This window comes from Zootoca vivipara, chromosome 10 (genome assembly GCF_963506605.1).
Source record: "Zootoca vivipara chromosome 10, rZooViv1.1, whole genome shotgun sequence".
In the NCBI taxonomy this organism is placed as follows: domain Eukaryota; kingdom Metazoa; phylum Chordata; class Lepidosauria; order Squamata; family Lacertidae; genus Zootoca; species Zootoca vivipara.
Window position 1 is genome coordinate 26,451,226 of NC_083285.1, and position 110,099 is coordinate 26,561,324.

At 42.2% G+C, this 110,099-nt stretch overlaps 4 protein-coding genes and 1 non-coding gene across 8 annotated transcripts; 2 read left to right on the plus strand and 3 right to left on the minus strand.

Annotated features, from left to right (window-relative positions):
* Positions 1-1,952: 1,952 nt before the first annotated feature.
* Positions 1,953-12,282, minus strand: KICS2 (KICSTOR subunit 2). The gene is made up of 3 exons (XM_035127032.2): positions 11,990-12,282; positions 7,798-8,086; positions 1,953-5,799 (listed from the first exon to the last, which is right to left on the minus strand). Exons 1-3 carry the CDS (start codon positions 12,222-12,224, stop codon positions 4,983-4,985), a joined length of 1,341 nt encoding a protein of 446 aa, XP_034982923.1. The 5' UTR covers positions 12,225-12,282; the 3' UTR covers positions 1,953-4,982.
* A 1,942-nt stretch (positions 12,283-14,224) lies between these two features.
* Positions 14,225-20,169, minus strand: RPL18A (ribosomal protein L18a). Its single transcript, XM_035127036.1, has 5 exons — positions 20,078-20,169; positions 19,284-19,463; positions 16,717-16,846; positions 15,358-15,467; positions 14,225-14,373 (listed from the first exon to the last, which is right to left on the minus strand). Exons 1-5 carry the CDS (start codon positions 20,093-20,095, stop codon positions 14,281-14,283), a joined length of 531 nt encoding a protein of 176 aa, XP_034982927.1. The 5' UTR covers positions 20,096-20,169; the 3' UTR covers positions 14,225-14,280.
* On the minus strand, positions 15,578-15,706 carry LOC118091606 (small nucleolar RNA SNORA68). The gene has a single exon (XR_004693410.1). It is a non-coding gene; the product is annotated as a small nucleolar RNA SNORA68 (small nucleolar RNA).
* A 2,527-nt stretch (positions 20,170-22,696) lies between the features above and the next one.
* On the plus strand, positions 22,697-48,929 carry XPOT (exportin for tRNA). 2 transcript variants are annotated; one of them, XM_035127035.2, is made up of 25 exons: positions 22,697-22,937; positions 27,077-27,207; positions 27,993-28,075; positions 29,254-29,310; positions 30,932-31,001; positions 31,144-31,362; positions 32,048-32,232; positions 32,466-32,634; positions 33,980-34,216; positions 34,424-34,462; positions 35,522-35,584; positions 36,481-36,605; positions 36,926-37,067; positions 37,155-37,274; positions 37,479-37,573; positions 38,559-38,628; positions 40,021-40,259; positions 40,895-41,180; positions 42,634-42,823; positions 43,406-43,522; positions 43,687-43,802; positions 44,398-44,445; positions 45,282-45,353; positions 47,447-47,503; positions 48,295-48,929. In XM_035127035.2, the coding sequence occupies exons 2-25, from the start codon at positions 27,148-27,150 to the stop codon at positions 48,319-48,321; spliced, it is 2,886 nt and encodes a 961-aa protein (XP_034982926.1). In that variant the 5' UTR covers positions 22,697-22,937; positions 27,077-27,147; the 3' UTR covers positions 48,322-48,929. The 2 variants fall into 2 exon arrangements, with proteins under 2 accessions (XP_034982926.1, XP_060135619.1); XM_060279636.1 differs by lacking the exon at positions 22,697-22,937 and adding an exon at positions 23,974-25,563.
* Positions 48,930-51,800: 2,871 nt separating this feature from the next.
* On the plus strand, positions 51,801-78,808 carry TBK1 (TANK binding kinase 1). Of its 3 annotated transcripts, none has more exons than XM_035127798.2 (21): positions 51,801-51,930; positions 57,146-57,264; positions 58,310-58,450; positions 59,689-59,818; positions 60,935-61,116; positions 61,701-61,861; positions 63,571-63,681; positions 65,088-65,267; positions 65,449-65,645; positions 65,973-66,031; positions 66,522-66,613; positions 67,642-67,743; positions 68,278-68,356; positions 69,645-69,766; positions 69,870-69,946; positions 71,385-71,424; positions 73,257-73,358; positions 73,442-73,538; positions 74,181-74,287; positions 75,888-75,959; positions 76,857-78,808. In XM_035127798.2, exons 2-21 carry the CDS (start codon positions 57,178-57,180, stop codon positions 76,906-76,908), a joined length of 2,190 nt encoding a protein of 729 aa, XP_034983689.2. In that variant the 5' UTR covers positions 51,801-51,930; positions 57,146-57,177; the 3' UTR covers positions 76,909-78,808. The 3 variants fall into 3 exon arrangements, with proteins under 3 accessions (XP_034983689.2, XP_034983688.2, XP_034983691.2); XM_035127797.2 differs by lacking the exon at positions 51,801-51,930 and adding an exon at positions 51,974-53,017; XM_035127800.2 differs by lacking the exon at positions 51,801-51,930 and adding an exon at positions 53,036-55,977.
* The last annotated feature ends 31,291 nt before the right edge of the window (positions 78,809-110,099 follow it).

Genomic DNA, 110,099 nt, shown 5'->3' on the forward strand with positions numbered 1-110,099 from the left:
TACAAGATGTAGTGATGGTCACCAAATTTTAAAGAGTATTAGATAAGCAACAAGTTTTACTCAGGTGCTGTTTGCCAGCTTCCCACAGGCATCTAATTGGCCACAGGGAGAAAAGGGTGCTGTGCTAGGTTTCGGCCTGATCTAGCAGAACCTTTTATACTCTCATGACAACTGGCAGATTTCTTCCAGATTGTAATGTATTTTAGTAGGCCTTGTTCTGCCTTGCCTGGTAATCCTGCCTTTCATTATCCTTTCTAAGCTGCTGTGCTCAAAATGTCATCAGATGCACAAACTTTGAAGATCGATGGCATCCTCATCACTGCCTTTCACTGCTGGTCACTGCACTACATCAAGAACGGCTGTCACTTTGAAGCAGCACAAATGCATCTTTGTTGCCTGAAACCCCTTCCTTTATTCTTTTCCTGAAATCAGAATAAAGGCACTGACCAAAAATGCCTTGGACCAGCCTATGTTAGGGTCAAGCCTTAAGATCTTTTCCAAAGCCAAACAAGTGGGAACTTCTATTTCAATAGCCGGACTCTTCTAGCTTCCGTTCCAGATAAGTACTTTTGCTTTCACGCAATAATTTCAAGGAGTGGGACTACATATTCATTCCGCAGAATTCTGAAGAGGAATTCAAGATAATGTACATGTTTATTCCCAGTCGGAACGTAGTATTTGCTTTTACTGAGAGCCAGTGTGGTGTAGTGGTTAAGAGCGGCAGACTCGTAATCTGGGGAGCCGGGTTCGCGTCTCCGCTCCTCCACATGCAGCTGCTGGGTGACCTTGGGCTAGTCACACTTCTCTGAAGTCTCTCAGCCCCACCCACCTCACAGGGTGTCTGTTGTGGGGGAGGAGGGGAAAGGAGATTGTTAGCCGCTTTGAGACTCCTTCGGGTAGTGATAAAGCGGGATATCAAATCCAAACTCCTCTTCTTCTTCTCTTCTTTTAGTTTTCTGTGAGGTTCAGTGGCTTATTTATAAGATATAAAACAGAAAAGTGTGTATTGATGAAAACATATCTAGGAGGCAGAACCTGAGCATGTTGCTAAGAGACAAAGGTTTTATTGCTTCACTATCCAGTTGTACAAACATTGGATCTAAATGCTTTTAAAATATAGCATACCCAGTGCTTTTTTCTAGGCAAAAAAGGTGCTGGAATGCACCTCCCTAAGACCCATCCCAGAGCCGAAAGAGGATCTTTTTCGGGGATGTGGGGGTGTCTCCTCACTAGCCAGAGGCTTGTTGAGGCTGCTCAATTGAGGCAAGAAAGGGGAGCCTTCCACACCTCAGCTGAGCAGCTTAACAAGTACAAATGCACACCCTGCTGTCAGGGACTGGACTGAGGAATGGTGGGGACCGCCCCCCTCCTCCTGACCCTTCCTGACAACAGGAGGACAGTATAGATTTAGATCAGTGGTTTGCGGAAGGGCATAGTTCAGAGGCTGCAGAGGGCAGAAGCTGGGAAATATTGGAAGAGGAACAGCAGGAAGAAGCACCAGGGGAGAGACAGCTGACAGACGCGGTGTCCTTGGAAAGCATTCCTGACCCCGCTTCTCCAAGGACCAGACAGGCGTTGAGAGTAGAACAGACAGCTTAGCGGCAGAAGGCTCAGATTAGCCGAATAAATTACGTGATAAGGACTCTTCATGTTATCTGCTTTTTATTGGCTGCCACCAGGGGAGGGTATTCTGAGCCTTGACACCTGCACACTTCTCAGCTGGGTGTTTGCTCAGTTGAGGTGCAGCCTTCCTCTGCGTCACCTATTAGGTGGGAGGCTGACCAGCCTCAGCAAAGCCCCACTGTGCATCCACCTTGTGAAGAGACCGCAGAGGGTGTCCTTTGGTGTCTGGGGAGGGCCTCTCATGAGCCGGATGTGTAGCAGGGCTTTGCTGAGGTTGGTCAGTTCTCACCCACCCACCCACCCATCCACTTCCGAAGCCAGCCAAGAGGTGCAGAAGAGTTCCAGCTGACAAAAAGCCCTGAGCATACCTGATGTGCATTTAACTGCACTGGAGACGGTCAGTGCAATCGTCTTGAAAGCAATGTCAAAGTGCTTAAAATTAATGCAGCTGAATTGCACCTAGTGAGGCAACCAAAAGTAGTTATTTCGGTAATAAACGTTACTTGTTCATTTGCTGTTGTAAAGTTGTAAATAAAAGTATGTGATTATTTTTAATGAAGCTCCCAAGTCACTCAAACCAAAATAAATTTTAAACCCATTTTATTTTTATACCAAACCTAAAGTGTACACAGGTGTACTTTCAACTGCTCTTTTGAAAATGGACAGTGATTTTAAATGCCAGCGCAAGGTCTATTACTTTAAACTTCCATTTATATTGTTCTAAAGGCTATTGCTAATGCCATCAGTGTAATATGCATAGCTGTAAAGGCAAGTAGAGAGTTGGACATCACAACACTTAAACAATACCTGCACACTATATTCTCCAGTCCCCAAGGATCTTCCCAACCAGTTTTTCAAAGAACAAATGTAGCACAGCTGATGTTCATTTGTTCTGCAGGACGCAACCGTCTTTCAAGAAAAGGCTTCTGTTCAGGATATTGAATTGTTGCAGCACTCAGCTGCAATATATCACCATTGGGAAAATGCAATTAAATCCACAGCCAGTGAGGCTTTTGCAACTTGAGGTGGTGCATGGACTGTGGTTGCAGGAGTGTCATAGAAGCCTACCGATAGATCCCATGGTGCCACTAACAAAATTCCCCCTGTAGTCATACCGTGTCTTTATTTTATTGTTAATTTTCTCTGAAAGATATACGGTATGCTTTCTTCCCATACTGGAACATTTATCTTTTCCTGGCACTGTTGCGTTGCAAAAAATGAATGAATGTACTTCCATCGCATCCAAATGAGATTGCAGAGAAGTTGAATGCATTGCTTTTGTCTTCACAACAGAGGGTGTGGTGGTGACAAGAGGCAACATCCTAGGCCTTACTGACATTAAAACTGGCAAAACACTGGGTCCAGATAGCATCCAACCCTACAAAATGGCTCATCTTCTAAGAAAAAGCAAAAGTAACTTGTCCCTATAATCTCCCTCCATACCCAAATATTCCAAAGTGGCCAACAGAGCTTGCACAGTATAATTATCTCTTCACGAGAGAGAAGTATGACTAACCTTTCCAAAGAGAAGACAATAAAAAAGCCATGCATCAGTCAGGGCTTTTACACACTTGCCATTTAAGATGCTATGGCTGTGGTTGGATCCATTTTTAAGTGCATTTGGAGCTGATAGTCTACTCTACACCTTTCGTCACATGTTGCTGTTATTACAAAGTGAGTGCCTTCCCCCCACCCCTCCAACACTAATGGCAGGTTGCACCCAAACTGAGAAAAGTTCTGTGGTTGTAGTCACACCCCTCCTTACATTCCCTTGCGTTCTGCCAGCCAGTAAACGTGGGATTTCTAAGCATGTGCATGGAGATAGCACTGGCAAGTTTTCTTTGGGTTTTTTGGTATATAATACCTTGTATTGTGGAATTCTGACTGATTATAAAAGGTTAGACAAGAGGAACTCTGTGTGTCTGCCTGAGCTACAGCTGATCCCTGAACTCCCTTCACTAGCTGACGTCACGTCTCTGAATAGTTCGCAAACTGACAGCTTGCACTGGTCAGAGAGAGTGGCATGAAGCAGCTATCTCCAAAACCACACCACACAAGCCCCCGCCCAGAAAGTGGGGTGGTGCTGATACACATGCCACACAAATGACAATACTGAGGATCCATTCTGAATCATTTGCAAATGTTGGGATCTTTTCCTTTCTAGAAGAAAAACACACACACATTTTGAGTAAATACATTGTTCTGGAATAGTAGCTGAAGAATGGCAGCATGCCCACAAAGACAAACCAGTTAACAATACCTCTATAAAAGCTAAGGTCCTTGGTTAGGTACATAGCTGACTTAGAAAGTAAGTTTAAGAAATTTGCATATCCTTAAATGACCCAAGGCTGATTAATTTTTATTTCACTGCAGAGTTGTTGCTTCCTGGTGATGTTTTAATGCTTTCATGTATCTGTATTAGCTTGATGGTTAAAATTGTTGTATTTGACTTTGGATCCAAGGTTGTAAAAGCGGAATTCTACAAGTACAGTACGACTTCTTCCTCTTGTCCCCTCTTGAAATGTATTCCTCTGCCCTGGCACTCTCCCTGAACCTGCTCTGGAGCCCCCAAACCTTCCAGAGCTGATGTAGGTGGCACTACTGGATACAAACCATAAGCTATTTTTACTATTAGCCACCTTGAGCTCTTTCAAGGAAAGATATTGGATATAATTTTTTAAAAAATATATCCAATAAGAAGCATATACAGCTTCCTATAGCAATAACAACTAACCAGAAGATTTAGAGAGAAAGGGATCTATAAAGACACTACCACAAGATGATGAAATGGGGCCTTATATGTGAGTTGTGGAATTCCAGACCAAGGTTTTACAGAGCTGAGAAAGAAAAGTATTTTTCCATGGTGCATTTAATTTATTGCAATTATTTGCTTCAAGTTCCAACACTTTCCAGTGAATATGACAAAAGAATACTTTTAATATAAGCAATTGCTTTTGGTGGTGGGATTCACACTCCATATTCCTTTTCAAATCTGCTTCCTTTTCAAATCTGTTTCCAGCAGATGCTAAGTGACTGACCAGCAACAGATAAAGTGCATTTAGGTAAAGGCAAACAAGTGTTATATAGACTTTAAAAAAATACAGCAGTTGAGCAAAACACCATCCTGATAGTTTTAGTGCACTACATTTGAGGAGTTTGCCACCTTCCAATTCAATTTTATATCATTCAAGGTATTCATTCCAAAAATGCTGAATATTAATATTAAACATTAAATACTTAATATTAAAATAGCTTCTATTTTTTTAAAAAAATGACCAACATACACATACGGGCATTTCTAGAAGCCTTAAAAGCCAGTCTCCTTGCAGTCCAATAAACAATTTTAATAGCAAATCCTTTTATCCTTTGGATCCAGGCTTCAGACTTGCAAATGCTTTTGAGTTCTTAAGGGAATAGGAAGTTTCATTGAGAAAAGAGATAAAATGAGAGTCTCTCTCAGACTTCTTGGATTCAAAAATAACTACAATGGTAAAATAAGGTTCAGGGCGAGTCAAAAAGTAGGTGCTTTGAACTTTGTCATCATAGAAATGGACCACCTTTTCCAAACTGTTGAGGTCAGAAGCTCTGTCAGACATAATCATGATGACATTGGGCCAGTGCATAACAGGCCTGTCATTGGGCAGAGATACTACTGCAGGATACTGATCAACACCTTTGGGGGCTTCTCTGTAGGAATGGGGATGATGGTAACCATGTCCCTGAAAGCTCTCTGATCCACGGTTGTCAAAGATTAAGGAAACGTTAACAGCATCATATTTCCTGATAAAGCTGGAAATTCTCCCAAAATAATCAGGATTGGCTTTTGCAGTCAATGTCTTCATTTCAGATGGCGTTGTTTGCCGACTAAGTGCCTCATGAAAGTAAAAGGTAAATTTGGCAAGGAGGATATTCTTGAGTTTCATAAGCCACAGGAAAAGGTGTGGCGGTTGTACAGCCTTCTGAGACTGGCCGCCAAACAGGTGTTTCTTGGTTTCTCGTTGCTTCTCGAAAATCTGTCCCCAGGTCTGCAGCTTTGTGTGAGCATTGTGCAAATGGACCAAGGATGGGAGGAATTTCCACTCTGAGATCTGTGCCTGAGCCTTCAAAAGATGGGCAAGCACATCTGCTTCTAAGTGGAAGCTACTTTCCAGAGGACTAAGGATTGGATGATGAAATCTAGAGAAAGGAAGACATTTTGAAATGCATGAGACGCATTGCACAGAAAAGCTATTCTCTCAATCAGCCAGGAATCCAGAGACAGTGTACAGTTCTAGAGCATGTTCGCCAAATGCTGTCCTTCTCGGAAACAATGCTGTGGAGGTGACAAAGAGCTTTGTCACTACAGTGGTACCTCGAGTTACGAACTTAATTCGTTCCGGAGGTCCGTTCTTAACCCGAAACAATTCTTAACCTGAGGCACGCTTTCGCTAATGGGGCCTCCCACTGCTGCTGCCGTGCGATTTCCATTATCATGCTGGGGCAAAGTTTTCAACCCAAAGTACAACTTCTGGATTAGCGGAGTTTGTGACCCGAAGCATTTGTAATCCGAGGTACCAGTGTACTTCTAACAGGATTTTAAGATCATCTTGGCAACTCTGCATGTTACAATCATGTACCATGTATGCTGAATAAGCAGTTCGCCCGTGTCCCGCTCGCCAATGTATCAAAGTTCAGTATTGTCTATGCTTGTCTCCAAGGCGCACAACAGCCACATTCCACATCACAACAAGCCATAAACCATGGTAAATCATGCCCGCTTCACTCCTCCTGGATCACATTGGCAGAAAGCAAACCAAAATCCCCAGCTTGGTGTTGTATTTGAACAAGGAATCATTGTTTGTTTTGCTCCTAACAAACCATAATCTTAGCCAAGGTTTATTCTTAGCTTACTGATTATGGTTGTTTGGAGCAAAACAAAGCAGTGTCAGAATATTAAGCCAGAGATCATGGTTTGTTTCCTCCACGTAGTAGTGGAGAGGACATAAACAGACCAAAAATGCATGCTTAAGGTAAACCATTAATTATAGCATACTATGACATGTGAAGTGGGCCAATACTTCCAAGTGTTGGATAATATATGATTTACTCCCAAATTCTGAATGAAAAAAACACACCTTCCAACTCACCATAGAATACTTCACATTTGCATGTGACAGAAAACTTTGGTCAGAATAAGTTATACTAATTAAATTATATAAACAACCACATGAAAGTGACCCACCACACATTTCTACAAATTTTCAGCTCCAGTTGGTTCCAACGAGCAGATCAACAACCATTTTATTGTTACTGCAAACTAGATTAAGAAGAAAAAGCACAGACCAGTGCTCAAATTGTTTCCTAATGAGAGGAACATTCCTGATATTGTGTCTGAAAAAATGTTGCCTACTTGTAGACAATGTGCCTTCAGTCTACCATATAAGACTCTCAGCTAACCAAGTTTAAATGAAGCAGAATTTAAACAGAGTGCAAACCTTGTCGGGGACATCCAGTGAAAAACTGTAATTCCAGAAAACTGCCAACTGAATGATGATGATGAAGAAGGCTGAATTACAAAACTTACACTGTCTCAGAAATGTGTTCTAATTAAAAGCCTTACCATAGACACCGTTACAGAGTCATTTCCACACCTGCTTTCCACACACACTGACACTGACAATTAAGAAATACAGATATGAAACCATATTTCTTTTAATAATTAATAAAATTATGGAGAATGATTTAAAATTAATTATTGTATGCTGCAGTTTAGAAAAATCATGATGATAAGGCTGAGAGGATGTGCTTATGTTTCATAGACTTAAGGAAAGATCTCATGCTTCTCAATTTTGTACCAACCCCAAATCTGTGATTATATTTGTAATATATATTAAGGGATAGGGGAAGTGAAGATGAAAGTTAATGAAATTGTTGGATGGTAAACATGATAGAAACTGTGCCAGATCCCTATTCCAACAGCTGGTCATATAAAACATCAGAAAAAGAAAAGAATTGCAGACACTTTGTTGGCATTGTTCATATATGTTAAACTCATTTTTTGCTAATATGTAAAACGGTATAAAGACTAAACCATTTGGATTCCGGACTACTTTTACATTGACAAAGCTCTTATGCAAATTTTCAATCCTTCTGCTTAAAATAAAGACATCAATGATATTAAAAGGACACACTGACCTTGAGCTGTATTTTTTAAGGATGGATTCCAAGAAGTTTACCAGTTCCTCGGAGTTGATAAACTTTTGGGTGCTAAGGCTATACATTTTTTCATAGAAATCAGCAATTTCCATTCGAGCCTGAACAAAATAGCAGAGCTGCTCAGACAGGTGAGACAGCAGTTCTTCTAGGTGAGGGGCTGTCCCTCCCATTGCATTCCGACCCGTTGCCACCACCTTCTTCAGTTCATTATGCAGAGATGTATATATGGTTCGTATAGAGTCTTTTCGGCTGAAGAACGACTGTCCACCTGTATTTTTTTTATTAAAGAAGTATATATTACCCATACTATGGATGAAAAACACACAAGATGCAACAATATGCCTCCATAGTTCATCAGCAATTGCATGTTCAGCAGCAACAATGACTTGTAAGAGCAGATTTAATTATTACATAATAGAAGTTTACATTTTAGCAAGTTTAACCTCTACTTGTTCCAAATTAATTTTTCATCAGGGGCCTTCTGCCACATTGCTTCATTGTCCATGCCTTGTTTTTAGAAAGGTCTAAATATTACTTCTAAGTATGCTGGGAAGAATATACGCAACCTAGAAGTAACCTCTTCTCTAAGGATTTTACACAGCATTGCCATCATGAAATGTTAATAACACACGTTGCTATTAATAGCTAGACTTTAGAATGTGTTTTTATCCAACCACAACACAAAACACTTTAAAGTTTTTTAAACCCTGAAACGTGAAACGTACAGTCATGAATATACCAACATTCTAACTGCAAATCAGAATTCAAAGAGAACAGATGAACTCAAAGACCTGCTCATTAGTCCTTAAAAGCACACAAACAAGTACATTTTAAATTATTTAGGATTAAGAAAGCTTAAAACATGTATTTTCCCAAGAGCCACATCACACCTCAAGGGAGTCACAAGACCCATTAAGGGAAGTCAGCAGAGTTAAGTAATCAAATGTAAAGAATATAGTGCATGAGAGTAATATAATTCTCATTTGTAACCAGCTGTGATTTTGAAAGCAAGGACTAAAAATCCCTACCACAAGATTCTTTAACTATTTTCATGCTTTTATTTTTCCCACTCCAGCAAGTGCAAAATTCCTCTGCAACTCTTCTCTCCTTTTGTCTCACGGCTTTTTTCAGAATATAAGACTTCAGGAAGGACTTATGCTTTTTTGTTTCTGAACAGTGCCTATTGGGTGAATTTATTAAACTGGTGTTGCTGACAGTTCCATGCTACAACCTAGTTCTGCAAACATGAGCATTAGAAGAACTAACAGGTTACTGATATCATCACATTACCTGGACTGCCACTGCCTTGTCAAATAATGCTGTTTTAGAGTAACAAGGCCAGTGGAAGTGATGATATTCCAGCTGAACTATTTAAAATTTTAAAAGATGATGCTGTTAAGGTGCTACACCCAATATGCCAGCAAGTTTGGAAAACTCAGCAATGGCCAGAGGATTGGAGAAGATCAGTCTACATCCCAATTCCAAAGAAGGGCAGTGCCAAAGAATGCTCCAACTACCGCACAATTGCGCTCATTTCACACGCTAGCAAGGTTATGCTTAAAATTCTACAAGGCAGGCTTAGGCAGTATGTGGACCGAGAACTCCCAGAAGTGCAAGCTGGATTTCGAAGGGGCAGAGGAACCAGAGACCAAATAGCAAACATGCGCTGGATTATGGAGAAAGCTAGAGAGTTCCAGAAAAACGTCTACTTCTGCTTCATTGACTATGCAAAAGCCTTTGACTGTGTCGACCACAGCAAACTTTGGCAAGTTCTTAAAGAAATGGGAGTGCCTGATCACCTCATCTGTCTCCTGAGAAATCTCTATGTGGGACAAGAAGCTACAGTTAGAACTGGATATGGAACAACCGATTGGTTCAAAATTGGGAAAGGAGTACGACAAGGTTGTATATTGTCTCCCTGCTTATTTAACTTATATGCAGAATTCATCATGCGAAAGGCTGGACTAGATGAATCCCAAGCCGGAATTAAGATTGCCGGAAGAAATATCAACAACCTCAGATATGCAGATGACAAAACCTTGATGGCAGAAAGCGAGGAGGAATTAAAGAACCTTTTAATGAGGGTGAAAGAGGAGAGCGCAAAATATGGTCTGAAGCTCAACATCAAAAAAACCAAGATCATGGCCACTGGTCCCATCACCTCCTGGCAAATAGAAGGGGAAGAAATGGAGGCAGTGAGAGATTTCACCTTCTTGGGCTCCTTGATCACTGCAGATGATGACAGCAGTCACAAAATTAAAAGACGCCTGCTTCTTGGGAGAAAAGCAAAGACAAACCTAGACAGCATCTTAAAAAGCAGAGACATCACCTTGCCGACAAAGGTCCGTATAGTTAAAGCTATGGTTTTCCCAGTAGTGATGTATGGAAGTGAGAGCTGGACCATAAAGAAGGCTGATCGCCGAATAATTGATGCTTTTGAATTGTGGTGCTGGAGGAGACTCTTGAGAGTCCCATGGACTGCAAGAAGATCAAACCTATCAATTCTTAAGGAAATCAGCCCAGAGTGCTCCCTGGAAGGACAGATCGTGAAGCTGAGGCTCCAATACTTTGGCCACCTCATGAGAAGAGAAGAATCCTTGGAAAAGACCCTGATGTTGGGAAAGATTGAGGGCACTAGGAGAAGGGGACGTCAGAGGACAAGATGGTTGGACAGTGTTCTCGAAGCTACGAACATGAGTTTGACCAAACTGCGGGAGGCAGTGCAAGACAGGAGTGCCTGGCGTGCTATGGTCCATGGGGTCACGAAGAGTCGGACACGACTAAACGACTAAACAACAACAGAGTAGCTTTACAAATTTGAACAAACGTTTAAGTTGCTCAATGATTTGAAAGTTAATCTGCTGCCTGTACTCAATTTCATCACATGCCATGAGGGACCCATTTACCACCCTCTCCTCCCAAGTCTATTAACTGGGACTCTTTCTATCACATTTAAATGGCCATTCCAGCACGCAAAATGATTCCTGTCTATTAGTTTCCATTCGGCCACAGACTACCTAACACTGTCGCCTTCAAGTGGACAAAAAAAGCTTTTGGGGGCTTAATCTGGCCGCTCCACAACTTCAACCCTAAAAAAAAGCTCAACTTCAATCCTAAAAAAAGGTCAACAACTTTGGTTGGTCCTTTGGTCGGCCCTCACGGCCCTTCACTTCATCAAATCTGGCCCTCTTTGAAAAAAGTTAGACCACCACTGGCCTACATTAACTGGCAACATCTCTCCACCACCAGAGTCTCCATCTGAACCTCAGATCTAACTGCATGCAAAGCAGTTGCTCCAGCATTTGCTTTCACTATCAGGCTGTATCAGAACAAAAAGGCGATATTTTGTGTTAAGAAAAACAATATGGGGCCCCATATTGTTATTATTGGGGTCACGAAGAGTCGGACACGACTAAACGACATTGTTATTATTGAATTTAGTTTCTGCCAGGTAAGAAACGGGAACTATAAAGGCAGGATGACAGGATGTATTGCTTGTGTATGGCTTCAGACATTGGGAGTCTGAAGCAACTCTTCCATGAAACACGTACACCTTTGCCAGCCAATATACCTTTGAGCTGCCCCTAGGTTTTGTTTGCTCTGTTGAACATCCCAAGGCTGTCATGGATATAGATGTCTGGAAAGGGGGGCGGGAAGATTGAAGTGCAAAAGGGAGATGACATGGGCCCAATCCCTCAGCATAGGAGCCAACTCCTAGGGGCCGAGGCCCCTTTGCCCCCCCCAAAAAATACCTGAAGGGGGGGGGAGACAACCAAAGTTGATGGGCGTTGCCATTCAAATGAGGTGCGTGCGCCACGTCTTGTTTATGCGGCGATGGGGCTTATTATTCTTATTTGAATTTATATACCGCCCTATACCCGGGGGTCTCAGGGCGGTTCACATACCACCTGCCCCCCCCCATATTTTATTCAAGTTGGCACCCCTGCCCCTCACTCAACATCTACACCTCGGGACCAACTCCTCGCGGGCCTGAGAAGTTCCGCACGTCAAGGAAGAGCTGCCCTTCTCCAAGCCCGACTCGGTGCTGTCAAGGGGAGACCTGCGCCTCAGTGGGATGGGGCGGCGCGGGGCGGGGCGGGGGGGGGGCAGAAGAAAAGCGGCCGCAAAGCAGCAGCAGCAGCCGAACCACCAGCAGAGGCCGGGTAGGTACCTAGTTTCTGGCCCAGGAAGGTCATGCTGTGATAGGCCTTCTCGGCCGCGGCCAGGTGGGCCAAGCCGGCCAGCAGCGAGAGCCAGCTGGCGCCCGCGCTCTTGTTCGCCTCGCGCTCCTTCTCCACATTGTCCTTGGCCTTGTCGTAGGAAAAGATGCCCAGGTGCGAGAAGAAGGTCTCCAGCACCGCCTGCTCCACCGGCACCGGCGTGCCCAGCGGCATAGACTCCCCCATTCGCCCGCCGCCGCCACGACGCGCACGGCAGCCACCTCTCCCGCGCCCCGCCGCGCAGACATCCACAAACGCACGCCCGAGACGCGCGCGTGCGCAGAAATACGGACAAGTCACGTGAGCCGGAGGGCGGCCATCATAGCCCGGCGCCCGCCCTTCCCTATTCAACAGCCAATCGGGCTGTAGGGAAGGCGCCACGCCGCGTGATCTATCAGGGAAGCGAAAGGGCGGTGGAACTCGAGCGAGGATGGTGAGGGGCGGGGACGCGGAATCAGGGGAACGAATTCTATCGGTTTAGGACTACAGTAATTCATTTCCATAGGAGCGCAGCGAGGGCAGAAGGGCTCAAGTCCTAGAGCGGTGGCCCGAAGGCTGCAGCCGCCAACCTTCTACGGCTGCATGTTCACAGGCACCACATCGACCCGGGGGGCGGGGGGGGGGGAACGTTTACTGGTTCCTTCTCCACTCATCCACTGATAATGGCCAGGTTTGGGGGGCAGTCAGGCTGGGGATTTGCCACCCATGTCCAAGACTGTATCAGGCTTCCTTTTTCCATGCTACACACTTACACAATACAGTACTTCCAATCAGCAACCAGTTCCTTTACATGCCACCAGTCTGTTTTGCAGCTTTCTTAGTGATCCTATATTTTTCTGGTAAAATCAAGAGCATTAGTCAATTTGTCCTTGCTTCCTTGGTTTGGATTCTGAGAAAGAACTAAGAGAAAAGGAGAGACCCCCATGTTTTTTGTTTTGTTTTTAATCTATGGAGAAATTTTCCACTTACAGTAGAATGAGGGGAAAGAGGACTATCATGGCATTAGCATCCAGTAGGCTTTTAAGTCACCACCTGTCGGATGCTGTGCTTTTCTGCAGTGATGGCTGTGCCATAGTTCCCAGTTGCACAGCCAGCTGTAACACCACCTGCCCCATACCTGCCATTTTGTGTAGGACAGGTTAGCATAGCTTGCGGAAACAGCAACAGTTCTCCACACCCACTATAGCCACAACTTTTGTGCCTCACATTACCCTTCCCAATGTTTTCCAACTATTTTTATATTGATTCTGTCAAGTCAAAATATTCAGTTCAGTAATAGGGCACACAAACTCTGGTGCAAATATGCAGGGACACTTTCAGCACCTGGCGTAGTGGGCAATTTGGGGAGGCCTCTATGTCCTGGGAGGATCCACTAGGCTTGGCATTCCACCTACCTACATGCAGCCACCTGGTACCCTCCATTCTCTGTACCTCATCTGCTGTTCCTAAGATCAAGGAAAGACTGCTTTTCTTTGTATAGTCTGCACATTGGAGCAATAAAATATGTGTAGGCTACACCAACCTAGCATATTCCTGTGTTCATAATGGAAGTAGTGCATGTTCTTCTTTGCTAGTCTTGTCGAATTGGAGTCTGTTTACATGTTAAGGAAAGTGACAGGCATAATAAAAAGTACAAAATGTAACTTTCTATATGTAGTTTCTATATTTGTCACTACACAAATAATAGTACTACACAAGGCAATTTAAGGTCGCAAAGGACTACTTGTGGCAAGAACGATTACCTGTTCCTTAGCAACCTGAGAAACTTTGCTCTTCTCTCTTTTAAACTTAAAAGTAAGGCTCTTTATGGCAAGGTGGAAGCAACCAGTCTGTGTATGGGTCTATCAGAGAGCATCCTGTTCTGTGAATGGTACTCTAGATCAGGGGTCAGCAACCTGCAGCCCATGGGGGTCGTTTAAACGTCCCACGAGCCGCCCCTGAACCGAGCCGCTTGCTTGGCGAGTCCTCACACGCTGCACTAAACCGGCAGACACGATCTCCATGGGAGTGAACCGGCCCAGGCAAGGTAAACCTTGCTGACCCCTGCTCTAGATCCGTCAGCTCCCTTGTCCTTCCACAGATGCACAGCAGAGAGGTGGGAAGAGGATGACAGACAGGTGTGCAATTTCCCTCAACATTTTATTTGCAAGGTTGGGACAATTATGTTTCAGACCTAACAAAAATAATCAGAAGTTCAAAAAGAACTTTATTGAAACTCAGAGCAAATGAACCAAGTCTGCATTTAGAAGAACGTGTTTGGTCTCTTGGTGGTGAAGCGTGGCCTATGTTGACGACGCAGAACTCTATGTGGCAGAGGGAACTTGATTTTGGAATCCTGTAGGAAAACAAAGCATTAGTAAATGTTCATTAGATACTAACTAGTGAAATTAATTCATGGCTACTATGTTTTAATCATTGGCATTACTACACAAGAAAAATAGAGTTGGCAAAAATAAATTAACATCCTGGATGTTAATAGCAACAGGGATGCACCTTTCTAATCCCCACACACATGTAATAAAGGGAGCATCCCAAAAGTGCTAAAAAATCACTAATGCAAAATGTCTTTTAGGTGTCCTCCTTCAATATCAGATGCGTTTCAGGCTCCATACCCTCTCTGATAGGACTACAAAAATATATAAGTCCATTTTTCCCAGTAATATCATGGTACTACATATATATCTGCACCAGAATCTGCATTGTGGTTAAAAAAAAACAGCTGGGGGACACACTCTGCACTGCACTAAAATTATATGATTTTTAAAAAAATAATAAGCCAATAACAAACACACACCTGTATGCTTTAATCAGCAAAGAAACAAAGACTGAATCCTTACAGGACATTTTGCAAATGAATAAAGTGTATACATAATACTATAAATTTGAAACTAAGCAGCAAGAGAAATAGGTTTCTCTTATTAAATAAAAGCATGTTTCATGTTATATAACACAAAAGTATTTTTACAGTAAAAGAAAATGGATCCATGCATGAGTATAATGGGTTTTCCCTCCCTCTTCTACAACCTGCACCCCTCACTTGTCCCAGGAACTACTCTAGGAGGATGGGGGATTCTCTTGAGTGAAGATCTGTTCATGCAGACCCAGTATAGGCAATTTTACATGACTGAAATTTGATTTGGTTTAGTAATGTAGTTCTGATGTAAGAATTGGGGGGCTCAAAACACACCAGATATTAAGGTCAATGACAAATATGCAGCTCATGATCCCCTAAAGTTATTTTTATTGACATCACTGTGATGAAGATTGTTCCATTCTCAACTTTGTAGAGATGTCAAAAGTACATATCTAATCTACTTACATGGAACTGCTTGACAGCTGGTCTGCGGCACTTGCTAGCAGCAATCTCTTCAACCTTCATGATCTGAATTGAGTGAGCACGAGCTCTATGACGGGCTCCCATATCACGATCTGTAATATGCCAGACGATTACGAACTATTCTAATAACATACCGGTAAACAGGGTTGAGCCCTGTAACTAGAGATCTATAAATACACAAATACACAATCTCTCTGTATTTATTTGTAGGACCTTCAATTTCACTTTCAAAAGCACAGCAGCTCTTGAAAGGCGACAAGGTACATTTAATATCTGCACACACGGCAAGAACATTTTATTATAAACAATGTTCTTTGGGTTTGTATGCAGTTTTAAATTTCAACACCAGTAACAATTTGTGGCTCTTCCATCATGTAATCTGTATACATAGATAGTACTAAAGGACAGCCAAAGTTCCCAGTTGACAAAAAAAAGTGGGGGGGGGGGAATTTCACACACACAAATCACATGAATTAGGTGGCAGAATACTGTTTATGCAGTGTTTCTCAAAATTTGGTTCCCGGCTGTCGTTGGACTACAACTCCCATCATCCCTGACCACTGGTCCTGGAGCTGGGGTGATGGGAGTTGTAGTCAGACAACAAGTCCAATTTAAGTTATATAATATTTAGTCTTGAGCCATGCTAGCCTTTTCATTGACCCAAACTAGGTCAAGATAAGTCTGGCTATGAACAGATTAAAAGAATGAAACTTATCTTGACCTAGCTTGGGTCAATGAAAAGAATGCCAGACACATTACCCATAACCAAGGCCCATCAAGAACAATGGAATGTGCATCAGCCCCAAACTTGTTTATGACTAGAACACACAAAGCTGCAACTTATTTTTCAAAAAAACCTTAAGAGTTGTATCCAACACTACATGAACAAAATTCCACTTGTGCGGGACTTGTTTATTCTCCTCCCAGTGCATCTCCCCCCCCCAAAAAGTGCTCTGAGGGGGGGGGGGTCTCCCAACAATCAGGAGATAATTTTGAGGGAACAGGAGGTGCTGGAGGGGTCAGAAGAGAAAGTTCTGTTGCACACATAGAAGTCTGTGGTAGGGCATTTGTTGGAAACAACCCTTAACAATTATAAAGAATCTGCATGGGTGGAGCAAAACTACCACCACAACTCTTAAAGTCACAGAAATATAGGTTGCAGTCAACTACAACCTGGCTTCATATAAAATGCTTTGTCAATTTGGATCGCATAACTAATCAAAATAAATGTATAATGCAATGGATGACACGATAAAAAACTTTGAATTATTTCCTCTTTTTCTTTATCTTTCAATAGTGGCATCGAAAGGAAACCAAACATTCCAAAGGGTCTCTACTTACAGCACTGTGTAACAGCTCCAGCAGTTGTCAAATCCCTGTACTCCCTGTACATGTTATGAGTTCCACTACGAGAATCATAGCGCAGCCAGATACCGAAATTTTTCACCTTCAACGGAGACTTCTCAAAAACCTATGATTGCATTAATAACATTGTCAGAAAAATCACATTACAGACTAGCAGTGCTTAAATAACAAGTAAAAGCACCAACAAATGGATCAGAATGGAGAAATTTCATTGCTGTTAAATTTATATGGCAGGAATAGGGAACCTATTAACTTCCAGATGTTTTAGACTACAACTCCCATCAGTCATCATGGCCAATCTTCCAGGCTGATGCACTGTTCGAAACTCCCATTGTTCTAGGCACATTTTGTGGCAGGAAATTTCATTAGTGCGAGCAGTTTCTGAGCTCAGGGCGCAGTACGGCGCCTAAAATTTTAGATTAAAACTGCAGAGTGGAAGCAAAGGATGACATTTTTCTGCCTCCCCTTTTCCAGCTACTCTCTTAAGACTGAAGAAGAGACCCTATTAAGAGTATTAGGGGGGTGGGCAGGGGAAGGACTAGACCATGTGAAAAATGAACATAATATTTTAGCTGTTCGTTCATTTTCAGCATTGTATTCTTGTTATTTAAAAAAGCATGCCTAGACAGTCCGCTGTTGTGTTCAAAACCAAGGTTTAAGGTGTCATTTAGCTCCTAGCTTCCATATCTGTTTCTAACACATGGATTATGGGAATTTTATTTCAGCAACATCTGGAGGGCTACAGATTCCTCATTTTTGTTACAGTGGTACCTCGGTTTAAGTACACAATTGGTTTTGGAAGTCTGTACTTAACCTGAAGCGTACTTAACCTCAAGTGAACTTTCCCATTGAAAGTAATGGAAAGTGGATTAATCCGTTCCAGACGGGTCCGTGGAGTACTCAACCTGAAGCGTACTTAACCCGAAGTATGAGTGTAATTAGTTCTGGAAGTCCGTACTTAACCTGAAGCGAATTTTCCCATTGAAAGTAATGGAAAGTGGATTAATCCTTTCCAGATGGGTCTGCGGAGTACTTAAACTGAAAGTACTCAAACCGAAGCATACTTAAACCGAGGTATGACTGTATATGGTATATCTGGCTTTCATTACTACAAAATGCTGCTGAGTACGAAGTACTGCTTTAAGTACTGTATGTGGATCATGCCTGGAACCAATATGCAGGCATCACAAAACAACCTAGTAAGAATGTTTAAATTTCCTTGGTACAGCAAACCAATGCCCATCTGTAGCAGGAATCAGGATAGATCTGTGGCCTGTCAACTGCTATGGACTCCATCTCTCATCAGTCCCATCAAGCATTGTCAAATGCTGATGAGATGCAGTCCTGAAATACAGATGGCACCAGTTTCACAGATCCTGGTGTAACCCTATGCATGTTTTTTCAGAACCCCCACGGTATTCAAAAAGGCTTATATCATAAGTGTGGTTATGATTGCAGAATTAATCTAAAAACTACTGTGGAGAGAATGCCAGAAGATGCTTTCAGAAGCTCAAAATAGTATATAAATATGAAGGTTAGTATCTGATTTTCAGAAGTACTGGTATACTGCCTTGTAGCATGAAAGATTCATTTAGTAATCATAACGATTTAATCATAACCATTTACCATCTTGTGATGGTAAACTAGCTGCAAATCATGTTAAGTTTCACTTTCTTTCATTTGACTTGAGCTTATTGCCAATAAGCTCTACTGGGTGCACTCAAATTATAGTATTTAAAAAAAGAAATCTCTCCATGTGAATTAGAATTTTATAACCAATTTTCAATCTCAACCCCTCCGGGCCAGTTTGGATCCTTTTAAATTACCCATCATCCCTGACCACCTGGGATTTGACTATCCTATGTAAATTCTGCTGAAATCAAGAGATTACTTTGGAGGTATATAAGGAATATTTTTCAATGTCCTTCTATGTGAACCCCTTTTAAAAACTGTAAAATGCCCAAAACATTAATAAAGAATATCCTGACAAATCCACCCACTACACAAATTAGATTCTTTAAAGTAGTAGTAGCATGTTACAGAGAAACACAGCAGCATTAATTTTAAGAGTTTTCATAATGGAGGGAAAGCATTTCAAGCTGCAATCCTAACTCCCACCTACCTGGAAGTAAGCCCTACTGCATTCAATAGGAGTTATTTCTGAGTATGCATTGTTAGGATTGCACTGACAATGAGCAGCGAAATACTCAGCAAAAATTTTGAACCATCCTACAGCACTTTAATACTTTTGATGAAGCAAAAAAAGCTAGGAGACCAGACATTCTGAAAATTATTAATAAAGCATTGGTCAAATATATGTACAGTATGCGGAATCTTTGGCCCTCCAAATGCTGCTGAACTAGCATGGCCAATTGACAAATATGGTAGGAGTTGTAATGCAGCAACATCTGGAGGGACAGAAGTTTCCCACAGGTGATATATACAAGCTAGGTACCTGGGAATGTTGGGTTAAGCAAATAAGCAAGCCTTCAAACCACAAAATTAAACACGTCTTTAAAATTTAAGTTTGTTCATGGTCCTACCTGTCCACAGTACACAATTTCCCCAGAAGATTTCTTCATCTTCTTCAGCTGAGAGACAAAGTACCAGAAACGGGACTTTGCAACAACATGATTAGGAGCAAAGATGCGCATACGATAGAGAGGTGGTGTTGGGCACTTAGGAGTGGGGAGGCATCTCCCAACAACTTTGTACTCCCTCAGCTTAAAGAAAGAGAGAGAGAAAGCAAACATGAAAAAACCCATACTGCAGGGTGTTTTTACCTGCAAAGTGATGGTAAAAAATGAATTACTTGTGCTACAGTATCTTGACGTTCATCATACTGAGCTCTGTACATTGCGCGCGCACACATCGGCCCATCCCTGACGTACGGGAAGAGTTTATTTCAACGATCAGTAGTTTGCCCAGTTCAAAAGATGCAGGAAGACCAGCCCCGATTGGAAGCTGCATGTTCCTATGACGGTGGAATGGAGGCGAAAGGCGAGAGGAGCATGCCTGATATAAAGAAGAAGCGCGCGTTTGCCTCCCCATTCCTCGGCCTGGGGGTGGGGGCAAACCATCCGCCTTAGGCGGGGCTTCGCAGCCAAGCGCGTCTCCCGGAGGCTCCACGCTGCGAGGAGCTAACAGCGCCATGGCCGCCATATTGGGCGCTCGCTCGTGGCAGAGCCAGACAAGGCCGAGGAAAGACCCACGAAGAGGCGCCCGCTCCCTGCGCCGCCGCCATCCTCAGCCTCTTCCCCCCGCCCCGCCCGCTTTGCCTTATTACAAGCCTCCGCCTGAGACGCCCGAAAGCCCACGAGACCGGCGCTTCGCTTACGGTGCCCGACGCCTTCATGGTGCTGCCTCTCTCGCTGCCACCCAGAAAAGGAAGGTCCGCATGCGCAACACCCGCACGTCACCACCCGACGCGACGCCCCGCCTTTCCGGAGAGCTGCCTCCCGCTATTGGTTTCACACGGACGGCATTCTGAATGGGCGCAAGAAACGTCCGTCTCAAGACAGCACACGTTGCTTATTGGTCAGCTTTCCGAAGAGCCGGAACGTAATTGACGTGAACGGCCTCAAGGGTGGGCTAGCTTGTGGTTCGCGGCGCGACAAAATCCACGTGAATGGCGTAGGTCTCTCATAGGCACGCACGCGCAGGGCTGTGTCACTGCAAATAAGGCAGCTGCTGAAAGTTTAACTTTGGATGCCTCTATATTCCTATCCTTGTGGGACACGGGTGGCGCTGTAAACCACTGAGCCTCTTGGGCTTGCCGATTAGAAGGTTGGCGGTTCGAATAATCCCCGCCACAGGGTGAGCTCCCGTTGCTCGATCCCTGCTCCTGCCAACCTACCAGTTCGAAAGCACGTCAAAGTGCAAGTACTGTAGATACAGTAAATAGGTACCGGCTCAGGGAAGGTAAATGGCGTTTCTGTGCGCTGCTCTGGTTCGCCAGAAGCGGCTTAGTCATGCTGGCCACATGATCCGGAAGCTGTCTGCGGACAAACGCCGGCTCCCTCGGCCAGTAAAAGCAAGATGAGCGCTGCAACTCCAGAGTGGTCCATGACTGGACCTAACAGTCAGTTGTACATTTACCTATGTTCCTATCCTTAGCAAATTTACGGTCCACCAGATGCCTGTGTTCAAGACAGGACAGCTGCCATTGAACCATTATTTTGTAACGGTGCAAACGTGAGAGTCCCTCCCTGCACGCTTACAGGCACTATAACCACCTACCCTTCTTACAAACACCAGATACTGTATAACCTGTAAGTGATTGCATGAGAAAAGCATCGATTCTGATGCTGAATCATCTTCCCCCTCCACTCTAGCCAGCAACAGTTGCTCTCACACATTTCGGAGAGAAAGATGCCATAGGTCTTGTATTCCCAGAGATCTTTTGAGGAATGTCACATGATGGAGCAGAAAATTATTATCCTGCATTCAGCAGGAATCAACAGCCACCTCATTAGAGATTGGCCTAGTGAAAATGCATTCTCAGTCCTCCCATCAACCAAATTCAGAGTTATATACTTCTACTTGACCTAAAGCTCATTGAAACATAAATTCCCCTTTTCCTGGATTAGAGATGTTATAATCTATACACAGTCCAAATTACAAGGCACTTTGCAGCTCTCATCTGCCCTTATTTGAAATATATATGCTCAATTGTATTTGACTTTAAATCTGGCACTTTTCCTGAATTTTCACTACTGACTGGGAAGATGGTAGCATAGGGTTATCACTGCTATCAAAAACGCAACTGCATGGCTTGCAAGTATTACCATGAATATGCTGCTCTACATTTTAAGGCTTAATCTGCCCAAGAATTAACAGCTTTCATAAATACATAGAGAGTCCAAAAGCGGTAGGTAAGTAAAAATATTTTGAGTAAGTAAAAATTTTAAACAGCTGCAGAAGTCAGAGAGATTAAGGAGCACATCCAGAAGGCAGCTTCTCACACAATTTAGGGGGTTTAGGAAGGATGGGTAGAATTGTCAACTAATGTTTTTTTGGGGGGAGGGAGCTTGAGTGTGTTTGGAACTTGCCACCTACTGATGATGTAACTAGAATCTAGCGACTAGATCTTAGTCCATTGTTTGGATTAGCAGTAATTGATCAACACAGGAATTAGCAATGTGACAGCATGTCTTTCAGAAGCCCAGATACTCAGAAACAGCAGCAACAACAACAGCAAACTCTCTGGATTACCCTGCAGTGAACTCTCCCATTAATATTTGCCCCAACTTTTCATTCCCTTGCTTTCCAACCAGTCCAGAGAAGAATAAGCTTTTATACTAGTTTTAAGATTAAAATAGTGTAGCTTCTTGTTTGGAAATAAAGCACCGTTGAAATCAGTGGATCATCTTTACGTAAACACAGGCTGCACTTCCTTCCACATTGTTTAGCTGAGGATCTTCAGAATGTATTAAATGAGTCTCGTTTACAGAACTACAGTTCCCAGCGTCCCTTTGGGGGAAGCCATGATAGCGAAACAGAAATGTGTGCAGCGCTGGCATACCCCGAGAGCGTCCCTGGTTGTCAGCTCGCATGCGGTCGAGAGGAAGTAATGCAACCGGACAGGCTTAAGGGGGAGATTATAGTCTGTTTAAATGACTTGTGGATCTCACACAGGAAGCCAAAATAGCCACTGATCCCAGTCGGAGCTTCAAGGTTATTTGTGAAGATGACTGTCTCTTTTACGGACAAATAAACGAGCCGAAAACCTACAGGGCATGCGGCGCTCTCGATCTGTGAGCGATGACTACAAGTCCCAGCATGCCCTGCACCCCGGAGAAAGCATTCCCCGCCCCACCCCTGCCTACCGCCCTGATTGGAGGAGCGAAAGCAAGCGTCGGGAAAAACCTGTTCCTGGGTTCAGGGCTTTTCCTTGCGCTGGGTTATTACAGGGCGCCCCGCGTGCCTATTCAAAGGGTTTGCCGCGGGGCAGGCTGGGAGCTGTAGTCTCGCTGTGCTTGTGGCAGTTTCCCGGGCGGAAAGGGGGAGGTGGGCTACGCGGCGTTTCCCCGCAACCCAGCCAAGGCGCGCGAGTGGCCCCGTGGCCAGCTCAGAGGCGGACCTCGCACACTCTGCAGCGGGCGGCTCTTCCTCTGCCCGGCTCCCCTGCGGTTGTGGCGGCCTCTCGGGAGTGCGGGACGACGACGCCACTCCTCCCTGATGGAATAGCTGGGAAGGTGAGGAAAGGGGGCGCGGGGCGCGTGCTCATTCCCGCGTGGCCCGCCTGGTGGCCCCCAGGAGGGGCTGGGGGGGCGCCCTACTTGGCGGTCGGTCAGCAAAGAGGTGCGCTTGGCAGGCCCTTCGGTGGGTGGTGGCGGGGCCACCCGGTCGGGCAGGTCCGGGGGCAGCGCTGCTCTTCCCTTGGGGGCGAGAGGGAGCTGGGACCCCGCTTGAGGGATCCCTGCGGGACCCACTCCTCGCCCTCGGGTGGGGGTGGGGGATCCGGCTCTCGCAAATCCCCACTTGGCCAGTGATCGTGCCTAGTAGGGAACGTGTTGGCGCGGGGGGGGGGGCGCTAATCTCTTTTTAGCGTGAAGGGGATGGTTTAAATAAGAAATAAAAGCAATGCTGCACCCGAAGGCCTCTTGCACATGAACCCGTTGCGCAGCAGCTGCTGGGTTGGTACGGAGTGGGGCTCGGGCCGGTTTCTTAGCCCGATCGACTGGTTGGTAGCTAGTGAGAAGCATCAAGGGCATGAATCGTTTAAAGAAAAAAAGGGGGTGGGGTAATTAATTTGCATTAAGAATTGGTTCACACATGCCCATCCGTTGCTTGGTGTTTCATCGCTTTACAGCCATCCAAAAGCAATACTTCAGCTGACGCCAAACTTTTTCCCCGTTTGTTGTGCATCATAAGCGTGCGAGTCATTGCGTGATGGTGCATTTGAGCTGTGAATGCACTCGTAAGGATAGGAGTCAGTCAAGTGGGCTGCAATGGATTGAAATTAATAAACTACAGTACACTGAATAGTATACCTAAAATAAGCCTGGTTTTGAACACACCCTTAAAACGCCTCTTTGCTCACTGATAGCCCTAAATTAGTAATCTTTGCATGAGTAAGAGTCACCATAGAAGCTCCATATCTCCTTGACTGCAGTAGTTTATAGTGGTGACAGTTCAACACACACACACACACCTGATCAAGTGTTGAAAATGATGTCACATTACATAGGAGCATGTGTGGCATTAATTCACCATCCCTTGGGAAAGCTGAATAGTAATGAATGACAGCATTTTCACTTTTTAAATGATTCATTTATTTCTAGTCTAATCCATGCTGTTGTAAATAAATAATGCAGAGGGAAAGGTCAGTTTAAATAAAGGGGAAATTAAAAATTGTTGCTTGGGACCCTTTCTGTATGACGGTTAAAGTTGCTTCAGTGCAGGGGGTGACAGCTGTTTTGGGCCCTTGAGTACATCTGCAATTGGGAGAAACCCACACAGACCCCCCCCCCAAAACAAGCACACATTGCAACCTACGGTATTCTATTGGCTAGGGTATAATGCTTCTTTCGAGCCTGATTACAATGAGAGAAAGGGACCATGTAAGTGACTGGGAAGATCTAAGTGGGCGCATGTTAACAATCCTCGCTTTTAATGGAAGGTCTTGTGTCCAGCTTTATTTATCTGTGTGGGAACAGATATATTTTATGTTGTTTGCACAGATTCGCTCCTGAATTAAAATGACTGTGTCTTGAGTCTGTCTAAAATGGATGTTTTTTGTACTGTATTTTTAAAAAGGTCTATCTCTTATGCGTCCAGGAGTTTAAAGTTTCTTGTTTTTCACTAGAAATCTTTCAACTTTTTGGTATAAATAAGGTGGATAATTCACACTTCTACTGAGGTGCATGTTCAAAGTATTCAATCCTTTAAGGTCTTGTAGTCTTTACCAGGGCTTTGTATAGGAGTAGGGCTCTTTCCTCCCCTTAAGTCTGTAGAGGGAGTAAAATTACATATTGCACAAAATCCTGTGTGCTGCAAGAATTCCAGCACAGTGTCATGCTGTCTTTTGCAAACATGAGATCCCCCAGGAGGTAGAGACCAGTGTTCCTTCTTTCCTACAATAACATGGAGAGGCCTAGTTCTTGTCCCATTCAACTTCAGTGAGCTTATTCTAGGAACAAAGGAGTGGCTCTCATTTTTTGAAGTAGCCTCTGACAGCCCAGACCAGAGAGGTTTTTGCTTAGAAATAGGAACACTGGGATGGCACTGATGGGTCTTGTTCACTAAGGAAGTCAAATAGTAAGTCAAATGGTATAGATAGCAGAGCTAAAATATTCACATGTGCCTTATTTATCATGCCACCAGCATTCTAGCACTAAAATGAAAACGTGTCTTCTTTCACTAGTCATGCCAGACTCCTGGTTCCTTTCGGTCCCAGATAGCACAGCCAATGGATAGGGATGATAGGAATTGTAGCTAGCAGCTGAAGGACTAAAGGTTTCCCAGCCCCACTCTAGAGGGTGGAAACCCATCAGATCAAATACTAACTCCAGTACAGGATATTAAGTCACTATATCTTCTAAAAAAATTGGAAGTAAAATGAAAACAACTTGGAATGCAACTCCATACCCATTTACTTGCTGAACTGAATCAAACTTCTGGATGAACATGTAGAGGAATACAGTACACTGCTCATTTCGTGGAATCTCTATGAAGGGCAGAAAGCTTTCTTGTGATATATCTTTTATCTCCAGATGGCTAACCTGTGAAATTCTTTGATGCTGTTGGATGCTGTTGGTCCAATTATTCCTGACCACTAGTCATACTGACTGGGACTTGAGGGGCAGGGGCCCACACCATGTAAGGATTTAAAACAGATATCAATTTCACAAAATCAAAAATATGTAGGTCAAGTGTGTTTTATATTGGGGAGCAACGAGTAGCTTCTAATGCAGTGGTATAAACATCTAATGAAACTGTGAACAACTAGATTGCTTTGTTACATTCCAAATAAAATTGCGCAAAAAATGTCTTGCTCACATGGGTATCCAAATTTTGGCACATTGAAGTATATGTTTTTGTATGCTGAAATGGGTTGATATAATGAGTTCGCTTTTTGAAAACATTCCCAACCCCAAATTTTGATATGCAGCCTGAAATATCTCATCTGCATGCAGTGCTTGATGTAGACCAGGTTGCAGTTCCAGGCACACACTTGTAATTGTACTTCTGAGCTCTGGTGACTTCCGATACTTCCCCATTTGAGCCTCAAAGAATCTTGCCCCAGGACGCCACAGACCTGGCAAGTGGCAGGACTTGTTTTAAATGATCATCTCTATGACACTTCAAATGCCATCCCACTCTAAATATAACTTCCAAAGCCCGTAAACCAGCAGCAAGCAAGGGTGTGACTACAATTGTTCTTAGGCTTGCTAATTTGGGATGAGACTGTCCTTTAGGAAATCTGATGAGTCTTCAGTTCCTTAAGTTGGTTGAAGATCCTGCTGCAGTGGAACAAAGAACTGCTCCCCAGATAACACAAACCTTTTATTCATCTCTGCACCTTTCAGTTCATTGCACTGCACAGACAAACCACACAGCCCATTGTTGCCTTAGTAAAACTCTGAAGATGTCAGCCAGGCCATACCTTCATTTTTATTTTATTCAGGAAGAGAATTGTACAATGAGGTTTGGTAACTCTTTAAATATTTCTGTGGCAACGATATGGCAGCAAGTTTCTTTCTTTCTGGACTTACAGTCGTACCTTGGAAGTCGAACAGCTTAGTTCCCAAACATTTTGACTCCCGAACGTCGCAAACCCGGAAGTGACTGTTGCGGTTTGCAAACAATTTTTGGAAGCTGAACGTCTGATGGGGCTTCCGTGGCTCCTGTTTGGCAGCCAATCAGAAGCCATGCTTTGGTTTTTGAACACGGACTTCCGGAATGGATTCCATTCGACTTCCAAGGCTGTATTATTTAATATAGAACACAGTTGCAGTGTTTATGACCTCTAACTCTCCTCCTTGCCCCATAGCCTTCAACCTCCCATTGTAGTTCAAACTTTCATTTGGTTGCTTGAATTTATATACAAGGAAGTTCTACAACAGGAGTGGGGATCCTGTGGCCCTGTGGATGTTGCTGGATTTCAATTCCCATTGCCCTGGATGGGAATTGCTGGCCATGCTGACTAGGGCTAATCAGAGTTGGTGTTCAACAGCTTCAGGAAAGCCACAGGTCCCTGTCCCCTGTTTTTAATAAACCATATGCATTCCACATGGTTAGGCTTCAGCACCTGATACGAGAAAATAAGTAATTGTATTGATCGGTGCCAGTGATTCAGACTCTTTGTTTTCTTGATTTGTTTTCTCTGCAGATGTATGCAGCTTCTGCTGTGGGTGAATGGGATAATCCTGTTAAAAATAGGGAAGCTGGAGCATAGCAGAAATGGATGAACAAGCTCTTCTGGGATTAAACCCAAATGCTGATGTAGACTTCAGGCAACGAGTAAGTTTAATTATACTTTTTTCCCCTCAATCTATGTAACAACAGGTAGCTCACTGGACATGAATATGATGTTGATTTCAGCTTAGAGTAAATAGTTCAGACCCGCAGTCAAAGATTCCACTGGTTTGAAAGTGTATGGGATGTTTTTTGAGGCTTCCACCCTCTGTTGGTGCCTAGTTTTTTTGAGAAGCATTGTCCATGTTATCACAGGTGTCGGCAGATTCCAGGTGTCTAGGATCTACAGCTGAAACTTGGAAAATTAGAATATTGTCGAAAAGTGCATTTATTTCAGTAATGCAACTTAAAAGGTGAAACCAATATATGAGATAGATGCATGGCATGCAAAGCAAGATATGTCAAGCCTTTATTTATTGTAATTGTAATTATTTGTCATTAGGCTGGTCAATTATAAATGGAATGTAATTAATGAAATGTAACAGCGATGTTTATTTTTGTTTATTTTTGTATTATTGTAACTATTTGTTTTAGTACTGTGGAATTTCCCAAAAGAAAGCATTTGTAAAAATTAAAAGAAAAAGAAAAAATAATAAGTTGCATTACTGAAATAAATGCACTTTTCGACGATATTATAATTTCCTAGTTTCACCTGTACTTTGTTCTAGACATCTGAGGTTCACCAACTGGGCTTGGGTGCAAAATAGTGGCTTGGGATATATAGCCAGATGTACCGGGTAGGATGGTGTTCAGGTTGGTGTACTGGAAACTTTACAGTATAAAGGAATTTATTTATATATTTATTAATATATTTATTTAATCATTTTTAGGCATTGGCCTATTTTGAACAGCTGAAGATCTCTCCAGATGCTTGGCAAGTGTGTGCTGAAGCTTTAGCCCAAAGAATCTACAGGTAGATAATAAATAGTTTTGTCTTTTTACCTTTAATCTGAGAATGTTCTGAAGTTCCACAGGGCGGGTGCCACTACCGAGAAGGCCTCTGCCTGGTTCCCTGTAACCTCACTTCTCGCAATGAGGGAACTGCCAAAAGGCCCTTGGCGTTGGACCTCAGTGTCTGGGCTGAACAATGGGGATGGATACGCCTTCAGGTATATTCCTTGGAGTGGAACAGAGCACATGGACTGCAGCATTGCAGTGAACAAAATAAAAAGTAACAAGTTGGTTCCAATGCTTAGTGCTTGTCGTTGCTGGTTTAAAAGGCAGGCAAGTCATATATTGTGTGCTACAAGAGGCAATAGTTGAACTTTAGATTAGAATCTCTCTTTGGTCCTGGCAGATGATTCATCATAGACTAGCTTTGACTGGAGAGCCCTAAACCAAAGGATGGGTGTGGATATTGACAGTATTATTTTTTTCCTGATAAACTGATGGCTGGCATGAAATGGTTCAGAGTAATGGGCAAGAGTGAAATAAAGATCAGCTCATGTTTGCAAGTTGCCCCTCAGGAAGGAAAGCTAGGCATGGGTGACACCAAGGTCAGAGACAGATTTGCAAATTACCTGCAATGCAATCTTTTGTATCCCTAGCTGTTCATGAAGAGCCCTGGTGAAGGTAGCTTAAAACATGGACACCGTTTCTTTGTTGTTGTTGTTTCTAATACCTTGTTCAGTTAGGTTGCCTCCCTTTCAGTATAAAAGGCTGTATGGACTTTGACCTAGAAGTGACTGAATCTTGCAGCCTGTCGATTTAAGCATATCATGATCTGAAAGCACAAGAGTTCTGCTGCTGGAGGTCTGTGATTCTGGCCTTGGATGCGAAGTGGCCTTGGAGCGTTAATGCAGCTCTCCAAGAAGGAATGATTTTGTAAGTGAAAGTACAGGTGCTCAGGATGCTAAATACTGAATTTTAGGTTTGTTCAGTGTAGCCCTAGAATACACAGCCGACTGAAACTGGAATCACTGTGTTCCCACCCCAAGGGTTTAGTTTTCTGCAACGATACCAAATTGAATCTACCCACAAAGCCTTGGTGCTTGTATCCAGTTTTCAGAGTGCACCCTTCACGCTGAGTGGCTATTACGTACAGTACATTGTTTCGTTGTGCATTGATTGTACCGTTCTTCTTTGTTTCAGCGATGATCACATCAAGTTCTTCTGCTTTCAAGTCCTGGAACATCAAATTAAATACAAGTGAGGCGGCATCTTTACATTTATAGAATTGCAGCAAACGGAAAGTAAATGCATGCTAGTGTGCAGAAAAATTATAACCGCTTACGTTTCTACTAGTTCACATGTGCAATTCATTTTCTTCCTCGAGTATTCCATCCCCCGATTTAATGCATTTATTTAACTCTCAATTGTCTAATTTAGCTGCACTGAAATGGCCAAAGGTCCACTCTGCCACCCAAAGTGCTACTGAGGTTTTGTGCTGGACGGTTCAATGAAAAACCTATGGGGCTCCCTGACAATTGGGGTGGTTTCTGATCCCTGCATATTTTCCTGGAGGGTGTAAATTCATCCTGGTGTGGTTTCTTAGCACATGGTACATCATCCAAAATGTTCACGTTTATGAGGCCCCCTTCAACATTAAAATAAGCAGACATCTATCTAGATCAGGCATCCCCCAACTTCGGCCCTCCAGATGTTTTGGACTACAATTCCCATCTTCCCCGACCACTGGTCCTGTTAGCTAAGGATCATGGGAGTTGTAGGCCAAAACATCTGGAGGGCCGCGGTTTGGGGATGCCTGCTCTAGATGGAGCCTACTGGCTACATTTTGTCCCTTTGGTTGTTTGGTTGTTGCTTTACTGCAGCTCCCATCAGCCCTGGCCATTGGCAATGCTGGCTGGAGCCAATGAGAGTTGGAGCTAAGAGGACCAAACATTAGCTACCTGGGGAGAAAATGTTTAGGTATCCTGACAAGATTACCTGCTGCCGCCACCTTCCTATTCCTCGGCTGCAAATGTTCATCAGGAAAGGGTCCTTGTAGACTTAACAGTGAAGCCAAGACAGAATAGACAGCGGTTCTGATTAGTATTACTGTACTTAGCCAGCTAGTGCCAGGTGCATTTTGGAGGGTACCATTTAGTTAGAGAAGTAAACAATAAAGCAGTGAGAGAAAATTTAGAATAGCATACTGCAAGTTTTATTGTTGTAAGTCAAGCATGGCCAAACTTGGCCCTCCAGCTGTTTGGGGACTACAACTTCCATCATCCCTAGCTAACAGGACCAGTGGTCAGGGATGATGGGAATTGTATTCCCAAAACTAGCTGGAGGGCCAGGTTTGGCCATGCCTGTTGTAAGTTATTAGGAGGAGGTTCCATCTGCTTGCTTGTGTTTGCCCTCTACACATCCATTGGCAGCTCCTTATTTCTTCGGGTTTTTAAAAGAGAGCCCTCTGAGGCTGGGGTAGTGGACCGATAAGTGAATCATAACAATCTCTGTGATCGTGTTGTGCCATCTGAGGGAGAGCAGCTTTTTCCATGGCAGGCACCTTGCCGTGACTTGCTCTGCCAGGGTGGCTTCGCTTGGCTGCATGCCGAGCATTATCAATTCTTCCCATTTTTGTTGCAGGAGAGCTTTAATCCCAGTGCTGCATAACTTTGCTTCATTAATACACCTGCTCCACCTGGACCAGGAGACCTCTTGGCAGTTGCCATTTTACTTGCTCAGCTTCCACCTTGATTGCTACCACTAACTGAACATCAGCCAGCACACAACAGTTACGGCACAGATGATGCTGATGGGCTGGAGGTTCCAGGGTTTAAAATATACATATGCAAATTGAATGTTGTTTTGTCCTGCGTTTCAGGTATTCCCAGTTGACTGAAGTACAACATCAGCTAATTAGGGAAACACTCATAGCATGGCTACAGGCCCAGGTAGGTTTCTTCACAACTTGGTTATGACTATTGTATGCAAATATCTGCTTGCAACTGTTCCCAAACATTCTCCAATATATTCTTGCATATTTTGAACATACTGCACCTTGAAATGTTACTATAAAATGCTGGTTCCTTTTAGATGGTGAATTCTCAATCGGAGAAAACGTTTATACGAAACAAAGCCGCACAAGTCTTCGCGTTGCTGTTTGTCACTGAATATCTCACGAAATGGCCCAAGTTTTTTTTCGATATCCTGTCTGTGGTGGGTCTCAATCCTCGAGGTGTGGACTTGTATCTTAGAATCCTTATGGCAGTCGATGCTGAACTGGTAGACAGGGATGTTGTTCATACATCAGAGGTAAGTTCTCTTCTTACAATTCAAATGTACACTGTTACGTAAGTCCTGTTTTCCTAACTTGCCTTGCCTGTGAAAAGCGTTTCTGAAAAAATGATTTCTGCTCTCATGGTGTTTTCTGTTCTGAAGTTTCTGTCTGCAGTTTAAGTAAACTTGCAGTGCAATCTTACACATGTCTAGTCAGAATTAAGTCCTATTGAGTTCAATAGGACAGTCCCAGCTACTGCCTGACTCCTTTTGCTCCTCTTCAAACACAGAGGCCTTCTGATGAGACACTTTTGGTGGTCCCACATCCCCCTGAGGGCCAGCTGGCCTTTACCAGGGGCCAAGCCTTTAGTGTGGCAGGCCCTGTCTTGTGGAATGCCTCACCAATAGAGTTTTCAAGTAGAAGTCATCCCTGCTTGTTTTTAGACGCCTTCTAAAAACTGTGTTGTTTAGACAGACATTTCAAAGCAGAGATTCTTTTCCAGCCAGCTTTTACACTAACACTTTTTAAAACAACCTTTTGGAATTCTTGCAGCCCATACCTCCATTTTTTTTGGTGTATAAGAAAGCAGGGAGGGGAATCTTCAGGGTGTTGCACGCCAAAGTTGGCACTTGATATTCCTTTTTAAAAGGTTAAATGTTAGTGTATAGACTGGCACCAACCTGTTCCCTTCCAAAACTGACAAACTTCTTACATTTGCAGGAAGCCCGCCGAAATACCTTGTTAAAAGATGCTATGAGGGAGCAATGCATTCCAAGTTTGGTGGAATCATGGTACCAAATTTTGCAAACTTATCAGTACACAAATTCAGAGTTGACATGTCAGTGTCTTGAAGTAGTTGGAGCATACGTCTCTTGGATAGAATTGAGCCTAATCGCCAATGAAAGGTAACATTTCTTTTGAATTAGAGAATGCAGAGACTAGACTCAATTTCCTAAATAAAATTTGCTTTAAAAAAACACAAACACAATTCCAGAAGCAACAGTCTTGAAGTTCTTTGGGCATTATAGCTGGGTTATATTATTTCCTTTCCAGAGCGAGCAATAGCAAATTGGTAAATGTAACTCAGTGATACTTCAGTTTGCATCTACCGAGTAAAACTTTTGTGTATCCCTTTTAGATTTATAAACATGCTGCTAGGTCACATGTCTGTAGAAGTTCTGCGGGAAGAAGCGTGTGACTGCTTGTTTGAAATTGTAAATAAAGGAATGGACCCAAATGATAAAACGAAACTGGTGGAGACGTTGTGTCAAGTGTTGCAGTCGGCTGGTCTCTTCAGTGTTGACCAGGTGAGTTCCCTTCTGTAAAGAGAGAGAAAAAGCTTGAGCCTATGTTGTGATAGCCTCTGCAGCTGCTGTGTGCGTAAGAAATATGTAACATATACTGGTGAAACTTGGAAAATTAGAATATCGTCGAAAAGTGCATTTATTTCAGTAATGCAGCTTATTATTTTTTCTTTTTCTTTTAATTTTTACAAATGATTTCTTTTGGAAATTCCACAGTAATAAAACAAATAGTTACAATAATACAAAAATAAACATCGCTATTACATTTCTTTAATTGCATTCCATTTATAATTGACCCGCCTAACAACAAATAATTACAATTACAACAAATAAAGGCTTGGCATATCTGGCTTTGCATGCCATGCATCTATCTCATATATTGGTTTCACCTTTTTAAGTTGCATTACTGAAATAAATGCACTTTTCGACGATATTCTGATTTTCCGAGTTTCGCCTGTATTTCTTTGCCAATGCCATCAGAAGTATAGTATGCTTCTGGTGGTTCTTCCCCTTGTTGTTGTTGTTTAGTCGTTTAATCATGTCCGACTCTTCGTGACCCCATGGACCAGAGCACTCCAGGCACTCCTGTCTTCCACTGCCTCCCGCAGTTTCCCCTTATTCCATTGTAATGTGCTACTCTTCCCTCCCATCCAAAACTCTTTTTTCTGTCTTAATGCTATCTTGTTTCCAAACTGATTCTCACCACCTGAATCTCACCTAGTCCTACTCATGTAGAGATTGACAATTATATCTGATGCCAGTCATATAAATATGCTAGCAGATGTGTTTAGAGGGTGAGAGAGAAAGTCCTACTGGGTTGATAGTTTCAGGGCTCCGTGCAAACTGTGTTAAGTTGCTTGCATCATTAGTTGACCTCCAGCTACTGTAGGGCTGAATAGGATGCTTCCATCTGGCGGGAACGTAAGGAAAGCCCAGCTAGACAAGACCAAAGGCCTCCCTAGCATCCTGTTTCCCAGAGCAGCCACCGAGATGTCTATGGTAGGTCCACAAGCAGGAGATGAGGGCAATAGTCTCCTGCCATTGTTCCCCGGCAAGTGCCATTTAGGGATATTCTGCCTCCGATCCTCAGGAAACATTTTTGGCCTTTTCTGGTAACTTCCCTGCACATAATTGCTCAGAAATCCCACAGAGCTCAATGGAGCTTGCTCTCTATAAGTGTGTTTAGGATTGCAGCATAAGTAAATATAATAAATGCACTTATAAATCTATCATAACCGTATCCATATGTATGCCATTTTGATTGGTGTAATTTGAGGTTCAGGTAGATTAGTTGCTTGGGTGATGTAAACTAAATTTTTAATAATAATTTGCTTAACCAACTTCACAGGAAGAAGATGTGGACTTTCTGGCCAGGTTCTCCAAACTGGTGAATGGGATGGGACAAGCACTGATAGCTAGTTGGACTAAACTTGTGAAAATTGGAGATATGAAGAATGCCCAGGATACTCTGCAAGCTATTGAAGCAAAAGTGGCCCTAATGTTGCAGCTTCTGGTTCATGAGGATGATGATATTTCTTCTAATATTATTGGTTTTTGTTACGACTATCTGCATATACTGAAGCAGGTAAATTGATCTTCTTACATGAAGGCTAACAGTACAGATTCATTTTGAAGGAGATGCATGCTGGTAAAATCTTGTTCTTTGAAATATATGATTTTTAAAAAAACCAAACAGATCTCCATGTTTTGTTTCTAAAACCAATGACCAGTGTTAATATGCAGAAATTGCTTGAGACACTTCAAAAGTAAAGCTTGTCCTTCCCTTTTGCAGCTTCCTATGCTTTCAGAACAGCAAAAAGCTAATGTAGAGGTAAGAGTAATTAAAATATATTCCCCCAGAGCTTGTAACTGAAAAGAAATATCTCTTCTGTCCTCTAGCCCCCAAAACCTCATTATGACTAAAATGTATTGGGCTCTATCCAGTGATGTCATCCTGTTGCTGCAAGCACAGCAGGCGCCTCCTCTCCCCACCATGCTCCTTGTTTGTATCCCTCTTTATCTCTGTTCTGGACGTTCCCCATACCCTCTGGAGCAGATCTTGGGGAGAGCAGGCAGGGAGAGAAAGTCTCTTGCAGAGATGGAAGGAAGCCCTCAATGGCTTCATTGGATACAACCCTTTGAAATGACTTCTTTTCTTTTTAAAAGAGATGGTGCAATGCATCCTTTTTTCTTTTTTTTTAAGTCGAGAGTTTGATGCTAGCTAAGGGTAATTTTGTACTTTGGTTAATTGTTCTGAGCTGGCACTGTGCAGCTTGGCTTTATATATTTAAAGAGTTACATGGAATGGCCACTTCTTTTCCTACACAATCTTTTCAGATATAGTTTCAGAATGCCGAAGTACAAATCAGGGCTCACACCCATTCCATTCAGTTCAACAATGCAGCAAAGATGGCCTACTCAACCCTTCCTTTTGGATGAAGTAACACTACTTCATCAGTGGGTGGCAGTGTGGTCTAAACCACAGAGCCTAGGGCTTGCCGATCAGAAGGTTGGCAGTTCTAATCCCTGCAACGGGATGAGCTCCCGTTGTTCAGTCCCAGCTCCTGCCAACCTAGCAGTTCAAAAGCACGTCAAAGTGCAAGTAGATAAATAGGTACCGCTCCGGCGGGAAGGTAAACGGCGTTTCCATGCGCTGCTCTGGTTTGCTAGAAGCGGCTTAGTCATGCTGGCCACATGACCCGGAAGCTGTCTGCGGACAAACGCCGGCTCCCTCGGCCTACAGAGCGAGATGAGCGCTGCAACCCCAGAGTTGTCCTCTACTGGACCTAACGGTCAGGGGTACCTTTACCTTTACCTTTTACACTACATTATGTTTATTGTAACCCCATATAAGGATGCTAACCTGATCAACTGTTTTCCATTACTACAGGCAATTATGTTGGCTGTTATGAAGAAACTAACCTATGATGAAGAATACAACTTTGAAAATGAGGTTAGCTGTCACGTTTGGCAGGTTTTAGCTTTTTGTGGTTGAACGTTTCGAGAAACGGTTCAATAATGTATTGGTAACTCTTGAGGAATTTTTTGTAAATATTCAAATACGTGCCATTGTAAACATTCCGTACAGGACAGGGAGAAGGAGACACTTTAGTTTCTAGGGACCACAGCGCCAAGCAGCAAACATGGACTTGTGTTCTTAAATGCTTGTGTTTGAAGCTCTCTGCGTGCGTCCTCATCTGCATGTGAAGCAGAAATATTATTTTTATCAAACCCGGGTAGAAATGAGGAGTGGGTGAGCTTTTTGTTCTTCTTCTCCTTGTGTCAGGCAGGCATAAGAGGCCAAAGCGTTGAGGAAGGGCCTTTGTCCATTCTAAGGCATAGCTCTTTTCTTTGTAGAAGTTGGAGTGAAACTCCTACCTTTATGGAGCTGTGCTTTCCCCAATACTATGCTAACCCCCTGAAGAAACCTGAGGATAAACAGCTACTGCCCATGTCCTTTCTTTATGTTGAGAAGGCCCATCCAGTTTGGTGTTCTTCACAAAGACCAAAATCAGCTTGAAACCAAATAAGGGCTCTTCAGATTTTGCAGTGAGGCGATGGTTCAAAGACTTAACTTCTAGTTAGTTTCCATGTGACCACTTGACGGTGGCGTGTGCAGCTTGACAAAACTACTAACTCGTCTCTTGCAAACCTCCATGATTAGGAATGAATGACTCTTGCCAGAGTGAGAGAATATTATCACAAGTTAGTTAGCTAAACACTTCAATGTTACGCAAAGAATTTTACGTCCCTGCAGTCAAAATGATCAGACGTTTGTTTGCATTTTATCTCTTCTTATTTCAAAGAATAAAAAGTAACACCTTTGGTACTGTTCACACACATTGACAGGGTGAAGATGAAGCGATGTTTGTAGAATATCGGAAGCAACTTAAACTGTTGTTGGACAGACTTGCACAGGTTTCGCCTGAATTACTCTTGGTTTCCGTACGGAGGGTTTTTAACACTACATTGCAGTAAGTTTTGTGTTAGCTTTGTTAAGAGTTTTTCCCTAGTCCATCCTGGTCATTTGTTGCTCTCTCTTTTTTTTAAGCATCAAAAATTAAGTTGACATTTAAGAGATCCTAGATATTACTTGTCTTGTTGTCCGCATTAAACGATACAGAGAAAATACTTAAATCTTTGAGTTTCTAGTCTAGGGTATCCATTATAATCTTATTAACACCCCCCCCCCCGGATTTTTTACTTTATTTTGAAATTAAAAACCCTCGTCTGATACACGAAAAAGTACGGTATATACGTGCCTTATTTGGGCCTATTCTATTCTGTTTTATAGGAACTGGCAAACTAAACCGTTTATGGAAGTGGAAGTAGCAATCAGGCTGCTGTATATGCTGGCTGAAGCTCTTCCAGTATCTCACGGGGCTCACTTTTCGGGTGATACAAAAGCCGGCGCTCTGCAGGACATGATGCGGACTGTAAGTACAAAACGAACTCAAGACGGATGTCCTTTTCAGCAAGACTTTCTTCAGTCAAGGTGACTCATCCTTTTCTCCCTCTTGCAGCTGGTTACATCGGGTATTAGCACCTATCAGCATACATCAGTAACCCTGGAATTCTTTGAGACTGTGGTCAGATATGAAAAGTTTTTCTCCATTGAACCTCAGCACATTCCAAATGTTTTAGTAAGTCCATAGTAAATGCTTCCTTTTATTTATTTTTTAATGTGCGTTGGTTATCAGTAATGCTTCTACACCCCCTCCCCCTCCAGACAGTTTTTTGTAAAAAGGAGTTTGGGAAACGGTTTTACCTCTTTCCCCAATTTATTACCCTTTTCCATCATGCAACGTGGCTTAAAGCGATCAAACTCCTCCCGTCTTTAATTGCAGATGGCCTTCTTGGATCACAGAGGTCTTCGCCATAGTAATCCAAAAGTGAGAAGCAGAGCAGCTTATCTTTTTTCCAGATTTGTCAAATCCCTCAAGTAAGTTGTTTGAAACCTAGAGACTTAATGGGAATATTTTCAGAAATAAAAAAGCTATTTCCCACCCTGCCCCCCCAGGAAAATGAAGCTGCATAAGCATAATCATTCTTTACAGTGGTACTTCGGTTTAAGAACAGTACAGTTTAACAACGATTTGCTTTACAAACTCTGCAAAACCGGAAATAGTGTCCTGGTCTAAGAACGGAATCCGAACGGTGGAAGGGCACCGGCGGCGGGAGGCCTCATTAGGGAAAGCACGCCTCGGTTTAAGAACGGTTTTGATTTAAGAACGGACTTCCGGAATAGATTAAGTTCGTAAACCAAGGTACCACTGTATTTGCATACCACTTTTCCATGGCCAGCCATGCTCAAGGCAGCTCACAACATCAAAAAGTTTACATAAGTTAATTCACTAGCAATACCAAGGCGCAACAAAATATAAATAGTCATAATAAGCTTGGCACTTTGTGCAGCGTCTAGAAGTCACTACAGAAGGCTGTTTTCTAAACAAAAATAGAAGTGTGGTTTACCGATCTTCAGCTTTGATTTTTATCCTCAACTACTAAGGCCATGAATTCAGGTTCTTGTTTTCTTGATGTGTTGTTAGAAATACTAAATACGGCTGAAAATTTGAATTGGGAGACTTATGGAAAAGTTCAGTAGTTAACCCACCTCTTCTAAATCAGTTCACTGTTACTCCAGGACATCAAAATTCTGGTAATGTGTTTTCCGTAAATGTGTTTCTATTAGGTTACAAGTGTAATTTTAAATAAACAAATTCAGTGTTTTTTGGCTTAAGTTGTTCATCATTTACTGATGAACAACTCATCCCAATAAATAGAGAAGATTAGGGTACTTATTTTTCCCCCTTTGTACTCTTGCAGTACAAGATGTTATAACTTCTAAATTGATACTTTTAAAAATACTGTTCAACACATCCATTACTGTAAAATGTTTGTAAGCATATTCCACTCCTATGTTTCAGCAAACAAATGAACCCTTTTATTGAAGATGTGCTGAATAGAATACAAGATCTGCTGGAACTTTCTCCACCTGTAAGTATTTCCTTTTGTCTTGAATGAAAAGGGCAAAGAGGGTGGGCCCATAACAGTGGGGAGGAAGGCAGGACGACGTTATACATTCTGAATTGCTGTCGAAATATAGGAGATGATGCAAATGTACACATGTTGTTTGCATGGTTATCAGGTAGACATGTTGCATATAGTCTGCAACTTACCAATGTATGCCTTGTTTGGGTTGTTCTTTAAATGACCTTGGCATGTGGCATGTGCCATATCTCATCTTAAGTGTGGGCTAGTGGTCTTGGACTGGCCAGATGCGTTCTTCAAATTCCCATTTGACTACAAGGCTTACTAGGTAACCTGCGGCTTGTCATTATTTCCCAGCCTTCAGATGTTGTAAACATAAAGGAAGGGTGGTATTGATCATGTTTACTGCCCTAAGCTTCTTAGAGGAGAAATGGCAGGATAAAAACCTAAGTCGGTCATCCAAAAGTGAAGTGAATTCGGAAGCTACCTGGGGCCCTCCATAGATACAATGTCAGATTATAGACTGGATGTTATGGCTGTTCATGGCCAGGGTTTCTAGAACCCTGGAGCTGCTTAAACCGTCTGAGCCATCCTTTGTTTACCAATAGCCCTTCTTATCATATAGCATAGTACTACCTATGGAGACAATTTCCCCACCTCCATTTTCCCAGCCCCCCTCCCCCAGCTTTCACATCTCTAACTGCTTATTGTTTTGAGACAGATTCCCTAAGTAGGATACGTGCATTATCCAACTTACTAACATGTCCCATTAGTGCAAAGATTTCCACTTGTACAGTGGGACTTCTCTGCTTTCCTCCCATTAGGCGTACCCCATGCCTTCCCCATATCTACTCCAGAGAGTTGGGGAACCCCTAGAACAGATTTTTTTGGGGGGGGAGGAGGAGAATCCTATTGTGCAAGTGGAAATTCTTGCACTGATGGGAATCATTACTCAGCACTGTTTTATATGCAATCCATGGAACTTGCCCAGCTAAACAATCGTTTCTTCATTTAACAAGAAGTCCTTCAGGATGTAAATCATTCATTGGCTCCTGGACCCATTTAGCATCTCTTTCATTGGGAACTTTGAATGCAGACCAGGGTGAATGTTGCATTAGAGGCCCATAGACAGTCCTATATGCGTTCGAGACATTTGAGATCAACTTCACATTGTTGTTGTGGCATGCGAAGTAGGTGGAATATACCATCGGAAGTGATTATTTCCAAATAAGTAGCACCCACAGTGGTAACTCAGCCTCATGAAAGATTTGAGCAGTAGCGTGGAGTGTTGCTGTACAAATAGGTTGTTTTGTGTTTGAATTTTTTAAAAAGCTATTCTAGATTTCTGCACGTAGGAAATATCTGAACATAAAGCTCTCCTTTGTTTTCTGGTTCCAGGAAAATGGCTACCAGGCTTTTTTAAGCAGTGATGACCAACTGTTCATTTATGAGACTGCTGGAGTACTAATAGTGAACAGTGACTACTCTGCAGAACGGAAGCAGGCTTTAATGAGAAATCTTTTGACTCCTCTAATGGAGAAGTTTAAAGTGCTGTTAGAAAAACTTATCATGGCACAAGATGAGGATAGACAAATGGCATTAGCTGATTGTCTGAATCATGCTGTTGGCTTTGCAAGGTGGGAACAATATATATAGTTTATTCAATATAGTTTATACAGAGGTATAAGTTTAAAGAAGAGGTTTGTGGGCTGCCGTCTGCAAACTCCAATGTTAGCAGAGGTTCACATGTTTGCTAAAGTCTAAGCTGGGGAGGGGTTCCCCGCCCTTGATATTGCTTAATTTCCTACCCTGTTATGGGAATAAAGCTTGGGAATCTGATTTGGTGGTGGAAGGATGTCTCTTAAAAGTACATCCCTCTGTGACTAGAAATAATGAGAGCTACAAAAATAAAAAGGCCTTGTGGAAACTGAATGCAATTGCTCCCAAATCTGAAAAAAAATACTTATGACTAAATGTTGATAAATATTTATCTATCAATGCCTTTGAGTAGTGTAGCCCAAAGAGCCTATTGGGCATAGATTTACAAAATTTCTTCAGAACAGTCCCCGTGAATTAAAAGTGCAGCTAAGTGTGACCTTAACTAAAACATGGCAAGGATGATAAAAATGTTTTAGCCGTTGGGTCAGATTTGCTTTTGATACTGGTCTGATTTGAGAATGGCATAGCTGAAATATTTTTAAATGGCTCATCCTAAGGATCTGGCTGCTTGTGTATGGCAAAAACCTTGACTTCTTCTTCTTCTTTTGCACAGCCGTACTAGCAAAGCTTTCAGCAACAAGCAGACAGTAAAGCAATGTGGCTGCTCTGAAGTGTATCTGGACTGCCTGCAAACCTTTTTACCGGCTCTCAGCTGCCCCTTGCAGAAGGAAGTTCTCCGAAGCGGTGTCCGCACCTTCCTTCACCGAATGATTATTTGCTTAGAGGAGGAAGTTCTTCCGTTTATCCCTTCAGCCTCTGAACATATGCTCAAGGATTGTGAAGCAAAAGACCTTCAAGAGTTCATCCCTCTCATAAACCAGATCACAGCTAAGTTCAAGGTAGGCATCTCCCTCGTTGTAAAAGGTGAGGAACTAAAATAAGTGTCTCTTGAGCCTGCCTACGAAGTGAGATCATCACCAGAGGCATTGCTCTGAGTGTTCTCACCATTTGAAGTTAGGTGGATGATGGCAGTCGGAAGGGCCTTTTTGGTGATGGTGCCTCATTTGTGGAATGCCCTCCTTCGCTTGCCTGGCAGCTCCTTCAGTGTGTTTTCAGTGCCAAATACCCTTTTTTTGTTTTTCCAGGCCATTAACAAATTTCATCTGTCTAGCGCCTGAATTTATCATTCATTTAGTGTCATTTACTTATCGGTTGTATTTGCAAGCTGCCCTGGAAATATTGACGGGCAGCAGTTACCTTTTAGAAACAAGACGCTTGAAAAGATACATTCCGAAGCAGGATGTCTAATTGCAGAAAACCCTGATTTCTTTTTCTTTTTAATCTTTTTAATCCCTCTGTTAAAATGTGGATTTTTTGGAAAAGGAATTTGAAGAAGAGACTGCATTCAAGTGAGGGTATTCAAGTGTTAGTGGTAGATGCAGAATTCTAATATAATAGCTACAGTCAGTGATGCTGTGCAGTTGAGCCTTCAACATTTTAAAAAACCTTGCTTTTTTCTTATAATGAGATTCTCTCCCTTGCTTGTGCAAACTTGCTCCAAAATAGGGGATTGAAGCCCATTTCGGATCAGATTTTATTCCCCAGGTTGTGGGCAAACCATACATTATCCAGTTTGGTTTCAACAGCAAGCTATGAATTTAGTCAAACCAAGGGAAGGAAAGAGATGGGGTTCTCAATGGACCAGCCCAATGGGTTGGCTGCAGTTAATTCTCTGTAAAACAGGAATAGATCTGCATCATTCAGTTAGTTGCATGAAAGGGAAGGAATGTAAAGCAGTTTCCATAGGCTTTTCAAGACTATATTTAATATAATACCTTGTGAACATAAAGCAAAAAATGATCTTGTGTGGGTTGTTTGGCTGGCTGAAAGTGCCATTCCACTTGGGTAATTATAACTAAATTGACTAACTTACAACTAAGAGAATAGTTTGGCCATCATAATGGTGTCATCCAAAATAGCACTCTGTGTACAGCAGATATCCATTCAAGTCCTGAATGCCTTTTGTGTGAAAGTGCAGTTTTTGTATTTCAACTCCAGGAATCCCTGCTAAAAAGGCAGAGGAAGTTCTTAATGTAGATGCTCTCTATTATCAAAAAATGTGGGCTTATCTTGGGAAGTTTGCGTTGATCTAATAAGTTAGAGTTGAGAGAAGTAAACAGTGTTATCCGTTGTGCATTTAGATATATAGGTTTAACGTTAGAACTTTGTATCTTTAATATGGAAGTATAATAAGCTAAGGACAAGTTACTTGCCTTTCCGTTTATGGTTTGTTTTGCTCTTGCTCATCCATAACTTTAATTTTGTCAACTTATCTTTTCCCTATCCCAATAGAACCAGGTCTCCCCATTTCTCCAACAGATGTTTATGCCTCTGCTGCGTGCTATTTTTGAAGTCCTGCACCGCCCAGCTGAAGAAAACGACCAATCTGCTTCATTAGAAAAGCAGATGTTACGAAGGAGTTACTTTGCCTTTTTGCAAACCGTCACTGGCAGTGGAATGAGTGAAGTCATAGCCAATCAGGGTAAGGCATGGCTCATGATGGGAGCAGGGCCGTCTCAAGCACGTTGGGCGCCCGGGCGCCATGGTGCAGAGATCGCTCCGGCGCCCCTGCCCCGCTCCGTTTCTTGCCGCGGCTGGTGGGCAGGCACACGGTTTCAGCACGGTTTCTCCCCTACCGGGCCGGCGCCCCACGCCACCCAGACTACCCCTAGAGCCGGCCCTGGATGGGAGACTGGTTTCATATCCATATAATTCTTCTAGTATAGAAGTGTGGTTCTTTAGCAGGGAAAGAACTGTGTAGTTCAGAAGTTCAGTTGTAGAAGGTTCTTAAAGTGAGTTGCCTAGATAAAATACATATGGGTTGTATCTAATCAAGGCCATTTATTTCAGTAGATCTTTTCTGAGTATGCCTTAGGTCAGATATAACCCTGTACAATTATTATGTGTGTGTTCCTTGGAGGGGAAATGCTTTGTAACACATGATTTATATATGGAAAACGAATTGGCCAGCTTTGCACTTTGCTCTTGTCAGACCAGAACCATTTGTTATTTATGGCCACTTCATTGGTTTGAATAAGGTTTAATTGAGATTTCCTTCCTCTAGGTGCAGAGAATGTAGAACATGTGTTGATCACAATCATCCAAGGAGCAGTTGATTACCCAGATCCTATTTCTCAGAAGACATGCTTTATTATACTTTCAAAATTAGTGGAACTCTGGGGTAAGGTTGCCTTCATACCATAATGGCTTAAGTTCGTGTTCCGCCTTCAAATGTTGCAGTAGTCACTGTGGGGATGTGCCCTCTTCTTCATACTGTGTGATGCTTACCCTTGGTGATGAGAACCTGAGAAAAGTCTGAATATTCTTGTTTGGCTTTTTTTTTAGGAGGCAAAGACGGACCTGTGGGTTTTGCTGACTTTGTCTACAAGCACATTGTTCCTGCATGTTTCTTAGCACCTTTAAAGCAAACCTTTGACTTAACAGATGCACAGACAGTATTGGTATGTATTCTGAAGCCTGACAACATTGGGAAACAAATGGCTAAATGTCCTGTCCTGTAGACACACCAAATTGGGTAGTGGGTGGCTCTCCTGAGGTCTTCTAAGATGCAGGAGCTCAGAGGAATCTGGAAAGCCTATTCACAGAATATAGAAAACTTTGGGGTTTTTAAAAAGAACTCCTATACATAAGAGGCAGTTGGAGCCATGTGGCTTCTTGGTAAATTGTGTCTCCATGGCTGATACCCTGAATGCCAACATACACAAGTACAGTAGTAGAATTCAGGGCCTCCGCTAGTATTCAGTCTGCCAAATGTAGATTGTGTAGAGCTCCACAAGAGAATTCACCAATCCTGAAATCTGGCGTCAGATTCCATCTGGCTTAGAATTCTGGTTAGCCACTCTAGGAAGCTTAAAGCTCTCTTGAAGAGTGTGCAAAGCTCTGGCTTTATTTGGAAGCCTTTCTACTGCTAACAAAGGTTATTTTTTACAATGAACTATTTGCCCCAGAAAGTGTAAATGTAGCATGTAGTTAAAACTACTGAAATTCCAATACTCAAATGTTTGTGCTGAAGTATTTTTGTTTCATTTTTATAAGGCTTTATCCGAGTGTGCAGTGACACTAAAAACAATTCATCTCAAAAGGGTAAGGCTTTTGGATAAGTGACTATTTTATTAATATCCTTTTTTACATTGTCAAAAACACTGTTTCAGTTCACAATTTGCAGGCTGCAGAAGAGAGGCTCTGTGGAGGGTACATTTCCTGTTTTGGTTGAGTTTCCCCCCTAGTGTGTATTGGCTTGGACATACTCCTGTATGAAATCCAGGAAGAAAATTCTGCAAGTAAACTTCCTGAATGTTGCTTTTAAAAATAAGTCACAGGAACTGGACACTTGCACATTTCAGCTGAGTTTGCATTCCTTCTGGCTGCAAAAATACCGAGCCTCCTGATTAGTTAAAAATGTTTTGCCATTCTTGCAGCCTATTCTTTCAAAATGATCATATGTCAGAGTTACGATAGTCTGTATATGCACAGTGATAGGAGGGGCGTGGTGTTAGCTAACATAGGAACTTGCACAGAGTTATGTTTTTTAAAAAAATGTTTGCTTTTCTTTAGCCTGTGTGGTGCCTTTTTGAATGTAGAAGTGATACAGGCCCACTTCAGACAATCATATTTTGATTTAATAATCTGAGATATGAGCAAGCTTTTTGCCGTTTGCTCAAGCCATGTTTAAACTAGGAAGTTTCTAATTAGCCATTGTTTCCTGTTTAATCTGAAATAGAAAACTATGGTTCCCAGCTTTGGAACAAGTCAGGATCTTAAATCAACTCGGTTTAAGACCCCCCTCTTCCAGTGTTTGGCTACACTGGCCAAAGCCAATCTATGATCTTATTAACTGGATAAAAACCCGTAATGTGGAACAAGTTCACATGATAAAATACCTAACCGGAAAAACACTGTTTGGATGTTCCTTTTTGCAGGGCCTTGAATGTATTCAGTATCTTCAACAAGAATATCTACCTTCGCTACAGGTAGCTCCCGAAATAATACAGGTAAAACTTATTATTTGGCTGATGCATGAGATTGGATCTCACAGGACTAGTGAAGATTAGATCCCATCTCCCTGGCAGCTCCCCAGTCCCCCTGCAGGAAAAATCAAAAACCTCACAGTTCCCCTGAGGGGGGGGGGGTAGGATCTTGTTGAATGGGGTAGCATGCTAAGCTGAGGGGAAAGGTGTGGATCCCAAAATGCCCTGGAGCTAATCCAGTTCGGGTTTTCCTGTGTGTAACAATGTTTGTTATTTTCAAACAAAACATACTGTAGTATGATTGCAAGTTATAGCAAGAGTGTTTGATGATTTTGACTGTTCTTGTAATTAGTCTAGTTATCCTAAACAGTAAGTGTCATTTACTTTCTAAAAGATGACTGAAAACTAACCTGTACCCGCAAGGTGTATTTTATATGCACATTGTCTTGCTGTATGAGAACTGTGCTCATAGAAGGTTTTGCAGGGAGAAACAAACCCACACCAGAATTTAAGGTTTCACAGAGATAACACAGTTATCCTTGTCGTGATTCCCTAGCAAATGGTCCTAATTACCATGGCTGAATAAAGGTCCCTTTCCTCTCTGCCTCCCAACTGATGACTGATGCTATTTGCTACAAGCAGGTTTTAACTGATGCACAGAGAGATTATTGCATGCAGGAGCTTGAACACACACAGTCATCTGCTTCCTCACACACAGATCTATAGATACTGTGTTTCTCCTAAAATAAGACATGCCTATAAAATAAGCCATGGCACGATTTCCATGCGTTGAAAAAATATAAGACATACCCCGAAAATAAGCCGTAGTGCTACTTGGTGAAGAGGACAAAAGTGGCATTCGCGGTGGAGAGGAGAGGAAGGCACGAAGAAGAAAAGAGGAGCGATTAAAGACGCCTCGTGAATGACCTCCGTGTGCGTCTCTTTTTCTCCCCCTGTGCGCGTCTCTTTCTCTCCCCCTGTGCGCGTCTTTCTTTCTCCCCCTGTGCACGTCTCTTTCTCTCCCCCTGTGCGCGTCTCTTTCTCTCCCCCTGTGCGCGTCTTTCTTTCTCCCCCTGTGCACGTCTCTTTCTCTCCCCCTGTGCGCGTCTTGCTTTCTCCCCCTGTGCACGTCTCTTTCTCTCCCCCTGTGCGTCTCTCTCTCTCTCTCTCTCTCTCTCTCTCTCTCTCTCTCTCTCTCTCTCTCTCTCTCTCTCTCACACACACACACACACACACACACACACACAGAGAGAGCCCACCTCGCGCTTCCCCCCACCTTTTCCCCCTTCCATTCTACCGGTATGTGCCCAGCCATGAGTTGCCTGTTGATTTCCTCTTGATGGCCGAGACAGAGAGCGAGGCAGGCAAACTGCAGCTACGGTAGGAAAGTAGCAAGCTCTCGCAGACGCGCGGGTGGTTTTTTTTAAACTGACATCCCCTCCCTTCTCGTTTTGCCGAGAGACCCAGACAACTTGCATTCCTAGGCTTCAAAGGTTATGCATATGAAAGAGGAGATTAAGGAGATAGATAAAGACAACTTCCTATTATCACCTTGCCTTTGTCCTGAAAGGTAGAAACCTTATGGTAGCCATGAGATCTGGGCATCAAAGGAAAGTACTTAACAGCTATTTGATAAAGCCAATTGTGATCTCAGGCAGCATCTGGCTAATCAGTCCTGAGAGAGAGAAACGTGATTTCTGTTGTACAGCATCTGTAAAATTCATATAAAAATCATTTCCCTGTTATGATCCAGCCCCCGAATAAGACATACCTTGAAAATAAGCCATAGTGTGTTTTTTTGAGGAAAAAATAAATATAAGACGTGTCTTATTTTAGGAGAAACACGGTAGATCCCATTTCTAAATGGTTACATTTTCATTAGGATTGGAAACAATTTCCAGGTACAATGGAAACAATATCTACATACAGCATTTTTATTGTTGAATCTACTGTACTACTACTGTACTACTCTTATTATTATTATTATTATTATTATTATTATTATTATTATTATTATTTTGAGAGGAACACATTCGTAGTTGCTGAAAAAAATAACCATGTTACTTCAAAGTAACAGTGCAAACTATTTGCTAATTATTCTGGTGCTTTTCTTGTAGGAATTTTGTCAAGCACTTCAACAGCCTGATGCTAAAGTTTTTAAAAATTACTTAAAGGTAGGTTAAGTTTGTATCAGTATTCCATCTTTCACAGGTGAAAGCATTTTGTCATGGATTAAATAGGTCTTGCACATACCTGCTTGCATTTACCATAAACTCTAAATTAAGGGTGGGGGGACCTGAATCTTCCCTGACCTGACTGGCTGGGACTGGTGGGAATTGGGAGTCCCAACATCTGGATTTCATATGCAGCTTATAGTATTTTATATGACTTTTCAATTTAACTATGGCCAAGATAGCCATGTTGACGACTTGCCATAAAAATTGCACGTGAAAAGTTGCTGAAGCATTTTATCAACTTCTCTTGGAGGGTTGAAACTACCCTTAAGGCAAATAGCAGACAACATAAGCATCGTATCTTATTTCCTGTCCAGGTGGGAGACTCCATTGGCAATTTACTTACTGCTCTTCATGGTGTCTAAGAAATTGGGGACTGGATTCAGCTAATGAGTCTCATAAGCGGAAGCCTTCTCAATGACTTCCACTAGCACAATGGGGCTTTCCTCCCCCCCATACCCCCAAAATGGTTATGGGGGGTTGGGGGTAACTCCCAGTTCATGTGGGAAGGAGGGGGAGATGGCCCCGTCTGGCAAGCTGCGATACTTTCACATTTCTGTAGCGCTACACTGAATTCCTCCCAGGGATTTGATAGTCTCTTTGCAATGGTCCCATTTAAACCTGATTTCGCCCACTAGCAACATAGGTTTTTTTTTATTCTTGGCTTAGTGGTACTGTTCTTCTGTGCTTTCTTAAACTCTAACATGATATATACTTTCTTTTAAAAACAGGTATTCTTTCAAAGAGCAAAGCCCTAAGAGATCTACTGAAACCTTTGACTGTTTCCCCGAATCAGGATTTCCATATATTAATTTGTATGAATGCAAACTCCTGTGCCATTCAGGCTTACTTTTTCTTTTGGAAGACATTGCTCTGTGCTTCAATCAGTATGTGTATTAGCCTTTTTGTGTAAAAGTGCAAATGAAATGCCCTACATTGTGTTGGTTGATGCACATGTGGCATGTGGGCAAAACGTCTTGCCTGCCTGCCTACTCAGAAACACTCTATGTAGGATAATTGTGTGCTGTAATTAGTACAGCAAAAAGAAAAGAAAAGAAAATATCCTTTTTTATTTTGAATTTTTTTTAAAAAAATGTATAAATTCCTTCCAAGCCTATAGGAATGGTTATAAATTGTGTACATTTTTAAATACTGAGTAAGATATTTGCATATTAGAAATGAAACTCATTTGTTCATGCACGGTGATATTAAATAAAGCAATCAAACTTGGTTTTGTAGATAGATGTTTCATTGGAGCGGTCCTGATGCTGAAGTGTATGCTACAAAACAATTATTAATGGATCAGATTTACAACAAGATCTGGTTCTACATTTTTATACAGAAAAATAAATTTTATTCAATGAAATCCACAAGTTCTCATGAATCGTTGGTTGTTTTCTTGGCATCTGTGGTTAAATAATGGAAGACTGTGTCTGTGCTATACATGCTACATAGAATGGTCTTACTTGTGCTTAACGCCTCTCCCCCCCCCTATTTTTTAAAAAAAATCGTGATTGAGGAGATCTTTGGTGTTGTTTACAAGTTTCTTGTACCCCTGGGGAAGTATCAGCATATAGGGCTCAATGGAGTTTTCTTCCATTATCCCTGACAATCCCTTGACCACACACAAGTATAGGCACTGCAGTAACTTCTAGGGGAAAGTGGTCTTGCTGAGATAGGTATATGAGAATATCAAGCTATGGCTGGTGAACTACACTGTGCCACATTATCTCCATAAAATCCCATCTTGTAATTCTTAGAGGACAAACCACAGGTATGAGTGTAATAGTCCTCTCCCCCTGGAGTTGCCAGCAAGATCTTCAGAGGCACACCATCTCTGATAACGGATGTACCATAATAGTCACCATTCCTAAAAGCCACTTCATGATGTTGTAGTAGGTCATGGGTAGGCAAACTAAGGCCCGGGGGCCAAATCCGGCCCAATTGCCTTCTCAATCCGGCCCATGGACGGGCCGGGAATCGGCGTGTTTTTACATGAGTAGAATGTGTCCTTTTACAGTATTTAAAATGCATCTCTGGGTTATTTGTGGGGCCTGCCTGGTGTTTTTACATGAATAGAATGTGTGCTTTTATTTAAAATGCATCTCTGGGTTATTTGTGGGGCATAGGAATTCGTTCATTTTTTCCCCTTCAAAATATAGTTCGGTCCCACAAAGTCTGAGGGACAGTGGACCGGCCCCCCTGCTGAAAAAGGTTGCTGACCCCTGTCATAAAGAGACCCCTGACCATTAGGTTCAGTCGTGACCAACTCTGGGGTTGCAGCGCTCATCTCGCGTTATTGGCCGAGGGAGCCGGCGTACAGCTTCCAGGTCATGTGGCCAGCATGACAAAGCCGCTTCTGGCGAACCAGAGCAGCACACGGAAACACCGTTTACCTTCCCACCTATTTATCTACTTGTACTTTGACGTGCTTTCAAACTGCTAGGCTGGTAGGAGCTGGGACCAAGCAACGGGAGCTCATCCCATCACAGGGATTTGAACCGCCGACCTTCTGATCAGCAAGCCCTAGGCTCTGTGGTTTAACCCACAGCGCCACCTGCGTACCCCGACCCTGTCATAGGTGATTACAAAATAAAGTTGTTACGATCATCACACTTTCTAAAGTGCAAGTCCCCCCTTTTTGTATCCTCATCAATGAGCTGCCCTTTTGAAACCCAATCAGTAGTTAGCATTGAACCGAGATTCAAATGTTTTGTGTCCGTGTTTCAGTACTGTACTTTGAAACAGCAGGTACAAGCGCTAGGTTTAATTTCAGCACTATTTAAAACATTGGGCAAAAGATCCCTGCATTCCAGAAAGTTGGACAAGATGACCCTTGTGGTCCCTTCCAACTCTATTGATTCCACGTATCGCTTCCCTTTCCACCAAACAAGTCTGCGAGCTCATTCCACATGCACACAGATGCTGCCGGCCAAGTTTTTGTCAGGCAGGTGAATTTGCTGAAATCTACAATTGCCTTCTTTGAGAAGGGTAAATAGTTCTGTTCCTGCTCATTTACTGGCAGTTTCTTTCATGTTCAAACAATCAGAAATGTTGTTTGGGAATGCCTGTCTCTTGAATCCAACTACTGGTATATATCTGGTCTTTGCAAAACTTGCTCACAACACCTGCACTTTATGTCCTTCCATCCTGGCCAGCCCCTTCCATTTCTCCCTTAGGCACAATTCTGTTTTGAACTGTGCCCTGCAGTTTTCAAGCTATGGCAACTGCAGGCCTAACTTGCAGGCTTATCTGTATGAGACATTGTTTTGATAAGAACCCTGCGCCTCATTGTCTATGTGAGTTATCTCCTGTCCTTATGCCTCCTTTTTCCTCACAACAACCCTATGAGGTAGGTTAGGCTGAGAGCATAGGAGCCAACTCCTAGGGGTCAAGATCCCTTTGCCCCCCCCCCCAAATTTTTTTTTGAGGGGGCTGGGTCCCCCAGGGACACCAAGTGGATGGGCATTGCCATTCAAATGGTGTGTGCACCATGTCTTGTGATCGGTTGTGCAAAGGAAGAATGGATACAAAAACTTAAGGAATATGCAGAAATGGTGAAACTTACCAGAAGAATAAGAAATCAAGACAAAAAAACTTTTTGTAAAAGAACGGAAACCGTTTATTGAATATTTACAGATAAATTGTAAACAAGATAAAGACGTTGGCAGGAACATTGCAATAATACCCTGAGTTTCATAAGAGTACATATTTAAAGAAATTGGATAAATGAGAAAAATTAAGTTATTTTGGATATGCAGAAGATATTAAAAATTAAATTTAAGGAACCGCAAAAAGGGGGAAGAAGTCAAGTTTGGAAATGTCAAAATGATGGTAAAATCAGTGAAATGTATAAATCTGAAAAGTATAAATAATTTTTTTTAAAAAGATTGTGCGGGGCTGCCCCCACCCCATTTTTTTTTTAAAATTCAAGTTGGCTGACCCCAGGATGCACCGCCGAGAACTTTCAGCAGCACATTTGTGACAATATATCCGCCTCCCATTGAGCCCTTTTGGGGCTTGTCCTATTTCCACGAAGGCTGCAGCAAGGGCTCGACGCGCCCTGCTTGGGAATCGCCCCCTGGCTGCTGTCCACGGCGGGCCTTACTCCCGAGTAAACCTGCTTCCTGCCTCGCCCGGCAGCAAGCAGGCAGGCAGGCGCATGATCCCCGGGACCTTCCCGCTCCGCCCGGGTCCTTTCGCACAGAGCTGCCCCGCCTCCGAAGCGTCAGGAAGCCGGAAGCAGGCGAGGGGGAGCCGGACGAGGGAGGCTGCTCGGCGGGCCGCGCCGATTGCGAGGAGCGGGGCTTCGGCCGGGGGCTGCTTCCCGCGCTCGCCGTCGGAAGGGGCTTGTCGAGGGGACCCAGGTAAGGCGGCGCGGCTCCCGGCGCGGGTGGGGAGGGGCGCGCGCAGGAAAGAGCCAGCGGGGAACGTGGCTGCTGCCTGGGTTTCGTTTTCGCCCAGGCGAGCGAGTGACGAAGGGGAGGAGGAGGCTTCGGCCAGCCTTTCTGCAGGCCCGACGGGAGCGGGGATTTCCCGGCACTGCCCTGCTCTGGTGCTGCAACCCTCCGGAGAGGGGCGCTTCAAGACAGAAGCGACCCCGTGCACCGCAGAGCGACCCGGGAGCGGGGTTCGAATCCTGAGCCTTCCCTTGTTTCAGCTGCCCGGCGTCTTTGCTCGTTTGCCTGCCAGACATTTCGCCCTCTGAGCTGCGCAATCTTCTCGACGTGCCCACCGAGGAGCGAGGGCCGGCGTGTCTGCATGTCTAAAAGATCCAGGAGCCTCTGTTGGGCATCTAACCGGCCCTCCTTGACTATTCGGGGACTTGGTGGCGCTGCTGCAACCTTCCTCTTGTTCTCCGCCACCCCGCTGACATTTTCTTTAGATGGCAGGTGTCACATTGTAGCTCAATCGGTAGAGCACCACACTCTTCATCTTCGAGCCCAAGATCGGGCAAAAATTATTCCTGCCTCGCAGGGGGTTGGGCTAGATGACCTTTGGGACCCCTTCCAACTCTACAGTGATTCCTTCCTCCAGCTCTTAACTGAGCACCCCAGATATTGTCCTCCTGCCCCTCATGACCTAGCACTTACTAGGGTGTATTCACACAGAAACACATTTATAACAGGATCGCTTGTGTGCAGAGAAACCCGCAGCATTCGCCCGTGGATCAATCACCAGAAAGGTTTCCTGTTTCCTGGAATGCAAACTTAATATTTGACAGTGGAGATCCCCCTATGGGCTGAACTGTGAGGCGTTGGGTGATTTGCATATTTCTAATTGGAGAACTTGTGTACAGAGAAGCGGCTTTCACTGATTGCGCATGGAAGCGGAAGTTTCCTGTTGCCCGAGTGCAATCATAACATTTTGGCAGTAAAGATCGTTTATGGGCTCAGCTGTGGAGCATTGGGTGATTTGCAGATCTGTGGCCAGCGTTACATAGTTCCATGACAGGTTTGTTGCCTTGGATTCAGCTTTCACCCTCTCACAAATAGACTTAGGCCACTCAGTGTTCACTTTTCTTTTGTATATCTTAATGAAATAATCTAGAACCTGGTGTTATTGCAGGACTCTTAACTCCCATTGTTCCAGATCATTGCCTGGCACTGATAAGAGATGTTGTTGTTGTTGTTGTTGCTGCTGCTCTTCTTCTTTCTTCTTCTTCTTCTTCTTCTTCTTCTTCTTCTTCTTCTTCTTCTTCTTCTTCTTCTTCTTCAAATTTGTATACTGGCCTATACCCGCAGGTCTCAGGGTGGTTCACAACGCAAATTCGCAATATAAAATCACAAAACAGCTGGAGTGATTCAGGTCCCGTCCCCCCCACTGGTGTCAAAAACTTAAATCCTGTTTCTCCTTACTTGAGAGTAAGCCCCATGTGAATTCACCTGGGGTTCAAAATAAATATGCATATGATTGTGCTGATAGCCTCATTGAGAATTAGCTTCTGTTTCATGAAAAGGTAAATAGCAGGCATCCCCAAACTTCGGCCCTCCAGATGTTTTGGACTACAGTTCCTGACCACTGGTCCTGTTAGCTAGGGATCATGGGAGTTGTAGGCCAAAGCATCTGGAGGTCCGCAGCTTGGGGATGCCTGGTAAATAGGATGACTTTGCTTCATCAGCTGGCTACAGAATGGGGAAGGAAGCATAAGGCTGTGATACTGTACATATGTATGTATGTATACGTGCATGCATGTTTATGTGAAATTTCTTTCTCATCTTCGAGGAGCTCAAGGTAATGTACACTGTGTGCTCACCAAGCCCCATTTTATCTTCCTTGTTGTGGGATAAATGAATGAAAATGAGTTTTATTCTTAGGGAAGGTATGGTGAGGGTAACCATGCCTGCCTTAAGACCGATTCTGTGAACAAAGGGGTTCAAAGGAGCCCCAAGGAGGGCCCTTTGCAGAACTGTTTATCAGCATGTTTTACAACCTGAGTTGCTGAGACAAAGCAAATGTTGGACTCACAAGCTTGACTCCCTAAGAGGCTCTTTTCCTGGCTAATGTTACAATTAAGTAAAGAATGTGTTAGAAGTAGATTGTTAGCCTTGAAAGAGGGATAGATTTATAGTTTAGAGGGGACCCAAGATAGCAAGGAGAAATAGCAAGTGATAGTTTAATTACTAGTAAAAAGGTAAAGGTACCCCTGACCATTAGGTCCAGTCGCGGAAGACTCTGGGGTTCCCACGCTCATCTTGCTCTATAGGCCAAGGGAGCCGGTGTTTGTCAGCTTCCGGGTCATGTAGCCAGCATGACTAAGCTGCTTCTGGCGAAGCAGAGCAGTGCACGGAAATGCCGTTTACCTTCCTACCAGAGTGGTACCTACCGGTATTTATCTACTTGCACTTTGACGTGCTTTTGAACTGCTAGGTTGGCAGGAGCAGGGACTGAACAACAAGAGCTCACGCCATCGCGGGGATTCGAACCACCGACCTTCTGATTGGCAAGCCCTAGGCTCTGCGGTTTAGACCACAGCGCCACCCACATCCTTAAGTACTAGTCAAGTAAAGGTAAAGGGACCCCTGACAGTTAGGTCCGGTCGCAAACGACTCTAGGGTTGTGGCGCTCATTTCGCTTTACTGGCTGAGGGAGCTGGCGTACAGAACCAGAGCAGCGCATGGATACGCTGTTTACCTTCCCACTGGATGGGTACCTATTTATCTACTTGTACTTTGACGTGCTTTCGAACTGCTAGGTTGGCAGGAGCTGGGACTGAGCAACGGGAGCTCACCCCGTCGCAGGGATTCGAACCACCAACCTTCTGATCGGCAAGCCCTAGGCTCTGTGGTTTAGACCACACCGCCACCTGCGTCCCAATTAACCCAATTACTAGTACGCATGCTCAAATGCTTCATGAATATTATAAAACACACCCCTATTGTAAAAACCTGCTAATTTGAAAGGACATGGGATATATGTTATTGTTGGGGGGGGGTACCTGTTTTACGTGTTTAGGAGCAAACATGATGTAGGCGGATCGGGATGCCTGTAAACTGCAATTTCTTAACCAATAGGAATTGTAGTAGGGATATTTGAACAGTCTTAGGGTGTAAGTTATCTGTGATGTGAACTGGAATGCGTAATCCCCTCTTTCCAGCAGGAGCTGGCGGGGGGGGGGAGGGGTTCTTTGTACACAGTACTGTGTCAACCAACAATAAATCTGCTTATGCTTGATTGTGGCATAGACTTCTTCTTTCAGAGAAAAATTTGAATCCCTCTGGGAAAGATCCCTGGAACAGATTTGTCCAACACTTGTGATGTAGGCTAGGTTGGTAGATTGCAACTTGTCAAGGGCTGCCCTGTGAAGGGAAAACTACAGTGCCTAGGATTCTTTGAAGGAAAAAGTGTGCTTTGAAGATACAGTGTGTATTCAGCAATGGTCTGATACTCTTAACTTCTATACATACCAAGCTGGATCTATGATGTCAAGGGGCATGCTTCTGAGCACATCTGCATAGAATTTCACCACATAGATTGCAAAGTTCTTTGCAAGTGGGCAGTAGTATAGTGGTGATTATTTATAGTAACAATATGCTAACCCTTCTATTATGGCAACTTTGATGATGAAGGAAGCACATCTTGAAAATCAATAAAATACACTTTAAAAAGGAGGAGAAGGAGGTGTATCATAATGAACCACAATTGCTCCTAAGCTATTTCAAATTGAAGCCATATAAGAAGGGGGGAAAACCCTTTTTGGATTTATAAAGCTCTGTAAATGTTTTTTTTTAAAGAAATCTGCAAGCTGCATTGCTAGAGACAGATGGATGCAAGGTCAAGGCCTGCCTGTCTCCAGCGGGAGATTGCATGCAAAGATTTAGATTGAGAAAGGTCCGAAAAGTCTGTGGCCACTTTTACAGGAGAATAGAAAGAGCCATCAATCAAAGTTCTACATGTTGCACCTCTTTTCCTTGGTAAATATATTGCAGCATGCTTGCAGAAAGAAATAGCCTTGTAAAACTTTTGGTTGAAGGGATAAAGAAAACATAAGGTTTATTACTCAGGGTAAATGTTAGCTCACACTTCAACTGACTTGAATTAAATAAACTTGGAGGAGAACCATTAAGCTACCTGAACAGGACAGGTGGGGAGAAGCAAGCCAATCTACCCAACAATGGGTAGATTTTTTACTTCAGTCTCTGCTTTGCTGCTGTTCTCCTATGCCTTATCTCAATTGCTGATTCAGTGGTACTGGTAACCATTCTTAAGACTTTCAGAGATGGTTGGGCTGTGACTGTTAGATTAGCTAGCTTCAGCAAGCAAGGAGAAGAACCATTGCCAATTCTCTTGTGTGTTTCTTAATTCACGGAGACGGATCCATGCTGGAATTGCCTTGTCCCCATTCTCACTTTTGATAGGTTTCTGCAAGTGTTAAATTCCTATAAGCATCCCAATCTGCTACTTGACACCTTGCAAATAATAGGTGTGCCGCTCTTGGCGCATATAAGACAAAATGGACAGAGAGCAGGAAAAGAAAATCAAGAGAGATAGAAATAAAAGGAGCACCAGCATGGAAGGCTGGTTGTGAATATATCATAGAAAATGAAGTAAGCTGGGAAAGAAGCAGATGAAAGGATCAGAATGGAGTTAATATGAATGTAGTCTTGCTTTGAATTTTACATGCGCAGTTACTTTTACAAGCTGATATTGTGAAGCGATATTGTGATAATGTTTTGGATTGTGGATCCCATTGGTAACATAATTTCCTTGGTCACTTGTACAGTTGTATCATATTTTCACAGACTTAAATGTGAACAACTTGGCTAATTTTGAAAACAAATGTAGAAAATGATAAAAAAAATTATTGGACTGAAAACAACACATAGAGTTCTGTTGTTGGCCTCCATTTTATTCTGCATCCGTATTCAGAAGTCAGAAATAAACTGCATCTCCAATAATAGATTTGAACTAGAATTATTTCGTCCTGTGGTTTCCAGGATATCAGTAAAAAGAAATTTCTGGAACTAATCAGGCTAATCTTCCTAGGGTACTTCCCTTAAGTTTTGAGTAAGACGTGAAACTTTTGTCTACTGTCACATGTACTGTGGCGATTAATTCAGGAGTATCTATTTCCCTATTCAGATCAAACAAGAATTGCCCAATCAGGAGCAAAAATGCAAAGCACTTCGAATTATCTCTGGCTTCTCTCGGACATTCTGGGACAAGGAGCTACTGCAAATGTTTTTCGTGGACGACACAAGGTTTGTATGGAGACGGAAGTTCTAGCTGTCTGCTGGAAAGGCTTTTATACGATCTTAAAGTAGTCTCTGTTGTCACTGTAAAATTAAATGGAATTGATTTTTTTCTTGTATTTTATGAAATGAATATACAATCAGCAGTGCAAATTATTGGAAACACAGGAGGCATGACTAAGAGGGTCTTATTATACCTTTTTCATATGTAACTGCTTGGCTCATGAAATATAAAAGGTTTATCTTACTGTAGAGTATAAGAAAACCTTACTGGAGATAACTGAAACAATACCCCTCCTTATTCTAAAGGTAAAGTGCTAGTTAGTGATTAACAAGTTATTCACACTGGAACCTTTAGAAAATGGCATTTATTCCCTTTTTTGTTTGGGTATTGAAGTAACAATATACTGATGATAGGTACAGCATTGAATCCAACATGGCATGAATGGATTTTCTTTCCTCCCACTATAAACCCTTGCACTCCCAAGTCTGCTTTGGAGGGGCCCCAAATCCTTCAGATTTAGGGGAATGGGGAAGGGAAATCCCATTCTGCAAGTGGAAATGTTATTCACTCATGTACGGACACCCTTGGATTCAACACATGCATTTTAAAGTCTTCTGACATCTTTCATAGTTATCAAGTATTTAAAAACAAGCACAGCCAAACTTCCCTTCCCCACTTCTCTCTCTTTTCCCCTTTCCACATGCGCCCCCCCCTACAAATCTTCTCTGGGTTTTTGCCCAATTCTCCGGAGGAAGGAGAGCAGAAGTTCCATTGTGGCCACAGAAATGGTTCCATGTGTGCATTGAGTTGGTTGGATATAACCCAAAGTGTAACCCCTCCCCCCCCAACACGTTATTTTTAAAGCAAACTCACACCCATGTTTATTCAGAAGTAAATCTCACTGTGTTGAGGGATTATTATTATTATTCATATGCAAAGTATATTTTTATAGTTTTGTAATGAATGCAGGAACAAGGTTTTTATTCCTAAGTCAATTGTGTGGAATGCTTTTTCTTTTATATAAAAAAATACTCTCTATTTGTTTTACAGAAAACAGGAGACTTGTATGCCGTAAAAGTGTTCAATAACTTTAGCTTCCTTCGTCCTGTGGATGTTCAGATGAGAGAGTTTGAAGTGCTGAAGAAATTGAATCACAAGAACATTGTCAAATTATTTGCCATAGAAGAAGAGGTATTTTTTTAAAAAAACTATTGCTCCGGTAGCTTGCTGAGCATTGTTTTATTATTTTATTTCGGGTTCCAGTGATCAGAATGCCTTTTCTTTGATTTGAGGTTCACGGCGACAGTGTATGATTTCTGATATGTTTTTGAACATTTATGAATGTGCCGTAGAACAGGTTGCATTGCTTTATTGCATACTAGCAGTACCCAGCCACGCATTGCTGTGGCTCATCCCTGTGACTCCCCTCACCCCATGCCAATCCGTGACCCATCCCAAACCTGTCCTCCCCCCACCCCCACCCTGGCGAGCCCCCGCCTCCACTCAGGTAAGTCTGCAGTTTTGGTCTTGTCAAGCAGGGGTTCCCGGCAAACCCAAGCTGAGCTGCTTTGGAGAGGGAAGATTTGGTAGCTGCAGTACCAGTGGAGTCGGCACTAGAGGGCAATGTTTTGCAACCTCTCCTGTTCCTGTTTTTCTGGCGTTTCCAAAAAACCATGTTTTCACATGTGGTAGGTGTGACATATGTATAATCTAAGTTTATACTAACACTCACCTATTTGCATGTGACATTGTGTCCAAATTTCAACGCAATCGGTCAAGCGGTTTCGGAGCAAGTTGAGCACACACAACCTGGCATTTTACATATTTATTTATATAGATGATGTATATAATTATGAAACATCTGTTTGATTTTTAATAATGGCCCTTCTTTTTTTAAGAGTCTTCTCTTAATGTCTGCATTCAACACAGAATAGAATTGCTTTCAGTCCAAATAATGGTGCGGCAGACACACATAAATGGCTCCATCCTTGAAGCTTTTCCTCTTAGAATTGCTCATCAGTCCTAATAACTGATGGCAATAGCTAACATCAATTTCAGCAAAACCTCCAAGAAATGTGCATAGTATTATTTACTTTCTAAGGGAAATCAAGTATATTCTGGGCAGCCGAAAATACTGAACTTTTGAGTGGTGGAGAAAAGAATGGACAAAAATATTTCCTAGCAGTTTTCCATTTCTTCTCTCTTTGATTTTTAAGGACCATAACTTCTAAATTACATTGCTTTTATCTCTGCTCAAGATAAGTTTATTTGCTTTTCTTTTTTAACCCATAGGAAAGGAACTTATATCTTTCTTCTTGACTAACTGTGGGTCTGGGTAAACTTTTTGGCAGTGAAGCTTTTTTGCTATCTTTCTGGCACTGGGATTTGTTGCATGTTAACTTGCAAACCTTTCTGTTTTTCTTTTCTAGACAACCTCTAGACATAAAGTCCTTGTTATGGAATTTTGCCCATGTGGCAGTTTATATACAGTTTTAGAAGAGCCAGCTAATGCCTACGGGTTGCCAGAAGCAGAATTCTTAATTGTATTGAGAGATGTTGGTATGTGGAAGTTGTTTCCTTATGTACTTTAAGGTCACATATTGGGCTTACTTTGTTTATGGCACTGCCTTCGAATTCTTCGCCTAGTTTGAACGTGTTTGCATGCAGATATGGAACCATAGGATGGATGCAATCTCATTTAAGTTTGGTTTTGACGCATGCAGGTGTACTAAGCTACACAGGGGTAACTTTTGCTGTTAAATGTACGCATGCCACTCCTATCTATTAGACTGTGGAGTGGATAAACTAACAGGAAGTGGTCCGCCAAGAGTGCTCACGATTCCTTCCCTTAAGGACGGCTGGTGTGCCAGTCGCATTCCTTCCTGGAGAAAACAGACCGGACCCCAGTGACACATATCTTAGTTACATCACGACTGGGCTACTGCTGTGCATTCTGCATGGAGCTCCCTTTGATCCCTGTTTGGAATCTCCAGCTGGTCCAAATAATTGGAATATTGACTAGAGCCAACTGTCAGGATCCTGCGATTCAATTGATGCAGTTGTTTCATTGACTTTTGGTCTGATTCTATGCCCTATTCAAAGTTGCAGGTTATCAACTTTTTAGGGAAGTTTTTAATGTTTGATGCTGTACTGTTTTTAATATTCGGTTGGAAGCTGCCCAGAGTGGCTGGGGAAACCCAGCCAGATGGGTGGGGTATAAATAAATTATTATTATTATTATTATTATTATTATTATTATTATTATTATTATTACCTTGGGAACCCTAAGCAGGACTCCTTCCATTCATGCTGTGATGCAGCAGAAACTCTCACTGGAGAGGAGGAAGTGGGGTGGTATTTTTTACTAATTTGCCTTTCCCCATGTGCCACCTTGCATGCTGTTCCCGAGCTTTCCCCAACCTTGTGGGGCAGATTTTCAATGGACTGCAGGGCAAAGGTGGGAAGGAAATAAGCAGAAATCACACTCTCCTCCCTGCTGCGAATGCTGAAAGTGGAACTCTGTTCAGTGGAAGCTCATTTAGAATTTCAGCCAGGATATTTGCATGTTTTCTTTCAGTGCTTATAAATACAGATTTAGAGGAATAAATCCAATAGAAATATAACTTGTCTTTTAAAATTTACATATATTTCTCTTCATTTTCCCTTGCATTTAAGTGGCTGGCATGAACCATCTTCGTGAGAATGGAATCGTGCACCGTGACATCAAGCCAGGCAATATCATGCGGGTTATAGGTGAAGATGGTCAATCTGTTTATAAACTGACAGATTTCGGGGCTGCTAGGGAGCTGGATGATGATGAGCAATTTGTCTCCCTCTACGGTACAGAAGAATACTTGGTAAACCTACACAAATTTTATTTCTTCTTAGCCTTACTTGTGTAATCTGTTGATACTTGGGGCAAACATCTGAACAGAATAGAATAGAATAGAATAGAATAGAATAGAACAGAATAGAATAGAATATTGTCTGGCCCCTTGCGGGAACAACAAGATTTCTTGGTTGCTGTATCAACTCAATTAAGACACTCCACATGAATTAAAATACTAATAAGCACAATACAATACAGAACAATAAACAAATAAAACGACTTCAAAGTCCAGAATTTCCATTTAAGGCCAAAATTGCTCTAGGAAAGAAACTGTTTTTAGCAACAGCCTGCATGGCTACTAGCAGAATCTGAGTTTTGAGTTCATTGATCAGCAACATATTGTGATGGAGATGCGAGTGGGCATCGGATGAGGGAAGGAAGGAAAGAGGGACACAGGCCAGTTTTGTCCATGGTGCACGTGACTATCATTCAAAGGCACATTCAAGGGTAATTTCGACCTTTATTGAATGTAACAAATGGAAAGTTTTCAGACATTGTACGTTTTGCCGCTTGTTGATGAAACAATTTATTCTAGTATTGCTTCTCTTTTAGCATCCTGATATGTACGAACGAGCAGTATTGAGAAAAGAACATCAGAAGAAATACGGGGCAACAGTTGATTTGTGGAGCATAGGGGTGACATTTTACCATGCTGCAACTGGAAGTTTACCCTTTCGACCTTTCGAAGGGCCTCGTAGAAACAAGGAAGTGATGTAGGTAATTTAGAGGAAATGCTTTATTCACAAGTTGTGCTATCAAAGAAAAATAGAAAACAAAGAATTGAGGGAATAAAAATCTTGTGTGATTTGGGTAAACTCTTGAATACCTAACACTGGGTTTACATGTACTGCCACTACCTCATTCTTTACCAGCTGTAGTGAATTTGTTAAATTATTCTCAAATTACTTTGCTTTTTTACAAGCATGTAGAACTGGGTTTTTTTTTTTATTCTAGTTGTGTTGAGGAGCAAATTTGATTTGGCATCTTCATCAAAGCATGAGAACACTGGAATATATGTGTTAATACCTTGTAGGAAATAACTTGCTAGAAGCCACGTGGGGAATGCTCTTGTACTTCAGCCCTGCTTGCCCGTTTTCCAGAGGCATCTAGTTGGCCACTGTGAGAACAGGATGCTGGCCTAGATAGGCCATTGGCCTGATCCAGCAGGGGCTCTTCTTATATTCTTGCCTTGTTTCCAAAGTTGTGGCCATCGATTAAAAGAAGCCAGCTTGGGGCAGATCCACTTAGTAGCATCCCATGTGGATGCAGTTCCTGGCTTGGTGCTGTACTGCAGACTGTTGCAGAAGAGCCAGCAGGAGACTTTGTAAAACATGGAGAACATAGCACAAGTGTGCCTCCTGAGATGCTGTATTAGACCTTGTTGCAAGCATAAGGGCAGCAAGGATTTCAGTTCTCTTTTGTCACGTAAGAATCTTCCACCAACTTGTGGGTTGGGCCTTCCCCTCACCCCTAGATCCAACCCATACATTCAGCTTCCAGATGAAAACTTCCGAAAAGTGTCACTCGTGGCAGCAACTCACATGGCAACCTTAATATAATTTAAAGCCCTGAACTCATGCTGAATTTTCACATCAGCAGTGGCTGTTATTCAGACTCTGGGAGTGACATTTATGCAGTAGTCATGCCACTGAATTACTCATTATCGTGTCTTTTAGTACGAGAGAGAATATGGTAAATCATTAGCCAGACCTGCGAACTGATCTGCTTTGAGTTCCAACTCGCTTTAGCAAGTTAGAGAAAGCAAGCCCAATGGCTAGGATCCAGAGTTCTGCTCAGGGGAACTCAGCTTAAGGGATGCCCCTGTTGGAGTATGCTTTTCTTGCTGAGTCTTCCTCCCTTATGTGCCACCCAATAAGCTGCTCCAAAGGGTTAGAGGGCTCTCTGGAAAAGTGAGTGAGGCGTCATCGGGGACTGCCTGGGGAAGAAGGACCTTGCAAAAATTTCTCAGGAAAAACACAAGCTTTCTTCATCCACAATTTTTAATGAAATACTTCTGTTTGTTTTACACAGATCCTCTAGTCCAATAATCATGTATCATTATTGTTTTTTAAATGCTAACAATTGATTGCTGTTTCTAATAACTATTTAATAGTTCTGGTTCTGGAGGCATGTTCTATTCCCCATATATATATATATATATATATATATATATATATATATATATATATATATGAACTTGTCTCAAATCTTTATACAACGTAAGTTGCTTCACATTCCTGAGAAAAATTCTAGAAAACACTCGTGCGTGGGAAATTTGCCTTTTAACACAATGTGGCCTATCCCTGAGCAGTAATCTGGTCCAAGGTCGCAAACAGATAATTCCTATTAAGATTATGATTAAGCTTTTAAAGAAAATCTTATGTTTTCAAATGACTGCACTTTCCCTTTTAATATCCCAAAGGTATAAAATTATAACTGGAAAGCCTTCCGGTGCAATATCTGGAGTACAAAAAGCAGAAAATGGCCCCATTGAATGGAGTCGTGATATGCCTGTTTCCTGCAGTCTTTCAAAGTAAGTTCATCAAATTGCTGTCTCACTTAAGTAACTGAATGCTGAGTGTATTTTCTCCCTCTGCTTTCCTTAGCTGATATCAGACGTATTTCACTTCATTTGTGTTGGTATTAGAAACCATTTTTGTGCATATAGAATGTTTGCTTTCCCACACATGCTATTTTATTGCCACTATTTTATTGGACAATATTGTTATTTAGAAAGGTATTATGATTAAAACTTGAATACAGTATTAGAGCTCAGACAAATTGGTGTAGGTGAAACCTAGATGTGAAGAAGTAGTAGTAGTAGTAGAGTTTAGATTTGATATCCCACTTTATTATTACCCTAAGGAGTCTCAAAGAAGATGCCAGCACTGAGTTTGGACTAGGTCACCTCCAATAACTCTTTCAACTTCATGATCCTGATACCATATCCCTCTTTCATGTTGCTGCCAAGAATGCTAAGAAACAATTTCTTCTTGGAAACCCAAGGTTTTTGGGCTTTTTGTTCATTATGCTTCAGTTGTTGATGGTATATCACTGCCCCAACTTGGAGCATGGTTAGACTCAATATAGATATGTCTGGCAGTAACCATGGTTCATTGCTTTAATCCTGGTTAAGATCCTAACTAGTGAAGCCAAGGTTCCGTTTGTACAGCTGAAGTCTCTTTGCTAGCTTAGGGGCTGGGAAAACAGCTGTAACCATCTATGCCTCGTAAGGTACAGATGAAATGCTTAAATCAGCACAAACTGTGGCTTGCAAACCATAGTTTCACATCCTGACTTGTGGCCCATCCTCATCCATGGTTCAGCTATTTAGTTGCAACACTTAACTAGGAAAGCAAAATGTTGTACGTTCCACATAGAGTTTTATTTGGAAGCTAAACCCATGAATTTCAATAGAACTTGCTTTCAAATAAGTTCCCTAAGGTTTGCTGCCTTAGAACAGGCATAGGCAACCTTGGCTCTCCAGATGTTTTGGAACGACAACTCCCATGATCCCTAGCTAACAGGGCCAATGGTCAGGGATCATGGGAGTTGTCGTTCCAAAACATCTGGAGAACCAAGGTTGATGGGTATGGGTTCAGCAAACATCTCTCTTGTTGCTGCCAGCAGCTGTCCCACTACTAACAGAAAATAGTTGACACCCTCCGCACTGTACAAAATACTGATTAATTAGATTATCTTTACCCAGCAAGTGTTGAGGAAATATCTCAGTAGGTAATATCTTCCCTGCTTCATAGAGGATATGAGTAATCATTGACCAGTTGGTTTCTAGGCAAGGTAGCCTAGAGAGTTTTGTGCTGTTGGCAGTGCTGCTATACATACATAAAAACCAGCAGATTCAAGAGTGGGCAGAAGGAAAAGAAGGAATGTTGTGCTTACTCAGAATTAGAAGCAAATATGTTTATTTTTCTATTTTAGGGGCTTGCAAGTACTGCTCACACCCGTTCTTGCAAATATTCTTGAAGCAGATCAAGAGAAATGCTGGGGATTTGATCAGTTTTTTGCAGAGACGAGCGATATACTGCACCGAATAATTATTCATGTTTTCTCTCTGCAACAAATGACTGCACACAAAATTTATATTCACATCCATAATAAGTAAGTATTTCAGCATTTTCATATCTTTATTCTTACATGACATTTCAAACTGTTAGGATTAGGTTACCTCTGAATAGAACAGTTTTGCTTATTAATTCTGGATCCATTCTTCTTCACTCTTGTCTACATTACTTCATTAGGAGCCATTTTAAAAATGTTTTTCTTTTTTCTTTTTTAACAGTGCTGCCATGTTTCATGATTTGGTCTACAAACAGACAAAAATAGCTTCAATTAATCAGGAACTGATATATGAAGGCCGGCGTTTAGTCCTAGAGCCCAGCAGATTGGCACAATCTTTCCCCAGAACCACTGAAGAAAATCCCATAATCATTGTGAGCAGGGAGGCTGTGAACATCGTAGGATTACTCTATGAAGAAAGTATGATGGAGCCTTTTGGTATTTTAATGGCTAACTTATTGGAACTGAATTGTTATTACCTGGTATTATTTTTTATTATTATTATTATTATTATTATTATTATTATTATTATTATTATTATTTCAAACACATTACGTTGGATTCCTCATGTGGGAGTTGTTTCAGACATCAGCCCTCTATGTGACCAAATAAGTTACTTTTTAAACAAAGCTGTGAGCAAGTAATCGGTTTGCTATCCTGGAAAACCATGTGAGGAAGGGTGGAATAGAAATTTAAGAAATAAAGCAATCCTAATCGTAATTTTTCTTTTATATTCTTCTGTTCTAGTTCTGCTTCCTAAGGTCCACCAACGTTATGACTTAGATACTGATGCAAGCATGGCAAAAGTGAGTATCTCTTCATAATTGTGCCATGGGACTATTTCCTAGAAGGGAAATACATGTATTGGTGCTGAACTTGGATATGGCAGAACACCCGATAAGCACCTGTTATAGATGGAGTCTCCCCTTCAGCCCAAATATTCTACCCCAACTTTAATATACAGTATCCTGCCTACCAGGTAGTATCTTGAGTTCCTTGCTGCCTTTGTTACCCTTTGTCCCAGCCCAATATCCCAAAATCTCTAAAAGTGTATGTGCTCCTTTTACACCTCACAGATGTCTTGGAAGTCCAAACTGTAAAACTAAAGTTTAGAAACCTCAACCTTTCATTCTGTCTTGGTGATAAGTGTGTTGCTCAGTATTCCCACCTGCCTCGATGTTCAACCTTTTCCTGATTTAGCTTCCTTAAAAATATACTCATACAGTTTTTATCGCAGTCTGTTTGCTTGTGACAAACTGCAGTGTGTGCTGCTCACACCTTTCTTTGGTCTTCCAGGCGGTTACAGGGGTTGTTTGTTACGCCTGCAGAGTTGCCCGTGCTTTACTGCTTTACCAGGAACTGATGCGGAAGGGAATCAGGTGGTTAATGTGAGTGGCGCTGTGATTTGCTTGATCGGGCAGAGGGAATCATTTCTCTGGCACTTACCGACCCCGGATATTCCAAGTGCCAGTTACAAAGGTGGAAAGCCCCAGAGAGATCTCTGCCCAACAACTGCCATGCACATCCAGCTATAGACAAACCTAAGCTGGAATAGAATTATATCCTTTGGTGCTGCATAGGAGGTAGTTACAGTGCGATAGGCTTTCCTGTTCCTTGCAGTGAACTATTAACTTAAGTTTCTGTTAATCATCAAATTCCACCTACGAAAGCAATTCTTGTATGCAGGATGATGGGAGTTCTAAGCTTGTTTACTCAGAAGAGGACTATCGCCCTATTAAAAGTACTTAGAATTGTGGTCTTTGTTTACAGGCAGCTGCCATTTTGCATGGAGGTTCCCTTCCCAGCTCCCCTGCGTACCAACAGACCACACCCTGCCCCATTCTGTCTCTGTTCTGCCCTCTTCTGGGTCCAAAAGGACCTGCAGGTCGGCAGTCGCGCCTAAAATGGTCACCACCTGTTCTTGGAACATAGTACCTTTTCAGGAAGAAGTTGATGTTCGTTACTTATCACTTATTTCATTTATGAATCATTTCCCATGAGGCATACTGAAGTGATTTACAATACAGTATACAGGGGTACCTTGGTTTTCAAACGTAATCCGTTCTGGAAGACTGTTCGACTTCCAAAACGTTCGAAAACTGAGGCACAAAGGGCGGCCTGCAAATTCAATAGAGAAAAATGGGAAAACTCGGCAGAAGCCGTTTGACTTCTGAGGCGCGTTCGAAAACGGAAGCATTTACTTCCGGGTTTTCAGCGTTTGAAACGTACCACTGTAATAACATATAAAAACAGTTAAGACAACCAACAAGAAGTTGAACAATGCATATTTATTTTCCATGAGCTGGGTGGGAGTGTGTCAGTTTTGATATAGAGCAGACGTTTTCTGTTGTAGCACGCGGCTAGCATATCCGGTATTTTTTCATATCTGTGCTAACACAGTTGGTGTTCTTTCTAGCGAAATAATCAAAGAGGATTACAGTGAAACGTTTCACAAAAAGACAGAGGTGGTTATCAAGCTGGAATTTTGCAACAGAAACATAGAAAAAGCTGGGAAAATGTGAGTATATAAATGTTCTCTTTTTTTAGAACGAGTGCTGCACGCTGGGAAGGCCTGCATTTCTCATGTCATTGCATAATATCCAGTCTTAGTCTTGTTGAACAATGGTGGGCATTGCAATCCAAATCCCTTTTGCTGCACGATACCTCCACCCTGCCAGGAAGCTCACTGGCTGACTTTGGAGAGTCTCTTAATATAACCTACCTTGCAAGGTTCTTGTAGGGATACCGGGGATGGGGTGGGGGGGATAACTTACATAAACTACTTTTAACTAGCCTTCAGCAAAACTGCTTCAAGGTCTACGGAAATATCTCCATGCACATTTAGTTCTCAATTGTATATCCAAGCCTCCCTATTTCAGGTGTTTGTGGATTTACTGTTCTGTCGGATCCAGAATAATAATAATTATTTTATTTTGGCATATCACCAAATAGAGTTTTTTGTGGGGGTTTTTTAACAATTATTTGATCATGCTAAAACAGATCTGTAGGCCATTGTAATTTGGCTTTGTGTGTCTTGTTTTCTGGCGAACAGATATCAAAATTTGCTGCAAATCAACCTGGCACCATCAGAAGTGGATGAAATTTCAGACATACACTCCAAGCTGCTACGGGTAAGCACATTAACATTGCATGCATGCATGTTTGTGTAGAAGTGGCATACGGCAGAATTCTTGTGGGGGAAATAGCGAGCCATGCTTTTTTCACATGTGACCATGCACGGATGTTCACATGAAGAAACACGTCCCCAAAATGTGATGCTGAAGCATTTTCACAACAGCACTGCAAGGAGATCAAACCAATACAGGTGCTGAGCATTAATGTGCTAGTGAAATATTCCAGAAGATTTTATCGCACACCCTAAAAGCAAAAATAAAAAGATCTCCTTCAATGTAGATGACTTTCTATTTTTGTGTCAGTGGTCTTTTGTGTATATTTACAGTGACAGCAATGAAAGGATGTTGCCTGTAAGCACAGATTCTTGTCAGCCAGTAGAAAGTATCTCTTTGCTCCAATGCAAGGATGGCTAAAGTATGTTAAAGTGGACGCCTGTAAATTCTAGGAAATGTGGCTTGGCTTGCGGCTATTACCGGTATGAGGTGTTGCAGGTTTCTGGCCAATTTTCTGTCATTGAGACCTTTTCAGCTATTCTAAAGTAACCAGGTTTTCTTTCTTTTACACACACACACACACACAAGGCCGTCTCAAGCCGGTTGGGTGCCCTGGCGCCGTGGCGCGGAGATCGCTCCGCCCCCCCGCCCTGGTGGGCGGGCGCAGCGCACAGTACGGCTTCCGCGCCCTCCTACCGGCCTGGCACCCTGGTGCCCCACGCCACCGAGACTACCCCTAGAGCTGGGCCTGCACACACACACACCATTATCCACATTACTGCCCTGGCTCTTTAGACCCTATCAACTTCCTTCCCTCCCGCCTCATGGCTTTCGAAATTAACCTTTATATCATTGCATTTTGTACGTTTTCCAATTCTAATTGCACTCATTACAACATGACTCAAAATTTAAATAAAGGTAGAAAATTTCTCATTACAAGTCTTCAGACAACCCTGCTAGTGATGTTAATTGCATACAATAATATTTCAAATATCGTATAAATTTACTCCAGTCCTTTTGGAAAACTGGATCATGCCTGTTTCGGATTTTTCCTATCAGCTTTGCCAGTTCTGCAAAGTCCATCATCTTCACCTGCCACTCTTATTTCATTGGTACTTCTTGTTGTTTCCATTTTGGGGCTAAAATAATTCTTGCCGCAGTTGTTGCATACATAAACAGCCTTTTATCTTATATTTATAAAAGATAAAAGGGTTTCTTTCTATATATGTTCCAAAACTCAGCTTTCAGCAAATTTTTGCTGGGTAAAGCTGAATTTCTTGCATTCGTTCAGCTTTCAAGTTCGCGGGGAACAATAGAGAGCAGTCTTCAGGATATCAAAAGCAAACTCTGTCTGAATGGCCTGCTGTCTGATGGCTGGACCAACCAGGAAGGCACACACCCAAAAGACAGAAAGTAAGTGGCATTTCCATGTAAAGTTCTTACTGTGTTTCATTTTCAAGTTCATACATACTGGGCATGTGTTAAATGATTTATATCTTTACTTTTTCTCTCCTAGCCCAGAAAGGTTGCAAGTGCTATTGAGTTCCATTACAGAAATTTATTATCAGTTCAAAAAAGACAAAGCAGAACGCCGTAAGTAATTTTAGTTTATATTTAGTTGAGTTTAGTTATGAGGTACTGGAGATTTACCTCTTTACCACCTGAGGTGCATATTTTTAAGATCCACCCTGTTTTTTGTGACTAAGTTTTGATTGTAAACTGTTTTTAATGTTGCATTTATTTTAAATTGTCATACCTTAGGCTTAGGGTGAAGGGTGAGTAATAAATTAAAATAATAGTAATAATAAATAATAGTAATAAACTTTTTTTTTAGGAAAAAAGCCCTGGTAATAATAAAGTTCCAAGTTAAAATGATCATGGCTAAGTATATGTGTACAGTCGAACCTTGGAAGTCGACTTCCAAAACGTTCAGTCTTCAGAAACCAAAGTGCTGCTTCTGATTGGCTGCAGGAAGCTCCTGCAGCCAATCAGAAGCCCCATCCGACACCTGGGTTCCAAAAAATGTTTGCAAACCGGAACACTCACTTCCGGGTTTGCAGCGTTCGGGAGCTCACAAGGCGTTCAAGATCCAAGGTACGACTATTTGGCTTGATGGGGGGTCATCGATTATAAAAACAGTATGTGTTTCAAACGGCGAGTAGAGAAAGCAATTCTGATCTGCCATTGCGCTGCCCAGAGGCTGAGTTTGGAGGGGATCTGATCATCTCATAGTTCTACTGCTTCTCATATTCATTTCCGATGCTTCCCATAAGTCATTCTGATGTTAATCCTCATTATTTTCCACAGCCTCTGACTTCTTCCAACAAGCGAGATAAATAAAACAATATATTTCTGTGTGGTTTTATGTCCAGGATTCCCCTGTATAAGTTCACAGCGTCTCTTCACAAGCTGGTATTTCTGCCAAATCAGTCCAAGAATCCTCCCATTACATGCAGATGTGGATGTCCATTCCATTCTGTCCAGATAAATCCAATCAAGACATCCGCCCCATACTTTTCCCAAGCCAGTTCTCATTCAAGCATTAGCCTTTGCAGGGAAGGGTTTTAGTTAAAAATACAAACATAGAATATTGAAGACTCACCTCCCTCTATGACCATACACTTTGACAACAAACTGGCCTGCGCTTTCGTCCATAATGACGGCCAATTAAAACTGCATCATAAATCCCAGGCAGTCATCCAGAGTTCTTTGGTGTCTCCCCAGCTTTTATGAGATGTTGCTTCTATGCCAATATTGTAAATCAAACCAGACAAAATCCTTAATTTTCTGTTTAAAATAATTGTTGTCTCCACACAGTTGATGATTATTAGACCGATATTATATCAATAAATACCCAAAATCCTCCCTGGTTCTCACTGGGTCTCCTCTCCCCCCACTGATGTTTGGCTTGAAATAATCATTCAGACAGCTTCTCCAGTTTATAAGTTTGCCCTTGGACCTGAAAAGCTTCACAACTCCCTGAGCATTACTTTTGCTATCCAATTTCATTTTATTCATTTATTTTCTTCAGGACTTCCATATAACGAGGAACAAATCCACAAATTTGACAAGTAAGTCTTTTTTTAAAATTCTATAAATATTTTGGGTGAGGTCCGGCATCACACCAGTGGACACAAAATAAAAAACCAGTGTGTGATTTCTATATGTGGGATTCCTCTGCTGCTGCTGCTGCTGCTACTACTACTACTACTACTATTTATTTATTTATTTATTTATTTATTTATTTATTTATTCCCTGCCCATCTGGCTGGGTTTCCCCAGCCACTCTGGGTGGCTCCCAACAGAATATTAAAAAACACGATAAAACATCAAACATTAAAAACTTCCCTGAAGAGGGCTGCCTTCAAATGTCTTCTAAAAGTCAGATAGTTGTTTATTTCCTTGACATCTGAAGGGAGGGCATTCCACAGGGCGGGCGCCACTACCGAGAAGGTCCTCTGCCTGGTTCCCTGTAGCTTTGCTTCTTGCAGTGAGGGAACAGCCAGAAGGCCCTCGCCGCAGGACCTCAGTGTCCGGGCAGAACGATGGGAGTGGAGACACTTCTTCAGGTATACTGGGCTGAGGCCGTTTAGGGCAGGGGTCTGCAACCTGCGGCTCGGGAGCCGCATGTGGCTCTTTTACACCTTTGCTGCGGCTCCGGAGCGGATACGAGGGGAGGAGGCGTCTGAGCCATGCGCCGCCTGAGCCATGCGGCGGCGCCCGCCACGCCCGCCAGACACTTGCGCGGTGCCCACCGCCGCCGGAGCACACAGCTGCGGCGGCGCGCTGTGCACCTGCACCCCGCACGGCGCGCGCCGGAGTCCACAACTCCGCTGTGCGCGTGCGCTGTGCAAAAAGGACGCAAGGTGACGTTAGCAGCCCGGGGAGCGTGGTCGGCCCCCTCCCTGCATCAGCCCCTCCCCGCCGCATTTCTGCAGCCAATAGGCTCACAGGGTCGGGGGCGGAGTTATTTATTTTTTTAAACGGGTGCGCTTCTTCCCGCCCAGCAGCAGAAAAGGCATGCGGGCTCGGAGCGCGTGTTTGCTGCTGCTGCTCCTGCCTGCGGCCTGCCTGTGGCCTCCTGCCGGCCTGGTCAGGAGATTGAGGTAGATGTATTAATCAATGGGTTGATTCAATATGAGGAAATTTTATAAGTTCACTTGATGGGAGCAACACACATGAAACCATACAGGTGTCCTAATAAGGGAGTCAGAGTTTTGCCCATTCCCAGTAATCAAGGCAGCCCAAACTCATAAGGTAGTGGTTGCTGGTGCCCATTCCCAGTCATAGCTGCCAAGTTTTCCCTTTTCTCACGAGGAAGCCTATTCAGCATAAGGGAATTTCCCTTAAAAAAAGGGAGAACTTGGCAGCTATGTTCCCAGTAATCAAGGCAGCCCAAACTCATAAGGCAGTGGTTGCTGGTGCCCATTCCCAGTAATCAAGGCAGCCCAAACTCAAAGTTATTTTTATAATGACGAGGATGACATTGGGCCCTCATTATTAATTATTATTTACATCAGGCACTGATTATGATTTATGGTACACTGGGGCCCTGATTAATTTTCTATGGCATTTTGGGGCATTGATTAGTGGGCATAGCAAATTTTGCTATGGGGCCCTCTGATTTCTAATTACGTCCCTGTTTTGTGGCTCCCAGTTTATTTTTTTTCTTCGGAAACGGGTCCAAGTGGCTCTTTTTGTCTTAAAGGTTGGAGACCCCTGGTTTAGGGCTTTAAAGGTCAGCACCAGCACTTTGAATTGTGTAGTCTACTGTGTGCTCTTTCTACCATGTTGTCCCTCGTCAGTGTGCAGAGATACTGTATGTGTTTAAGGTCCAGGGTTGTTAGAAGAATGGAATATTTGGGAGCAATATGACAGTATGGTTCTTATTTCTGTGCTGCAGGCAGAAGCTTTTCCTACATGCTACAAAAGCCATGACCTTGTTCAAGGAAGAATGTGTCACCAAGTACGAAGTTTTCTTAGACAAGGCAGAGGAATGGATGAGGCAAGATTCTCCGTTTTGTGTATCTACAAGAGCAAGGCTTTTTGACACAAAAATATGGTTTTAAAACTGGTTTTCCTTTTCAGGAAGATGCTTCTTTTAAGAAAACAGCTAATGAATCTCAGAAAACTCTGCTTCGATATTGAGGAAGAGGTGTCCAAATATCAGGACTATGTAAATGAAGTAAGTGTTCTCCTTAATTACACTCATACCTTGGTTTTCAAACAGTTTAGTTCTTGAACGTTTTGGCTCCCAAACGCCGCAAACCTGGAAGTCACTGTTCCTGTTTGCGAACTATTTTTGGAAGCCAGACATCTGACGCAGCTTCTGATTGGCTGCAGGAGCTTCCTGCAGCCAATCAGAAGCCGCACTTTGGTTTCCAAATGTTTTGGAAGTCGAACGGACTTCCGGAACGGATTCTGTTTGACTTCCACAGTACGACTGTATACCATATCAGTATTTTAAAGAGGGATAGTCAAAAGAGGAATAAGTGCTTTGCAGAAATTCATAATAACCTGCACTCCTTTTTAATGAAGTCTTCACAATTCCTTAAATTCTGTTTTGTTAACATTGAACTTACTGTACACCTGGAAAACTTACTAAATAGAGTTATGCAACTACAGACTTCAGGAATTGACTAATGGTCCAGCAGTGCTGTCAGGGTACCACTGTTATTCAAGGTGGGGTGAAGGGGGAGGCGCAGTTGGCCTTGCATATGCTCTTTTCAACTTGGGTACCAAATATCACCCCTCGAATCCTGTGAATATCTATTTGAAATATGTCTCTGCTTTTCTTATTAACATGGCTTTGTGTATTTTATTGCAGTTACAAGAAAATTTGCCCCATAAGATGTTTGCTGCTTCGGGTGGGATCAAACATACAACTAACCCAGTTTATCCAAGTTCAAACACTTTGGTAGAAATGACACTTGGGTAAGAATTTCTCACCTGGGTGAATGCAATGCTTTTAAACCTGCTTTTCATAGAACTACAGTGGTACCTCTACTTACAAATAACTCTACTTACGAATTTTTCTACTTACAAATGGAGCTCAGTCCGCCATCTTGGATGCGGTTTAGATAGGATTTTTCAACTTATGAATTTTTAGATAGGGTTGCTTCGACTTACGAATTTTTTCTACCAATGCATTCCTATGGGATTTGACTTACAAATTTTTTCGACTTACAAATGTGTGTTTGGAACGCATTAAATTCGTAAGTAGAGGTACCACTGTACTTCAAAATGTCAAGCTTTTGTTAAGATTGTTATTTTTTTATTATTTGTACCCCACCCATATGACTGGATTTCCCCAGCCACTCTGGGCATAGTCACCTTTGAATGTTGACATCAAGCTTTATTAGCTTTTTAAACCCAGGGGTGGCTAATCTGTGCCCTTCCAGGTGTTGCTGGACTACAACTCCCATCATCCCTGACCATTGCACGTGCTGGCTGAGGCTGAAGGTACTAGTGGCCAAGCAACATCTGGAGGACCAAGATGGCATGATTCTAGAAACAGTATTGACATGAAATGTTTGTGTTTCTTACTCTTATGATGCTACCATCACTAGCCCTATTTGGTGTTTTAAAAAAAAATCCTTCGTGGAGTAAGAATCGCATAAAGGAGAGTAGGGACAAGGGCAGTTGTTTCCTTTCTTTCCCTCTTCTTCAAACATCTGCCACAGGGAGCCTTTCCTACTCAGGTAGGCAGCATGGATTTGGTTTAATTCAAATTTATTTAAATCACTATTTAAATCACTAGTCAGTAAGGCTAGATTTAAATCTCTTTTTTTGCAGAAGACTCATTCTTGCTAGTATGATTTTAATATTCCCAACCAGATGACGGTTTCACTTTTGTAACAATAAATTTTCAGAGTAGTTTTTACAGCTCTATCAAAAATTACTGATGTGGTTATACTATTAGAAATACATAGACAGATAATTACAAAATTATTGTGAGGTTTAATAAGTTAACTGTTTATATTTGGACAACTTTTCCGCTGTACTTTATTGGAAGGAGAAAAATAATCATTTCCTTAATAGCAACAACATTATAGCATATATATCCATGTTTATTAACTGATGTGGTTAAACAATTAAAAAAAAACTTAGACTGAGTTTTAGCACACAGTAAAAACTTAAACCAAATCCTTATTTCCTGGTGAATAGCCTTTGGACTATAATGTAACTTAATCGAAAACTATCTTTAGAAAGATTTTTTCCTCTAAAAGCATTTTATTTTAGAAATCCAATTTAATTTTTAAAAAAAATCATTGATTTTTATCCTCCCTGCATGTAGGCTCCTCGTGTGATTCAGAGTCCTGGAAGAGCCTAGTATTTAGTGAGCCAAGCTGAAAGTTGCTCTTTAGTCATCCTCTTTAAATAGTCATTATACACATTATACACAGTTTGGGTGTCTTTTATAAAAATCTGTTTCACTTCCAGTTTCATTACATTAAAGAAATAGCCAGTAATTTTATAAAGAATTAAGCATGTAATGGTGCATTCCTTTTCTTTCTTTCTTTTAAACTTTCAGTATGAAGAAACTGAAAGAAGAAATGGAAGGTGTTGTTAAAGAATTAGCCGAGAATAATCACCTTTTGGAAAGGTAAGTGGGCATTTTAAGGAGCTTTGTTTGGCAGCAAGCATATTCAGTGAACACGTAGCTGTGCCTCTCTTTTGAGAATTTCTTGTGCATGTGAAGAGGGTTGGTCCACTGCTTGCAGGAGATCGATGCTTCAAAGTGGCGTCTTGTGTGCAACCAGAAGCAAAGAAGCCACTTTTGCATGGTGCTTTCCCACACTGCAGAGGCGCACGTGTGAATTCTGTGCAGAGACGCTGGTCGCTTGAGTGTAACTGGCATCCCACCAGGAAGGAGAGAGTTAGGAATGACCGACACATTGGGCCCTTCCACTGTACTCACACAAATGCACTCCTTGTGCTGAAAGGCAAGTGGGTGGTGCTGTGATCTAAACCACTGAGCCTCTTGGGCTTTCCAATTGGAAGGTCGGCAGTTCGAATCCCTGCGACGGGGTGAGCTCCCTTTGCTCTGCCCCAGCTCCTGCCAACCTAGCAGTTCAAAAGCACACCAGTGCAAGTAGATAAATAGGTACCGCTGCGGTAGGAAGGTTAATGGTGCTTCCATGCGCTCTGGTTTCTGTCATGGTGTTCCGTTGTGCCAGAAGCGGTTTAGTTATGCTGGCCGCATGACCTGGAAAGCTGTCTGTGGACAAATGCCGGCTCCCTGGCCTGAAAGCGAGATGAGTGCTGTACCCCATTGACTGGACTAAATTGTCCAGGGGTCCTTTACCTTTACCTTACTCCTTGTGGTGCGTCTTAAAGACTCATTCGATTCAAAGCCAGTGGGCTCAATCCAGCTAAGTCAGTTGAACTCTGATCCCATAGATATCAACAGAATGAGTTCATTCCATTGCACTGCAGCACAATCACTCAATATTGTGTACCAGAGACAGCATTAAATGCTATAATTGTGTTTTTTGTTTAGGTTTGGTGCTTTGACGATGGATGGTGGACCGAGGAATGTGGATTGTATTTAGCTGGACATTATCATGACACAGTCTGAATTTGCACAGAAAGAGCATTTATCCATTGAAAGAGTTTTCTGAACTTGGCATTCCCCCTCAGTATTTAATAAAAGCATGTAAATATGTACATAATGTATATAACAGAAAGTATATTTCTTTTGGTAACGTTACAAGTGGTCTTAACATTTGGAGTAACATCAGAACTTGCCCCCGTGTGAAATAATGACGGCTGCATATTGTGGTGAGCACATTGACGCAATGCATTTGCTTCAAATGCTGTCCTTGCCTGTTTACTTGTGAATGTTGCTAGAGAAACTGGTCTTGGAAAAACCCGACTTCATTTTTGTCAAGGAGATTGGGCTTCCCCTTAAGTCACCTGAATGCACAGTACCTCGTTTATGGATCCTCTGAAATTGTTTCCTGCTGTCTTTCATTGTGAGCAGATGTCTCTTACCAAGTACAAAAAAGAGACAGGGAAAAGTGTGATTACCTTTTCAAGAAGTATCTCTCTTAACTAATCGTGAAGGAAATATTTTTGGGTTTGTAATCATGTTCAGTTTGAGTACGTATAAACTGCCAGTTTTAGGGATTTTAAAAGCACATATAAATTGAATCTTCTATTTGCTAAATCAACAGATGACGGAAATGCTGTAACATGTTTGTTAGCATAGAGTGTGTCTCAAAATCAATTAATCTTGTTAATTAAATCTTACTGGCTGTAAAGAAAACTATACAATTTCAAAAGTAGCATTTACTTTCACTGAGGATACATATACATGTTAAACGTTGAGCCTGGTTTGGACCATATACTGGTTTCTAATCTTTGTAAGTTCTACTGAAGTAGGAGAATTGTTTCCTTTTTTATTAAAGCCATTTTGAAGCATTTGACACTGAGGCAAAACATTGGCACAGGTGTTTATGCAGTTGCCTTGGAAAAGGAGTTGGCATTTTCCTCATTCATTGAAAGTGCCTTGGCCCAGTTTTCCTTACAGCTCATCAGCCCCCTTCAGCGCAGAGGCCCAAAGTTTAGTTCAGCATTGGACAGGCTATCATGGGGAGGAGGTAGTAGAGAAGTGAGCTTCTGCTAGCTTCCTTACACTGTGCTTTTAAAATTTCTAATTCAACATACATACATGCACACATACAAAAACAATCTAATTCAGTCTTACTGACTTTAGTGGAACTTACTTTCTAACATGTCTAGAAAGTAAAGCTGCTGTTCTCAGCCAGAGTATTCTGGATAAGTTCTAGGAGAGGATCAATTGATCTGAGGCTATTCTAGAATTCTGTGGATTGAGGCCTTCATAGAACACTTCATTTCTTTTAATCAAATTTCTAATCAACTCTACCTTCTGTCTCCTCCATTCCTGACATGCCAAAATAGAAACAGGAATCATCTTATCTCACATAGTCTCAAATAGATAAAGAAATTATTTCACTGTTGTAGCCCTTATTTTCATTACCAAGTTTCCAATAACCTAGTTGGAAGGACTACTGAAATCATAGGTAGTAAATCTATGTGAAATTTTGCTGCCTTATTGTATGTAAATGTCTATTCTGAAATGTTGAGATTATATTTCTGTAATGTGTTTACTTTATGCTAATCATTTCTGTTTTACAGAATCATCATTTTGCATAATCATGTTTATAACATAATTTTTGAAGGGAGGAAATGGAAAAGGGTTGATTTTTCTTCTGTATACTGAAACCAGTTTTAAACAAATAGTGTAAATCATGGATGACAGCCTTTTATGTCACTCAAGACATTTCTGCCACATTCTCCCATCCCTTCAGAGTTTTTCCCCCTTTCTATTAGTTTCATTTTATTTTATTTTTAAGGATTTTGCCATCTCTCTGAATTTTCAGAAGAACGAGGAGGGGCAGTGTTTTATTTGATTAAAATACTTTTTTTAAAGCTTTTCTTCTGGGCTTTTTTTTGGGGGGGGGGGTTCTCCCAGCTGCCCAATAACAAATTGGTAGGTTTCTACCATATATGTTTATGTGTATACGGCACACTAAAATAAGAAAGGAATTACTTTTACTTGCTTTTCAAATTACCTATATTAGTCTACTGTACTAAAATAAAATAAAAATTATAAATGTATTTGAAAGGAACCCAATAAACCCCCAGATGGGCTTATTTCTGAGGACACCTTTGTAGGATTGAGAATTCTAATCTCTGGTAGCCATGGTGAAAACTGAAGCAGTGCCGTCTATTCTGGATTAATCTACATTTCTTTTGTCTCTGCCCCTGCTTACAGCCCCCAACAGATTACATTACAGGGTATGCAGCACTCAAGAGAAAAAAGGATCAAATTCCCCCTTCATGTAAATTATTAAGATAAGTTGTAAACAATATGACATATACCAGCTTGCTTTTTTGTAGTGTTCAATAATTTGCATTGTGTTTTCATATTAATTTGTAGGGGGAACTCTACCATTCTTAGTCTGTACAGTAATTCTATCGGCAGCGGCTGTGGGTCTTGCGAAAATTCTCTTCAAATCAATGTACCACAAGTTAGGCAGCAGCATGAGAAATAAATCTCTTCTCACACTTTTAATTCATTGTCCTTGATATGATGAATTGGTGATCTTGGAATGTATGCAATGTACATCATTGAACTTCAAGACTGGATACTCACAGTGTTATAGAACATTGTTAGAAGTGTGTGGAAGACAATGGGTTGAAACAAATAATTAAAACAACAACAAGGTATGAGCAGGATGCTAAAGTTGGTTGCTAGTTCCCAGTTCATTTGGTTGAAAGTTTGAAGCACTGAAAAAAGAAGGAAAGTTAATATGTTCTGAACTCCGAAGTAAAGTATGTTCCTGAATTGCAAAATAATTTTTGGGATACCCTACATGATCTATATCTCCATGATCAGATCTCCTTTGAGTCCAACGGTTATTTTCTTTAGTCAGCATCATGCTTGTGAAATGTTCATAAATGTGTGATGACCTCATGCAACCATTTTTTTTTAAACCCACAAGTAACTGGAGGTGGCCACTGCAAAATATGGCTATTTCCACCACAAATCATATACCGACACAACCATGAAAATGTCCTCTGCTATTGAGATCTCACCTGGCCTAGTCCTGGCACATGGCTCTATGAAACACATTTATGCAGATCAGCAATAGCCAAAATACGGGGGGTGGGGGGGTGGGAGGACCTGGGGTTGCCCACTCCAATATTTCTTTGTGCCGCCACGTATCATGCTCCTGCATTCAGGAGAGTGTCCTCTACAGGATTGCATGAGATACCATACAGTCTAGGGCTTTCTTTGGGTGCAAGGCCCAGTCAGGCATTCCTGTGCATACCATCAACATAGCTGTCAACTTTCGGATTTGAAAATAAGGGATCAGCAGCCTCACCTGTCCCGGGGACAGTCTATGGCAGGCATCCCCAAACTTCAGCCCTCCAGATGTTTTGGGCTACAATCCCCATCATCCCTGACCACTGGTCCTGTTAGCTAGGGATCATGGGAGTTGTAGGCCAAAACATCTAGAGGGCCACAGTTTGGGGATGCCTGGTCTACGGTATATCTAACAATCCAGGATAGCAGCGGGAAACGGCGCTGGAATAAGGGAATTGCCAGCAAAAAAAGGGAAGGCTGATAGCTGTGGCTTGGAATAAGGGAGTTTCCCGCCAAAAAAAGGGAGGGTTGACAGCTATGCAACAATGGTTAAATGTGAAGAGGGAAATTTCAATGTAACCAGGGCCCCACATCAAAATATGGCTTAGATCACTAAAAATGATAAAACTACCGGTATGCATCTGGTAAGGCAGTTTTTCTCAACTGAGGACCATGTGGCTCCCTACCGTCCTGCCCCCCGGATATTCCAAGGAGGCCACAGGTGAAAGTCACTTAAGGGGGGGTGGCATGGCACGAGACTTGGGGGCCACAGAGGGAAGTGAGGACTGAAGAAAACAGAAGTGACCTAGAAAAGAAAACAGCCAAATTGCATTGCATCTTCTGATACTCGTTCTTTATCTTAGTCTCGCAGCTACAATATGAGTGGGACTAGCGTTTGTCTTTAACAAGTCTTGGGAACAAGTCCGCACAAACGTTGCCACATCCTACATTTTTAAACTCTCCAATTCCATTACAGAAATTCCAGTCATTTGTGTTTCCAAGATTGTGCAAAGAAACAAAGGGATATCCAGTGTTTAAGTTGTCACTTTATACAGTACCTGAAAAAGTTTTTTTTAAGTTGTACATTTCATTTTTAATTTAAAATAAGAATTTAAAAACATAAGAAGACACCTTTTCTAGATAAGACTCAATACCATCAAGTCTATTATCCTGCTTTCACAGTGTGTAGAGTATAGATCTAGCCAAGAATTAAGATCTTAATTGAATAAACAACACAAAGATACATCACTCAGGGTATTATGGGTCATACTCAGCATCTTAAATCATGATGGGGGGATTATAAGAAGTTTATGAGTTGAATAAACAATCTAGCTGTTGAGACACAAAACATCCCTAACTTTTATTATGCTTTCAGTGGTCCTTGGCTTCCCAGTTGCACTAAAACACTTTGCTTCGACATGCCTTCTGACTTCCATGCAACATAGTGAAAACTAGGAAACAGTATTTCTGTTGGATATCTGTCTCTTATATTTAAAAGGACACGGACAAAAGAATATCTGTGGAAATGTTTGCTTTGTTTTCTAGGACACATTGACCCAGGAAATACAATCTATCAAGATTCAGACTGGAAAAAGGCAGTAAGTTAAAAATATCTGAAAGTGGGGGTCTAAATATCTTACATGTTTTAGTATGGAGGAGTGAAACATAAATATCTCCTGAAACATCAGTACTATGCACTGTTACACAAATGTTTTTAAGTCATTCTACAATTTTGATGCAACATCTTTGTTCCTATAACATTTTGTGTGCTGCTGTGTCTGGATTTAGCCAAGAAAATGTCAACTTAAACAAGTTAGCTAGAGGTAATAAACTCTAAACAGGAGCAAATGCAAAAAAAAATATGGGCATCCTTTTCAATTGGACACTGTTTTGTTAAATGAGAATAGTGTAATTATCTAAAAGCACAATGAAAATATAAGCATCACTGTTGCACAGATTCATCATTCTTATCTATATATAAAAGCATGTCATTTATTTATAGACTTTGATTTTGAGGTGCCAAATGTAAGCCACTATATATTTTATTCATTTATTGGGTTTCAGTGTCAGCAAAAGTGATTTGTTAGAGACTGCGCCTAAGACTGCATATTGGGAACTTTAGCATAGATACCGGCAGTACAGTTTAGAATCAGAAAATGATTTATTTTCAAAAAAACATGTTAGTAACAGAGCACCTCATTCTAAATAGTAACAATATCAAGGTATCTTAATTCATCACCCACTTCATAAGATTGTGGGAGGAATGCTCTATTGATTTGATTAACAAATTTTTATAAAGAAAACACCTGTTTAATGTTGGGATTGTATATAACCTGAGAAAAATACTACAGGAAATGGTTTTTAAAACAGCATTTTTGGAAAGATACTGATTAATTTCTCTCACTGTACTACCATAGTTTGGTTATAGTAATGTGGCTGTATATAAAGATAAAGATCTCTAGTTTACTAAATGTAGATGAGAGGATTTAGAACCAACAGGTGGCCTTGAGACATGCTGGCTGAGGTTCTATTCACGGCGATCTTATGGGGTTGTGGGTATTTGAGGCTTTTTCCTTCCTTCCTGCACTTCTGTGCAGTTACCTCAAGAGCAGTCGGCTGACTTTAGCTATGGCAATAAGAAATGACTTCAACAAAACAATTAGAAGGATAGCAGAGTTTTTTTATTGGTTCCCCAAATCACTGGGTAGCTCAAGGAGGAGAAAAATCAAGCTTCTTTGCACATCTTCTGGTAAGTTTATCTTATTCTCTTCTCTGGAGTGAACTTAAATTGAGAAGTCATGTATTCTTAATAGAACTAAAACCCTTTCTCCCGCAGTTTTGTGATGAGTGTTGTAGCAGAAAGAAATTAGTCTGTGTCAAGCTGATTGAATCACATCTAAGAGTCTGAGGAGGCCTACTAGGATTTTTACTCTTTTCTTCGAACCGGCACGTCTCCATTGATTGATAAATAATAAACAGCTTAATATTTTTTTAAAATCTAAGCAGTGTACAACATGAACACCGTAACAATTTTATTAAAACAAAAACACAACAGTAAAGCTGTAGTATGAAAGCATATTTTTTTAAAAAAACATTGGTTCAGTAAATTTATACAGAGAAAAATGGACTGATCTTATGGATTAGGGAAAGCCTGGGCAAAAAGATATACTTATTTACAAGATGTCCAAAGTTGCTGCTTCACATATGGCAAAGAGAGAAAAAGAGAAGAGCTCCTCGTTGAGTTTGAATGGAGGCTTGAAAGCTGTTCTTCAGGGAACACTCGTGCCAAGCAGCACTGGGTACATGCACTATTTGGAGATATATTTTTTAAATATTGCTTTGATGGATTAAGGCCACCTGCTCTAGTGTTCAGCTGCACATGGCAGCCAGCAAGATTCCTCTGGAAGCTAATAAGGAAGGAAGGAAGGAAGGAAGGAAGGAAGGAAGGAAGGAAGGAAGGAAGGAAGGAAGGAAGGAAGGAAGGAAGGAAGGAAGGAAGGAAGGAAGGAAGGAATCAATCATCTTCTAGCATCTTGGAACCAGGAATACATTGCTTCTACTAGCAATGACCATTCCTAATTTTGCCTAATTCTTTACTTGATCCAACTAAGTTTGTGGCTACCACCAGTCTTGTGCGAGTCAATAACATTCATTATGCATTATGCATAGCCTGTCCTCAACAGGTGACGCCAGGTGCTATCATGAGAGAAGGAGAGAAATGCCTTCCTCACCATGTTTTTACACGTTGGTAATAATTTTAGAAAACCCATTTATTTATGTATTAAACGTATATCAAGCCTTTCCTCCCAAAGAAGCCCAGAGTGGGAAACACATCAGCATTGAAGCAAGAACAATTAAAAATAGCACAGCGATGTATTCAAAACATTCACAAACTACCACATACTTTCATAGCTAGTAATTTCAAGGTTGCAGGAGCAGAAACGCTCAGTCATCAAATGCCTGGGTAAACAGGAATGCTTTCCAATTCTTTCTGACAGTTCATAAAGAAAACTACACATGGCCTTCACCGAGGGGGCAGGATTCAAAAAATGGGGAACAGCCACCAAGAAGGCGCTGTCTTGGGTCAATGCCAACCAAGGGACACCACCAGCAGTAACACCAACAGGGCCTCCCATGGCAATCGTAGGGCCTGAGATGGTTGATATTGGGGAAAGCACTCTTTTAGGGTCTCAAGCCATTTAAGGCTTTGCATGCTAGTAATAACATTTTGTAGCTCCCTGGCAGCCACTGCAGTGCTTTCAGGACCAGTGATACATGCTTCTATCAGGCTGATCTACTTCTCTGTCTAGCAGCTGCATTGTGTGCTACCCTGTTTCTCCTAAAATAAGACATAGCCATAAAATAAACCATAGCAGGATTTTTAAGCATTCAAGGAATATAAGCCATACCCCGAAAATAAGCCATAGTGATAGGCAGTTTAACCTTGTAGGTTAAACTGTACCATACTTAATAAAAAAAATAAGACATCCCCAGAAAATAAGGCATAGTGTGTTTTTGAGGGAAAATAAATATAAGACGGTGTCTTATTTTTTGAGAAACACAGGTAGCTCCAGCCTCTGGACCATCTTAAAGGGCAGCCGCAGGGAGATCACATTGCAGCAATCCAGGCAGGAGGTCACCAGAGCATAGACAACTGAGGCCAGGCTATCCTAGTCCAGGAATGGCAAAATATTCCTAGCCACAGAAGCCGCTTGAGACTCCGGTGACAAGTTAGAATCCTACAAACTACAAACCTATTCCTTCAGCAACATCTCCCAAAACAGGTCCACCTAATTCCTGGACATGGGAACAGCCCTTTCACAGCACCTCCATTTTATCAGGATTCAGCCTCAGTGTCTTGGCCCCTGTCCAGCCCATCACTTCCTCCAGACAGTGGTCCAACACTTTCTCAGCCTCCCCTGATTCTGATGGAATGGAAAAAACCAAGTTGTTTGTCACCATAGTTTAAGAATTTACTGGAGACAGCTTCACGTCCTGCCCACAGTGTCAAGCAATTTCTCCCACTATGAAATGGCACTGCATGAATGAAGTATTATACCACACCCTAAGATGTTTATGACAACGACAACGACGATGATGATGACTGGGCTGCCCCAACCACTCTGGGTGGCTCCCCAACAAAATATTAAAATTGCAGTAAAACATTAAAAAAATTCCCTGAACAGGGCTGACTTCAGATGTCTTCTAAAAGTCAAATAGTTATCTCTTTGACATCTCCTGGAAGGGCATCCCACAGGGTGGGTGTCACTATCGAGAAGGCTCTCTGCCCTGTAGCTTCACATCTCACAGTGAGGGTCCTGTTCTCAGAGTGGCCAATGAGCCAGCATCCATTTCTGACAGTGCTTCTGCAAAACACGCCACTGTGGAGCAGTCCCAGAGCTCTTTTCCACTAAGAAACCCAACTAGAAATGTGTTAATTGCTACCCTTCAGAGAGAAAATCTGAAGTGTCAAAGTGTGAGGCTACCTCCAGTGTGATTCTCTCCCTTAGTAGACATGAACTTTTTCCCCCAAGACTGTTCTGATGGCGTATTTTTCTATCTAGCTTTTCTGTTTGTTGCTTTGAACACAGCCAACGCAAGTGGGACCTGCTATGTTACAGTGTCTCCCCCATCCAATGGATATTCTTGTTCCAGGTCTCCAGATAGCTGCAAGCCTTGAAGTGCTGTTCAGGTCTCTGGAGGGCAGGGAGATATTGAGGGGGGGAGTGCACCCTCTTTTTCTTTCCCAGCTCTGAGCCCTTTCCCTGTTTTGCTATCTAGAGATATAGTGTGAGAGGACTCAGGTTTGGGGCTGGCTGACAGTTCTGGACGTTTTAATCACTATTGTGTGTCTGTGTTTGCCCTTGCAACTTGTTTTGTTTACAGGAATGCTGCAGGTATCACAGAGACCACTGGGGCTTTATATCTCCTAAGAATCACATGGGAATTATTTTAGCAAACCTGTTAAATCCAATAGTCAGTCTAAGTAAGACGTGCTTCAGACCCATTTTAATAAACAGAATTAAGCAAGGCATGCTGCTTTGTTGTTGTGATGCTGTACACTCAGCACTAGGGGTCAGTAAATAATCACTGAAGTAAATATACTAAAACCCACAGCAGAGTGATATCTGAGACAATCCAAAACGTGGTAAGCTTTCAAAACATATTTGACCATAACTTAACCACAAGTCTGATTCAAGCACATACAGGGAAATATGGAGCAATGAGAATTCTGCCTTGATTTGGCAATTCCCATTGACAAAATGACCTGTTCAATGCTTTTGACTTCATGCAAGATGCATAAACGTTATTGAATTTGTGATAGAAAATGAAAGTGATATAAGGCTCTATTTCACCAGCTCACTCTTAGGGGGGGGGGACAGCAGTTTACTGGTGCGTGTTTTCCAGTCTTATCCCCTGCTCCCTATCAAGAAATTACATACTTTCAAGATTCATTAGTTGTCTTTATCGGACATTTTCTGTGTTTCGCTCCCCTAAAGACATAGAAAAGGGAGGTGTCTGCAGCTATGGAATAAGTCAGTGACACAACAGTACTGGGATAAAACTCCACATAGCAAGTTTGAAAGGTTTTCCCCATTCCTACTGGAATATCCTATTGGTAAAATAGCATGTATTGTTGCTGTTGTTACCATCATCATCATCATTAGTCATTTATTGAATTTATATGCTGCGGCTTGTAAAGGAGCCCAGCATGGAGTAAGAGATGTAAAAAAACAGGGGTGGTAGAGATTATGGCATAGCTGCCAAGTTTTCCCTTTTCTCACGAGGAAGCCTATTCAGCATAATGGAATTTCCCTTTAAAAAAGGGAGAACTTGGCAGCTATGGATTATGTAGGCAAAAACAGTATCAGATAGTATTATTAGGTAATGTTGTCAAGCCCTGGCCTACCTGGCGGCAAGTCAGTTTGTCAAGTCCCCAGTCCAGGATCAATCCACATGTCCAAAGTCCAAAGCACAGTCCATAGCGGTCTGGGAGCATCCAAGCTGAGGTCCATCAACACGGGTAGTTGAACAGACACAGCACCTCATCTCTGCTTCCTTTTGGTACTTTGCCTGCAGATTGAGGCAGGTGTCCCCCACCTGTTCTGAGTCTACTCCAGCTGAGGAATCACACACCTCCTTCCAGAGCTAGTGGCCAGCTAGGGATTGTGGGCCCTTGCCTGCCCCAACCTCCTAAAGCTTCCGTCCCACTGCTCCCTACGTCTCAGAGCACGCCATGTTTGTGGAGATATGAGCCACTCTGGTGATGGGTCCTGCTGCTCTGGTTCCTGTACACTGAACCCCCATCTCCTTGTCATCCTCCATCACTTCATGAGTACTTCCTACACCTGGCTTCCCCAAACTCAGCCCTCCAGATGCTTTGGGACTACAACTCCCATCACCCCTAGCTAACAGGACCAGTGGTCAGGGATGATGGGAATTGTACTCCCAAAACATCTGGTGGGCCGAGTCTGGGGATGCCTGTCCTACACCAACCTCTCCTTCCCCATTCCCAGCTTGTGTCCCTGTGTGTCCCAGTCCCGGCTAACTGCGCACTGGGATACTCTCCCTCCTCCTCCCCGTTGTCCTGCCAGTTTATCACAGGTAAATTTCCAATCATTAGGAAGAACTTCCTGACAGTAAGAGCTATTCGGCAGTGGAATTTGCTGCCAAAGAGTGTGGTGGAGTCTCCTTCTTTCAAGGTCTTTAAGCAGAGGCTTGACAGGCATATGTCAAGAGTGCTTTGATGGTGTTTCCTGCTCGGCAGGGGGTTGGACTGGATGGCCCTTGTGGTCTCTTCCAACTCTACGATTCTATGATTCTATGATTCAATCATTAAAAAGATGAGATATTCTAGAATCCATATCCTAAATAGACATTATGTATTCTAAATAAATATTTAAAAATCCCCCCCAAATGCAAAACTGTATACATTCATATGCAAATACATTTTTCCCAATGGAATATTATAATCTCACTTTACTTTTTCTAATCAGAATAAAATGTTCAGATCTTAATCTGAAGGCATTCCTATACTGTAGAAACTGAAAGGTGGCATAATAGATTTCTGTGGCGATTCTCAATCAATGTCATCATCTCTGAGTTTTCTTGAGAGACAAATTCCATTCAAGGCTGCAGTGCTATCTTCACTTGCCTTAAAATTTGCCCCATTGACACAGTGGGCCTTACTTCTGACTAAGCATGTATAGGGTTGTATTGTAAGGCTGCAACCTGTGTGTGTGTGTGTGTGTGTGTGTGTGTGTGTGTGTGTGTGTGTAAGTAAATCTTTTTGACATCAGTGGGAATTGCTTCTGAGTAAATGTGCAGAGGTTCAGGCTGCACATTTCAAATGCAGGTGCCTTGATCATCCTTCTAGAATGGATCCTGGGCATGCAAGATGATGGTTTGAGGGTCACTCACAAAGGGTCAGTGTGGTAACAAACAAACAAAAACCCTTCCAGTAGCACCTTAGAGACCAACTACGGTAAGTTTGTCATTGGTATGAGCTTTCATGTGCATGCACACTTCTTCAGATACACCTGTAAGCTCATACCAATGACAAACTTAGTTGGTCTCTAAGGTGCTACTGGAAGGAATTTTTTAATTTTGTTTCGACTATGTCAGACCAACACAGCTACCTACCTGTAACTAGAACTATGAAAGGGTCAGTGTGTGTGGGTCATTGACACTACACTCACACTACCAAACTGCCTGCATTGCCGAATATGATTGATGCTGTCACCTCTCCATTGTGAAATATGTGACCGAATCTAGGCACCCCTTTTGTCTGCTCCAACCAGTGACAAGCCTAGCCAGAAATTACAGCACCAGTCACATGTTTCGTTAAGGTGGCAAAGCCTTCCATCCGTACTTCCTGATTGTTGGGGCACAGAATCGTCTAGCTGAGAGGCAGATAGAACATGGCTTCAAATGAAAATTTATTCGAGAGAGATATAAGAAAGGGGCACTGCCCATACCAAATCCGATGTGCTTATCCCTGTTTTGGTTCTGTTCAGACTTTAGCCTCCATTTACAAATGTTTATTTGAAAGTCAAATCAGCTAATTCAAATCAAGGTTTCAGCGTGTAGGGCTACAAAGGCTGGAAAATAAGTCTGGCAGAATATGGAAACTTCTCTTGAGCAGCAGCAGTCTGGTTGTTTTATGAGATCCAGCACAGCTCAATTATCTGCGTCTGCTTGTAGAGCATCTGTTAATCTGCTTGCCTACGCAGCCTTGTAGATGCTCTGTGATGGGAACAGCCATATACAAACTATCCAGCAAAATCAATTTTGAGGTGAAGAAAAAGCAGAGAGCAGGTAGGTGGCAATTTAACACCATGAAAGGATCACCCTGTTCCTTTAGGAAGAATATAAGGAACTACCATGACCGCAAGTAATTTGTATGTTTTTCAGCTACGAGCGTTATGCTAGTTCTCCTTGGATTCTAATTTTTTTTTATATAAATAAGACAAATTTAATTTGCCCTAGGGCAGAATTGAAAGTAATGTTTTGTCATGCAGCCCTTCATCGTTTGAAAATGGAAAGCTTAAAATATTGTTTTGTATCTATTTTTCGTGTGTTTTTTCAGATGTGTTTTTAGAAACAAGCAAATACATAAATAGCAAATTGATTTGTTATGTACAGCACCAGCTGAATTGCTGAAGGAAAACTTCAATCTGATCAGAATGCCTTTATAAATATTTGGTAAAAAAATTAGTGACACCAGCATGAGCCTTTGGTATTCTCCAGATCAGCATCTTTCAGATGTTATCAGGAAAAGGACAATTAGAAATTAAGACTGGACAAAGCTTGATTTCAGAAGCAAACAATTTTTGTATTAGATTGATAAGTACTCTAGGAGTGGGCAGAATGATTCTTTAAAGGCTTTCACACACAGCTATCTTTTTCTCTGCTTTATGGTCTCTGTGGTTCTAGTACAGGCCTATACAATGTAGGCCCTGCAAGGTTATTTTTGTTCACTCCCCTGCCTTCTTGTAGCTTCATCAAATACACTTTGCTGTCTTTCCTCATCCTTGCAAAAACACTGTAGACTTGCTCAAGCTCCTAAAAAATGGGAATGCGGGTAGAAGAATACCTGCATAGCCAACTGTGCCTTGCTCCCACTCTCTGGGCCCAGCTGCAACTGCCAGGCCAAGCAGCAGCTGAGGGTGTGGTGGGGGTTACTGGGACTGCAACATGCAAGAAAGGGTTAAACATCATCCTCTCTTAGCTCCCAGTTCAACTCTGATTGCTCCCCACTTGCTATTTAAAATGAAAAAAATACTAGCAAACAATACTACACAATGAATTTAATGTACATGTGGTTTGGCCCTTGTTTGATTCAGAGGACAGTCTGTCATAGAAGGGCCTTCTCGGTGGTGGTGCCTGCCCTGTGGAACGCCCTCCCAACAGATGTCAAAGAGGAAAACAACTACCAGACTTTTAGAAGACATCTGAAGGCAGCCCTGTTCAGGGAGGCTTTTAATGTTTAATAGATTATTGTGTTTTATTTTTCTGTTGGAAGCCGCCCAGAGTGGCTGGGGAAGCCCGGCCAGATGGGTGGGGTATAAATCTGTTGTTGTTGTTGTTGTTGTTGCCGCCACTTTTGTGGCCCACCTGTTTCTAAGATTTCCATCACTGGTGTGGTTTTGTTTGACAGATAAAATTTTGTCCACTGTTGCCAGTAAACACAGGGGAAGACAACTACTTAAACTTCTAACCCAAAGCATAAATTGGATTTATACAAGTTGGGGTTTTTTCAAAGTTGTGTTTCTAGGGTGTTTTTTATGACAGCAGTCATAAGGAGTACTGGCATCGCTATTTTTGCTGCCCATGGCAGCCATTTTGAACTGGCACCCACAGAGCTTTTATCAATACGTATATGAGCATCAACACTTCATTTTTTACCCCCCAAAAGGCACAGGAAGAAATTATTAGCCTCCTATGTGAACAACTTCAAAGATACTCAGATTGAGACGGATGGTGAGAATAAAAACAGCCGTAGCAACACTAGTTTCCTAATTATCCACCCTGTCTTTGCATATTGTTTAACCAAATCACATCTTTCTAATTTGACTTCCCAAAACGTGTCAGCTCAAATGATAAAAAAAATAAATGAGTCCAGAATAAATGGGATGCCTTACAATGGTTATTCACAATCTCCAGCTATCATTACAGTGTTTGTGATCTTGCTCTGCCTGAGGCAGCAATGAAGACCACATGTAAACTGTAGGCTGGTGTATTTCTATTGCTTCAAAAAGTCACTGCCCTAAAGGGCTTTTCTTTTCCTCAGGTTGGGCAGCCTCAGCATGGTTTTCAGTTCCCGCATGATTGGTAGTATGGATTCTGTTCCCTTGTTGATGAGACAAAGAAATAGCCAAACCACAAAGAGTTGATCTAAAGATGCTCTTCTCCTAAGAGAAAGGGTCTTCTGCTCAAGGAAGAGCATTGCATCAGAATAGTTTCCCCCAGATCCAAAAGAGGCTTTCCACAAGTTCATTCTCAAGACGTTCTTAGGGGCCAGTATTATTTCTATATTACCACCTGTATTTTCCTTATTCACCATTTCCTATGCTGCAACAACATTCCTTAGCTCCTACACCGTTAAGTGCTTCCTCTTCCCATTATTTGGATCCAGGACCATATCTTAAGCTTTGGGAAATTTTAAAGAACCAGCCCAGTTCCATTGAGCCAAATGCACATGCCTCAAACCTCTCAGTATTTTCCTTACAAAATGCCTTGAAACCCTCAAGGCTGCCTCTAGCTTACCTTTATTGTTCCTATTCCCTCCCAGCAACTTCAGATCACAATAAAACTTATATTGGCAACTGACACATTGCCTGCAAGAATGGCATCTGGGTCCCCCACGACAATTTATTTACAGGCACAAGCCTCTGGAAAGACCCCAAATTTTTTTGTGTCAAACTACAGTAACAATAATCATAAGGTTGCCTTATTGTCCTATCTTGACCTTAACAAGAGGACCATGGTAAACTGGTCCTTGCAGCACCATGGAAAGCTCCCAGTGAGCTAAGTGCTCCCACACAGTCGAGGACTGAACTAAATACTTTCATGCCTCCAGAGCCAGTTTTATGCCTCTTCCTTGAGAAGCAGAAGGCCTTAAAGGGGCAGGTCTCTGGCTTGAAGCCTAATATTCCTCCTCGTCTTCGATTACTCCCTCCAAACTCTTCGCCTATGGAGACCAGCCAACATGAGGCTGTGGGTCCCTAGCGCGAAGAGAGTTGATACTTCAAGGGATACAGATTCCAAGGATACAGACCCAATTCAAGGGTTTCTCGGTCAAGGGTCCCCAATCTAATAGAATTTAACACTGGCTTAATTATGGTGCTGGGGCCTAGGCTGATTAAGGCTGTTCTGTGTCCAGTGTTGCTGGTCCAACATAATTGGCTGCCCCTCACTCTTCAGAATCAGAGCACAGGCTGCTGTTCAGGATAGGAATCTTGACAATTTTATGAATTCAAAGCAACATGAACAGCACTGATATGTTATCTAAAGTGTGTCATGCCTTTTATGTTTCAGATTGCAAGTACATATGTCATTCTCACTGTCAAGACTTGGTACATCTAGACTATCGGCAGAATGGAAAACTGATGGAAAGCAGCTCCACACATGACACTGATGGTGGGCAGGTAATGAATTTTATTCTCATATCATAAAGGGCACCTGCCTTCAAATCAAACAGTGCTTCTGTAAGGGAGTCATAGGGACCCACAGGTAGGTAGCCGTGTTGGTCTGAGTCGAAGCAAAATAAAAAAATTCTTTCAGTAGCACCTTAAAGACCAACTAAGTTTATATTTTGGTATGAGCTTTCGTGTGCATGCACACTTCTTCAGATACACTAGAAACAGAAGTGTCAGACCCTATATATATACAGAGGGTGGTGGGGGTGGGTGGGAATGGGAGATGGGCTGATGGGAGTGGTAAACCTGTAGATGGGTGTTAATGGCTGCTGATGGCTGCAATTAGTCCTGGGCTGAGGTGCTAAAGAAAGCTTGATCATGCATAATGAGATAAGAATCCAATATCTCTATTCATCCCAGGTGCTTCCATGGTTTTAAGCTTGGTAATGATTTCCAATTCAGCAACTTCCCTTTCCAGTCTGTTCCTGAAATTTCTCTGTAATAAAACAGCTGCTTTGAGATCTTGTATACAATGTCCTGGGAGATTGAAGTGTTCTCCTACTGGTTTTTCAGTCTTATGGTTCCTGATGTCAGATTTATGTCCATTTATCCTTTGGCGTAGGGTTTGGCCTGTTTGTCCAATATAGAGAGCTGAAGGGCACCGTTGGCATTTGATGGCATACACAATGTTAGAAGATGAGCAATTAAATAGTCCTGAGATGGTATGTTGGATGTTGTTGGGGCCAGTAATGATGTTGTCCGGGTGTATGTGGCAGCAAAGTTGGCATCTGGGTTTATTGCAGGCTCTGGTACCAGTGTCCATGTTAAGTCTGGTGGTTGTATTATTGTGGGTGAGGAGTTGTTTAAGATTGGGTGGCTGTCTGTAGGCAATGAAAGGTCTTCCTCCCAGAGCTTGAGAAAGGGAGCTGTCATTGTCCAGGAGAGGCTGTAGATCTCTGATGATGCGTTGTACTGTTTTAACTTGGGAGCTGTATGTGATGACTAGTGGTGTTCTGTTATTTTCTTTTTTGGGTCTGTCTTGCAGCAGGTTCTCCCTAGGTATCAGTCTGGCTCTGTTGATCTGTTGTTTAACTTCATCAGGTGGATATTTTAGTTCTAAAAAGGTTTGCTGTAGATCTCTTAGGTGAGATTCTCTGTCTGTAGAGTTGGAACAGATACGGTTGTAATGTAGGGCCTGGCTGTATACGATGGATTGTTTGGTATGTTTGGGATGGTAGCTAGAAGGATGTAGATATGTTTGTCGGTCAGTTGGTTTTCTGTATAAGGTGGTGTCTATACGTCCATCCTGTATTTTTATAGTAGTGTCCAAAAAATGTATTTCTTGCATAGATTGGTTCATTGTTAGGTTGATGGTGGGGTGAAAGTCATTGAATGTCTGGTGGAAGGTTTCCAGGGTCTGTTGTCCATGTGTCCAGATAATAAAAATATCGTCAATGTATCGTAGGTACAAGAGAGGTTTGAGTGGGTCCCACAGTTTATAGGTTGTGTTCTTAGGTGAATGCAGATGATCATGTGTCAACAAATTGGGCATTAATACCTTAAAGAAAACATTTAAAGTAAATCTAACACAGATAGAAGTCAATCTGTTTCCCAGAGAACAGAGAAAAGTTGACCCAGCTGATAAAGAGAAATCTAGAACCTTTCCAGTCATGTTTGATTTTCCTGCGCAGAAGGGTAGAGGTGCAGTTGTGATTTTTCAAACTCTGCTAGTTACCTAACTACAAAGGACAAATCACCAGTGGTTGTTTTTTTTTTTTGCAACAATCACAAGACACTTTCAAATATCAAAATCAAGCATATTTAACCACTATGTAACCACAATTAGTTGTATTTCCCTAAATCAACAGGTATGTTATCCTTTTTAAACTGATCTTGTCTCAACTGCAATATCGTCTCAACTTAAGAGCCATTCATCTTTGTGCAGTTTTTTCCCCCATTTTGTATCCAACCTGGGTCAACTTTCTAATATATTAAAAATATAATATTGCAGATCTGCTAATGATCTCCCAACCACGCTACTCATAAAAGCCATAGTTGCTTCCCTTCAGTGACTAGAGCAGCATTAGGTGCCCCAAAATCTCCTGAGTTTTATGCTAGCGTGTGTGTGTGTCGTTTTCATTTCTTGCCATGCAAACCCAAGCAAATCAATTTGTGCTAAAAGTTTCAGGTGAACTTTTAATATTGCATGAACTATGATTGGTCCCTGGACAAGCATGGCACAGTCCTAGAGCTATGCTGGCTAAATCTATATAAATGTAAAAATCGTGAAAGTGCGGGATCCACTTTTCTCTGTAACCGCTTGACCGATCGTCCTGAAATTTTGACACAACGATCCAGGCCACTCCCCGAGCGTTGTTAGAAAAAAAATCCCTCAAATCTCATACCTCCGCAGGTACAAACCTCTTTTTCAACAAGTAAAACAGCGCCCTCAAGTGGATTTCCTCCCACAGTACACCCCCTCCCATGAAATCTACACCACACCCACAAACCCCGCCTCCACCACGAGATCCACCACTCACATCCATCCATCTGGCAGAGGTGTTGAAGACCACACCAACTGAAAACAGGCCTTTTCCAGCAACAAGGCCCAACATTGCCAAGTGGAGGTAGGGGCCTGCCTGGGGGTGGAGTGGGGTGGGGGGGCGAATAGGGGGCAGGGATACGTAATGGGTCAGAAAAGGGTGGGGGGAGACACAGGGATGAAACCTGCCCTCTCCACAGTATCTCACCTCGACTCAGGGGGACTCTGAGGCGCAGGGGGATCTGAAGGGGGCTATTACGCTCCATTTCACAGACTAACGCACAGCAACGCATGCAGGGCCAGCTAGTTCATTATAAATTCAGCTTGTATTTACATTCCAAATTCCCCACTACCATCATTCAAAGGTTTTATTTATAATATGTGTGGGGTTTTCCCCACATGAAAATGCTAAAGGTTGTGAGCTGTGCACAATGCACAAATGCTACATTTCATGTGGTTTGGCCTTGTTCTGTGGCGGGTGAAAGCTGTCTCTCTCTTCTGTCCCTGCTCTTGCTTGTATGCACTCAAAAGAGCCATTAACAACTGGGAATAAATTTATGGACATGGCTTTTGGCAGAGCTGGAACGCTGCAAAATAATTAGGGTGAATTGTGTCATATGAATGGAAGGCCTTTCTTATTAGCTTACCAAATAATAATGTCTTCTTAAAACTTGCCACACTGGCCACTAAGGAATTACTAATGCATTTTTTAAAATAAAAGCTTCCTACACTTTTGTCATGCATTCTTATTATGTATCATTTAGCATGAAACTGCAGCTAAAATTGGTAGTTTCACTGAGTAATTGAAACTGAAGAATACCAATTATATGTTCCATGAAGATATCTATTTTTTTGGCCTTAGATATATAATATTAATATTCTATACATGGTCTATGTATGTATAGACAATGTACCACATATAGCTATTATAAGCTTTCCTGGTGCATCTTAAAATAGCTTATTGCATAGTTCTCCCCTTCAGCTGCTTCTTCTTTTGCAAAACCCACCCTTGTAAAGTCCTCCTTTCACATGAATATACATTTCAAAGGCATCCACTCTCATCCTCTGCTGAAAAAAGGCTCAGGTTTCCTAGAAGAGTCAGTTAGAAGTTTTGACATGGCAGGTGCAATTTTCGTGCCTCTGTAGAATGAACTCAGGTGACTATACACCCTCTGCAATGATGGCATGACAGTATGGTATTACCACAGCATAAGAACAATGGTGTGTCTTCCTCATCATCCATCATGGATAGACCTCAAGCGTCATTGTACAAAATGCATTTCCTAGGACGCTCTGAATGGACACAATCCGGGCATTTCATTAGCAAGCAGCCGTCAATGAAAGGCAAGATGACACCATTCTGGACACCTCCAGACAGCCTTTTCGTTTGGCATTCTTGATTATTTGTGCTCATGATGGTATCACGATCCAGTTTTCTGTACTCTTTGTGCCTGCAAAAGTTATGGGGTAGGAATAACTGCTTCATTCCTCTAATCGGTGTATGTCCCCTAGCTTCCTTGCTGAAACCCAAATTCTTTCATACCACCAAAAAATGTTCCAATGAGGTTTCGTTCCACATAATCATGCAGGTAACGTTGGGGAAACATCATGGAACAACTAATAGAATGGAATGACATATGTATGACCAGTCCAGTATAAATCCACAACTGATGCACTATTATTGTGTAAAGGACATGTTGGAGAATACATCTGCAGAAAACCACCGGTCTGGAGGGCCTTATCATCTCCAAGGATTGTTGAAACTTGTTAGTGTTGAAACTATGCTAAAGAATTGTTTTCTTGAGAAGGTTTTGGTGTTTATGAAGTAGTTTAGAGTAAGAACGGAGTCTGAACATGTGTCGAGGGACCCACATTTTGACTCATTTGAAATGTCCATGTGTTTTTGTATTATCCACTTTAAAGTATTATAAATAGGGGAGATGATTTTCACCCATGGAATGAGCAGGAGCACCTTAAAATAAATAAATAAATAAATAATGCTTGTTGAAAAGTATGATTTGTGGGAAATTAACATTTTGCTCTGTGATGAGGTCATTGTTTGGATACTGCGCTTGTCAGCTTAGCAGCTGTTGGGAACCCGTTAGGGAAAGTTTGCCATTTTCTTTTCTTTTTTTTTACTCACTGTAACAGGTGCTGATCATTCATTCCACACTAGATACAAGGAAAGGGAGTGGGAATATGTAATATGCCTTTTTCTTTCACAATACGTTTTTGGAGTCTAAGGTATTAGGCCTGACTTGCTTGGAGAAAAAACTCTGTATATGTGAGCTCTCACAGATAGTGCTGAAGTAGGTCTGGATATTCCTCATACATACCTCAAAACATACTCCTCATACAAATTTGCTTCTTCACTTTACAATCTCAAATTTGGTTGCTCTTTGAAAACCTCTTTCTCCCCCCCTTTCTTTCTTGCAACCAAAAGGACATACAGTTCTATTTTCCCCCACTGCTTAGGATGATTTAGAAATAAGTAAGTGGCTATGAGGGTCCCTGGACTGAAAATCAGGATACAAATGCTTTAATAGGTAATAAAAATGTCATCTCTCAAGCGAAACATCTATTGTAGCCAGACTTTGGAGATGGATGCTTTCCTCTCATGTTGTCAGCCAGCATTCTGAAAGCAGATCTTGCTTTCCTCTCCATACCCAGAAGGATGGGTTGGCTGACAGCTGGCCTGGATGATTTGGAGAAAGTTGAGCTTGGCTCTCCATGCCCCATTGAAGCCTTAAGAATTGTTGGCATCTGCCCATCCCATTGTCAGCATTTTATGGAAAAAGTCTAATAGGTTAGGTTACAGCAGCTTGTGCAAAAGGAACATTTCCTGATCATTCCCCACTCTGTGTTGCACTTGCATTTCCCTTAACACGCCTGCAGTTCTTGCTATAATCTTAACTACTGTATTGTGTTCCAAAAATAAATAGAAAATCTCTCCAGCTACAGCCACTAGTTACAGGTAGGTAGACATGTTGGCCTGACGTAGTCGAAACAAAATAAAAAATTCCTTCCAGTAGCACCTTAGAGACCTACTAAATTCGTCATTGATATGAAGAAGTGTAAGGTAAAGGTAAAGGGACCCCTGACCATTAGGTCCAGTCGTGACTGACTCTGGGGTTGCGGCGCTCATCTCGCGTTATTGGCCGAGGGAGCCGGCGTACAGCCTTCAGGTCATGTGACCGGCATGACAAAGCTACTTCTGGCGAACCAGAGCAGCACACAGAAATGCCGTTTACCTTCCCACTGTAGCGGTACCTATTTATCTACTTGCACTTTGACGTGCTTTTGAACTGCTAGGTTGGCAGTAGCAGGGACCGAGCAACGGGAGCTCACCCTGTCGTGGGGATTCAAACCGCCGAACTTCTGATTGGCAAGCCCTAGGTTCTGTGGTTTAGACCACAGCGCCACCCGCGTCCCCATGAAGAAGTTTGCATGCTCGCAAAAACTCATACCAATGACAAACTTAATTGGTCTCTAAGGTGCTACTGGAAGGAATTTTTTATTTTGTTTCAGCTACGCCCACGTGTGTCCCGTCCGGTATGTAGATAAATCTGCAATCCTGTGTCCACTTACCTGAGAGTAAGCCCCACTGAATACTGCTGCTGAGTAAATACTACAGTCGTACCTCAGAAGTCGAACACCTTGCGAGTTTAACATTTTAGCTCCCGAATGCCACAAACCCAGAAGTGAGTGTTCCGGTTTGCGAACGGTCTTTGGAACCTGAATGTCCGACGCGGCTTCCAATTGGCTGCAGGAGCTTCCTGCAGTCAATCAGAAGCTGCACCTTGGTTTCCAAACATTTTGGAAATCGAATGGATTTCTGGAACGGATGTACCACTGTACATGCATTATTGTATTTAAATCAAACAAATAATAATAATTCTAAATCAAGGATTATCTATGGAGAAATGGGTGAAGGGGCCATTATGATCCCTTCGGGGATATTTAAAAGAAATGCTTTTAAATCACCATCATAATCTAGGTCTGTTCCCTGAGTATTCTGCTTTAATATTTAAATATTTCCTAACCCTTGCACCTGTTTTAAAACAAATGTACATGTAAAATAACATGTCTGGGTATCCTTGCCTAAAGAAAAAGGATTTTAGCAGGTGCTGGGGGGAAAATACAGCAAAAGCATGCTGCAGTATTAAGTTTAATTTCTCAGTAATTGATAACTCTACTTACTTCTGGATGGTGAGTGCAAATGGCACTGAAATGTTTTTCAAGGAGTAGGCATTTATTTTAAAATGTGTAATGTACTTCATATAGTAATGCGATCTAATCATTATTGCTACTTGTATTCAGGTTCCGGTTTTTCAGCATTTGATTTACATGTTTATTATTAGCCCTCTCACTCCCAACACTTACCACCACAAGATGTCTGACAATGGACCAGTCCAGTTGCTATCAGATACACAGATTCATTGTCCCTGAAATCTGTTCTGCAGGCAGTGATTGTTTCCCACCACAAGATGGCTGTCGTTTGGGGTTTCTCAAATCCCAAAGGTTTGCAAAAGAAAGGAACTGTTTTTTTTAGCAACAGCTCTTTAGAGTTAGATCTGGCATGTTCATTATAGCTGCTACTTCCAGCAATTATCTCCCTGTGACACTCTTTCTCCAATTGCCCTTTTTGTGAAAATGCCCTACTCATATTTTGTTTTGGAAATTTATTGTATTGCAGACTGCTCTGCATCACTAAACTTAAATGTGTTGCGATGACAAAACCTCCTCGGACTTTTGTATGACTGTTAGGTCCAGTCGCGGACGACTCTGGGGTTGTGGTGCTCATCGCGCTTTACTGGCTGAGGGAGCCAGCGTACAGCTTCCGGGTCATGTGGCCAGCATGACTAAGCCGCTTCTGGCGAACCAGAGCAGAGCACAGAAACGCCATTTACCTTCCCGCTGGAGCGGTACCTATTTATCTACTTGCACTTGATGTGCTTTCGAACTGTTAGGTTGGCAGGAGCAGGGACCGAACAATGGGAGCTCACCCCGTCGCAGGGATTTGAACCGCCAACCTTCTGATCGGCAAGCCCTAGAGGCTCAGTGGTTTAGACCACAGCACCACCCGCGTCCCTTGTGTCATAATTAAAAAGGTAAAGGGACCCCTGACCATTAGGTCCAGTCGTGACCGACTCTGGGGTTGTGCGCTCATCTCGCATTATTGGCCAAATGAGCCGGCGTACAGCTTCCAGGTCATGTGGCCAGCATGACAAAGCCGCTGTGTCATAATTACACTGAGCTAAATAAGAGGTAGAAATAACTCTGGAGGTGAATACACAAACCTGCTTGTAGCAACAACTTCCCTGTTAACCAACAGAAACCACTATAAGCAAGACCTTTAATCAAAGCAAAGGGCTTCAGGCAGCTGAACCCTTACTTGGCTTAATATTGCATGTCAGACGTTTGATGCAGCTGCTTAAGGGAATTTCCAGACAACTAGATGTGTCACTTTTCACATGCCTTTCAGGGGATCATTCCTCAAAAATATAGGTATAATGCCAGATGCTTCCCCCCTTGACTTTCTCCTGTGTTGGAACTTAAGGTAGCACAAATCTCCCAGGTGGTTCTCCATCCAGACTCTGAAATTTTAGGGACAGTAAAAAGACCTCTCCCCACTTCACGGGAAATTCAGTATTGACCTAGGACTTTTCACTGCCCCTGGAAGTTAAGAGCACATTTCAGTATTATGTATCGGGCTGTCAGGTGGCAATACTAGACTAAACTAACAACATTTAGCTGACTAGCTACACCTAGCTATAAACATAGGTTAGATTTTGTTAGCCTAGCCAAGCTCACTTTGGATATTGGGTGGAATACCAGGAGATAGGGTGGAATCCAACACCATTTTAATTTTATTATTTATTACATTTATATCCCACCTTTATCTTCCAAGGATCTCAAGGCGGTGTACATGGTTCTCCTCTCTGTTTCATCCTCACAACACCCCTGTGAGGTAGGTTAGTCTAAGAGATGGCGACTGGCCCAACGTCACCCAGTCAGCTTCATGGCCGTGTGGGGATTTGAACCCTGCTCTCACAGGACCTGGTCCAACACTCAGATTGTTCTGTCAATGCAAGTCCTCCCCTGCTGCTCTGGGGGTTCTCTAGAGCTGATTTGGGGGAGGCATTGGGATGGAAAGAGGAGAGAAGCCCCATTACACTAGTGGGAGTTTTTGTTTACCAGGGTAAGGTAAAAGGTAAAGGACCCCTGGACGGTTAAGTCCAGTCAAAGGCGACTATGGGGTGTAGCGCTCATCTCGCTTTCAGGCCAAGGGAGCCAGCGTTTGTCCACAAACAGCTTTCCGGGTCATGTGGCCAGCATGACTAAATCGCTTCTAGCGCAATGGGACACTGTGACAGAAGCCAGAGTGCACGGAAACACCATTTACCTTCCCGCCGCAGTTGTACCTATTTATCCATTTGTACTGGCGTGCTCTCGAACTGCTAGGCTGGCAGGAGCTGGGACAGAGCAACGGGATCTCACTCTGTCACAGGGATTTGAACCGGCAACCTTCTGATTGGCAAGCCCAAGGGGCTCAGTGGTTTAGACCACAGTGCCACCCGTGTCCCAGGGTAACTGAATGTGGCCCATGGACATTGAATTTGGTTATTTCAACTGTATGGTAACGAGCAGAAGAGATCCTTCATAGAAGTATTAAAAGTGCTGAAGCAGAAGTTCAAAACAAAGTAGCTTGGGCAGTGCGCAGTTTGCATTCTACCTGCTGTGATTGTGACAAGCCTCTGCCAAGTTAATGAAGTAAAATATGGGTGAAAAGGATAGCCCAGAAGAGAGTGTAAACAAGCTTAACTAACATGCTTCTCAAGCTACAGGCATTAACCTTGACCTTTGTTGATTTGCTCTGATCCAAACCATCTGTACTCAAAACAATTAAAAGCCTCCACATCTAAGAGTTTCCTTCCTCTTTTCAGAACATGTGCTGCATGTTAAAACACAGAGAGAGGCTATTAGTTAATATATTCCAGAATGGTACAGTAGTTGTGTCAGTCTGTAGCAGTAATGGCAGCAAAGGGTTTTGTGGCACCTTCAGGGTGAATGGATTATTGTGGTGCTTGTATTTGTGGTCTAGAACTCAATTTATCCATTTGACAAGTGTTATATGCGTGCACGTACGCGCACGTACGCACACACACAAACACACACACACAGGGCAAAATGTAAACAGTGAGGCTATATAAAATTATAAAGATACAGTAGTAGTAGATCTGGGACATTTCCTAGTGTGACCAGTTGTATTTCCTCCTAAAGGCATGCACAGAATTACCACCTAAGAGAACCATATTGTGCCTGAGGTGCAGTGAGCTGTTTTGTTCCAGCCATCCCATCCACAACCCTGACACTTGCACCTGACACAGCAGAAGGTGGGGAGGCAGTCCTAAATCCACCTTTTTTTTCTTTTTTTGCTGTGCCAGCTCCGTGCTCCTTAATAAATGCCTGCTTTTTCTTTTCATCACTTGCCAAGTAGTTACCCCTTGCAGCATGAAACTGACATGTTTGATTTTATCAGAAAAGGTAAATTCGTAGTAAGACTTGTAGGCACATTTAGCCAGCTGCTTCAGTTTCCATTATAGCATATCTGCCCTGTATTTACAGTACATTTCCATTTTCTTCTTAGCTTTTCAACATACTTCAAATGTGCAATTCGAATGGAATGCATCTATGACTAAGTTTGGGGGAAATACTGTTGACAAAGGTATCTGAAGAAGCGTGCATGCACACAAAAGCTTGTAGTCAGAACAAACTTAGTTGGTCTCCAAAGTGCTACTGGACAATTTTTTAATGTTGACAAATGTGAGCTGAGAAACACCTTCTGAGTATGTCGGTTTCACTGCTGAGGTTCTCACGCAGACACAAACATCCCTGCTGAAAAGAAGCACTTGGAAGGAGGATTACAATCTGATTCTTTTTCCGCACTTGGCTCTGGAAGCTTTCTCTTCTGAAGATGCTATTTGCTTGTATTCATTTTCCATTTGATGGCTATCTTTTCAGCCTTTTTGTTCTCTGCCCCTCATCCTTTTATGGGAGTAAAGTAGAACTGGGGCCATGTGTTCCAACCAGCCAACGGTTAACATATTCATTATCTGTTCAGTTTATTGACTTCTGCACAGTATTTATATACCACTTTCAGGTGTATTTTAAAAGTTGTTTACTTAAGATTACTAGAACAATAAACATCAATATATTTTTAAAGTCATCCCAGAATGAAAAATACAATTTGTTTATTTAAAAAACTCTGTTACTGCTTCTTCTCCACTCTCTTTGGGAAAAGATAGCCCTTCGGTTGCCTCTGAGGTGACAGTTGGGTGGGGAGGGGCCAATTTAGGTATCTGTGATGATGGTCACACCATTGGATTGACACGGATATTTTTTTCAAACATTACATCTCAGTCTTTTGTAATATTTGTAATTACATACTTGTACATTCCAATACTTTTACATTCCATGGCCACATGACCTGGAAGCTGTACGCCGGCTCCCTCGGCCAATAATGCGAGATGAGCGCCGCAACCCCAGAGTCGGTCACGACTGGACCTAATGGTCAGGGGTCCCTTTACCTTCCAATATTATAAATTAGGGGGCAGGGGCAGTAATAGCCAATCTTGCTGACATTATTTGACATTCACGCAAGCTTGAACAGGAAAAAGAATGGAGCTTCCCTCTTTCATAGAGACCTTACTGCTCTGATTTTCTGATGGCTCCCTCTTCATGTCGAGTCGCTTGTTCCAAGACAGATGCTGGGAATCAAATTGCAATTGCAGTGCAATAACAGGCTGGAATTCTCTTGGTGCTTGCAGGCATGCTGAGATTCCACGTTTGGGGTGCTATATTTAAACCACAAAGTATTATAGTTGTGTTTGTATTGCTGCAAGTCTCTTTTATTTATTTTACATGCCATTAGTGAGTGGGGCAGGAGATGGAAAGTCCCCTTTAAGTTCACTCCATTACCAAATAAAATTCACTAGAATAGAATTTATTATAGAGAGGTTTATGGATTTGTACTACGGAAAGAAGGAAGCTAAGGAAGGATGCATTTTTTTACCACTAAATAATCCCATTCTTCCTGCCATGGAATAGAACTAACAATTGAGGAAAAACTCTTGGCACATTCTCAAGGTGCTCTGCCAACACAAGCTCTTTTGGAAGATGTAGGAAGATATTACATTCGAACATGCCTATTTTTATTGAATTTATCATTTATTGAAATATGTACGCCCTGCCGTGACCCAATGAGTAAGAGCAAATCACTAGGTGTTCTTGGGCACCAGGAATCCTATACAATTTAAAAAGGGGGGTCAGCACCCCTCCCTTTTCTTCCCGCTCCTTATACCGTGCTCAGAACTAATGTCTCATAGCAAATGTAACTGATCTGTAGAAAAGACTTTACAACCTGAGAAGAGAGACAATGTGCGTACTTATGTAAGCCAAGAAAATCGTTAATAAAAAATATTTTTTAAAGGGGGGTGCAGCAGTGATACTAATGTAGAATAGAAGGTCCCTATTTTCATCTGAGGATTGTTGGAGGGTATGTAGCTAAACATAAATATGTGTGACATGTTTAAGTCAGATTACCGGTAGTTCCCGCAGAACACGCTTAGAAAGAAATCAGAACTGTGGCCAGTATTTTATAGGAAGGGAGGTTCTGGCTGCCCTGCATTCTTTTCTGTGTGTGCCAATCACAAGCCTCCGCAGAGGAAGACTTTTTCAGGCCTGTTGCTATCTGCCTCAACACAAAGAGTTTGCTGATTATAAAATTAGGGTATCTATTTTCATCTAACAGATGTCAGAGGCTATGGGACGACTAGATGATTGTCTCAGGTCAAAAGTGGTCCCAGTTCGTAGATGATTGAAAGAATTATCTCCAGGCAAGGACAAACCAACAGACAGGGTAGAGTCAGCAGTTGCTAGGATAGATTTCCCCTGACAGAGGAAGGGCATTGCTTATCTGAGGTAGCCAGCTGCTATGACTAGGAGCTAAGCCATCTATGAGTGTACCTGGAGTCAGTGAGCAGGTTTCCTTTAACTGCCATATGTGTATATTTCTAAGATAGAGTCATGATCTTTTTACAAACAAAATTAATTCTTGTGAAACTTGAGGGCTGTTTTTAACTATGTAAGTAAATCTCCTAGAGATACTTTGTATCATGCAACAAACAAACAAATAACAACAACAACGTTACATAATTATGTATTTTTACGTCCATCTCGCTACATAAATGTTTGCATTTCACAGGAACTCTCACGGTATGAAAGATCTTGAACCCTATGATTGATTTCTTCAGATTCATTACTTTAATTTACTTTCCTAATTTGGCGGTGTGAAGGGAAGAGTTAAACAAATACGCAAGAGAAGGAAAAAATAAAAAAATTCCTTCCAGCAGCACCTTAAAGACCAACTAAGTTTTTTATTTTGGTATGAGCTTTCGAAAGCTCATACCAAAATAAAAAACTTAGTTGAGCTTTAAGGTGCTGCTGGAAGGATTTTTTTTATTTTGTTTCGACTACGTCAGACCAACACGGCTACCTACCTGTAGCAAGGGAAGGAAGATTGCATACCGTTATCAATGCACAGCCTATATAGTGGCTACTTTCTAACCCCAAGTGTAAGAAGCAAGACCATTATAACAAGCCTAGAGTAACTTAAGTCAATTTTGTTCCAACTTCCAATGTCTTTCAAGGCTCGATTCAGGTTTCTTGGATTCGGCTTTCAAAGCCTGGGCCACAGTTTCTGAGGAAGCATCATCCTCTGGCATATGAATCTCTTTGAAATTTGCATTCTTTATTTTATCACAGGTAGGTAGCCGTGTTGGTCTGAGTCGAAGCAAAATAAAAAAATTCCTTCAGTAGCACCTTAAAGACCAACTAAATTTTTATTTTGGTATGAGCTTTCGTGTGCATGCACACTTCTTCAGATACACTTGAAACTTATTTTATCAGGCATTTTTATTCAGTGTCAATGGTTATAGTTTCAAGGTTGTGGTTTGCTAATATGCTTTTCTGATGCTCTTTATATTTAGGATAATTTTAATTTGTTGTGATCTATCTATCTAAGCTACCTTGAGTATGATTTATCATAGAAAGGCTGGTATAAAAGTCAAAATAAATGGCAGGGGCAGGTGTTATTTCAAAGGTGTTTGTATCCTCATAGATCTTGCACAAGGAAGTAGACTCTGTTTAATAGAGAGAAGTTGTTAAACCTGCTTCTGTTTGCTTTCATGTGTTTTTATGACTCAGATGACCTTGTTCAGCACACTACTGCTGAATTCAAACTCCATTGCTAACGTGGAATACTAGATATGCATTTACTGATATCTACTGATTCAGGAAGGGATTAAGCAGAGATTACTGCAATTTCAAAAACATAAACATGGTTTTTTATATCAGTTCGATGGTTAGATGCAGTAATGTGAAGTCCAATTTAAACATCATTGCAACCTTATCTATTATCTGTAAAACTGAAAACTTTGGTTACAACCTTGTCAGAGGTACATTAGATTTTGCAGGACTATCACAAATATTTTAAAAAATTAATATTGCTGATCCATGTTACAAATAATGTGAATGTCACAGGTGGGAGAAAACAAAGGTAGGCATGCTTAAGTACCTTGAAATCAATTGGCTTAAGCATGCCTCTGTGTTGGATGGAGGATGATACAATTAATTAGGATCAGGGATTTTAGAGCAAGTGGGTGTCAGGATTTGACACAGGAGCCTGAGGGTGTTGTCAAGTGTCACAAAATTGCCTGTGTCTTGGAAACCCTTATTCCAGCTTTGTAGCAGAGAAACCCATTGAATAGTCAAAATGACTATCTACTGAGAAGTAATCACAAGGAAATGCAGTCTAATCCTTAAATATGAGACTAAAAGGATACAAAGGTTGAGTAATCAGCATTTCTTAAAAAAGTAAACAGCTTTGTTTTCTTTGCAATCTTCCACTACAATTTATATGGTTATTGGAATAAAATACTTCCTTTGGGTAATGGAAAATTCTGCACCCAGAAGTTTACTATTGATATATTTTTAAAACGTGTTCGTCTTACTCATATATTCTGCCAGAAAGTACTCAGAGTGGCTTACAGAAATTTAAAATACATTGAATACATTGCAATCAAAATTACAAATAAAACCAAAACAGTGCAACAAAACAATTTAAAGACTTTCATAAGAAATCCTCGTTCAGGGAAACGGGGAATCTAAAACTCAGACTTGCCAGCACTCTGATGCCAGCAGATTTTAAACACTAATGAGCATACCCAGTAAACTCTGGACACTGGGAATATGGCTCCAGTAACCATGGGAACCAGAAAACAAGGAGGGAGAGGCCAAGGAAAGCATAACCTAGGTTGATTTGCTGTAAGCTGCCAGAGATCTCCGCCTGCAAGACAGGAAAAAGGAGTTGCGGCAAACAAGATCAACACAGTAATCGGAAACTGTTACCTAGGAGTGCCAAAATCCAATTTGAGTGGGGGAAGCACAAGGCCTGGGAACTGACTGGGAACAAGAGGAAGTCTTGAAGCTTGGAAAGAATGTGTCTGTCAAGGCTCTGCAGTGGTGCAGGAGAGAGGATATCACTGTATCCTCCGATGCAAGCAAGCGTCATCTTATTGGGTGCTAAGGTTGTCAACAACAACAACAACAACAACCTTCCATATACTGTACTTTGAGGTCCCAGGATAGCTTACAACAGTTTAAAAATGCTGCGGAGGGTTCATCTAGCTGCATCAGGGTTTTTCTACCTCTCCTCCCTCTGTGCTTCCACATGACTCATTAAATTAACTCTGGGAGATTAAGGAGAACCCCAAAAACAGTGCAGGAGGCAGAGGAGAAGGGGGTCATGGAAGCTGGGAAGCTGATATGCTTGTGGCAGACAGCATGCTTATAATACGGTGGAACCTTGGTTCTCAAACGGCTTAGTTGACCAACAAATCGGCTCTTGAACACCGAAAACCCGGAAGTGTGTGTTCCGGTTTTCGAACGTTTTTCGGAAGCCGAACATCTGACGTGACTTTCGCTTGAGTGCAGGAAGTTCCTGCAGCCAGTTGGAAGTTGCGCCTTGGTTTTCTAACGTTTCAGAAGTCGAATGGACTTCTGGAATGGATTACATTCAAGAACCAAGGTACCACTATAGTACAATGTTGAATTCCACCCACTGCTACACATTTTCTGAGTGGCGAAAGACTTCAGCTGGTCCAACGCTTACCTCAGATTTGGTTTCCCTGGGGTGAAGGTCTCTGGGCACTGTGGTGTCTTTTTGAAACATTGTCTTATTTACACATATATACAAAGACTTCTTACAGCATTAACATTCCAACAGATTTTGCTTTCCTGTTAGGTTTTTAGGATAATCCTCAAAAGCACAGCTTTGGCCTATTGTTTCCCTGTTTCTAGGATGGCTTGGCCTCCAGCCAGGTGGGGGTGGGGGGAGAAACCTTCTGCCTCCTCCTGGAAGAATTGCTATCTAGTTGCTTTTATGACAACACACCTTTATTTTACCTTTACACATGTAAAAAAGATGCTTAACAGGCTTGGCTTGGGCCATTAACTTAACAGAGACTGGTTTGACCACTTTAGCCGTTCTTTCTATCACACACTCCCACCTTACAGATATAAAACCAGAGGTTTAGAGAGGACCCAAAATATATCAAACCAGCCCCCCACCTCCTAATCTGAGCATCTTGAATTAGGCCTGGAGTGAACTGACAACTAATGCTGCTGTTTTAAAATTTGGGTTCTGTGAGTTCTAAATGGAAACCCAGCCAGTATTCTGGCTGCTGTATTTTGGGACAGTTGAGGGTTCTGGGTCTTCTTCAAGGACAGCCTCATGTACAGTATGGATGGGAGGTAAAGGTAAAGGTAAAGCGACCCCTGACCATTAGGTCCAGTCGTGACCGACTCTGGGGTTGCGCGCTCATCTCGCATTATTGGCCGAGGGAGCCAGCGTATAGCTTCCAGGTCATGTGGCCAGCATGACAAAGCCGCTTCTGGCAAACCAGAGCAGCACATGGAAACGCCGTTTACCTTCCCGCTGTAGCGGTTCCTATTTATCTACTTGCATTTTGACGTGCTTTCGAACTGCTAGGTTGGCAGGAGCTGGGACCAAGCAACGGGAACTCACCCCATCACAAGGATTCGAACCGCCGACCTTCTGATCAGCAAGCCCTAGGCTCAGTGGTTTAACCACAGCGCCACCTGGGTCCTATGGATGGGAGAAAACCATCCATTTCTCCATTTACTGCAGTTCCTCAATCCTTTCTGGAAATTTCAGTGATTAGTCTTGACTTCTCAGGGAAGAGGAGATTCCTGGTATTCCTAAAGAAGTTATTGCTTCCACAGTTCTTCCAAGGAGTTTATTCCAAAATTCATATGTCCTCAGCCATTAGTCTTAACACCGGATCACCATAGGGCTGTGTGTTGAGTCCCCTGCTTTACACCCTCTATACATATGACAGCACAGCCATCTATTCTAGCAACAAAATTATAAAGTTTGCTGACGACACTACGATGGTGGGGCTCATCTCAGGAGGGGATGAATCCGCATATCGGGACGAGGTGGAGTGGCTCTGTGTTTGGTGTGGAGAAAATATTCTGGCTCTTAATACTGCCAAGACTAAGGAACTAGTGATAGATTACAGGGGGGGGGAGGGCAGATATCCAGCCACTGTATATCAGACGGGATTGGGTGGAGAGGGTGGCTGTATTCAAGTTTTTGGGGGTGACTATCGAGCAGGGTATGACTTGGAGTGCAAACACCACTGCTCTGGTAAAGAAGGCACGGCAGAGAGAACTTATTTCCTCAGACTTTTAAAGAAGAACAATCTGAGTGAGAGACTGCTAGTGTCCTTCTACCAT

What these genes read in the sequence shown, in the direction of transcription:
- KICS2 (XM_035127032.2), bottom strand. Translation starts at nt 12,224, where the DNA reads ATGGGGGAGTCTATGCCGCTGGGCACGCCGGTGCCGGTGGAGCAGGCG. An exon ending in CTTCCTGGGCCAGAAACTAG is followed by an intron (nt 8,087 to 11,989) that starts GTACCTACCCGG and finishes AAAAAAATACAG; the next exon opens with GTGGACAGTCGTTCTTCAGC. An exon ending in CTTAAAAAATACAGCTCAAG is followed by an intron (nt 5,800 to 7,797) that starts GTCAGTGTGTCC and finishes TCCTTTCTCTAG; the next exon opens with ATTTCATCATCCAATCCTTA.
- RPL18A (XM_035127036.1), bottom strand. An exon ending in TGGAGCTGTTACACAGTGCT is followed by an intron (nt 15,468 to 16,716) that starts GTAAGTAGAGAC and finishes GGCATATTACAG; the next exon opens with ATCGTGATATGGGAGCCCGT. An exon ending in CAGCTGTCAAGCAGTTCCAT is followed by an intron (nt 14,374 to 15,357) that starts GTAAGTAGATTA and finishes GTTTTCCTACAG; the next exon opens with GATTCCAAAATCAAGTTCCC.
- XPOT (XM_035127035.2), top strand. Translation starts at nt 27,148, where the DNA reads ATGGATGAACAAGCTCTTCTGGGATTAAACCCAAATGCTGATGTAGAC. An exon ending in AGATTTGTCAAATCCCTCAA is followed by an intron (nt 37,574 to 38,558) that starts GTAAGTTGTTTG and finishes CCTATGTTTCAG; the next exon opens with CAAACAAATGAACCCTTTTA. An exon ending in TGAAGTCATAGCCAATCAGG is followed by an intron (nt 42,824 to 43,405) that starts GTAAGGCATGGC and finishes TCCTTCCTCTAG; the next exon opens with GTGCAGAGAATGTAGAACAT.
- TBK1 (XM_035127797.2), top strand. An exon ending in ACGGTACAGAAGAATACTTG is followed by an intron (nt 61,117 to 61,700) that starts GTAAACCTACAC and finishes CTTCTCTTTTAG; the next exon opens with CATCCTGATATGTACGAACG. An exon ending in TACACTCCAAGCTGCTACGG is followed by an intron (nt 68,357 to 69,644) that starts GTAAGCACATTA and finishes GCATTCGTTCAG; the next exon opens with CTTTCAAGTTCGCGGGGAAC.